A 135,701-nucleotide genomic window follows, 5' to 3' on the forward strand; every position below is an offset into this window, starting at 1 on the left:
ACGGGCAGCGCTCCCGGATCCTACTGGACACGGGGGCCGTAGCCTCACTCGTGAGCGCCGCGCACTGCAGCGTGCTCGGGGTTGACGTGAGCCGCCTGCCGGCCCCGGATTGCGCGCTGCACACAGCGAGCGGAGCCGGGATGGGGTTGCTGGGAAGGATCTCCCTCGAGGTCCGTCTCGGAAACCAGGTGTGCACTCAGGAGTTCTACGTCTCGAGTGTGCTGTGCCACGAGTGTATCGCAGGTACCGACCTCCTGATAAAGCTGGGGCTCAACGTGCAGCCCCGACAGCGGTGCGCCACCGTGGAAGGCAGCGGGGAACGGATTCCATTCCTGGGACGGGAGCCGAATCGCCCCCGCTTCACACCTGTGGCCGCTACCCTGACGACGGCCGTCACCATCGGGCCGCTCGCCGAGATGCTGGTACCTGTGGCGACACCCTCCACCGACCCCGCGCACCGACCATCGGGGGAGGTAATGCTAACTCCTCACCCGGAGTTGGCAAAAACGATACGGGGTTGTGGGGTCAGCCACGTTGGTAAACGCCGATGGGGGCCGATTGTTCATGCGTGTGTTTAACCCCCACGGCACCCCAGCAATACTACGACGGCGCACCACAGTAGCCACCGTGCACCCCCTACACGCGCGCCACTCCAGCGACTCGGTATTCGCACTCTGGGCGGAGGACCCCGGTCGCCCCGAGGACCAACAAGACCTGGCCTGGCGAGTCGGCCCGACTCCCCACGCCGAGGTCGTCCCCCTTCTTGACGCGGTACACGTACCTTGGGCAGATTTACCCAAGGGAGAGGCCGATCAGCTACGCGGGTTACTGCGGAAGTACGCCGACGTGTTCAGCGAACACGATTCAGACGTGGGTCGCACAGATCTCGTTAAGCACCAAATCGACACCGGGGCCGCCCGACCCATAAAACTCCCCGCGTACCGCGTGGGCGCACCCGAACGCGCCCAGATCAAAGAGGCGGTCAGGGACATGCTCCGCGATAACATAATTCAGCCCTCGGCGAGCCCCTGGTCTGCCCCGGTGGTGCTAGTAACAAAAAAGGACGGGTCAACCCGGTTTTGCGTCGATTACCGCAAACTAAACGCAGTCACCCTCGGCGACGCCTTCCCCATACCGCGCATCGACGACACCTTTGACAGCCTCGCCGGAGCGCGGTATTTTTCCACCCTCGATCTCGCGTCCGGGTACTGGCAGGTGGAGATGACGGAGGAGGATCGGCCAAAAACCGCATTCACCACCCCGATGGGGCTATTCGAGTTTCGAGTACTCCCGTTCGGGCTCACCAACGCGCCCGCGACGTTCCAGCGGCTGATGGAGTTGGTGATGCGGGGCTTGCAGTGGGAGCAATGCCTGATTTACCTGGATGATGTGATCGTGTTCAGTAGATCTCTGTCTGAGCACTGGTCCAGGTTACGGGAGGTGTTCCAGCGACTGCGAGCGGCTCATCTCAAGCTCAAGCCGCGTAAGTGTTACATCGCACAGCGCGAGGTGGGGTACCTCGGACATCGCGTCAGCGAGGCGGGGGTGCGCACCGATCCGGACAAGGTACGCGCCGTAGTGGATTGGCCACAGCCAAGAAACCTGTCGGAGATAAGGTCATTCTTGGGGCTCGCCACCTATTACCGTCGATTTGTAAAGGGATTCAGCGAGATTGCACGCCCCCTCACCCAACTCACTTCCCCCAAGAACCCCTATCAGTGGACGGAGGCCTGCCAGACGGCCTTCACCACCCTCAAAGACCACCTCACACACACCCCCACACTGGCTTTCCCCGATTTTACCACCGACTTTATTTTGGACACCGACGCCTGCAGCAGCGGGCTGGGTGCGGTGTTGTCGCAGGTGCAGGAAGGGGTGGAACGGGTGATTGCGTACGCCAGCCGGACCCTGAGCGGGGCCGAGCTGAACTACTGTGTGACCCGTCAGGAATTGTACGCTGTGATCTTCGCGTGTAAACAGTTTCGGCCGTATTTATACGGCAGGAAATGTCGAGTGCGCACGGCCCATTATGCTCTGCAGTTCCTCCTCACCTTCAAGGAACCGCGGGGGCAGATGGCCCGATGGCTGGCGCAGCTGCAGGAGTACAACCTGCAGATCGAATACCGGGCGGGGCGGACGCATGCAAACGCGGACGCATTATCACGGCGACCCGCGGTGTGTGCCGAGACGAGGGCGGAGGAGGCCTGCCCGTGCTTCACGGGGGGACGTTGCCGACAGGCAACGGACCCCCGGGAACCCGCTGAACCTAACCCCCCCCCGGCGAGAGAGAGTGCGGTATGCGCCACAGAGACCCCCACAGGTGGAGGCGCGGACCCAGTCGGCCGCCCGGCGAGCGCAGGGCCCACGACTCGGGACCCCGTGGACCACCCCGCCCCGATCGGACGGATCCAGGAGGACGTCGGCTGCGCCTTCCCGGGCCTGAGCGACGAGCAGCTGAGGCAGACCCAGCAGCGGGATCCGGATCTGGCGGCGGTGGAAGCGGCCCTGCGGGAGGGGAAAAGCACCCTACCAGGGCCCTGGAGCGGTTTGTATGCCCGGTTGTGTGTGCAGAACGGGGTGGTACGGGAGTTAACCGAGGCCGGCCAGCCGGGGTGCATCTGTGTTCCCGCCCAGGTGCGACCCCAGCTGCTACGGCTGGTACACGACCACCCGCTCGGGGGCCATGACGGGTAACGGCGCACTCGGGAGACTCTGTGTCGCCATTATCTCTGGCCCAAATTGACGCAAGATGTGGCCGCCTGGGTACAGGGCTGCCGCGCTTGTCAGCAGTGCGGGCCGAAACCGGCACGATACCAAGTACCCCTAAGGCCGTTCCGCGTCAGTCGGACTAACCAGCTGGTCGGCATCGATCTCCAGGGGCCATTCCCACGATCCCACCGGGGCAACCGCTATATCCTCGTAGCGGTGGAATACTTCACCCGCTACCCCGTGGCGGTGGCCATCCCCGATAAAACGGCCCTGGTAGTAGCCCGGGCGTTCGTGGAGCACTATGTACTTAAGCACGGGATCCCGGAGCGAGTCCTTACCGACCAGGGTAGCGAGTTCGAGGCCGAGTTGTTTCAGGCGCTGTGCCGGGAGTTCGGGATCCAGAAAGACCGAACCACGGCGTACCACCCCCAGGCGAACGGTATGGTTGAACGTATGAATCAGACTCTGGCCGGAAAGCTCAAGCGTATGGCGGCCGCAAACCAACGGGATTGGGACGAACACCTCCCCTACGCCCTGTTCGCCTACGCCACCACGGTGCACACATCGACGGGACAAACCCCGTTCCTAATGATGTTTGGTCGTGAGTCTCGTCTACCCGCAGACTTGCTGTTCGGCATTCCTCCACCCCAAACGGAGGAAGGGAGTCGCCCCGTGGAACATCTGATGGAGACCCTACGAGGGGTCCGGGACCGGGCCTACCCGCAAGGGGAGGCCGCGCATCGGCGACAGGAACAGAGCACCCGACCCCGCGTGGAGCCCACCCTTTTCTTGACAGGTACCAAGGTGTGGCTACACACCCCTCGCGTCGGGGCCGGACAGGTGGGGAAGCTGACCACCTACTGGCGGGGACCCTGGACCGTGGTACGGCAGATCTCTCCCTGGACGGTACTAATCCAGGGTGGAGAGAGGGGCCGAGAAACGGTGGTTAACGTCCGCCGCTTAAAACCATGGAGGGCAGCCCCGGCGGGGGAGAACCTCGCTGCCCGAGTACCGCGAAATCCCGGTGCCCCTGCGCCACCCGTGCTCGGGGGCCTCGCGCACTACATGGGCCCCGCCGTGCCCCCAGCCCCGAGGCGTCCCGGCCCCGCCAGAGGACGGCGGGGACGCCGCCCCTTAAACCCCGCTGCCGCGGAGTTTGTCCCCCAGCCCCCAGGTGCCGAGGGATCGGAGGAGCCACTGGAGTGGAGAAGGAGACCGCTGCAGGAAACCCCGAGGACGGAGCCACCTCCCCCCCACCATTAGAGCGCGTGGGGAGACACCCTGGCCGACAGGTTTTCACCCAGAAGCCCTCGTAAAGGGATAATCTTCACGGTTTCCTGCAGCCAGGGAATTGGACGGTCTCCCCCGACGCTAACACCCACCGCGGCGCCGTGACTTTGGTTGTAATTACATGGTCACGACGGGGCTGCCGAGCCACCGCGGGTAGACAGCACACACAACACACACGGGTCAGCAGGCAGGTAGGAGGGCAGAGCCACGAGCGGCGGGAAAGCAGGGTCGCCCTCTGGCTGGAGGGTCGCTGAGCAGGTAAATTTAGATGCGGACGTCGCTGAAAGCAACGGCCCGGGGGATGCTGGGATACAGATGGGCCTACCGATTGGCGGGTGATCCCAGCGAGCTGATTGGCCCGCGAGTCGGCACCAGGTAGCCCCTTTGATGTAGAAAGGATAAAGCGGGTCAGGGCGAAGTAAAAAGGTTCTCTGGCTACTCGAGTCAACCCAAGGCCCGTCAACTCCCGAGTCCAGCCGCGCGAACGTCCGTGGGACGTATCGACGCGCCGCGAGGACCAGACGGCAGTGACGACGAACCGTGAGTAAGAGAGAGAGAGAGGGAGTTGAGACTTAGCTTAAGAGCAAAACCGGAGAGGGTAAAGGGGAGAAGGACAGGTAGAGTGTAGTGCCGACTATCGAGAGATAGATCGGTCCTGCCCTGCTGATCCCGACTGACTCGGTTAAATAAGGGCTCGCCGACGCGGTGGAATAAATCGTCGGCGGTTACATAACGGACTGGTGTGGTTTTTGCGGAAGCGTGGGTGCGCTTGCTGTCGCGGTGGTCGTTACATAACAGACTGGTGTGGTTATTGCGGAAGCGTGGGTGCGCTTGCTGTCGCGGTGGTCGTTACATAACAGACTGGTGTGGTGGTTTTTGCGAGGGTGTGGACAGAGAGTGGAAGCGTGGGTTCGCTTGCTGTGCTCGGTGGTCGCCGCGTGTGTGGAGCGGCGCCGCGTGGATTGTGTGCGCTACGAACCGTCGGCTGCGGACCCCTGCGTTGCGAGCGGATACCCGTCTCGCACGCATGCCCATCGCATAGCCCTTTAAACCCGTTTAAACCAATCCCCCCAAGCGTCGGAGTGACCCCCTGTTACCCGCGTGTGATTGGTGCGTGGGACTGCGCGGGCGGGGAGCGTCGCGTTTGGGTGCCGGCGAAGCGCTAGCGGGTCCCAGGGGGGTCGAGTGGGATGCCCCACCGGCAGGAGACCCGGACTCGGGGGGGGACGGCACAGGGGGGGGAACAAGAGCGCGACGACCTTTCCCCGCCAGGGGAGGAGTGCGGCGGCGGCAGCTCCCACACTAGTGGAGAGTCTGGGAGCTTCGGTACTTCGCGGACAGGGTCGCAGGCAGGGGAGATCCCGGGGGCCGGCGACCCTAACACGTGCGCATTAAGTATCGCTGGATTTTCTCTGTGGCCAGCTCCTCAATCGCTTCCGTGGTGTGCCTTGGGCGTGCGATCTTTGTTAGCTCACGCACATCCTCGGCATAATCGCGCAGGTCCTCGCCGGGTTGGCGACGGCGTGCCTCTAAGGCCGCTTTTGCCTCCTCCTCATCGCGCGTACCGAAGCACAGATCAAGTCGGCGCATCAGCTCCTCTAGCTGTGTCTGCGCGCTTGCGGGTAGGGCTTCCACAAAATCGGCTGCCCGCCCATCCAGATTCATATTAAGTTGACGTAGCGTCTGCGCGTCCGTCCACCCATTAATTTCCTTAGCCCCTAGGACGTTGCGGGCAAATGCTCTCCACGAAGGTGTACCCCGGCCAGTGAATATATGCCTTATTTTCGCGTGGGGTAACGCGGGGGTTCGTACCGCTTCTGACACCATATTGTTAGGGTCGCCGGCTCCCGGGATCTCCCCTGCCTGCGACCCTGTCCGCGAAGTACCGACGCTCCCAGACTCTCCACTAGTGTGGGAGCTGCCACCGCCGCATTCCTCCCCTGGCGGGGAAAGGTCGTCGCGCTCCTGTTCCCCCCCCTGTGCCGTCCCCCCCCGAGTCCGGGTCTCCTGCCGGTGGGGCATCACACTCGACCTCCCTGGGACCCGCTAGCGCTTCGCCGGCACCCAAACGCGACGCTCCCCGCCCGCGCAGTCCCACGCACCAATCACACGCGGGTAACAGGGGGTCAAAGGTCGGAGGGTAAGCGACGTCGTTCGTGCTCACTCCGACGCTTGGGGGGATTGGTTTAAACGGGTTTAAAGGGCTATGCGATGGGCATGCGTGCGAGACGGGTATCCGCTCGCAACGCAGGAGTCCGCAGCCGACGGTTCGTAGCGCACACAATCCACGCGGCGCCGCTCCACACACGCGGCGACCACCGAGAACAGCAAGCGAACCCATGCTTCCACTCTCTTTCCACACCCTCGCAAAAACCACCACACCAGTCTGTTATGTAACAACCACCGCGACAGCAAGCGCACCCACGCTTCCGCAATAACCACACCAGTCTGTTATGTAACGACCACCGCGACAGCAAGCGCACCCACGCTTCCGCAAAAACCACACCAGTCCGTTATGTAACCGCCGACGATTTATTCCACCGCGTCAGCGAGCCCTTATTTAACCGAGTCAGTCGGGATCAGCGGGGCAGGACCGATCTATCTCTCGATAGTCGGCACTACACTCTACCTGTCCTTCTCCCCTTTACCCTCTCCGGTTTTGCTCTTAAGCTAAGTCCCAACTCCCTCTCTCTCTCTCTTACTCACGGTTCGTCGTCACTACCGTCTGGTCCTCGCGGCGCGTCGATACGTCCCACAGACGTTCGCGCGGCTGGACTCGGGAGTTGACGGGCCTGGGGTTGACTCGAGTAGCCAGAGAGCCTTTTCCCTTCGCCCTGACCCGCTTTATTCTTTCTACATCAAAGGGGCTACCTAGTGCCGACTCGCGGGCCAATCAGCTCGCTGGGATCACCCGCCAATCGGTAGGCCCATCTGTATCCCAGCATCCCCCGGGCCGTTGCTTTCAGCGACGTCCGCATCTAAATTTACCTGCTCAGCGGCCCTCCAGCCAGAGGGCGACCCTGTTTTCCCGCCGCTCGTGGCTCTGCCCTCCTACCTGCCTGCTGACCCGTGTGTGTTGTGTGTGCTGTCTACCCGCGGTGGCTCGGCAGCCCCGTCGTAACCATGTAATTACAACCAAAGTCACGGCGCCGCGGTGGGTGTTAGCGTCGGGGGAGACCGTCCAATTCCCTGGCTGCAGGAAACCGTGAAGATTATCCCTTTACGAGGGCTTCTGGGTGAAAACCTGTCGGCCAGGGTGTCTCCCCACGCGCTCTAATGGTGGGGGGGAGTGCGTGCGTGTGTGTTCCGGTGGGGGGGGGGGGATGGGGAAGTGGTGGGGTGGAGCAATGTCGGCCTCGCCGCTCGGGGCGGCGCGATCGCAGGTGGGCCGCCCGCCGATCGGCTCCGTGGCGGCGGCCTCACAGCGGGGTGGTCCACGGGGTCCCGAGTCGTGGGCCCTGCGCTCGCCGGGCGGCCGACTGGGTCCGCGCCTCCACCTGTGGGGGTCTCTGTGGCGCATACCGCACTCTCTCTCGCCGGGGGGGGGTTAGGTTCAGCGGGTTCCCGGGGGTCCGTTGCCTGTCGGCAACGTCCCCCCGTGAAGCACGGGCAGGCCTCCTCCGCCCTCGTCTCGGCACACACCGCGGGTCGCCGTGATAATGCGTCCGCGTTTGCATGCGTCCGCCCCGCCCGGTATTCGATCTGCAGGTTGTACTCCTGCAGCTGCGCCAGCCATCGGGCCATCTGCCCCCGCGGTTCCTTGAAGGTGAGGAGGAACTGCAGAGCATAATGGTCCGTGCGCACTCGACATTTCCTGCCGTATAAATACGGCCGAAACTGTTTACACGCGAAGATCACAGCGTACAATTCCTGACGGGTCACACAGTAGTTCAGCTCGGCCCCGCTCAGGGTCCGGCTGGTGTACGCAATCACCCGTTCCACCCCTTCCTGCACCTGCGACAACACCGCACCCAGCCCGCTGCTGCAGGCGTCGGTGTCCAAAATAAAGTTGGTGGTAAAATCGGGGAAAGCCAGTGTGGGGGTGTGTGTGAGGTGGTCTTTGAGGGTGGTGAAGGCCGTCTGGCAGGCCTCCGTCCACTGATAGGGGTTCTTGGGGGATGTGAGTTGGGTTAGGGGGCGTGCAATCTCGCTGAATCCCTTTACAAATCGACGGTAATAGGTGGTGAGCCCCAAGAATGCCCTTATCTCCGACAGGTTTCTTGGCTGTGGCCAATCCACTACGGCGCGTACCTTGTCCGGATCGGTGCGCACCCCCGCCTCGCTGACGCGATGTCCGAGGTACTCCACCTCGCGCTGTGCGATGTAACACTTACGCGGCTTGAGCTTGAGATGAGCCGCTCGCAGTCGCTGGAACACCTCCCGTAACCTGGACCAGTGCTCAGACAGAGATCTACTGAACATGATCACATCATCCAGGTAAATCAGGCATTGCTCCCACTGCAAGCCCCGCATCACCAACTCCATCAGCCGCTGGAACGTCGCGGGCGCGTTGGTGAGCCCGACCGGGAGTACTCGAAACTCGAATAGCCCCATCGGGGTGGTGAATGCGGTTTTTGGCCGATCCTCCTCCGTCATCTCCACCTGCCAGTACCCGGACGCGAGATCGAGGGTGGAAAAATACCGCGCTCCGGCGAGGCTGTCAAAGGTGTCGTCGATACGCGGTATGGGGAAGGCGTCGCCGAGGGTGACTGCGTTTAGTTTGCGGTAATCGACGCGAAACCGGGTTGACCCGTCCTTTTTTGTTACTAGCACCACCGGGGCAGACCAGGGGCTCGCCGAGGGCTGAATTATGTTATCGCGGAGCATGTCCCTGACCGCCTCTTTGATCTGGGCGCATTCGGGTGCGCCCACGCGGTACGCGGGGAGTTTTATGGGTCGGGCCGCCCCGGTGTCGATTTGGTGCTTAACGAGATCTGTGCGACCCACGTCTGAATCGTGTTTGCTGAACACGTCGGCGTACTCCCGCAGTAACCCGCGTAGCTGATCGGCCTCTCCCTTGGGTAAATCTGCCCAAGGTACGTGTACCGCGTCAAGAAGGGGGACGACCTCGGCGTGGGGAGTCGGGCCGACTCGCCAGGCCAGGTCTTGTTGGTCCTCGGGGCGACCGGGGTCCTCCGCCCAGAGTGCGAATACCGAGTCGCTGGAGTGGCGCGCGTGTAGGGGGTGCACGGTGGCTACTGTGGTGCGCCGTCGTAGTATTGCTGGGGTGCCGTGGGGGTTAAACACACGCATGAACAATCGGCCCCCATCGGCGTTTACCAACGTGGCTGACCCCACAACCCCGTATCGTTTTGCCAACTCCGGGTGAGGAGTTAGCATTATGTGATGCCGCCGCCACGGAGCCGATCGGCGGGTGGACCACCTGCGATCTCGCCGCTCCGAGCGGCGAGGCCGACATTGCTCCACCCCACCACCTCCCCACCCCCCCCCCCCCACCGGAACACACACGCACGCACTCCCCCCCACCATTAGAGCGCGTGGGGAGACACCCTGGCCGACAGGTTTTCACCCAGAAGCCCTCGTAAAGGGATAATCTTCACGGTTTCCTGCAGCCAGGGAATTGGACGGTCTCACCCGACGCTAACACCCACCGCGGCGCCGTGACTTTGGTTGTACTTACATGGTCACGACGGGGCTGCCGAGCCACCGCGGGTAGACAGCACACACAACACACACGGGTCAGCAGGCAGGTAGGAGGGCAGAGCCACGAGCGGCGGGAAAGCAGGGTCGCCCTCTGGCTGGAGGGTCGCTGAGCAGGTAAATTTAGATGCGAACGTCGCTGAAAGCAACGGCCCGGGGGATGCTGGGATACAGATGGGCCTACCGATTGGCGGGTGATCCCAGCGAGCTGATTGGCCCGCGAGTCGGCACCAGGTAGCCCCTTTGATGTAGAAAGAATAAAGCGGGTCAGGGCGAAGGAAAAAGGTTCTCTGGCTACTCGAGTCAACCCCAGGCCCGTCAACTCCCGAGTCCAGCCGCGCGAACGTCCGTGGGACGTATCGACGCGCCGCGAGGACCAGACGGCAGTGACGACGAACCGTGAGTAAGAGAGAGAGAGAGGGAGTTGGGACTTAGCTTAAGAGCAAAACCGGAGAGGGTAAAGGGGAGAAGGACAGGTAGAGTGTAGTGCCGACTATCGAGAGATAGATCGGTCCTGCCCCGCTGATCCCGACTGACTCGGTTAAATAAGGGCTCGCCGACGCGTTGGAATAAATCGTCGGCGGTTACATAACGGACTGGTGTGGTTTTTGCGGAAGCGTGGGTGCGCTTGCTGTCGCGGTGGTCGTTACATAACAGACTGGTGTGGTTATTGCGGAAGCGTGGGTGCGCTTGCTGTCGCGGTGGTCGTTACATAACAGACTGGTGTGGTGGTTTTTGCGAGGGTGTGGAAAGAGAGTGGAAGCGTGGGTTCGCTTGCTGTTCTCGGTGGTCGCCGCGTGTGTGGAGCGGCGCCGCGTGGATTGTGTGCGCTACGAACCGTCGGCTGCGGACTCCTGCGTTGCGAGCGGATACCCGTCTCGCACGCATGCCCATCGCATAGCCCTTTAAACCCGTTTAAACCAATCCCCCCAAGCGTCGGAGTGAGCACGAACGACGTCGCTTACCCTCCGACCTTTGACCCCCTGTTACCCGCGTGTGATTGGTGCGTGGGACTGCGCGGGCGGGGAGCGTCGCGTTTGGGTGCCGGCGAAGCGCTAGTGGGTCCCAGGGAGGTCGAGTGTGATGCCCCACCGGCAGGAGACCCGTACTCGGGGAGGGACGGCACAGGGGGGGGAACAGGAGCGCGACGACCTTTCCCCGCCAGGGGAGGAGTGCGGCGGCGGCAGCTCCCACACTAGTGGAGAGTCTGGGAGCGTCGGTACTTCGCGGATAGGGTCGCAGGCAGGGTAGATCCCGGGGGCCGGCGACCCTAACAATATGGTGTCAGAAGCGGTACGAACCCCCGCGTTACCCCACGCGAAAATAAGGCATATATTCACTGGCCGGGGTACACCTTCGTGGAGAGCATTTGCCCGCAACGTCCTAGGGGCTAAGGGAATTAATGGGTGGACGGACGCGCAGACGCTACGTCAACTTAATATGAATCTGGATGGGCGGGCAGCCGATTTTGTGGAAGCCCTACCCGCAAGCGCGCAGACACAGCTAGAGGAGCTGATGCGCCGACTTGATCTGCGCTTCGGTACGCGCGATGAGGAGGAGGCAAAAGCGGCCTTAGAGGCACGCCGTCGCCAACCCGGCGAGGACCTGCGCGATTATGCCGAGGATGTGCGTGAGCTAACAAAGATCGCACGCCCGAGGCACACCACGGAAGCGATTGAGGAGCTGGCCATAGAGAAAATCCAGCGATACTTAATGCGCACGGCGTGGTGGCAGCCAGACGTGAACTGTACGCGCCTCTCCTTTGATGCCCTTGTCGAGCGCGCGCGCAAATGTGAAAGAATTTCTAGCGAACGCGCACAGCTCCGAGGACTGGGACGGGAGCGCACCATCGCAAGTCTGTCCACCGAGGAGGAAGAGGAGGAACAGGAGCTCACCAGGATGGTAGGGGGTCGGGAAAGGGGGCCTCCGGTATCCCGCGAGACCACCCCGGGATGGGTAGCGGGGATACAGGCGGGCATCGGGGGGATCGACAACAAGGTAACCCAAGTACGGGCACATATGACTACGCTGCAGACTACGGTAGAGACGATTCAGACCGAGTTGGGAGGGCTAGCTGGGAGGGTAGCCCGACTAGAAGCAGAGTCTGGGCAGCGGCGCACGGGGGGGAGAGGGAGCGGGCAGGGTGCCCACTATGGAGCCGCCACCCCCCCCCGGGCGTGTTATATGTGCGGCCGTCAGGGGCATCTCATGAGAGACTGCCCACAGATCGCCCGCGCTAGATATACCGAAGGGTTAAACGCCAACGCCCCCTAGAGAGTGGACCACCTAGGGGTGCAATCACCGAGGTCCCGAAACAAAACGACGATAATAATAATGGTAAGCAAGTGACACCCACACAGGTCACGGCCACAACACCCAAGGACGCGGTGAGGACGGGCGACTGGCTACGGGAGCTGGTGGCAGGAATCACGGGGGCCACGTCACTGGTGGAAGGACAGGTGAACGGGCAGCGCACCCGGATCCTACTGGACACGGGGGCCGTAGCCTCACTCGTGAGCGCCGCGCACTGCAGCGTGCTCGGGGTTGACGTGAGCCGCCTGCCGGCCCCGGATTGCGCGCTGCACACAGCGAGCGGAGCCGGGATGGGGTTGCTGGGAAGGATCTCCCTCGAGGTCCGTCTCGGAAACCAGGTGTGCACTCAGGAGTTCTACGTCTCGAGTGTGCTGTGCCACGAGTGTATCGCAGGTACCGACCTCCTGGAAAAGCTGGGGCTCAACGTGCAGCCCCGACAGCGGTGCGCCACCGTGGAAGGCAGCGGGGAACGGATTCCATTCCTGGGACGGGAGCCGAATCGCCCCCGCTTCACACCTGTGGCCGCTACCCTGACGACGGCCGTCACCATCGGGCCGCTCGCCGAGATGCTGGTACCTGTGGCGACACCCTCCACCGACCCCGCGCACCGACCATCGGGGGAGGTAATGCTAACTCCTCACCCGGAGTTGGCAAAACGATACGGGGTTGTGGGGTCAGCCACGTTGGTAAACGCCGATGGGGGCCGATTGTTCATGCGTGTGTTTAACCCCCACGGCACCCCAGCAATACTACGACGGCGCACCACAGTAGCCACCGTGCACCCCCTACACGCGCGCCACTCCAGCGACTCGGTATTCGCACTCTGGGCGGAGGACCCCGGTCGCCCCGAGGACCAACAAGACCTGGCCTGGCGAGTCGGCCCGACTCCCCACGCCGAGGTCGTCCCCCTTCTTGACGCGGTACACGTACCTTGGGCAGATTTACCCAAGGGAGAGGCCGATCAGCTACGCGGGTTACTGCGGGAGTACGCCGACGTGTTCAGCGAACACGATTCAGACGTGGGTCGCACAGATCTCGTTAAGCACCAAATCGACACCGGGGCCGCCCGACCCATAAAACTCCCCGCATACCGCGTGGGCGCACCCGAACGCGCCCAGATCAAAGAGGCGGTCAGGGACATGCTCCGCGATAACATAATTCAGCCCTCGGCGAGCCCCTGGTCTGCCCCGGTGGTGCTAGTAACAAAAAAGGACGGGTCAACCCGGTTTTGCGTCGATTACCGCAAACTAAACGCAGTCACCCTCGGCGACGCCTTCCCCATACCGCGCATCGACGACACCTTTGACAGCCTCGCCGGAGCGCGGTATTTTTCCACCCTCGATCTCGCGTCCGGGTACTGGCAGGTGGAGATGACGGAAGAGGATCGGCCAAAAACCGCATTCACCACCCCGATGGGGCTATTCGAGTTTCGAGTACTCCCGTTCGGGCTCACCAACGCGCCCGCGACGTTCCAGCGGCTGATGGAGTTGGTGATGCGGGGCTTGCAGTGGGAGCAATGCCTGATTTACCTGGATGATGTGATCGTGTTCAGTAGATCTCTGTCTGAGCACTGGTCCAGGTTACGGGAGGTGTTCCAGCGACTGCGAGCGGCTCATCTCAAGCTCAAGCCGCGTAAGTGTTACATCGCACAGCGCGAGGTGGGGTACCTCGGACATCGCGTCAGCGAGGCGGGGGTGCGCACCGATCCGGACAAGGTACGCGCCGTAGTGGATTGGCCACAGCCAAGAAACCTGTCGGAGATAAGGTCATTCTTGGGGCTCGCCACCTATTACCGTCGATTTGTAAAGGGATTCAGCGAGATTGCACGCCCCCTCACCCAACTCACTTCCCCCAAGAACCCCTATCAGTGGACGGAGGCCTGCCAGACGGCCTTCACCACCCTCAAAGACCACCTCACACACACCCCCACACTGGCTTTCCCCGATTTTACCACCGACTTTATTTTGGACACCGACGCCTGCAGCAGCGGGCTGGGTGCGGTGTTGTCGCAGGTGCAGGAAGGGGTGGAACGGGTGATTGCGTACGCCAGCCGGACCCTGAGCGGGGCCGAGCTGAACTACTGTGTGACCCGTCAGGAATTGTACGCTGTGATCTTCGCGTGTAAACAGTTTCGGCCGTATTTATACGGCAGGAAATGTCGAGTGCGCACGGACCATTATGCTCTGCAGTTCCTCCTCACCTTCAAGGAACCGCGGGGGCAGATGGCCCGATGGCTGGCGCAGCTGCAGGAGTACAACCTGCAGATCGAATACCGGGCGGGGCGGACGCATGCAAACGCGGACGCATTATCACGGCGACCCGCGGTGTGTGCCGAGACGAGGGCGGAGGAGGCCTGCCCGTGCTTCACGGGGGGACGTTGCCGACAGGCAACGGACCCCCGGGAACCCGCTGAACCTAACCACCCCCCGGCGAGAGAGAGTGCGGTATGCGCCACAGAGACCCCCACAGGTGGAGGCGCGGACCCAGTCGGCCGCCCGGCGAGAGCAGGGCCCACGACTCGGGACCCCGTGGACCACCCCGCCCCGATCGGACGGATCCAGGAGGACGTCGGCTGCGCCTTCCCGGGCCTGAGCGACGAGCAGCTGAGGCAGACCCAGCAGCGGGATCCGGATCTGGCGGCGGTGTAAGCGGCCCTGCGGGAGGGGAAAAGCACCCTACCAGGGCCCTGGAGCGGTTTGTATGCCCGGTTGTGTGTGCAGAACGGGGTGGTACGGGAGTTAACCGAGGCCGGCCAGCCGGGGTGCATCTGTGTTCCCGCCCAGGTGCGACCCCAGCTGCTACGGCTGGTACACGACCACCCGCTCGGGGGCCATGACGGGGAACGTCGCACTCGGGAGACTCTGCGTCGCCAGTATCTCTGGCCCAAATTGACGCAAGATGTGGCCGCCTGGGTACAGGGCTGCCGCGCTTGTCAGCAGTGCGGGCCGAAACTGGCACGATACCAAGTACCCCTAAGGCCGTTCCGCCTCAGTCGGACTAACCAGCTGGTCGGCATCGATCTCCAGGGGCCATTCCCACGATCCCACCGGGGCAACCGCTATATCCTCGTAGCGGTGGAATACTTCACCCGCTACCCCGTGGCGGTGGCCATCCCCGATAAAACGGCCCTGGTAGTAGCCCGGGCGTTCGTGGAGCACTATGTACTTAAGCACAGGATCCCGGAGCGAGTCCTTACCGACCAGGGTAGCGAGTTCGAGGCCGAGTTGTTTCAGGCGCTGTGCCGGGAGTTCGGGATCCAGAAAGACCGAACCACGGCGTACCATTCCCAGGCGAACGGTATGGTTGAACGTATGAATCAGACTCTGGCCAGAAAGCTCAAGCGTATGGCGGCCGCAAACCAACGGGATTGGGACGAACACCTCCCCTACGCCCTGTTCGCCTACGCCACCACGGTGCACACATCGACGGGACAAACCCCGTTCCTAATGATGTTTGGTCGTGAGTCTCGTCTACCCGCAGACTTGCTGTTCGGCATTCCTCCACCCCAAACGGAGGAAGGGAGTCGCCCCGTGGAACATCTGATGGAGACCCTACGAGGGGTCCGGGACCGGGCCTACCCGCAAGGGGAGGCCGCGCATCGGCGACAGGAACAGAGCACCCGACCCCGCGTGGAGCCCCCCCTTTTCTTGACAGGTACCAAGGTGTGGCTACACACCCCTCGCGTTGGGGCCGGACAGGTGGGGAAGCTGACCACCTACTGGCGGGGACCCTGGACCGTGGAACGGCAGATCTCTCCCTGGACGGTACTAATCCAGGGTGGAGAGAGGGGCCGAGAAACGGTGGTTAACGTCCGCCGCTTAAAACCATGGAGGGCAGCCCCGGCGGGGGAGAACCTCGCTGCCCGAGTACCGCGAAATCCCGGTGCCCCTGCGCCACCCGTGCTCGGGGGCCTCGCGCACTACATGGGCCCCGCCGTGCCCCCAGCCCCGAGGCGTCCCGGCCCCGCCAGAGGACGGCGGGGACGCCGCCCCTTAAACCCCGCTGCCGCGGAGTTTGTCCCCCAGCCCCCAGGTGCCGAGGGATCGGAGGAGCCACTGGAGTGGAGAAGGAGACCGCTGCAGGAAACCCCGAGGACGGAGCCACCTCCCCCGAGGCCAGCCACGAGATCCGGGCGGATCCCCCGGACCCCGCAGCGCTACCTCGTGGGCGCGGCCCAGGCGAGGTGCTCCAGTCAACCCGGGACGGGGACTGGCACCTCGGGGGGCTATGTGATGCCGCCGCCACGGAGCCGATCGGCGGGTGGCCCACCTGCGATCTCGCCGCTCCGAGCGGCGAGGCCGACATTGCTCCACCCCACCACCTCCCCACCCCCCCCCCCACCGGAACACACACGCACGCACTCCCCCCCACCATTAGAGCGCGTGGGGAGACACCCTGGCCGACAGGTTTTCACCCAGAAGCCCTCGTAAAGGGATAATCTTCACGGTTTCCTGCAGCCAGGGAATTGGACGGTCTCCCCCGACGCTAACACCCACCGCGGCGCCGTGACTTTGGTTGTAATTACATGGTCACGACGGGGCTGCCGAGCCACCGCGGGTAGACAACACACACAACACACACGGGTCAGCAGGCAGGTAGGAGGGCAGAGCCACGAGCGGCGGGAAAGCAGGGTCGCCCTCTGGCTGGAGGGTCGCTGAGCAGGTAAATTTAGATGCGGACGTCGCTGAAAGCAACGGCCCGGGGGATGCTGGGATACAGATGGGCCTACCGATTGGCGGGTGATCCCAGCGAGCTGATTGGCCCGCGAGTCGGCACCAGGTAGCCCCTTTGATGTAGAAAGAATAAAGCGGGTCAGGGCGAAGGAAAAAGGTTGGCTGGCTACTCGAGTCAACCCCAGGCCCGTCAACTCCCGAGTCCAGCCGCGCGAACGTCCGTGGGACGTATCGACGCGCCGCGAGGACCAGACGGCAGTGACGACGAACCGTGAGTAAGAGAGAGAGAGAGGGAGTTGGGACTTAGCTTAAGAGCAAAACCGGAGAAGGTAAAGGGGGAAGGACAGGTAGAGTGTAGTGCCGACTATCGAGAGATAGATCGGTCCGGCCCCGCTGATCCCGACTGACTCGGTTAAATAAGGGCTCGCCGACGCGGTGGAATAAATCGTCGGCGGTTACATAAAGGACTGGTGTGGTTTTTGCGGAAGCTTGGGTGCGCTTGCTGTCGCGGTGGTCGTTACATAACAGACTGGTGTGGTTATTGCGGAAGCGTGGGTGCGCTTGCTGTCGCGGTGGTCGTTACATAACAGACTGGTGTGGTGGTTTTTGCGAGGGTGTGGAAAGAGAGTGGAAGCGTGGGTTCGCTTGCTGTTCTCGGTGGTCGCCGCGTGTGTGGAGCGGCGCCGCGTGGATTGTGTGCGCTACGAACCGTCGGCTGCGGACTCCTGCGTTGCGAGCGGATACCCGTCTCGCACGCATGCCCATCGCATAGCCCTTTAAACCCGTTTAAACCAATCCCCCCAAGCGTCGGAGTGAGCACGAACGACGTCGCTTACCCTCCGACCTTTGACCCCCTGTTACCCGCGTGTGATTGGTGCGTGGGACTGCGCGGGCGGGGAGCGTCGCGTTTGGGTGCCGGCGAAGCGCTAGCGGGTCCCAGGGAGGTCGAGTGTGATGCCCCACCGGCAGGAGACCCGGACTCGGGGGGGGACGGCACAGGGTGTTGAACAGGAGCGCGACGACCTTTCCCCGCCAGGGGAGGAGTGCGGCGGCGGCAGCTCCCAGTGGAGAGTCTGGGAGCGTCGGTACTTCGCGGACAGGGTCGCAGGCAGGGGAGATCCCGGGGGCCGGCGACCCTAACAGATCTACTGAACACGATCACATCATCCAGGTAAATCAGGCATTGCTCCCACTGCAAGCCCCGCATCACCAACTCCATCAGCCGCTGGAACGTCGCGGGCGCGTTGGTGAGCCCGAACGGGAGTACTCGAAACTCGAATAGCCCCATCGGGGTGGTGAATGCGGTTTTTGGCCGATCCTCCTCCGTCATCTCCACCTGCCAGTACCCGGACGCGAGATCGAGGGTGGAAAAATACCGCGCTCCGGCGAGGCTGTCAAAGGTGTCGTCGATGCGCGGTATGGGGAAGGCGTCGCCGAGGGTGACTGCGTTTAGTTTGCGGTAATCGACGCAAAACCGGGTTGACCCGTCCTTTTTTGTTACTAGCACCACCGGGGCAGACCAGGGGCTCGCCGAGGGCTGAATTATGTTATCGCGGAGCATGTCCCTGACCGCCTCTTTGATCTGGGTGCGTTCGGGTGCGCCCACGCGGTACGCGGGGAGTTTTATGGGTCGGGCGGCCCCGGTGTCGATTTGGTGCTTAACGAGATCTGTGCGACCCACGTCTGAATCGTGTTCGCTGAACACGTCGGCGTACTCCCGCAGTAACCCGCGTAGCTGAACGGCCTCTCCCTTGGGTAAATCTGCCCAAGGTACGTGTACCGCGTCAAGAAGGGGGACGACCTCGGCGTGGGGAGTCGGGCCGACTCACCAGGCCAGGTCTTGTTGGTCCTCGGGGCGACCGGGGTCCTCCGCCCAGAGTGCGAATACCGAGTCGCTGGAGTGGCGCGCGTGTAGGGGGTGCACGGTGGCTACTGTGGTGCGCCGTCGTAGTATTGCTGGGGTGCCGTGGGGGTTAAACACACGCATGAACAATCGGCCCCCATCGGCGTTTACCAACGTGGCTGACCCCACAACCCCGTATCGTTTTGCCAACTCCGGGTGAGGAGTTAGCATTACCTCCCCCGATGGTCAGTGCGCGGGGTCGGTGGAGGGTGTCGCCACAGGTACCAGCATCTCGGCGAGCGGCCCGATGGTGACGGCCGTCGTCAGGGTAGCGGCCACAGGTGTGAAGCGGGGGCGATTCGGCTCCCGTCCCAGGAATGGAATCCGTTCCCCGCTGCCTTCCACGGTGGCGCACCGCTGTCGGGGCTGCACGTTGAGCCCCAGCTTTTCCAGGAGGTCGGTACCTGCGATACACTCGTGGCACAGCACACTCGAGACGTAGAACTCCTGAGTGCACACCTGGTTTCCGAGACGGACCTCGAGGGAGATCCTTCCCAGCAACCCCATCCCGGCTCCGCTCGCTGTGTGCAGCGCGCAATCCGGGGCCGGCAGGCGGCTCACGTCAACCCCGAGCACGCTGCAGTGCGCGGCGCTCACGAGTGAGGCTACGGCCCCCGTGTCCAGTAGGATCCGGGTGCGCTGCCCGTTCACCTGTCCTTCCACCAGTGACGTGGCCCCCGTGATTCCTGCCACCAGCTCCCGTAGCCAGTCGCCCGTCCTCACCGCGTCCTTGGGTGTTGTGGCCGTGACCTGTGTGGGTGTCACTTGCTTACCATTATTATTATCGTCGTTTTGTTTCGGGACCTCGGTGATTGCACCCCTAGGTGGTCCACTCTCTAGGGGGCGTTGGCGTCTAACCCTTCGGTATATCTAGCGCGGGCGATCTGTGGGCAGTCTCTCATGAGATGCCCCTGACGGCCGCACATATAACACGCCCGGGGGGGGGTGGCGGCTCCATAGTGGGCACCCTGCCCGCTCCCTCTCCCCCCCGTGCGCCGCTGCCCAGACTCTGCTTCTAGTCGGGCTACCCTCCCAGCTAGCCCTCCCAACTCGGTCTGAATCGTCTCTACCGTAGTCTGCAGCGTAGTCATATGTGCCCGTACTTGGGTTACGTTGTTGTCGATCCCCCCGATGCCCGCCTGTATCCCCGCTACCCATCCCGGGGTGGTCTCGCGGGATACCGGAGGCCCCCTTTCCCGACCCCCTACCATCCTGGTGAGCTCCTGTTCCTCCTCTTCCTCCTCGGTGGACAGACTTGCGATGGTGCGCTCCCGTCCCAGTCCTCGGAGCTGTGCGCGTTCGCTAGAAATTCTTTCACATTTGCGCGCGCGCTCGACAAGGGCATCAAAGGAGAGGCGCGTACAGTTCACGTCTGGCTGCCACCACGCCGTGCGCATTAAGTATCGCTGGATTTTCTCTGTGGCCAGCTCCTCAATCGCTTCCGTGGTGTGCCTCGGGCGTGCGATCTTTGTTAGCTCACGCACATCCTCGGCATAATCGCGCAGGTCCTCGCCGGGTTGGCGACGGCGTGCCTCTAAGGCCGCTTTTGCCTCCTCCTCATCGCGCGTACCGAAGCGCAGATCAAGTCGGCGCATCAGCTCCTCTAGCTGTGTCTGCGCGCTTGCGGGTAGGGCTTCCACAAAATCGGCTGCCCGCCCATCCAGATTCATATTAAGTTGACGTAGCGTCTGCGCGTCCGTCCACCCATTAATTTCCTTAGCCCCTAGGACGTTGCGGGCAAATGCTCTCCACGAAGGTGTACCCCGGCCAGTGAATATATGCCTTATTTTCGCGTGGGGTAACGTGGGGGTTCGTACCGCTTCTGACACCATAATGTTAGGGTCGCCAGCCCCCGGGACCTCCCCTGCCTGCGACCCTGTCCGCGAAGTCCCGACGCTCCCAGACTCTCCACTAGTGTGGGAGCTGCCGCCGCCGCACTCCTCCCCGGGCGGGGAAAGGTCGTCGCGCTCCTGTTCCCCCCCCTGTGCCGTCCCCCCCCGAGTCCGGGTCTCCTGCCGGTGGGGCATCACCCTCGACCTCCCTGGGACCCGCTAGCGCTTCGCCGGCACCCAAACGCGACGCTCCCCGCCCGCGCAGTCCCACGCACCAATCACACGCGGGTAACCGGGGGGTTAAAGGTCGGAGCGTAAGCGACGTCGTTCGTGCTCACTCCGACGATTTGGGGGATTGGATTGAACGGGTTTAAAGGGCTATGCGATGGGCATGCGTGCGAGATGGGTATCCGCTCGCAACGTGGGAGTCCCCAGCCGACGGTTGGTAGCGCACACACTCCACGCGGCGCCGCTCCACCCACGCGGTGACCGCCGCAAACAGCAAGCTCACCCACGCTTCCACTCTCTTTCCACACCCGCGCAAAAACCACACCAGTCTGTTATGTAACGACCACCGCGACAGTAAGCACACCCACGCTTCCGCAAAAACCACACCAGTCCGTTATGTAACCGCCGACGATTTATTCCACCGCGCCGGCGAGCCCTTATTTAACCGAGTCAGTCGGGATCAGCGGGGCAGGACCAATCTATCTCTCGATAGTCGGCACTACACTCTACCTGTCCTCCCCTTTACCCTCTCCTGTTTTGCTCTTAAGCGAAGTCCCAACTCCCTCTCTCTCTCTCTTACTCACGGTTCGTCGTCACTGCCGTCTGGTCCTCGCGGCGCGTCGATACGTCCCACGGACGTTCGCGCGGCTGGACTCGGGAGTTGACGGACCTGGGGTCGACTCGAGTAGCCAGAGAACCTTTTTCCTTCGCCCTGACCCGCTTTATTCTTTCTACATCAAAGGGGCTACCTGGTGCCGACTCGCGGGCCAATCAGCTCGCTGGGATCACCCGCCAATCGGTAGGCCCATCTGTATCCCAGCATCCCCCGGGCCGTTGCTTTCAGCGACGTCCGCATCTAAATTTACCTGCTCAGCGACCCTCCAGCCAGAGGGCGACCCTGCTTTCCCGCCGCTCGTGGCTCTGCCCTCCTACCTGCCTGCTGACCCGTGTGTGTTGTGTGTGCTGTCTACCCGCGGTGGCTCGGCAGCCCCGTCGTGACCATGTAATTACAACCAAAGTCACGGCGCCGCGGTGGGTGTTAGCGTCGGGGGAGACCGTCCAATTCCCTGGCTGCAGGAAACCGTGAAGATTATCCCTTTACGAGGGCTTCTGGGTGAAAACCTGTCGGCCAGGGTGTCTCCCCACGCGCTCTAATGGTGGGGGGGAGTGCGTGCGTGTGTGTTCCGGTGGGGGGGGGGTGGGGAGGTGGTGGGGTGGAGCAATGTCGGCCTCGCCGCTCGGAGCGGCGCGATCGCAGGTGGGCCACCCGCCGATCGGCTCCGTGGCGGCGGCATCACATATCGTTTGCTTGTTGAGTTAGCGAATCTTCATCTGCTTCCAAATGAATGAAAGAAATCACAATATTCAAGACACGTCACATTTAACAAGGCGCAATTCTTGAACGCGTTAATACAGTACACATTTCTGGTATTTTTGCGTGAATTATTTTCAGCTGCAGCCGATTCCGATATTACGATATTACATTTGGCGCCACAATCTTACAGCACACTCGTCCTAATTGACGTAGCGCGCCAGAATGCTAATCTCCACTCGTAAAATACAGCACAACAGCGAAGTTATTTTTCCACACCGAGCGCATTTATTTTTCCAAATTGCTTTCATAAAACGCCCGTGCTGTATTAGACAAGTTGAGAAACAAAAAAAGAAGCAAAAAAGCCACGCTAAAAAACAAAAACACTATACTGCATTGGGTTTTCTTGTCATCCTTTTTAAAACAAAAGCAATGCCATGGCTGCAATTCACTAATATACATGTTTGTACATTACATTGTGTTATATTCACAAGTCTTTTTTGCAGTAAAAAAATTAACGATATTAAAGTGAACATCGCGTCCGCGTTTCTCATTGGAGGCTGATGGAGAGGGATGGTACTAAAAGAGCCACTCCGCAGCGCCGCGCACTACGATCCTCTGATTTGCATCTCGCCTCCTATAAAAAGAGATCAACGCGCGTACGACAGGCACACTCGTTCTCGTCCTTTCTGACGTGCTACAGCTGTACGCGGCGACATGCCCGATCCTCCCGCATCAAAGAGCGCTGGGCCGGCGAAGGTTCCTGCCCCCAAGAAGGGCTCCAAGAAGGCCGTGACCAAGGCTACGCGCAAGGATGGCAAGAAGCGACGCCACCGCAGGAAGGAGAGCTACGCAATTTACATCTATAAGGTGATGAAGCAGGTGCACCCCGATACCGGCATCTCGTCCAAGGCCATGAGCATCATGAACTCGTTCGTCAACGACATCTTCGAGCGCATCGCTTCCGAGGCGTCCCGCTTGGCGCACTACAACAAGCGCTCCACCATCACCTCTCGGGAGATCCAGACCGCAGTGCGACTGCTGCTCCCCGGCGAGCTGGCAAAGCACGCCGTGTCTGAGGGCACCAAGGCCGTCACCAAGTACACGAGCTCCAAGTAAGCTTCGACTCAACCATTAATTACAAAGGCTCTTTTCAGAGCCACCCACATCTCCGAACCTGCTTGTGCCATTGTTAGCAGGAGCGCAAAACGAAACTTCAAACATAGAGCACTTGTCCAGGGTTTTGACGTTGCGCGCCGATTTCTCGTCGGCGTAGACCGGGCTGGAGTCGCAGCCGGGCGCTCGGGACTCGCGGTGACGCGAGGCGCCGTCTGCTGCTGCCGAATGCAGCAGCGGCCCCGCTCTCGGTTCACGCGGACATCGTTCATTGAGTGAAATGGAGAGATCCAGCGCATTTTTACCTGTACCCACGTGAAAAAAAGCAATAACTATATATGCCACATCATATTCACCATTGATCTCATCTGCAGCCGATCCAGATATAACATTGGATATGTGGCGCCATAACCTTGCACTGCAATATATTTAATTCCTGGTTGTCACGGGAAAGCATAGTGTGAACGCGATATCGGAATAGGCGACAATTTCTCATGGGGCGAATTTATACTTCAGTGATCGTGATTTTTAATTTTTACAAGTGAAATACAACCTAGTTTAAATGTATTTTCGGGCACGAACTAACATTTTGCACGTATATATAAAAGTAAGCGCCTAGCATGGATTACTCGTGCAGTATAACTGATGATCATCTCAATGCCAAGAGAATAGATATATATATCCCTGTGATCACCTCTTTCCGGCATTTTTGCGTATTATTGTTTACAATGAAGTGCAGTTTCTTCACTTTATTTAGATTGATGCAGAGCACTGTAAAGTTGTTTTCGGAAAGGTTTTTGCTTGAGAAAAGAAAATCCGTTAAAGACATCAACGGCGCTCAAAGGTACTACTGCATTGTGATGCGGCATTCTGAAATGATACAAACTATGCACATTTTGTTGATTAAGAAGAGGAGTTCACGACTCGAGATCAGTGCACGCTGCCAACCAACCAGCACGCGCCTCTTCGCACGTCACGACTCCGCTGACCAGTGAGCGCGCGCTCTGCGCTACATAAGCCGCCTTCTCCCCGCCTGTAAGAATATCTTTGCTCTCACCAAGCCATGGCTCGTACCAAGCAGACGGCTCGTAAGTCCACGGGGGGCAAGGCTCCACGCAAACAGCTCGCCACGAAGGCAGCCCGAAAGAGCGCTCCGGCCACGGGCGGCGTCAAGAAGCCTCACCGCTACAGGCCCGGCACCGTCGCTTTGCGCGAGATCCGCCGTTACCAGAAGTCCACTGAGTTGCTCATCCGCAAACTGCCCTTCCAGCGCCTCGTCAGGGAGATCGCGCAGGACTTCAAGACCGACCTGCGCTTCCAGAGCTCCGCTGTCATGGCTCTGCAGGAGGCCAGCGAAGCGTACCTTGTTGCGCTCTTCGAGGACACCAACCTGTGCGCCATCCACGCCAAGCGCGTCACCATCATGCCCAAGGACATTCAGCTCGCCCGCCGCATTCGTGGCGAGCGCGCTTGATCGCCCAACTCGGCCCTCAAAGCACAACACAAAGGCTCTTTTCAGAGCCACCACTTTCGCATGAAAAAGCTAACTTGTGTGTCCTTTAAAGTCCGCATGCCTGTTACGGCGACCTTCGTTTGCCAGTCACGGCTATCACGAGTCGCAAGGCTTAAGCGACCAAGTTCATTTTCTATACCCCTCTGCTCATATTTTGCAATATCACAAGTCCGTGTTGTATTTAAGCGTTGTGGAACCATGTCTACATAATGTACAGTAAACGGCTGATTTCGGTGAAATACATGAACTATTAAACGCTGTTTAAAGCTCAAGCTGAAAATACGTTCGCATTTTGCAAACTAAGAGACGCACATATATATTTCTAGGCATTGCCCGAAGAGGCGGTTAAATTAATATATAAATACACCGTATAGGCGCATGGGATATCAATCATGAGCTCAAGGCTATCACAATGATTTCTTATAACCAATGAGGTCCCTCAAATGATGATTATAATAAATAATACATTGATAGTGGCGGAATCAGCTTGCCGCTGAACTTGTTTACGGTTAACTCTATCATGCTTAAAACTTGAACCTATTAAGAACGTGTATCGCATTGTTTCATTCATAAGTTGTTCCCGTATGAAAACTATATATGGATATATATAATTAAAGTCAGCATGGAATCCTCGCGTCCAGGCTTTTCATTGGTCTCTCAGGAGAGGGCGGGACCGAACGAGAGGAGCCATTCAGCAGCGACGCGCTCTACGATCCTCTTCTCAGCTATAAAAGTCGCTCAAGGAAGTGCGGATGATCATCACAACTCGTGCTTGCATTGTCTCCAGTGCTAGTAGTAGTTTCGGTTTCCTCACCATGTCAGGACGCGGCAAGACCGGTGGCAAATCTCGCGCAAAGGCAAAGTCCCGCTCTTCCCGCGCCGGTCTGCAGTTCCCCGTGGGCCGCGTTCACAGGCTGCTCCGCAAGGGCAATTACGCCCAGCGGGTCGGCGCTGGAGCACCCGTCTACCTGGCAGCCGTGCTCGAGTACCTCTCTGCCGAGATCCTCGAGCTGGCTGGCAATGCCGCCCGCGACAACAAGAAGACGAGGATCATCCCCCGACACCTGCAGCTCGCGGTGCGCAACGACGAGGAGCTGAACAAGCTCATGGGCGGCGTGACCATCGCCCAGGGCGGTGTGTTGCCAAACATCCAGGCCGTGCTGCTGCCCAAGAAGACCTCTCAGGCAAAGAAGTGAACGCGCCGACGCCTCTACCACCACAATAACGGCTCTTTTCAGAGCCACCCACTTGCTTGCAAAGAGCTCGGACAGTCGTACACAGGGGTTGTGTTATTAGTGAGGACACCGTCGTCTCGTGGCCCTCGTCCCAGATTACTCGCAATTAAACGAATGCTCTGCTGATTATAGATACCCCTTTTCTCTAATTTAGTAACGGTGTTTGAGCAGCATTCCAACATTGCATCAATCATGAAGCATGGTTTAGAATAAATTGAGGGCGTTAGTATTTTAAGAAAGTATTCTTTTTCAGAAAAAAAACCCGTTCTTTTTGAGCGGTCAGATTGCATAGGCTATTTGACGCCATCACCTTACAGTACACACGCACCAATTGACTGAAGTTTTTTTTTTCCGGAAATGAGCGATGGAGGGCTTAAAAGGGACTGGGACGTGTGTTGCTGTGCGTTGGTGCAATAAATAAGTGCTTTAACAATTCTACAACTCCTTCACAATGAATAATTTACTACAGTATAGAGTTATTATTAATGATTGACACGTGACATAAGTAGCCTAGGATTTCGAGGTTTTTTTGCATCGTTATGAACACCTTGGTACTTTTCTCGCCTTCAAACAAATGAAGAGGATTCGTAGAATAGTTGAAACACTGCTTGAATTCACCAACGCACAGCAACACTCGTTCCAAACCAACCCCTAACACCCGTCCCACAGCCCCCTTTAACCTCTCCGCCCTTGCTCCCAATACACATCCACGTCTGATACGCCTCTGGACCTGGTGACGTCATTTGCCCTTTAACTTTTGACTCGTCCAGATTATTCCCGCGCGTGTGATTGGTGCGTGTTCCTGAGAGCGGAGATGTCGTGTCTGCGTGGTGCATGTGCGTAAGGGTGGCTCGCAGATCCCTTACACAATAAATTCCATCAACATTGCTTGCGTACTCCTTGAAATGATGGGTCGGATCCTCGCTGCACTTCGACTCGTCACACGGACGTTCGAGTGGCTGGGAAGTCGACGGGCCCGAGCCTGGCTTGAGTACAATACGAACTAACTCTTATCCCTACCCTCTCTCCTATTTTTTTTTAAGTCCTCTACATCAAAGATAAATCGGTGCTAATCCGCTGGCCTCCCGTACAATCAGGTGCTTCGGATTTCCCGCCACTCTCCCGCGACCGGTGCTCTCTCAAGACGTCCGCTCTTTACCCTCTAAACAAGCGCATCTGTCCTCCCAATCAGAGGATCGGCCCTGTTTTTCCCGTCGTTCGTGACTCCGTCCCTCCGCTACCTGCCTGCTGACCCGTGTGTGTTGTGTGCGCTTTCTACCCGCGGTGGCTCAGCAGCCCCGTCGTGACCATGTAATTACAACCAAAGTCACGGCGCCGCGGTGCACATTTGCATCGGGGGAGGTCGCCCAATTCCCTGGTCGCAGGAAACCGTGAAACTTGGTCCCATGAGAGGTCTTCTAGGTGAAAACCTGTCGGCCACGTGACCTCCCCTCGGCGCTCTATGTGGGGGTGTGTGTGTGTGTTCATGTGTGGGGGGTGGTGAGGGAAGAGCAGTGTCGGCCCCGTCGCTCGGAGGTGGCGGCGTTGCGGCCACGGCGTCGGCAGGACGGCTTCGCTGCTGCGTCATCACAGTTGCAGGCACGGCTCCGACGGAGCGGCTTCGCTGCTGTGGCACCACAAGTACGAAAGAGAGAGTTGGGATTTAAGCGTAAAAGCCTAGGGAGGTTAATTCGAAATAGGCGGGACAGATTGGGTTTTAGACCGTCGGGAACAGGTTAGTTATTCTACTAATATTGACTCCGGGCTACGTAATAATTATGCTCGGACTCGCCGAGAATAAACTGTTAGTGTTCAATAACCTTGTCGTGTGGTGTCTGCGAGTGTGGGAAGAGCGCATGGCGGTGTGAGTCCGCTAGTCGTAAAACGAAGATTTGCGCGCAAATAACTCTATTGAGGCGGCCAGTGTGCGCGCACCCGACCGAAGTTCCTGCGTCATTGTGCCCTGTGTTTGTGCGCGAGTGCGTATTTTCCCACGTGTTTGCGCTCGCCCACGCGTGTTCGCTCGGGAATTAACGCGCAGGCATTATCGCCCGTAGTGTGCCGGGGATTGACGCGCGAATATTACGTAGTAAATTGAGCGTGGGGGGGGGGCGAATGAGGCTGCGTAGTAGCTCCTTACCCACGCCAGCGCCCGCGCCGCAGCTGGTCTATTTTCTGCGCGTGTACGTGGTGAGCGACGGTAGACTCGCACGGGTACGCACGAGATTATTAATAAGGCTATTTTTAGCGCGTGCACGAGGTGGCCAATAGGGGCGGGTGGCTGCGCGTACCCGAGTGTGGGCAGCGGCGCGCACGGGCGCTCCCGTGCAAGGAGTCTGGGAGTGTGTGTGTGAATGACCCGAGGTGGCCGAGAGCCAGGCAAGAGTTTCGTCTCACAGGGGGGATGCGGAGGCAGCGAGGTAGAAGCACTCACACCACGGTTAATGGTATGGTTTGTCAACATGGAGTATAATAGCGCCTCGCAGCTGTCTCTCTCCCCCTCCTCTGTTCCGACCATGGACGAACTCGTCCGTCTGAACGGGGCCCGTAGCTATCCGTGGTGCTAAAGTTGAGGCTTAAAGGCCGTGATCTGAACGTGGCTCTTTCACTCCAGCGCTGTCCTACCAGACAGTCTCGTCCCTTCACCTGATGAAGGCCGCTTGTGTTGTGGCCGAAACGTCGTGAGAATATTATTGTTATTTTATTTTATCAATTTATTATTTTATTCTCATTCTACGTGACTTTACCGAAAGAACCAAAAAAGAAGAGTCACTTGAGTTGAATGTGAGTGGTGATGATTGCGCGCCGTGCCTCGACCTTGTTCAAGGCGCGCAATTGTGATGCCGCCGCCACGGAGCCGATCGGCGGGTGGCCCACCTGCGATCTCGCCGCCCCGAGCGGCGAGGCCGACATTGCTCCACGCCACCACCTCCCCACCCCCCCCCACCGGAACACACACGCACGCACTCCCCCCACCATTAGAGCGCGTGGGGAGACACCCTGGCCAACAGGTTTTCACCCAGAAGCCCTCGTAAAGGGATAATCTTCACGGTTTCCTGTGGCCAGGGAATTGGACGGTCTCCTCCGACGCTAACACCCACCGCGGCGCCGTGACTTTGGTTGTAATCACATGGTCACGACGGGGCTGCTGAGCCACCGCGGGTAGAAAGCACACACAACACACACGGGTCAGCAGGCAGGTAGGAGGGCAGAGCCACGAGCGGCGGGAAAGCAGGGTCGCCCTCTGGCTGGAGGGCCGCTGAGCAGGTAAATTTAGATGCGGACGTCGCTGAAAGCAACGGCCCCGGGGATGCTGGGATACAGATGGGCCTACCGATTGGCGGGTGATCCCAGCGAGCTGATTGGCCCGCGAGTCGGCACTAGGTAGCCCCTTTGATGTAGAAAGAATAAAGCGGGTCAGGGCGAGGGGAAAAGGTTCTCTGGCTACTCGAGTCAACCCCAGGCCCGTCAACTCCCGAGCCCAGCCGCGCGAACGTCCGTGGGACGTATAGACGCGCCGCGAGGACCAGCCAGCAGTGACGATGAACCGTGAGTAAGAGAGAGAGAGAGAGAGGGAGTTGGGACTTAGCTTAAGAGGAAAACCAGAGAGGGTAAAGGGGAGGACAGGTAGAGTGTAGTGCCGACTATCGAGAGATAGATTGGTCCTGCCCCGCTGATCCCGACTGACTCGGTTAAATAAGGGCTCGCCGACGCGGTGGAATAAATCGTCGGCGGTTACATAACGGACTGGTGTGGTTTTTGCGCGGGTGTGGAAAGAGAGTGGAAGCGTGGGTGCGCTTGCTGTTATCGGCGGTCGCCGCGTGTGTGGAGCGGCGCCGCGTGGAGTGTGTGCGCTACCAACCGTCGGCTGCGGACTCCCACGTTGCGAGCGGATACCCATCTCGCACGCATGCCCATCGCATAGCCCTTTAAACCCGTTTAATCCAATCCCCCCAATCGCCGGAGTGAGCACGAACGACGTCGCTTACCCTCCGACCTTTGACCCCCTGTTACCCGAGTGTGATTGGTGCGTGGGACGGCGCGGGCGGGGAGCGTCGCGTTTGGGTGCCGGCGAAGCGCTAGCGGGTCCCAGGGAGGTCGAGGGTGATGCCTCAACGGCAGGAAACCCGGACATGGGGGGGGACGGCACAGGGGGGGGAACAGGAGCGCGACGACCTTTCCCCGCCAGGGGAGGAGTGCGGCGGCAGCAGCTCCCACACTAGTGGAGAGTCTGGGAGCGTCGGTACTTCGCGGACAGGGTCGCAGGCAGGAGAGATCCCGGAGGCCGGCGACCCTAACAATTTGGCGTCAGAAGCGGTACGAACCCCCGCGTTACCCCACGCGAAAATAAGGCATATATTCACTGGCCGGGGTACACCTTCGTGGAAAGCATTTGCCCGCAACGTCCTAGGGGCTAAGGAAATTAATGGGTGGACGGACGCGCAGACGCTACGTCAACTTAATATGAATCTGGATGGGCGGGCAGCCGATTTTGTGGAAGCCCTACCCGCAAGCGCGCAGACACAGCTAGAGGAGCTGATGCGCCGACTTGATCTGCGCTTCGGTACGCGCGATGAGGAGGAGGCAAAAGCGGCCTTAGAGGCACGCCGTCGCCAACCCGGCGAGGACCTGCGCAATTATGCCGAGGATGTGCGTGAGCTAACAAAGATCGCACTCCCGAGGTACACCACGGAAGCGATTGAGGAGCTGGCCGCAGAGAAAATCCAGCGATACTTAACGCGCACGGAGTGGTGGCAGCCAGACGTGAACAGTACGCGCCTCCCCTTTGATGCCCTTGTCGAGCGCGCGCGCAAATGTGAAAGAATTTCTAGCGAACGTGCACAGCTCCGAGGACTGGGACGGGAGCGCACCATCGCAAGTCTGTCCACCGAGGAGGAAGAGGAGGAACAGGAGCTCGCCAGGATAGTAGGGGGTCGGGAAAGGGGGCCTCCGGTATCCCGCGAGACCACCCCGGGATGGGTAGCGGGGATACAGGCGGGCATCGGGGGGATCGACAACAAAGTAACCCAAGTGGACAACAAGGTAACCCAAGTACGGGCACATATGACTACGCTGCAGACTACGGTAGAGACGATTCAGACCGAGTTGGGAGGGCTAGCTGGGAGGGTAGCCCGATTAGAAGCAGAGTCTGGGCAGCGGCGCACTGGGGGGAGAGGGAGCGGGCAGGGTGCCCACTATGGAGCCGCCACCCCCCACCCGGGCGTGTTATATGTGCGGCCGTCAGGGGCATCTCATGAGAGACTGCCCACAGATCGCCCGCGCTAGATATACCGAAGGGTTAAACGCCAACGCCCCCTAGAGAGTGGACCACCTAGGGGTGCAATCACCGAGGTCCCGAAACAAAACGACGATAATAATAATGGTAAGCAAGTGACACCCACACAGGTCACGGCCACAACACCCAAGGACGCGGTGAGGACGGGCGACTGGCTATGGGAGCTGGTGGCAGGAATCACGGGGGCCACGTCACTGGTGGAAGGACAGGTGAACGGGCAGCGCACCCGGATCCTACTGGACACGGGGGCCGTAGCCTCACTCGTGAGCGCCGCGCACTGCAGCGTGCTCGGGGTTGACGTGAGCCGCCTGCCGGCCCCAGATTGCGCGCTGCACACAGCGAGCGGAGCCGAGATGGGGTTGCTGGGAAGGATCTCCCTCGAGGTCCGTCTCGGAAACCAGGTGTGCACTCAGGAGTTCTACATCTCGAGTGTGCTGTGCCACGAGTGTATCGCAGGTACCGACCTCCTGGAAAAGCTGGGGCTCAACGTGCAGCCTCGACAGCGGTGCGCCACCGTGGAAGGCAGCGGGGAACGGATTCCATTCCTGGGACGGGAGCCGAATCGCCCCCGCTTCACACCTGTGGCCGCTACCCTGACGACGGCCGTCACCATCGGGCCGCTCGCCGAGATGCTGGTGCCTGTGGCGACACCCTCCACCGACCCCGCGCACCGACCATAGGGGGAGGTAATGCTAACTCCTCACCCGGAGTTGCAAAACGATACGGGGTTGTGGGGTCAGCCACGTTGGTAAACGCCGATGGGGGCCGATTGTTCATGCGTGTGTTTAACCCCCACGGCACCCCAGCAATATTACGACGGCGCACCACAGTAGCCACCGTGCACCCCCTACACGCGCGCCACTCCAGCGACTCGGTATTCGCACTCTGGGCGGAGGACCCCGGTCGCTCCGAGGACCAACAAGAGCTGGCCTGGCGAGTCGGCCCGACTCCCCACGCCGAGGTCGTCCCCCTTCTTGACGCGGTACACGTACCTTGGGCAGATTTACCCAAGGGAGAGGCCGATCAGCTACGCGGGTTACTGCGGGAGTACGCCGACGTGTTCAGCGAACACGATTCAGACGTGGGTCGCACAGATCTCGTTAAGCACCAAATCGACACCGGGGCCGCCCGACCCATAAAACTCCCCGCGTACCGCGTGGGCGCACCCGAACGCGCCCAGATCAAAGAGGCGGTCAGGGACATGCTCCGCGATAACATAATTCAGCCCTCGGCGAGCCCCTGGTCTGCCCCGGTGGTGCTAGTAACAAAAAAGGACGGGTCAACCCGGTTTTGCGTCGATTACCGCAAACTAAACGCAGTCACCCTCGGCGACGCCTTTCCCATACCGCGCATCGACGACACCTTTGACAGCCTCGCCGGAGTGCGGTATTTTTCCACCCTCGATCTCGCGTCCGGGTACTGGCAGGTGGAGATGACGGAGGAGGAACGGCCAAAAACCGCATTCACCACCCCGATGGGGCTATTCGAGTTTCGAGTACTCCCGTTCGGGCTCACCAACGCGCCCGCGACGGTCCAGCGGCTGATGGAGTTGGTGATGCGGGGCTTGCAGTGGGAGCAATGCCTGATTTACCTGGATGATGTGATCGTGTTCAGTAGATCTCTGTCTGAGCACTGGTCCAGGTTACGGGAGGTGTTCCAGCGACTGCGAGCGGCTCATCTCAAGCTCAAGCCGCGTAAGTGTTACATCGCACAGCGCGAGGTGGGGTACCTCGGACATCGCGTCAGCGAGGCGGGGGTGCGCACCGATCCGGACAAGGTACGCGCCGTAGTGGATTGGCCACAGCCAAGAAACCTGTCGGAGATAAGGTCATTCTTGGGGCTCGCCACCTATTACCGTCGATTTGTAAAGGGATTCAGCGAGATTGCACGCCCCCTCACCCAACTCACTTCCCCCAAGAACCCCTATCAGTGGACGGAGGCCTGCCAGACGGCCTTCATCACCCTCAAAGACCACCTCACACACACCCCCACACTGGCTTTCCCCGATTTTACCACCGACTTTATTTTGGACACCGACGCCTGCAGCAGCGGGCTGGGTGCGGTGTTGTCGCAGGTGCAGGAAGGGGTGGAACGGGTGATTGCGTACGCCAGCCGGACCCTGAGCGGGGCCGAGCTGAACTACTGTGTGACCCGTCAGGAATTGTATGCTGTGATCTTCGCGTGTAAACAGTTTCGGCCGTATTTATACGGCAGGAAATGTCGAGTGCGCACGGACCATTATGCTCTGCAGTTCCTCCTCACCTTCAAGGAACCGCGGGGGCAGATGGCCCGATGACTGGCGCAGCTGCAGGAGTACAACCTGCAGATCGAATACCAGGCGGGGCGGACGCATGCAAACGCGGACGCATTATCACGGCGACCCGCGGTGTGTGCCGAGACGAGGGCGGAGGAGGCCTGCCCGTGCTTCACGGGGGGACGTTGCCGACAGGCAACGGACCCCCGGGAACCCGCTGAACCTAACCCCCCCCCGGCGAGAGAGAGTGCGGTATGCGCCACAGAGACCCCCACAGGTGGAGGCGCAGACCCAGTCGGCCGCCCGGCGAGCGCAGGGCCCACGACTCGGGACCCAGCGGACCACCCCGCCCCGATCGGACGGATCCAGTAGGACGTCGGCTGCGCCTTCCCGGGCCTGAGCGACGAGCAGCTGAGGCAGACCCAGCAGCGGGATCCGGATCTGGCGGCGGTGGAAGCGGCCCTGCGGGAGGGGAAAAGCACCCTACCAGGGCCCTGGAGCGGTTTGTATGCCCGGTTATGTGTGCAGAACGGGGTGGTACGGGAGTTAACCGAGGCAGGCCAGCCGGGGTGCATCTGTGTTCCCACCCAGGTGCGACCCCAGCTGCTACGGCTGGTACACGACCACCCGCTCGGGGGCCATGACGGGGAACGGCGCACTCGGGAGACTCTGCGCCGCCAGTATCTCTGGCCCAAATTGACGCAAGATGTGGCCGCCTGGGTACAGGGCTGCCGCGCTTGTCAGCAGTGCGGGCCGAAACCGGCACGATACCAAGTACCCCTAAGGTCGTTCCGCGTCAGTCGGACTAACCAGCTGGTCGGCATCGATCTCCAGGGGCCGTTCCCACGATCCCACCGGGGCAACCGCTATATCCTCGTAGCGGTGGAATACTTCACCCGCTACCCCGTGGCGGTGGCTATCCCCGATAAAACGGCCCTGGTAGTAGCCCGGGCGTTCGTGGAGCACTATGTACTTAAGCACGGGATCCCGGAGCGAGTCCTTACCGACCAGGGTAGCGAGTTCGAGGCCGAGTTGTTTCAGGCGCTGTGCCGTGAGTTCGGAATTCAGAAAGACCGAACCACAGCGTACCACCCCCAGGCGAACGGTATGGTTGAACGTATGAATCAGACTCTGGCCGGAAAGCTCAAGCGTATGGCGGCCGCAAACCAACGGGATTGGGACGAACACCTCCCCTACGCCCTGTTCGCCTACGCCACCACGGTGCACACATCGACGGGACAAACCCCGTTCCTAATGATGTTTGGTCGTGAGTCTCGTCTACCCGCAGACTTGCTGTTCGGCATTCCTCCACCCCAAACGGAGGAAGGGAGTCGCCTCGTGGAACATCTGATGGAGACCCTACGAGGGGTCCGGGACCGGGCCTACCCGCAAGGGGAGGCCGCGCATCGGCGACAGGAACAGAGCACCCGACCCCGCGTGGAGCCCCCCCTTTTCTTGACAGGCACCAAGGTGTGGCTACACACCCCTCGCGTCGGGGCCGGACAGGTGGGGAAGCTGACCACCTACTGGCGGGGACCCTGGACCGTGGTACGGCAGATCTCTCCCTGGACGGTATTAATCCAGGGTGGAGAGAGGGGCCGAGAAACGGTGGTTAACGTCCGCCGCTTAAAACCATGGAGGGCAGCCCCGGCGGGGGAGAACCTCGCTGCCCGAGTACCGCGAAATCCCGGTGCCCCTGCGCCACCCGTGCTCGGGGGCCTCGCGCACTACATGGGCCCCGCCGGGCCCCCAGCCCCGAAGCGTCCCGGCCCCGCCAGAGGACGGCGGGGACGCCGCTCCTTAAACCCCGCTGCCGCGGAGTTTGTCCCCCAGCCCCCAGGTGCCGAGAGACCGGAGGAGCCACTGGAGTGGAGAAGGAGACCGCTGCAGGAAACCCCGAGGACGGAGCCACCTCCCCCGAGGCCAGCCACGAGATCCGGGCGGATCCCCCGGACCCCGCAGCGCTACCTCGTGGGCGCGGTCCAGGCGAGGTGCTCCAGTCAACCCGGGACGGGGACTGGCACCTCGGGGGGCTATGTGATGCCGCCGCCACGAAGCCGATCGGCGGGTGGCCCACCTGCGATCTCGCCGCCCCGAGCGGCGAGGCCGACATTGCTCTACCCCACCACCTCCCCACCCCCCCCCCACCGGAACACACACGCATGCACTCCCCCCACCATTAGAGCGCGTGGGGAGACACCCTGGCCGACAGGTTTTCACCCAGAAGCCCTCGTAAAGGGATAATCTTCACGGTTTCCTGCGGCCAGGGAATTGGACGGTCTCCTCCGACGCTAACACCCACCGCGGCGCCGTGACTTTGGTTGTAATTACATGGTCACGACGGGGCTGCTGAGCCACCGCGGGTAGAAAGCACACACAACACACACGGGTCAGCAGGCAGGTAGGAGGGCAGAGCCACGAGCGGCGGGAAAGCAGGGTCGCCCTCTGGCTGGAGGGCCGCTGAGCAGGTAAATTTAGATGCGGACGTCGCTGAAAGCAACGGCCCGGGGGATGCTGGGATACAGATGGGCCTACCGATTGGCGGGTGACCCCAGCGAGCTGATTGGCCCGCGAGTCGGCACTAGGTAGCCCCTTTGATGTAGAAAGAATAAAGCGGGTCAGGGCGAGGGGAAAAGGTTCTCTGGCTACTCGAGTCAACCCCAGGCCCGTCAACTCCCGAGCCCAGCCGCGCGAACGTCCGTGGGATGTATAGACGCGCCGCGAGGACCAGCCGGCAGTGACGACGATCCCTGAGTAAGAGAGAGAGAGAGAGAGGGAGTTGGGACTTAGCTTAAGAGGAAAACCGGAGAGGGTAAAGGGGAGGACAGGTAGAGTGTAGTGCCGACTATCGAGAGATAGATTGGTCCTGCCCCGCTGATCCCAACTGACTCGGTTAAATAAGGGCTCGCCGACGCGGTGGAATAAATCGTCGGCGGTTACATAACGGACTGGTGTGGTTTTTGCGGAAGCGTGGGTGCGCTTGCTGTTATCGGCGGTCGCCGCGTGTGTGGAGAGGCGCCGCGTGGAGTGTGTGCACTACCAACCGTCGGCTGCGGACTCCCACGTTGCGAGCGGATACCCATCTCGCACGCATGCCCATCGCATAGCCCTTTAAACCCGTTTAATCCAATCCCCCCAATAACCGGAGTGTGCACGAACGACGTCGCTTACCCTCCGACCTTTGACCCCCTGTTACCCACGTGTGATTGGTGCGTGGGACGGCGCGGGCGGGGAGCGTCGCGTTTGGGTGCCGGCGAAGCGCTAGCGGGTCCCAGGGAGGTCGAGGGTGATGCCTCACCGGCAGGAAACCCGGACTCGGGGGGGGACGGCACAAGGGGGGGAACAGGAGCGCGACGACCTTTCCCCGCCAGGGGAGGAGTGCGGCGGCGGCAGCTCCCACACTAGTGGAGACTCTGGGAGCGTCGGTACTTCGCGGACAGGGTCGCAGGCAGGAGAGATCCCGGGGGCCGGCGACCCTAACACAATCATTCTGCAGTGCATAGCGATCATGAGCCACTCACCTCTTGCCACGTAATATGTTAAACTACGTGTTTAATGTCGGTAAATTTTGAGTAATTTGCTTCAGTTTGTGTTCCATTTCAAAATCCATGTATTTATTCATTTTAAAGTACGATTAAAACGTTAAATCTAAAAGTTCGGTGACAGGGGATGGTTGACATGACGCGCAGTCCTCACCATAGCGCGAGAGTAGGAATCGCGTGCGCGCGAGCCAACATTTAAATTGAAAATATTTAGCTGGACTTAAATATGAGTAGTCTGTTGAAGCATTTTGTCTTGCAAAAAATTCGAGTGCGTTTTAAATAGTGAAGACAATCATCGTATCTTGCCCTGACCGAACAATTTCTCCCAACTGTTGGTTGTTCACTTGTTTTGAATTAGAATTTAAATCGTGAACATTGCCGTAGATTGCATAAGTTACGTACATTAAAGAAATTATATTCGTGGTAATTTATCAACTAGATGCATTTAAGTATGAACGTTACGGGAATCGAGCCCAAAGGCAGGGGTGATTGACAAGGCGAGTATGGTGGCAGCTCATTCACCGGAGCTGAGTGCTGGGTGATCTCAGCGACGTCCGCACATACTCTACGCCGCTTCTATAATAAACCTTGGGCCTGGAGGATGCTCGTCACGAATTTGTGAGAGCGCTGATTTCAAAGAGGCCAGGCGATAAAAACGACGTTTTGACATGGTGGAAACTGCTCCTGCTCAACCACCAGCTGCGGCTACTTCAGCGCTTAAAAGCCCCAAAAAGAAGCGCACCGCTCCAAAGGCCAAGAAGGTCGGCCCCAGCGTGTCCGAGCTCATCCTCAAGGCTCTCGCCAGCAGCAAGGAGAGGAACGGCGTGTCTCTTCCTGCGCTCAAAAAGTCGCTCGCTGCCGGAGGATACGACGTGGAGAAGAACAATGCCCGCTTGAAGTTAGCCATCAAGAAGCTTGTGGCCAAAGATGCCGTGGCGCAAGTGAAGGGCAGCGGCGCGTCTGGCTCTTTCAAACTCAACAAGAAGGAAAAGGCTGCCGCAAAGGCTAAGCCCAAATCGTCAACGGCAAAGCCCGCGGCTAAAAAGCCCGCTGCAGCCAAGAAGGTGAAGAAGCCCGCGGCAGCCAAGAAGACCGCGCCCAAGAAGTCTCCTAAGAAAGCAAAGAAGTCCGCGGCTGCCAAGAGCCCCAAAAAGGTGAAGTCGGCTGTTAAGCCCAAGAAGGCGGCAAAGAGCCCAGCCAAGCCCAAGGCTGCGAAGCCCAAGGTCGCTAAGCCCAAGACCGTCAAGGCAAAGGCCACCAAACCCAAGGTGGCCAAGCCCAAGAAGGCCGTGGCCAAGCCCAAGAAGTCCGCGCTAAAGAAGTGAATCCGATCGGACGATGCTCGATTCCCTCCACCCCAACGGCTCTTTTCAGATCCACCCACTTAGTTCAAAAAGTGAACCATATGTTGCTGCGCGTCAATTAGTTAATCGTTAACACCTGACAGTGTATTACATTGAAGCTTTATGCGTGCCATATTCTGTAAGTCAAACCCATTTACGGCGTGGCGATGGTTGCTCGCCGTGTCTCGGCCCTGATCAAGGAGCTCGACGGTGCAGTTAAATCGTGAGGATTTGTGTAGATTGGATAAGTTACGTACATTCGCCAAATTATCTTGACATTTTACCCACTTGATGTGTTTTAAGCATTGATGTGATGGGAGTAATCGAGCCCGAAAGCAGGGATCATAAACAGGCGAGGCAGGTGGCAGCTCCCTCACTCGAACTGAGTGCAGAGTAATCTCAGCGACGTCCGCATTCTCGCTGCCGATTCTAATCTAAATCCAGATTCAAAATCGATGCATTCTTGACGAACCTCCAATTTTGATTATGTGTTGAACCTCTTCATTCCGTCATCATGTTACTGGTGCCAAATATGGTATTTAGTCTAAAAATGTATTGATTCCAGACAACTTAACTCAATTCGCCTCCTTTCGTTCGTTGCGCCTTTTCACTATTTTTTTGTTTTGTAAAATTGCGGTCCACCATCTACACTTCTCAATTAAAAATAATTTCCATTCGTAATTATCGCATTGTTTTTGCAATGTCTTATCTTCATCATTAGACCTTCTTTGCCAGTACTAAAATGTTTTTATATATATTATCATAGTATGTTTTTGATTGCATTTTGACTGCAGGTATTGTGGTTACTGCATACACGAATCATTGTAATAAGGTTTCAGCTTTGTTGCAAAAAAAGGGGAAAAAACCCTATTAAATGCCTTTCTTACTTTGGGACTAGTTGGTGACGTTCACTCAACCATTGTGTTGGAAGCCGATTAGTTAGATCTTGTTCTAGTTGAAAACAAGACCTTAGATCGATTAATCACTCCACGTGCAATCTTGCAACAGATCGCGTCCCTCTCGCGTTCGCTGCGGGTGTGCCGAAATCATTACAGTGCTTCGAAGAAGGGTCATTGCCCGAAACGTCTCATACATTTCAAGGAAGTGTTATTGACGACGGTAGAGGGTTTTTTTCGTCACAGAGTTAAAGGTCAGAGGTTTAAGGCGGAGCCATCGCGGAGGGCAGAGGTGGTCGGTGACGTCACCACGCTCCGGGTATAAAGGCGGCTGCTGCAGGCTGGGCGCGCCATCTCTCGCGAGCTTTGTCAGCAGGATAAGCAGAGTTAGTCGGAATGTCTGGACGCGGGAAAGGCGGTAAGGGGCTCGGTAAGGGAGGCGCAAAACGCCATCGTAAGGTGCTGCGCGACAACATCCAGGGAATCACCAAGCCCGCCATCCGCCGCCTCGCTCGCCGCGGCGGTGTGAAGCGCATCTCGGGCCTCATCTACGAAGAGACCCGCGGCGTCCTGAAGGTCTTCCTTGAGAACGTCATCCGCGACGCCGTCACCTACACGGAGCACGCCAAGCGCAAGACCGTCACCGCCATGGACGTGGTCTACGCCCTCAAGCGCCAGGGCCGCACTCTCTACGGCTTCGGAGGCTGAGTGTCTATCTCGCGCACTAAACCAACCCAAAGGCTCTTTTCAGAGCCACCCACCTCTTCTAAACTGCTTGCACGCCAGTGTTACCAAACCGTTCACAAAAGAAACACTTTATTAATGGGTTGTTGCTCGCCAATTCCTCGTGAGCGTGAACCGGGCTCTTCTCGTGGACGCGCGGTGGCTCGAGGTGCCGTCTGCTGCCGCTCTGCTCGGTTACGATGTTTTCTTGTTCATGTTTTTTGCGTGTTGCGGTTGCACTCGATTCAAGAGCCGAATGGCTCACAGGGCTTTACCAAATAAATGAAACTGAGAACTGAGGTTCACGCAGAGATCGTTTGCTTGTTGAGTTAGCGAATCTTCATCTGCTTCCAAATGAATGAAAGAAATCACAATATTCAAGACACGTCACATTTAACAAGGCGCAATTCTTGAACGAGTTAATACAGTACACATTTCTGGTATTTTTGCGTGAATTATTTTCAGCTGCAGCCGATTCCGATATTACGATATTACATTTGGCGCCACAATCTTACAGCACACTCGTCCTAATTGACGTAGCGCGCCAGAATGCTAATCTCCACCCGTAAAATACAGCACAACAGCGAAGTTATTTTTCCACACCGAGCGCATGTATTTTTCCAAATTGCTTTCATAAAACGCCCGTGCTGTATTAGACGAGTTGAGAAACAAAAAAAGAAGCAAAAAAGCCACGCTAAAAACAAAAACACTATACTGCATTGGGTTTTCTTGTCATCCTTTTTAAAACAAAAGCAATGCCATGGCTGCAATTCACTAATATACATGTTTGTACATTACATTGTGTTATATTCACAAGTCTTTTTTGCAGTAAAAAAATTAACGATATTAAAGTGAACATCGCGTCCGCGTTTCTCATTGGAGGCTGATGGAGAGGGATGGTACTAAAAGAGCCACTCCGCAGCGCCGCGCACTACGATCCTCTGATTTGCATCTCGCCTGCTATAAAAAGAGATCAACGCGCGTACGACAGGCACACTCGTTCTCGTCCTTTCTGACGTGCTACAGCTGTACGCGGCGACATGCCCGATCCTCCCGCATTAAAGAGCGCTGGGCCGGCGAAGGTTCCTGCCCCCAAGAAGGGCTCCAAGAAGGCCGTGACCAAGGCTACGCGCAAGGATGGCAAGAAGCGACGCCACCGCAGGAAGGAGAGCTACGCAATTTACATCTATAAGGTGATGAAGCAGGTGCACCCCGATACCGGCATCTCGTCCAAGGCCATGAGCATCATGAACTCGTTCGTCAACGACATCTTCGAGCGCATCGCTTCCGAGGCGTCCCGCTTGGCGCACTACAACAAGCGCTCCACAATCACCTCTCGGGAGATCCAGACCGCTGTGCGACTGCTGCTCCCCGGCGAGCTGGCCAAGCACGCCGTGTCTGAGGGCACCAAGGCCGTCACCAAGTACACGAGCTCCAAGTGAAGCTTCGACTCAACCATTAATTACAAAGGCTCTTTTCAGAGCCACCCACATCTCCGAACCTGCTTGTGCCATTGTTAGCAGGAGCGCAAAACGAAACTTCAAACATAGAGCACTTGTCCAGGGTTTTGACGTTGCGCGCCGATTTCTCGTCGGCGTAGACCGGGCTGGAGTCGCAGCCGGGCGCTCGGGACTCGCGGTGACGCGAGGGGCCGTCTGCTGCTGCCGAATGCAGCAGCGGCCCCGCTCTCGGTTCACGCGGACATCGTTCATTGAGTGAAATGGAGAGATCCAGCGCATTTTTACCTGTACCCACGTGAAAAAAAGCAATAACTATATATGCCACATCATATTCACCATTGATGTCATCTGCAGCCGATCCAGATATAACATTGGATATGTGGCGCCATAACCTTGCACTGCAATATATTTAATTCCTGGTTGTTACGGCAAAGCATAGTGTGAACGCGATATCGGAATAGGCGACAATTTCTCATGGGGCGAATTTATACTTCAGTGATCGTGATTTTTAATTTTTACAAGAAGTGAAATACAACCTAGTTTAAATGTATTTTCGGGCACGAACTAACATTTTGCACGTATATATAAAAGTAAGCGCCTAGCATGGATGACTCGTGCAGTATAACTGATGATGTTAGGGTCGCCGGCCCCCGGGATCTCTCCTGCCTGCGACCCTGTCCGCGAAGTACCGACGCGCCCAGACTCTCCACTAGTGTGGGAGCTGCCGCCGCCGCACCCCTCCCCAGGCGGGGAAAGGTCGTCGGGCTCCTGTTCCCCCCCCTGTGCTGTTCCCCCCCGAGTCCGGGTTTCCGGCCGGTGAGACATCACACTCGACCGCCCTGGGGCCCGCTAGCGCTTCGCCGGCACCCAAACGCGACCCTCCCCGCCCGCGCAGTCCCACGCACCAATCACGCGCGGGTAACAGGGGGGTTAAAGGTCGGAGGGTAAGCGACGTCGTTCGTGCTTGGGGGAATTGGATTAACCAAAGGGCTATGCGATGGGCATGCGTGCGAGATGGGTATCCGCTCGCAACGTGTGAGTCCGCAGCCGACGGTTTGTAGCGCACACACTCCACGCGGCGCCGCTCCACCCACGCGGCGACCACCGAGAACAGCGAGCGCACCCACGCTTCCACTCTCTTTCCACACCCTCGCAAAAACCACACCAGTCTGTTATGTAACGACCACCGCGACAGCAAGCGCGCCCACGCTTGCGCTCTCTTTCCACACCCTTTACGAGGGCTTCTGGGTGAAAACCTGTCGGCCAGGGTGTCTCCCCACGCGCTCTAATGGTGGGGGGAGTGCGTGCGTGTGTGTTCCGGTGGGTGGGGGTGGGGAGGTGGTGGGGTGGAGCAACGTCGGCCCCGTCGCTCGGGGCGGCGAGATTGCAGGTGGGCCGCCCGCCGATCGGCTCCGTGGCGGCGGCATCACATAGCCCCCCGAGGTGCCAGTCCCCGTCCCGGGTTGACTGGAGCACCTCGCCTGGGCCGCGCCCACGAGGTAACGCTGCGGGGTCCGGGGGATCCGCCCGGATCTCGTGGCTGGCCTCGTGGGGGGTGGCTCCGTCCTCGGGGTTTCCTGCAGCGGTCTCCTTGTCCACTCCAGTGGCTCCTGTCCCTCGGCACCTGGGGGCTGGGGGACAAACTCCGTGGCAGCGGGGTTTAAGGGGCGGCGTCCCCGCCGTCCTCTGGCGGGGCCGGGACGCCTCGGGGCTGGGGGCCCGGCGGGGCCCATGTAGTGCGCGAGGCCCCCGAGCACGGGTGGCGCAGGGGCACCGGGATTTCGCGGTACTCGGGCAGCGAGGTTCTCCCCCGCCGGGGCTGCCCTCCATGGTTTTAAGCGGCGGACGTTAACCACCGTTTCTCGGCCCCTCTCTCCACCCTGGATTAATACCGTCCAGGGAGAGATCTGCCGTACCACGGTCCAGGGTCCTCGCCAGTAGGTGGTCAGCTTCCCCACCTGTCCTGCCCCGACGCGAGGGGTGTGTAGCCACACCTTGGTGCCTGTCAAGAAAAGGGGGGGCTCCACGCGGGGTCGGGTGCTCTGTTCCTGTCGCCGATGCGCGGCCTCCCCTTGCGGGTAGGCCCGGTCCCGGACCCCTCGTAGGGTCTCCATCAGATGTTCCACGGGGCGACTCCCTTCCTCCGTTTGGGGTGGAGGAATGCCGAACAGCAAGTCTGCGGGTAGACGAGACTCACGACCAAACATCATTAGGAACGGGGTTTGTCCCGTCGATGTGTGCACCGTGATGGTGTAGGCGAAATGGGCGTAGGGGAGGTGTTCGTCCCAATCCCGTTGGTTTGCGGCCGCCATACGCTTGAGCTTTCCGGCCAGAGTCTGATTCATACGCTCAACCATACCGTTCGCCTGGGGGTGGTACGCCGTGGTTCGGTCTTTCTGGATTCCGAACTCCCGGCACAGCGCCTGAAACAACTCGGCCTCGAACTCGCTACCCTGGTCGGTAAGGACTCGCTCCGGGATCCCGTGCTTAAGTACATAGTGTTCCACGAACGCCCGGGCCACTACCAGGGCCGTTTTATCGGGGATGGCCACCGCCACGGGGTAGCGGGTGAAGTATTCCACCGCTACGAGGATATAGCGGTTGCCCCGGTGGGATCGTGGGAACGGCCCCTGGAGATCGATGCCGACCAGCTGGTTAGTCCGACTGACGCGGAACGGCCTTAGGGGTACTTGGTATCGTGCCGGTTTCGGTCCGCACTGCTGACAAGCGCGGCAGCCCTGTACCCAGGCGGCCACATCTTGCGTCAATTTGGGCCAGAGATACTGGCGACGCAGAGTCTCCCGAGTGCGCCGTTCCCCGTCATGGCCCCCGAGCGGGTGGTCGTGTACCAGCCGTAGCAGCTGGGGTCGCACCTGGGCGGGAACACAGATGCACTCTGGCTGGCCGGCCTCGGTTAACTCCCGTACCACCCCGTTCTGCACACACAACCGGGCATACAAACCGCTCCAGGGCCCTGGTAGGGTGCTTTTCCCCTCCCGCAGGGCCGCTTCCACTGCCGCCAGATCCGGATCCCGCTGCTGGGTCTGCCTCAGCTGCTCGTCGCTCAGGCCCGGGAAGGCGCAGCCGACGTCCTCCTGGATCCGTCCGATCGGGGCGGGGTGGTCCGCTGGGTCCCTAGTCGTGGGCCCTGCGCTCGCCGGGCGGCCGACTGGGTCCGCGCCTCCACCTGTGGGGGTCTCTGTGGCGCATACCGCACTCTCTCTCGCCGGGGGGGGGTTAGGTTCAGCGGGTTCCCGGGGGTCCGTTGCCTGTCGACAATGTCCCCCCGTGAAGCACGGGCAGGCCTCCTCCGCCCTCGTCTCGGCACACACCGCGGGTCGCCGCGATAATGCGTCCGCGTTTGCATGCGTCCGCCCCGCCCAGTATTCGATCTGCAGGTTGTACTCCTGCAGCTGCGCCAGCCATCGGGCCATCTGCCCCCGCGGTTCCTTGAAGGTGAGGAGGAACTGCAGAGCATAATGGTCCGTGCGCACTCGACATTTCCTGCCGTACAAATACGGCCGAAACTGTTTACACGCGAAGATCACAGCGTACAATTCCTGACGGGTCACACAGTAGTTCAGCTCGGCCCCGCTCAGGGTCCGGCTGGCGTACGCAATCACCCGTTCCACCCCTTCCTGCACCTGCGACAACACCGCACCCAGCCCGCTGCTGCAGGCGTCGGTGTCCAAAATAAAGTCGGTGGTAAAATCGGGGAAAGCCAGTGTGGGGGTGTGTGTGAGGTGGTCTTTAAGGGTGGTGGAGGCCGTCTGGCAGGCCTCCGTCCACTGATAGGGGTTCTTGGGGGAAGTGAGTTGGGTGAGGGGGCGTGCAATCTCGCTGAATCCCTTTACAAATCGACGGTAATAGGTGGCGAGCCCCAAGAATGGCCTTATCTCCGACAGGTTTCTTGGCTGTGGCCAATCCACTACGGCGCGTACCTTGTCCAGATCGGTGCGCACCCCCGCCTCGCTGACGCGATGTCCGAGGTACCCCACCTCGCGCTGTGCGATGTAACACTTACGCGGCTTGAGCTTGAGATGAGCCGCTCGCAGTCGCTGGAACACCTCCCGTAACCTGGACCAGTGCTCAGACAGAGATCTACTGAACACGATCACATCATCCAGGTAAATCAGGCATTGCTCCCACTGCAAGCCCCGCATCACCAACTCCATCAGCCGCTGGAACGTCGCGGGCGCGTTGGTGAGCCCGAACGGGAGTACTCGAAACTCGAATAGTCCCATCGGGGTGGTGAATGCGGTTTTTGGCCGATCCTCCTCCGTCATCTCCACCTGCCAGTACCCGGACGCGAGATCGAGGGTGGAAAAATACCGCGCTCCGGCGAGGCTGTCAAAGGTGTCGTCGATGCGCGGTATGGGAAAGGCGTCGCCGAGGGTGACTGCGTTTAGTTTGCGGTAATCGACGCAAAAACGGGTTGACCCGTCCTTTTTCGTTACTAGTACCACCGGGGCAGACCAGGGGCTCGCCGAGGGCTGAATTATGTAATCGCGGAGCATGTCCCTGACCGCCTCTTTGATCTGGGCGCGTTCGGGTGCGCCCACGCGGTACGCGGGGAGTTTTATGGGTCGGGCGGCCCCGGTGTCGATTTGGTGCTTAACGAGATCTGTGCGACCCACGTCTGAATCGTGTTCGCTGAACACGTCGGCGTACTCCCGCAGTAACCCGCGTAGCTGATCGGCCTCTCCCTTGGGGAAATCTGCCCAAGGTACGTGTACCGCGTCAAGAAGGGGGACGACCTCGGCGTGGGGAGTCGGGCCGACTCGCCAGGCCAGGTCCTGGTGGTCCTCGGGGCGACCGGGGTCCTCCGCCCAGAGTGCGAATACCGAGTCGCTGGAGTGGCGCGCGTGTAGGGGGTGCATGGTGGCTACTGTGGTGCGCCGTCGTAGTATTGCTGCGGTGCCGTGGGGGTTAAACACACGCATGAACAATCGGCCCCCATCGGCGTTTACCAACGTGGCTGACCCCACAACCCCGTACCGTTTTGCCAACTCTGGGTGAGGAGTTAGCATTACCTCCCCCGATGGTCGGTGAGCGGGGTCGGTCGAGGGTGTCACCACAGGCACCAGCATCTCGGCGAGAGGCCCGATGGTGACGGCCATCGTCAGGGTAGTGGCCACGGGTGTGAAGCGGGGGCGATTCGGCTCCCGTCCCAGGAATGGAATTGTTAGGGTCGCCGGCCCCCGGGATCTCCCCTGCCTGCGACCCTGTCCGCGAAGTACCGACGCTCCCAGACTCTCCACTAGTGTGGGAGCTGCCTCCGCCGCACTCCTCCCCTGGCGGGGAAAGGTCGTCGCGCTCCTGTTCCCCCCCCTGTGCCGTCCCCCCCCCGAGTCCGGGTCTCCTGCCGGTGGGGCATCACACTCGACCTCCCTGGGACCCGCTAGCGCTTCGCCGGCACCCAAACGCGACGCTCCCCGCCCGCGCAGTCCCACGCACCAATCACACGCGGGTAACAGGGGGTCAAAGGTCGGAGGGTAAGCGACGTCGTTCGTGCTCACTCCGACGCTTGGGGGGATTGGTTTAAACGGGTTTAAAGGGCTATGCGATGGGCATGCGTGCGAGACGGGTATCCGCTCGCAACGCAGGAGTCAGCAGCCGACGGTTCGTAGCGCACACAATCCACGCGGCGCCGCTCCACACACGCGGCGACCACCGAGAACAGCAAGCGAACCCACGCTTCCACTCTCTTTCCACACCCTCGCAAAAACCACCACACCAGTCTGTTATGTAACGACCACCGCGACAGCAAGCGCACCCACGCTTCCGCAATAACCACACCAGTCTGTTATGTAACGACCACCGCGACAGCAAGCGCACCCACGCTTCCACAAAAACCACACCAGTCCGTTATGTAACCGCCGACGATTTATTCCACCGCGTCGGCGAGCCCTTATTTAACCGAGTCAGTCGGGATCAGCGGGGCAGGACCGATCTATCTCTCGATAGTCGGCACTACAATCTACCTGTCCTTCTCCCCTTTACCCTCTCCGGTTTTGCTCTTAAGCTAAGTCCCAACTCCCTCTCTCTCTCTCTTAATCACGGTTCGTCGTCACTGCTGTCTGGTCCTCGCGGCGCGTCGATACGTCCCACGGACGTTCGCGCGGCTGGACTCGGGAGTTGACGGGCCTGGGGTTGACTCGAGTAGCCAGAGCACCTTTTTCCTTCGCCCTGACCCGCTTTATTCTTTCTACATCAAAGGGGCTACCTGGTGCCGACTCGCGGGCCAATCAGCTCGCTGGGATCACCCGCCAATCGGTAGGCCCATCTGTATCCCAGCATCCCCCGGGCCGTTGCTTTCAGCGATGTCCGCATCTAAATTTACCTGCTCAGCGACCCTCCAGCCAGAGGGCGACCCTGCTTTCCCGCCGCTCGTGGCTCTGCCCTCCTGCATATCTGCCCTGCCGACCCGTGTGCGTGAGGTGCGTACTAACCGCGGTGGCGGGGCAGCCCCGCCGTGAACATGTCATTTCTACTCAAGTCACGGCGCGCGGTGTGTGCTAGCGTCGGGGGAGACCGTCCAATTCCCTGGCCGCAGGAAACCGTGAAGATTATCCCTTTACGAGGGCTTCTGGGTGAAAACCTGTCGGCCAGGGTGTCTCCCCACGTGCTCTAATGGTGGGGGGAGTGCGTGCGTGTGTGTTCCGGTGGGTGGGGTGGGGAGGTGGTGGGGTGGAGCAATGTCGGCCTCGTCGCTCGGGGCAGCGAGATTGCAGTTGGGCCGCCCGCTGATCGGCTCCGTGGCGGCGGCATCACAAAGCCCCCCGAGGTGCCAGTCCCCGTCCCGGGTTGACTGGAGCACCTCGCCTGGGCCGCGCCCACGAGGTAGCACTTCGGGGTCCGGGGGATCCGCCCGGACCTCGTGGCTGGCCTCGGGGGAGGTGGCTTCGTCCTCGGGGTTTCCTGCGGCGGTCTCCTTCTCCACTCCAGTGGCTCCTTCTGTCCCTCGGCACCTGGGGGCTGGGGGACAAACTCCGCGGCAGAGGGGGTTTAAGGGGCGGCGTCGCCGCCGTCCTCTGGCGGGGCCGGGACGCCTCGGGGCTGGGGGCCCGGCGGGGCCCATGTAGTGCGCGAGGCCCCCGAGCACGGGTGGCGCAGGGGCACCGGGATTTCGCGGTACTCGGGCGGCGAGGTTCTCCCCCGCCGGGGCTGCCCTCCATGGTTTTAAGCGGCGGACGTTAACCACCGTTTCTCGGCCCCTCTCTCCACCCTGGATTAATACCGTCCAGGGAGAGATCTGCCGTACCACGGTCCAGGGTCCCCGCCAGTAGGTGGTCAGCTTCCCCACCTGTCCGTCCCCGACGCGAGGGGTGTGTAGCCACACCTTGGTGCCTGTCAAAAAAAGGGGGGGCTCCACGCGGGGTCGGGTGCTCTGCTCCTGTCGCCGATGCGCGGCCTCCCCTTGAGGGTAGGCCCGGTCCCGGACCCCTCGTAGGGTCTCCATCAGATGCTCCACGGGGCGACTCCCTTCCTCCGTTTGGGGTGGAGGAATGCCGAACAGCAAGTCTGTGGGTAGACGAGACTCACGACCAAACATCATTAGGAACGGGGTTTGTCCCTTCGATGTGTGCACCGTGGTGGCGTAGGCGAACAGGGCGTAGGGGAGGTGTTCGTCGCCAATCCCGTTGGTTTGCCTGTCGGCAACGTCCCCCCGTGAAGCACGGGCAGGCATCCTCCGCCCTCGTCTCGGCACACACCGCGGGTCGCCGTGATAATGCGTCCGCGTTTGCATGCGTCCGCCCCGCCTGGTTCTCGATTTGCAGGTTGTACTCCTGCAGCTGCGCCAGCCATCGGGCCATCTGCCCCCGCGGTTCCGTGAAGGTGAGGAGGAACTGCAGAGCATAATGGTCCGTGCGCACCCGACATTTCCTGCCGTACAAATACGGCCGAAACTGTTTACACGCGAAGATCACCGTGTACAATTCCTGACGGGTCACACAGTAGTTCAGCTCGGCACCGCTCAGGGTCCGGCTGGCGTATGCAATCACCCGTTCCATTCCTTCCTGCAGCTTCGACAACACCGCACCCAGCCCGCTGCTGCAGGCGTCGGTGTCCAAAATAAAGTCGGTGGTAAAATCGGGGAAAGCAAGTGTGGGGGTGTGTGAGGTAGTCTTTGAGGGTGGTGAAGGCCGTCTGGCAGGCCTCCGTCCACTGATAGGGGTTCTTGGGGGAAGTGAGTTGGGTGAGGGGGCGTGCAATCTCGCTGAATCCCTTTACAAATCGACGATAATAGGTGGCGAGCCCCAAAAATGATCTTATCTCCGTCAGGTTTCTTGGCTGTGGCCAATCTACTACGGCGCGTACCTTGTCCGGATCGGTGCGCACCCCCGCCTCGCTGACGCGATGTCCGAGGTACCCCACCTCGCGCTGTGCGATGTAACACTTACGCGGCTTGAGCTTGAGATGAGCCGCTCGCAGTCGCTGGAACACCTCCCGTAACCTGGACCAGTGCTCAGACAGAGATCTACTGAACACGATCACATCATCCAGGTAAATCAGGCATTGCTCCCACTGCAAGCCCCGCATCACCAACTCCATCAGCCGCTGGAACGTCGCGGGCGCGTTGGTGAGCCCGAACGGGAGTACTCGAAACTCGAATAGTCCCATCGGGGTGGTGAATGCGGTTTTTGGCCGATCCTCCTCCGTCATCTCCACCTGCCAGTACCCGGACGCGAGATCGAGGGTGGAAAAATACCGCGCTCCGGCGAGGCTGTCAAAGGTGTCGTCGATGCGCGGTATGGGAAAGGCGTCGCCGAGGGTGATTGCGTTTAGTTTGCGGTAATCGACGCAAAAACGGGTTGACCCGTCCTTTTTCGTTACTAGTACCACCGGGGCAGACCAGGGGCTCGCCGAGGGCTGAATTATGTTATCGCGGAGCATGTCCCTGACCGCCTCTTTGATCTGGGCGCGTTCGGGTGCGCCCACGCGGAATGCGGGGAGTTTTATGGGTCGGGCGGCCCCGGTGTCGATTTGGTGCTTAACGAGATCTGTGCGACCCACGTCTGAATCGTGTTCGCTGAACACGTCGGCGTACTCCCGCAGTAACCCGCGTAGCTGATCGGCCTCTCCCTTGGGGAAATCTGCCCAAGGTACGTGTACCACGTCAAGAAGGGGGACGACCTCGGCGTGGGGAGTCGGGCCGACTCGCCAGGCCAGGTCCTGGTGGTCCTCGGGGCGACCGGGGTCCTCCGCCCAGAGTGCGAATACCGAGTCGCTGGAGTGGCGCGCGTGTAGGGGGTGCATGGTGGCTACTGTGGTGCGCCGTCGTAGTATTGCTGCGGTGCCGTGGGGGTTAAACACACGCATGAACAATCGGCCCCCATCGGCGTTTACCAACGTGGCTGACCCCACAACCCCGTACCGTTTTGCCAACTCTGGGTGAGGAGTTAGCATTACCTCCCCCGATGGTCGGTGAGCGGGGTCGGTCGAGGGTGTCGCCACAGGCACCAGCATCTCGGCGAGCGGCCCGATGGTGACGGCCGTCGTCAGGGTAGCGGCCACAGGTGTGAAGCGGGGGCGATTCGGCTCCCGTCCCAGGAATGGAATTGTTAGGGTCGCCGGCCCCCGGGATCTCCCCTGCCTGCGACCCTGTCCGCGAAGTACCGACGCTCCCAGACTCTCCACTAGTGTGGGAGCTGCCGCCGCCGCACTCCTCCACTGGCGGGGAAAGGTCGTCGCGCTCTTGTTCCCCCCCCTGTGCCGTCCCCCCCCGAGTCCGGGTCTCCTGCCGGTGGGGCATCACACTCGACCTCCCTGGGACCCGCTAGCGCTTCGCCGGCACCCAAACGCGACGCTCCCCGCCCGCGCATTCCCACGCACCAATCACACGCGGGTAACAGGGGGTCAAAGGTCGGAGGGTAAGCGACGTCGTTCGTGCTCACTCCGACGCTTGGGGGGATTGGTTTAAACGGGTTTAAAGGGCTATGCGATGGGCATGCGTGCGAGACGGGTATCCGCTCGCAACGCAGGAGTCCGCAGCCGACGGTTCGTAGCGCACACAATCCACGCGGCGCCGCTCCACACACGCGGCGACCACCGAGAACAGCAAGCGAACCCACGCTTCCACTCTCTTTCCACACCCTCGCAAAAACCACCACACCAGTCTGTTATGTAACGACCACCGCGACAGCAAGCGCACCCACGCTTCCGCAATAACCACACTAGTCTGTTATGTAACGACCACCGCGACAGCAAGCGCACCCACGCTTCCACAAAAACCACACCAGTCCGTTATGTAACCGCCGACGATTTATTCCACCGCGTCGGCGAGCCCTTATTTAACCGAGTCAGTCGGGATCAGCGGGGCAGGACCGATCTATCTCTCGATAGTCGGCACTACACTCTACCTGTCCTTCTCCCCTTTACCCTCTCCGGTTTTGCTCTTAAGCTAAGTCCCAACTCCCTCTCTCTCTCTCTTACTCACGGTTCGTCGTCACTGCTGTCTGGTCCTCGCGGCGCGTCGATACGTCCCACGGACGTTCGCGCGGCTGGACTCGGGAGTTGACGGGCCTGGGGTTGACTCGAGTAGCCAGAGCACCTTTTTCCTTCGCCTTGACCCGCTTTATTCTTTCTACATCAAAGGGGCTACCTGGTGCCGACTCGCGGGCCAATCAGCTCGCTGGGATCACCCGCCAATCGGTAGGCCCATCTGTATCCCAGCATCCCCCGGGCCGTTGCTTTCAGCGATGTCCGCATCTAAATTTACCTGCTCAGCGACCCTCCAGCCAGAGGGCGACCCTGCTTTCCCGCCGCTCGTGGCTCTGCCCTCCTACCTGCCTGCTGACCCGTGTGTGTTGTGTGTGCTGTCTACCCGCGGTGGCTCGGCAGCCCCGTCGTGACCATGTAATTACAACCAAAGTCACGGCGCCGCGGTGGGTGTTAGCGTCAGGGGGAGACCGTCCAATTCCCTGGCTGCAGGAAACCGTGAAGATTATCCCTTTACGAGGGCTTCTGGGTGAAAACCTGTCGGCCAGGGTGTCTCCCCACGCGCTCTAATGGTGGGGGGGAGTGCGTGCGTGTGTGTTCCGGTGGGGGGGGGGGGGTGGGGAGGTGGTGGGGTGGAGCAATGTCGGCCTCGCCGCTCGGAGCGGCGAGATCGCAGGTGGGCCACCCACCGATCGGCTCCGTGGCGGCGGCATCACATAGCCCCCCGAGGTGCCAGTCCCCGTCCCGGGTTGACTGGAGCACCTCGCCTGGGCCGCGCCCACGAGGTAGCGCTGCGGGGTCCGGGGGATCCGCCCGGATCTCGTGGCTGGCCTCGGGGGAGGTGGCTCCGTCCTCGGGGTTTCCTGCAGCGGTCTCCTTCTCCACTCCAGTGGCTCCTCCGATCCCTCGGCACCTGGGGGCTGGGGGACAAACTCCGCGGCAGCGGGGTTTAAGGGGCGGCGTCCCCGCCGTCCTCTGGCGGGGCCGGGACGCCTCGGGGCTGGGGGCACGGCGGGGCCCATGTAGTGCGCGAGGCCCCCGAGCACGGGTGGCGCAGGGGCACCGGGATTTCGCGGTACTCGGGCAGCGAGGTTCTCCCCCGCCGGGGCTGCCCTCCATGGTTTTAAGCGGCGGACGTTAACCACCGTTTCTCGGCCCCTCTCTCCACCCTGGATTAGTACCGTCCAGGGAGAGATCTGCCGTACCACGGTCCAGGGTCCCCGCCAGTAGGTGGTCAGCTTCCCCACCTGTCCGGCCCCGACGCGAGGGGTGTGTAGCCACACCTTGGTACCTGTCAAGAAAAGGGGGGGCTCCACGCGGGGTCGGGTGCTCTGTTCCTGTCGCCGATGCGCGGCCTCCCCTTGCGGGTAGGCCCGGTCCCGGACCCCTCGTAGGGTCTCCATCAGATGTTCCACGGGGCGACTTCCTTCCTCCGTTTGGGGTGGAGGAATGCCGAACAGCAAGTCTGCGGGTAGACGAGACTCACGACCAAACATCATTAGGAACGGGGTTTGGCCCGTCGATGTGTGCACCGTGGTGGCGTAGGCGAACAGGGCGTAGTCCCAATCCCGTTGGTTTGCAGCCGCCATACGCTTGAGCTTTCCGGCCAGAGTCTGATTCATACGTTCAACCATACCGTTCGCCTGGGGGTGGTACGCCGTGGTTCGGTCTTTCTGGATCCCGAACTCCCGGCACAGCGCCTGAAACAACTCGGCCTCGAACTCGCTACCCTGGTCGGTAAGGACTCGCTCCGGGATCCCGTGCTTAAGTACATAGTGCTCCACGAACGCCCGGGCTACTACCAGGGCCGTTTTATCGGGGATGGCCACCGCCACGGGGTAGCGGGTGAAGTATTCCACCGCTACGAGGATATAGCGGTTGCCCCGGTGGGATCGTGGGAATGGCCCCTGGAGATCGATGCCGACCAGCTGGTTAGTCCGACTGACGCGGAACGGCCTTAGGGGTACTTGGTATCGTGCCGGTTTCGGCCCGCACTGCTGACAAGCGCGGCAGCCCTGTACCCAGGCGGCCACATCTTGCGTCAATTTGGGCCAGAGATACTGGCGACGCAGAGTCTCCCGAGTGCGCCGTTCCCCGTCATGGCCCCCGAGCGGGTGGTCGTGTACCAGCCGTAGCAGCTGGGGTCGCACCTGGGCGGGAACACAGATGCACCCCGGCTGGCCGGCCTCGGTTAACTCCCGTACCACCCCGTTCTGCACACACAACCGGGCATACAAACCGCTCCAGGGCCCTGGTAGGGTGCTTTTCCCCTCCCGCAGGGCCGCTTCCACCGCCGCCAGATCCGGATCCCGCTGCTGGGTCTGCCTCAGCTGCTCGTCGCTCAGGCCCGGGAAGGCGCAGCCGACGTCCTCTTGGATCCGTCCGATCGGGGCGGGGTGGTCCACGGGGTCCCGAGTCGTGGGCCCTGCGCTCGCCGGGCGGCCGACTGGGTCCGCGCCTCCACCTGTGGGGGTCTCTGTGGTGCATACCGCACTCTCTCTCGCCGGGGGGGGTTAGGTTCAGCGGGTTCCCGGGGGTCCGTTGCCTGTCGGCAACGTCCCCCCGTGAAGCACGGGCAGGCCTCCTCCGTCTCGGCACACACCGCGGGTCGCCGTGATAATGCGTCCGCGTTTGCATGCGTCCGCCCCGCCCGGTATTCGATCTGCAGGTTGTACTCCTGCAGCTGCGCCAGCCATCGGGCCATCTGCCCCCGCGGTTCCTTGAAGGTGAGGAGGAACTGCAGAGCATAATGGTCCGTGCGCACTCGACATTTCCTGCCGTATAAATACGGCCGAAACTGTTTACACGCGAAGATCAGAGCGTACAATTCCTGACGGGTCACACAGTAGTTCAGCTCGGCCCCCCTCAGGGTCCGGCTGGCGTACACAATCACCCGTTCCACCCCTTCCTGCACCTGCGACAACACCGCACCCAGCCCGCTGCTGCAGGCGTCGGTGTCCAAAATAAAGTCGGTGGTAAAATCGGGGAAAGCCAGTGTGGGGGTGTGTGTGAGGTGGTCTTTGAGGGTGGTGAAGGCCGTCTGGCAGGCCTCTGTCCACTGATAGGGGTTCTTGGGGGAAGTGAGTTGGGTGAGGGGGCGTGCAATCTCGCTGAATCCCTTTACAAATCGACGGTAATAGGTGGCGAGCCCCTAGAATGACCTTATCTCCGACAGGTTTCTTGGCTGTGGCCAATCCACTACGGCGCGTACCTTGTCCGGATCGGTGCGCACCCCCGCCTCGCTGACGCGATGTCCGAGGTACCCCACCTCGCGCTGTGCGATGTAACACTTACGCGGCTTGATCTTGAGATGAGCCGCTCGCAGTCGCTGGAACACCTCCCGTAACCTGGACCAGTGCTCAGACAGAGATCTACTGAACACGATCACATCATCCAGGTAAATCAGGCATTGCTCCCACTGCAAGCCCCGCATCACCAACTCCATCAGCCGCTGGAACGTCGCGGGCGCGTTGGTGAGCCCGAACGGGAGTACTCGAAACTCGAATAGCCCCATCGGGGTGGTGAATGCGGTTTTTGGCCGATCCTCCTCCGTCATCTCCACCTGCCAGTACCCAGACGCGAGATCGAGGGTGGAAAAATACCGCGCTCCGGCGAGGCTGTCAAAGGTGTCGTCGATGCGCGGTATGGGGAAGGCGTCGCCGAGGGTGACTGCGTTTAGTTTGCGGTAATCGACGCAAAACCGGGTTGACCCGTCCTTTTTTGTTACTAGCACCACCGGGGCAGACCAGGGGCTCGCCGAGGGCTGAATTATGTTATCGCGGAGCATGTCCCTGACCGCCTCTTTGATCTGGGCGCGTTCGGGTGCGCCCACGCGGTACGCGGGGAGTTTTATGGGTCGGGCGGCCCCGGTGTCGATTTGGTGCTTAACGAGATCTGTGCGACCCACGTCTGAATCGTGTTCGCTGAACACGTCGGCGTACTCCCGCAGTAACCCGCGTAGCTGATCGGCCTCTCCCTTGGGTAAATCTGCCCAAGGTACGTGTACCGCGTCAAGAAGGGGGACGACCTCGGCGTGGGGAGTCGGGCCGACTCGCCAGGCCAGGTCTTGTTGGTCCTCGGGGCGACCGGGGTCCTCCGCCCAGAGTGCGAATACTGAGTCGCTGGAGTGGCGCGCGTGTAGGGGGTGCACGGTGGCTACTGTGGTGCGCCGTCGTAGTATTGCTGGGGTGCCGTGGGGGTTAAACACACGCATGAACAATCGGCCCCCATCGGCGTTTACCAACGTGGCTGACCCCACAACCCCGTATCGTTTTGCCAACTCCGGGTGAGGAGTTAGCATTACCTCCCCCGATGGTCGGTGCGCGGGGTCGGTGGAGGGTGTCGCCACAGGTACCAGCATCTCGGCGAGCGGCCCGATGGTGACGGCCGTCGTCAGGGTAGCGGCCACAGGTGTGAAGCGGGGGCGATTCGGCTCCCGTCCCAGGAATGGAATCCGTTCCCCGCTGCCTTCCACGGTGGCGCACCGCTGTCGGGGCTGCACGTTGAGCCCCAGCTTTTCCAGGAGGTCGGTACCTGCGATACACTCGTGGCACAGCACACTCGAGACGTAGAACTCCTGAGTGCACACCTGGTTTCCGAGACGGACCTCGAGGGAGATCCTTCCCAGCAACCCCATCCCGGCTCCGCTCGCTGTGTGCAGCGCGCAATCCGGGGCCGGCAGGCGGCTCACGTCAACCCCGAGCACGCTGCAGTGCGCGGCGCTCACGAGTGAGGCCACGGCCCCCGTGTCCAGTAGGATCTGGGTGCGCTGCCCGTTCACCTGTCCTTCCACCAGTGACGTGGCCCCCGTGATTCCTGCCACCAGCTCCCGTAGCCAGTCGCCCGTCCTCACCGCGTCCTTGGGTGTTGTGGCCGTGACCTGTGTGGGTGTCACTTGCTTACCATTATTATTATCGTCGTTTTGTTTCGGGACCTCAGTGATTGCACCCCTAGGTGGTCCACTCTCTAGGGGACGTTGGCGTTTAACCCTTCGGTATATCTAGCGCGGGCGATCTGTGGGCAGTCTCTCATGAGATGCCCCTGACGGCCGCACATATAACACGCCCGGGGGGGGGTGGCGGCTCCATAATGGGCACCCTGCCCGCTCCCTCTCCCCCCCGTGCGCCGCTGCCCAGACTCTGCTTCTAGTCGGGCTACCCTCCCAGCTAGCCCTCCCAACTCGGTCTGAATCGTCTCTACCGTAGTCTGCAGCGTAGTCACATGTGCCCGTACTTGGGTTACGTTGTTGTCCACTTGGGTTACTTTGTTGTCGATCCCCCCGATGCCCGCCTGTATCCCCGCTACCCATCCCGGGGTGGTCTCGCGGGATACCGGAGGCCCCCTTTCCCGACCCCCTACCATCCTGGTGAGCTCCTGTTCCTCCTCTTCCTCCTCGGTGGACAGACTTGCGATGGTGCGCTCCCGTCCCAGTCCTCAGAGCTGTGCGCGTTCGCTAGAAATTCTTTCACATTTGCGCGCGCGCTCGACAAGGGCATCAAAGGAGAGGCGCGTACAGTTCACGTCTGGCTGCCACCACGCCGTGCGCATTAAGTATCGCTGGATTTTCTCTGTGGCCAGCTCCTCAATCGCTTCCGTGTTGTGCCTCGTGCGTGCGATCTTTGTTAGCTCACGCACATCCTCGGCATAATCGCGCAGGTCCTCGCCGGGTTGGCGACGGCGTGCCTCTAAGGCCGCTTTTGCCTCCTCCTCATCGCGCGTACCGAAGCGCAGATCAAGTCGGCGCATCAGCTCCTCTAGCTGTGTCTGCGCGCTTGCGGGTAGGGCTTCCACAAAATCGGCTGCCCGCCCATCCAGATTCATATTAAGTTGACGTAGCGTCTGCGCGTCCGTCCACCCATTAATTTCCTTAGCCGCTAGGACGTTGCGGGCAAATGCTCTCCACGAAGGTGTACCCCGGCCAGTGAATATATGCCTTATTTTCGCGTGGGGTAACGCGGGGGTTCGTACCGCTTCTGACACCATATTGTTAGGGTCGCCGGCCCCCGGGATCTCCCCTGCCTGCGACCCTGTCCGCGAAGTACCGATGCTCCCAGACTCTCCACTAGTGTGGGAGCTGCCGCCGCCGCACTCCTCCCCTGGCGGGGAAAGGTCGTCGCGCTCCTGTTCCCCCCCCTGTGCCGTCTCCCCCGATTCCGGGTTTCCAGCCGGTGAGGCATCACCCTCGACCTCCCTGGGACCCGCTAGCGCTTCGCCGGCACCCAAACGCGACGCTCCCCGCCCGCGCCGTCTCACGGTTCGTCGTTACTGCCGGCTAGTCCTCGCAGCGCGTCGATACGTCCCACGGACGTTCGCGCGGCTGGGCTCGGGAGTTGACGGGCCTGGGGTTGACTCGAGTAGCCAGAGAACCTTTTTCCTTCGCCCTCACTTGCTTTATTCTTTCTACATCAAAAGGGCTACCTGGTGCCGACTCGCGGGCCAATCAGCTCGCTGGGATCACCCGCCAATCGGTAGGCCCATCTGTATCCCAGCATCCCCCGGGCCGTTGCTTTCAGCGACGTCCGCATCTAAATTTACCTGCTCAGCGGCCATCCAGGCAGAGGGCGACCCTGCTTTCCTGCCGCTCGTGGCTCTGCCCTCCTCCCTACCTGCCCTGCCGACCCGTGTGCGTGAGGTGCGTACTAACCGCGTTGGCGGGGCAGCCCCGCCGTGAACATGTCATTTCTACTCAAGTCACGGCGCCACGGTGTGTGCTAGCGTCGGGGGAGACCGTCCAATACCCTGGCCGCAGGAAACCGTGAAGATTATCTCTGTATGAGGGCTTCTGGGTGAAAACCTGTCAGCCAGGGTGTCTCCCCACACGCTCTAATGGTGGGGGGAGTGCGTGCGTGTGTGTTCCGGTGGGGGGGGTGGGGAGGTGGTGGGGTGGAGCAATGTCGGCCTCGTCGCTCGGGGCGGCGAGATTGCAGGTGGGCCGCCCGCTGATCGGCTCCGTGGCGGCGGCGTCACACATGTGTTGCTGTGCGTTGGTGCAATAAAAAAGTGCTTTAACAATTCTACAACTCCTTCACAATGAATAATTTACTACAGTATAGAGTTATATTTAATGATTGACACGTGACATAAGTAGCCTAGGATTTCGAGGTTTTTTTGCATCGTTATGAACACCTTGGTACTTTTCTCGCCTTCAAACAAATGAGGATTCGTAGAATAGTTGAAACACTGCTTGAATTCACCAACGCACAGCAACACTCGTTCCAAACCAACCCCTAACACCCGTCCCACAGCCCCATTTAACCTCTCCACCCTTGCTCCCAATACACATCCACGTCTGATACGCCTCTGGACCTGGTGACGTCATTTGCCCTTTAACTTTTGACTCGTCCAGATTATTCCCGCGCGTGTGATTGGTGCATGTTCCTGAGAGCGGAGATGTCGTGTCTGCGTGGTGCATGTGCGTAAGGGTGGCTCGCAGATCCCTTACACAATAAATTCCATCAACAGATTGCTTGCGTACTCCTTGAAATGATGAGTCGGATCCTCGCTGCACTTCGACTCGTCACACGGACGTTCGAGAGGCTGGGAAGTCGACGGGCCCGAGCCTGGCTTGAGTACAATACGAACTAACTCTTATCCCTACCCTCTCTCCTATTTCTTTTAAAGTCCTCTACATCAAAGATAAATCGGTGCTAATCCGCTGGCCTCCCGTACAATCAGGTGCCTCGGATTTCCCGCCACTCTCCCCCGACCGGTGCTCTCTCAAGACGTCCGCTCTTTACCCTCTAAACAAGCGCATCTGTCCTCCCAATCAGAGGATCGGCCCTGTTTTTCCTGTCGGTCGTGACTCCGTCCCTCCGCTACCTGCCTGCTGACCCGTGTGTGTTGTGTGTGCTTTCTACCCGCGGTGGCTCAGCAGCCCCGTCGTGACCATGTAATTACAACCAAAGTCACGGCGCCGCGGTGCACGTTTGCATCGGGGGAGGTCGCCCAATTCCCTGGTCGCAGGAAACCGTGAAACTTGGTCCCATGAGAGGTCTTCTAGGTGAAAACCTGTCGGCCACGTGACCTCCCCTCGGCGCTCTATGTGGGGGTGTGTGTGAGTGTTCATGTGTGGGGGGTGGTGAGGGAAGAGCAGTGTCGGCCCCGTTGCTCGGAGGTGGCGGCGTCGCGGCCACGGCGTCGGCAGGAAGGCTTCGCTGCTGCGTCATCACAGTTGCAGGCACGGCTCCGACGGAGCGGCTTCGCTGCTGTGGCACCACAAGTACGAAAGAGAGAGTTGGGATTTAAGCGTAAAAGCCTAGGGAGGTTAATTCGAAATAGGCGGGACAGATTTGGTCTTAGACCGTCGGTAAATTTTGAGTAATTTGCTTCAGTTTGTGTTCCATCTCAAAATCCATGTATTTATTCATTTTAAAGTACGATTAAAACGTTAAATCTAAAAGTTCGGTGACAGGGGATGGTTGACATGACGCGCAGTCCTCACCATAGCGCGAGAGTAGGAATCGCGTGCGCGCGAGCCAACATTTAAATTGAAAATATTTAGCTGGACTTAAATATGAGTAGTCTGTTGAAGCATTTTGTCTTGCAAAAAATTCGAGTGCGTTTTAAATAGTGAAGACAATCATCGTATCTTGCCCTGACCGAACAATTTCTCCCAACTGTTGGTTGTTCACTTGTTTTGAATTAGAATTTAAATCGTGAACATTGTCGTAGATTTCATAAGTTACGTACATTAAATAAATTATATTCGTGGTAATTTATCAACTAGATGCATTTAAGTATGAACGTTACGGGAATCGAGCCCAAAGGCAGGGGTGATTGACACGGCGAGTATGGTGGCAGCTCATTCACCGGAGCTGAGTGCTGGGTGATCTCAGCGACGTCCGCACATACTCTACGCCGCTTCTATAATAAACCTCGGGCCTGGAGGATGCTCGTCACGAATTTGTGAGAGCGCTGATTTCAAAGAGGCGAGGCGATAAAAACGACGTTTTGACATGGCGGAAACTGCTCCTGCTCAACCACCAGCTGCGGCTACTTCAGCGCTTAAAAGCCCCAAAAAGAAGCGCACCGCTCCAAAGGCCAAGAAGGTCGGCCCCAGCATGTCCGAGCTCATCCTCAAGGCTCTCGCCAGCAGCAAGGAGAGGAACGGCGTGTCTCTTCCTGCGCTCAAAAAGTCGCTCGCTGCCGGAGGATACGACGTGGAGAAGAACAATGCCCGCATGAAGTTAGCCATCAAGAAGCTTGTGGCCAAAGATGTCGTGGCGCAAGTGAAGGGCAGCGGCGCGTCTGGCTCTTTCAAACTCAACAAGAAGGAAAAGGCTGCCGCAAAGGCGAAGCCCAAATCGTCAACGGCAAAGCCCGCAGCTAAAAAGCCCGCTGCAGTCAAGAAGGTGAAGAAGCCCGCCGCAGCCAAGAAGACCGCGCCCAAGAAGTCTCCTAAGAAAGCAAAGAAGTCCGCGGCTGCCAAGAGCCCCAAAAAGGTGAAGTCTGCTGTTAAGCCCAAGAAGGCGGCAAAGAGCCCAACCAAGCCCAAGGCTGCGAATCCCAAGGTCGCTAAGCCCAAGACCGTAAAGGCAAAGGCCACCAAACCCAAGGTGGCCAAGCCCAAGAAGGCCCTGGCCAAGCCCAAGAAGTCCGCGCTAAAGAAGTGAATCCGATCTGACGATGCGCGATTCCCTCCACCCCAACGGCTCTTTTCAGAGCCACCCACTTAGTTCAAAAAGTGAACCATATGTTGCTGCGCGTCAATTAGCTAATCGTTAACACCTGACAGTGTATTACATTGAAGCTTTATGCGTGCCATATTCTGTAAGTCAAACCCATTTACGACGTGGCGATGGTTGCTCGCCGTGTCTCGGCCCTGATCAAGGAGCTCGACGGTGCATTAAATCGTGAGGATTTGTGTAGATTGGATAAGTTACGTACATTCGCCAAATTATCTTGACATTTTACCCACTTGATGTGTTTTAAGCATTGATGTGATGGGAGTAATCGAGCCCGAAAGCAGGGATCATAAACAGGCGAGGCAGGTGGCAGCTCCCTCACTCGAACTGAGTGCAGAGTAATCTCAGCGACGTCCGCATTCTCGCTGCCGATTCTAATCTAAATCCAGATTCAAAATCGATGCATTCTTGACGAACCTCCAATTTTGATTATGTGTTGAACCTCTTCATTCCGTCATCATGTTACTGGTGCTAAATATGGTATTTAGTCTAAAAATGTATTGATTCCAGACAACTTAACTCAATTCACCTCCTTTCGTTCGTTGCGCCTTTTCACATTTTTTTGTTTTGTAAAAATTGCGGTCCACCATCTACACTTCTCAATTAAAAATAATTTCCATTCGTAATTATCGCATTGTTTTTGCAATGTCTTATCTTCATCATTAGACTTTCTTTGCCAGTACTAAAATGTTTTTATATATATTATCATAGTATGTTTTTTGATTGCATTTTGACTGCAGGTATTGTGGTTAATGCATACACGAATCATTGTAATAAGGTTTCAGCTTTGTTGCAAGAAAAAAGGGGAAAAAACCCTATTAAATGCCTTTCTTACTTTGGGACTAGTTGGTGACGTTCACTCAACTATTGTGTTGGAAGCCGATTAGCTGCACATCTTGTTCTACTTGAAAACAAGACCTTAGATCGATTATTCACTCCACGTGCAATCTTGCAACAGATCGCGTCCCTCTCGCGTTCGCTGCGGGTGTGCCGAAATCATTACAGTGCTTCGAAGAAGGGTCATTGCCCGAAACGTCTCATACATTTCAAGGAAGTGTTATTGACGACGGTAGAGGGTTTACTTCGTCACAGAGTTAAATTCAGAGGTTTAAGGCGGAGCCATCGCGGAGGGCAGAGGTGGTCGGTGACGTCACCACGCTCCGGTTATAAAGGCGGCTGCTGCAGGCTGGGCGCGCCATCTCTCGCGAGCTTTGTCAGCAGGATAAGCAGAGTTAGTCGGAATGTCTGGACGCGGGAAAGGCGGTAAGGGGCTCGGTAAGAGAGGCGCAAAACGCCATCGTAAGGTGCTGCGCGACAACATCCAGGGAATCACCAAGCCCGCCATCCACCGCCTCGCTCGCCGCGGCGGTGTGAAGCGCATCTCGGGCCTCATCTACGAAGAGACCCGCGGCGTCCTGAAGGTCTTCCTTGAGAACGTCATCCGCGACGCCGTCACCTACACGGAGCACGCCAAGCGCAAGACCGTCACCGCCATGGATGTGGTCTACGCCCTCAAGCGCCAGGGCCGCACTCTCTACGGCTTCGGAGGCTGAGTGTCTATCTCGCGCACTAAACCAACCCAAAGGCTCTTCTTAGGGTCGCCGGCCCCCGGGATCTCTCCTGCCTGCGACCCTGTCCGCGAAGTACCGACGCTCCCAGACTCTCCACTAGTGTGGGAGCTGCCGCCGCCGCACTCCTCCCCTGGCGGGGAAAGGTCGTCGCGCTCCTGTTCCCCCCCCTGTGACGTCCCCCCCCGAGTCCGAGTTTCCTGCCGGTGAGGCATCACCCTCGACCTCCCTGGGACCCGCTAGGGCTTCGCCGGCACCCAAACGCGACGCTCCCCGCCCGCGCCGTCCCACGCACCAATCACACGCGGGTAACAGGGGGTCAAAAGGTCGGAGGGTAAGCGACGTCGTTCGTGCTCACTCCGGCGATTGGGGGGATTGGATTAAACGGGTTTAAAGGGCTATGCGATGGGCATGCGTGCGAGATGGGTATCCGCTCGCAACGTGGGAGTCCGCAGCCGACGGTTGGTTGCGCACACACTCCACGCGGCGCCGCTCCACACACGCGGCGACCGCCGAGAACAGCAAGCGCACCCACGCTTCCACTCTCTTTCCACACCCGCGCAAAAACCACACCAGTCCGTTATGTAACCGCCGACGATTTATTCCACCGTGTCGGCGAGCCCTTATTTAACCGAGTCAGTCGGGATCAGCGGGGCAGGACCAATCTATCTCTCGATAGTCGGCACTACACTCTACCTGTCCTCCCCTTTACCCTCTCCGGTTTTCCTCTTAAGCTAAGTCCCAACTCCCTCTCTCTCTCTTACTCACGGTTCGTCGTCACTGCCCCTTCGCCCTGACCCGCTTTATTCTTTCTACATCAAAGGGGCTACCTAGTGCCGACTCGCGGGCCAATCAGCTCGCTCGGATCACCCGCCAATCGGTAGGCCCATCTGTATCCCAGCATCCCCCGGGCCGTTGCTTTCAGCGACGTCCGCATCTAAATTTACCTGCTCAGCGGCCCTCCAGCCAGAGGGCGACCCTGCTTTCCCGCCGCTCGTGGCTCTGCCCTCCTCCCTACCTGCCAAACCGACCCGTGTGCGTGAGGTGCGTACTAACCGCGGTGGCGGGGCAGCCCCGCCGTGAACATGTCATTTCTACTCAAGTCACGGCGCCACGGTGTATGCTAGCGTCGGGGGATACCGTCCAATTCCCTCGCCGCAGGAAACCGTGAAGATTATCCCTTTACGAGGCTTCTGGGTGAAAACCTGTCGGCCAGGGTGTTTCCCCACGCGCTCTAATGGTGGGGGGAGTGCGTGCGTGTGTGTTCCGGTGGGGGGGGTGGGGAGGTGGTGGGGTGGAGCAATGTCGGCCTCGTCGCTCGGGGCGGCGAGATTGCAGGTGGGCCGCCCGCTGATCGGCTCCGTGGCGGCGGCATCACAAAGCCCCCCGAGGTGCCAGTCCCCGTCCCGGGGTGACTGGAGCACCTCGCCTGGGCCGCGCCCACGAGGTAGCGCTGCGGGTCCGGGGGATCCGCCCGGACCTAGTGGCTGGCCTCGGGGGAGGTGGCTCCGTCCTCGGGGTTTCCTGCGGCGTTCTCCTTCTCCACTCCAGTGGCTCCTTCTGTCCCTCGGCACCTGGGGGCTGGGGGACAAACTCCGCGGCAGCGGCGTTTAAGGGGCGGCATCCCCGATGTCCTCTGGCGGGGCCGGGACGCCTCGGGGCTGGGGGCCCGGCGGGGCCCATGTAGTGCGCGAGGCCCCCGAGCACGGGTTGCGCAGGGGCACCGGGATTTCGCGGTACTCGGGCGGCGAGGTTCTCCCCCGCCGGGGCTGCCCTCCATGGTTTTAAGCGGCGGACGTTAACCACCGTTTCTCGGCCACTCTCTCCACCCTGGATTAATACCGTCCAGGGAGAAATCTGCCGTACCACGGTCCAGGGTCCCCGCCAGTAGGTGGTCAGCTTCCCCACCTGTCCGGCCCCGACGCGAGGGGTGTGTAGCCACACCTTGGTGCCTGTCAAAAAAAGGGGGGGCTCCACGTAGGGTCGGGTGCTCTGCTCCTGTCGCCGATGCGCGGCCTCCCCTTGCGGGTAGGCCAGGTCCCGGACCCCTCGTAGGGTCTCCATCAGATGCTCCACGGGGCGACTCCCTTCCTCCGTTTGGGGTGGAGGAATGCCGAACAGCAAGTCTGTGGGTAGACGAGACTCACGAACAAACATCATTAGGAACGGGGTTTGTCCCGTCGATGTGTGCACCGTGGTGGCGTAGGCTAACAGGGCGTAGGGGAGGTGTTCGTCCCAATCCCGTTGGTTTGCGGCCGCCATACGCTTGAGCTTTCCGGCCAGAGTCTGATTCATACGCTCAACCATACCGTTCGCCTGGGGGTGGTACGCCGTGGTTCCGTCTTTCTGGATTCCGAACTCCCGGCACAGCGCCTGAAACAACTCGGCCTCGAACTCTCTACCCTGGTCGGTAAGGACTCGCTCCGGGATCCCGTGCTTAAGTACATAGTGCTCCACGAACGCTCGGGCCACTACCAGGACCGTTTTATCGGGGATGGCCACCGCCACGGGGTAGCAGGTGAAGTATTCCACCGCTACGAGGATATAGCGGTTGCCCCGGTGGGATCGTGGGAACGGCCCCTGGAGATCGATGCCGACCAGCTGGTTCATCCGACTGACGCGGAACGGCCTTAGGGGTACCTGGTATCGTGCCGGTTTCGGTCCGCACTGCTGACAAGCGCGGCAGCCCTGTACCCAGGCGGCCACATCTTGCGTCAATTTGGGCCAGAGATACTGGCGACGCAGAGTCTCCCGAGTGCGCCGTTCCCCGTCATGGCCCCCGAGCGGGTGGTCGTGTACCAGCCGTAGCAGCTGGGGTCGCACCTGGGCGGGAACACAGATGCACCCCGGCTGGCCGGCCTCGGTTAACTCCCGTACCACCCCGTTCTGCATACACAACCGGGCATACAAACCGCTCCAGGGCCCTGGTAGGGTGCTTTTCCCCTCCCGCAGGGCCGCTTCCACCGCCGCCAGATCCGGATCCCGCTGCTGGGTCTGCCTCAGCTGCTCGTCGTTCAGGCCCGGGAAGGCGCAGCCGACGTCCTCCTGGATCCGTCCGATCGGGGCGGGGTGGTCCGCTGGGTCCCGAGTCGTGGGCCCTGCGCTCTCCGGGCGGTCGACTGGGTCCGCACCTCCACCTGTGGGGGTCTCTGTGGCGCATACCGCACTCTCCCTCGCCGGGGGGGGGGGTTAGGTTCAGCGGGTTCCCGGGGGTCCATTGCCTGTCGGCAACGTCCCCCCGTGAAGCACGGGCAGGCCTCCTCCGCCCTCGTCTCAGCACACACCGCGGGTCGCCGTGATAATGCGTCCGCATTTGCATGCGTCCGCCCCGCCCGGTTCTCGATTTGCAGGTTGTACTCCTGCAGCTGCACCAGCCATCGGGCCATCTGCCCCCGCGGTTCCTTGAAGGTGAGGAGGAACTGCAGAGCATAATGGTCCGTGCGCACCCGACATTTCCTGCCGTACAAATACGGCCGAAACTGTTTACACGCGAAGATCACCGCGTACAATTCCTGACGGGTCACAAAGTAGTTCAGCTCGGCCCCGCTCAGGGTCCGGCTGGCGTACGCAATCACCCGTTCCATTCCTTCCTGCACCTGCGACAACACCGCACCCAGCCCGCTGCTGCAGGCGTCGGTGTCCAAAATAAAGTCGGTGGTAAAATCGGGGAAAGCCACTGTGGGGGTGTGTGTGAGGTAGTCTTTGAGGGTGGTGAAGGCCGTCTGGCAGGCCTCTGTCCACTGATAGGGGTTCTTGGGGGAAGTGAGTTGGGTGAGGGGGCGTGCAATCTCGCTGAATCCCTTTACAAATCGACGATAATAGGTGGCGAGCCCCAAAAATGATCTTATCTCCGTCAGGTTTCTTGGCTGTGGCCAATCCACTACGGCGCGTACCTTGTCCGGATCGGTGCGCACCCCCGCCTCGCTGACGCGATGTCCGAGGTACCCCACCTCGCGCTGTGCGATGTAACACTTACGCGGCTTGAGCTTGAGATGAGCCGCTCGCAGTCGCTGGAACACCTCCCGTAACCTGGACCAGTGCTCAGACAGAGATCTACTGAACACGATCACATCATCCAGGTAAATCAGGCATTGCTCTCACTGCAAGCCCCGCATCACCAACTCCATCAGCCGCTGGAACGTCGCGGGCGCGTTGGTGAGCCCGAACGGGAGTACTCGAAACTCGAATAGTCCCATCGGGGTGGTGAATGCGGTTTTTGGCCGATCCTCCTCCGTCATCTCCACCTGCCAGTACCCGGACGCGAGATCGAGGGTGGAAAAATACCGCGCTCCGGCGAGGCTGTCAAAGGTGTCGTCGATGCGCGGTATGGGAAAGGCGTCGCCGAGGGTGACTGCGTTTAGTTTGCGGTTATCGACGCAAAAACGGGTTGACCCGTCCTTTTTCGTTACTAGTACCACCGGGGCAGACCAGGGGCTCGCCGAGGGCTGAATTATGTTATCGCGGAGCATGTCCCTGACCGCCTCTTTGATCTGGGCGCGTTCGGGTGCGCCCACGCGGTACGCGGGGAGTTTTATGGGTCGGGCGGCCCCGGTGTCGATTTGGTGCTTAACGAGATCTGTGCGACCCACGTCTGAATCGTGTTCGCTGAACACGTCGGCGTACTCCCACAGTAACCCGCGTAGCTGATCGGCCTCTCCCTTGGGGAAATCTGCCCAAGGTACGTGTACCGCGTCAAGAAGGGGGACGACCTCGGCGTGGGGAGTCGGGCCGACTCACCAGGCCAGGTCCTGGTGGTCCTCGGGGCGACCGGGGTCCTCCGCCCAGAGTGCAAATACCGAGTCACTGGAGTGGCGCGCGTGTAGGGGGTGCATGGTGGCTACTGTGGTGCGCCGTCGTAGTATTGCTGCGGTGCCGTGGGGGTTAAACACACGCATGAACAATCGGCCCCCATCGGCGTTTACCAACGTGGCTGACCCCACAACCACGTATCGTTTTGCCAACTCTGGGTGAGGAGTTAGCATTACCTCCCCCGATGGTCGGTGAGCGGGGTCGGTCGAGGGTGTCGCCACAGGCACCAGCATCTCGGCGAGCGGCCCGATGGTGACGGCCGTCGTCAGGGTAGCGGCCACAGGTGTGAAGCGGGGGCGATTCGGCTCCCGTCCCAGGAATGGAATCCGTTCCCCACTGCCTTCCACGGTGGCGCACCGCTGTCGGGGCTGCACGTTGAGCCCCAGCTTTTCCAGGAGGTCGGTACCTGCGATACACTCGTGGCACAGCACACTCGAGACGTAGAACTCCTTAGTGCACACCTGGTTTCCGAGACGGACCTCGAGGGAGATCCTTCCCAGCAACCCCATCCCGGCTCCGCTCGCTGTGTGCAGCGCGCAATCCGGGGCCTGTAGGCGGCTCACGTAATCGCGCAGGTCCTCGCCGGGTTGGCGACGGCGTGCCTCTAAGGCCGCTTTTGCCTCCTCCTCATCGCGCGTACCGAAGCGCAGATCAAGTCGGCGCATCAGCTCCTCTAGCTGTGTCTGCGCGCTTGCGGGTAGGGCTTCCACAAAATCGGCTGCCCGCCCATCCAGATTCATATTAAGTTGACGTAGCGTCTGCGCGTCCGTCCACCCATTAATTTCCTTAGCCGCTAGGACGTTGCGGGCAAATGCTCTCCACGAAGGTGTACCCCGGCCAGTGAATATATGCCTTATTTTCGCGTGGGGTAACGCGGGGGTTCGTACCGCTTCTGACACCATATTGTTAGGGTCGCCGGCCCCCGGGATCTCCCCTGCCTGCGACCCTGTCCGCGAAGTACCGACGCTCCCAGACTCTCCACTAGTGTGGGAGCTGCCGCCGCCGCACTCCTCCCCTGGCGGGGAAAGGTCGTCGCGCTCCTGTTCCCCCCCCTGTGCCGTCCCCCCCCGAGTCCGGGTCTCCTGCCGGTGGGGCATCACACTCGACCTCCCTGGGACCCGCTAGCGCTTCGCCGGCACCCAAACGCGACGCTCCCTGCCCGCGCAGTCCCACGCACCAATCACACGCGGGTAACAGGGGGTCAAAGGTCGGAGGGTAAGCGACGTTGTTCGTGCTCACTCCGACGCTTGGGGGGATTGGTTTAAACGGGTTTAAAGGGCTATGCGATGGGCATGCGTGCGAGACGGGTATCCGCTCGCAACGCAGGAGTCCGCAGCCGACGGTTCGTAGCGCACACAATCCACCCGGCGCCGCTCCACACCCGCGGCGACCACCGAGAACAGCAAGCGAACCCACGCTTCCACTCTCTTTCCACACCCTCGCAAAAACCACCACACCAGTCTGTTATGTAACGACCACCGCGACAGCAAGCGCACCCACGCTTCCGCAATAACCACACCAGTCTGTTATGTAACGACCACCGCGACAGCAAGCGCACCCACGCTTCCACAAAAACCACACCAGTCCGTTATGTAACCGCCGACGATTTATTCCACCGCGTCGGCGAGCCCTTATTTAACCGAGTCAGTCGGGATCAGCGGGGCAGGACCGATCTATCTCTCGATAGTCGGCACTACACTCTACCTGTCCTTCTCCCCTTTACCCTCTCCGGTTTTGCTCTTAAGCTAAGTCCCAACTCCCTCTCTCTCTCTCTAACTCACGGTTCGTCGTCACTGCTGTCTGGTCCTCGCGGCGCGTCGATACGTCCCACGGACGTTCGCGCGGCTGGACTCGGGAGTTGACGGGCCTGGGGTTGACTCGAGTAGCCAGAGCACCTTTTTCCTTCGCCCTGACCCGCTTTATTCTTTCTACATCAAAGGGGCTACCTGGTGCCGACTCGCGGGCCAATCAGCTCGCTGGGATCACCCGCCAATCGGTAGGCCCATCTGTATCCCAGCATCCCCCGGGCCGTTGCTTTCAGCGACGTCCGCATCTAAATTTACCTGCTCAGCGACCCTCCAGCCAGAGGGCGACCCTGCTTTCCCGCCGCTCGTGGCTCTGCCCTCCTACCTGCCTGCTGACCCGTGTGTGTTGTGTGTGCTGTCTACCCGCGGTGGCTCGGCAGCCCCGTCGTGACCATGTAATTACAACCAAAGTCACGGCGCCGCGGTGGGTGTTAGCGTCGGGGGAGACCGTCCAATTCCCTGGCTGCAGGAAACCGTGAAGATTATCCCTTTACGAGGGCTTCTGGGTGAAAACCTGTCGGCCAGGGTGTCTCCCCACGCGCTCTAATGGTGGGGGGGAGTGCGTGCGTGTGTGTTCCGGTGGGGGGGGGGGGGTGGGGAGGTGGTGGGGTGGAGCAATGTCGGCCTCGCCGCTCGGAGCGGCGAGATCGCAGGTGGGCCACCCGCCGATCGGCTCCGTGGCGGCGGCATCACAGAATCCGTTCCCCGCTGCCTTCCACGGTGGCGCACCGCTGTCGGGGCTGCACGTTGAGCCCCAGCTTTTCCAGGAGGTCGGTACCTGCGATACACTCGTGGCACAGCACACTCGAGACGTAGAACTCCTTAGTGCACACCTGGTTTCCGAGACGGACCTCGAGGGAGATCCTTCCCAGCAACCCCATCCCGGCTCCGCTCGCTGTGTGCAGCGCGCAATCCGGGGCCTGCAGGCGGCTCACGTCAACCCCGAGCACGCTGCAGTGCGCGGCGCTCATGAGTGAGGCTATGGCCCCCGTGTCCAGTAGGATCCGGGTGCGCTGCCCGTTCACCTGTCCTTCCACCAGTGACGTGGCCCCCGTGATTCCTGCCACCGTTTCCCGTAGCCAGTCGCCCGTCCTCACCGCGTCCTTGGGTGTTGTGGCCGTGACCTGTGTGGGTGTCACTTGCTTACCATTATTATTATCGTCGTTTTGTTTCGGGACCTCGTTGATTGCACCCCTAGGTGGTCCACTCTCTAGGGGGCGTTGGCGTTTAACCCTTCGGTATATCTAGCGCGAGCGATCTGTGGGCAGTCTCTCATGAGATGCCCCTGACGGCCGCACATATAACACGCCCGGGTGGGGGTGGCGGCTCCATAGTGGGCACCCTGCCCGCTCCCTCTCCCCCCAGTGCGCCGCTGCCCAGACTCTGCTTCTAGTCGGGCTACTCTCCCAGCTAGCCCTCCCAACTCGGTCTGAATCGTCTCTACCGTAGTCTGCAGCGTAGTCATATGTGCCCGTACTTGGGTTACCTTGTTGTCCACTTGGGTTACTTTGTTGTCGATCCCCCCGATGCCCGCCTGTATCCCCGCTACCCATCCCGGGGTGGTCTCGCGGGATACCGGAGGCCCCCTTTCCCGACCCCCTACCGTCCTGGCGAGCTCCTGTTCCTCCTCTTCCTCCTCGGTGGACAGACTTGCGATGGTGCGCTCCCGTCCCAGTCCTCGGAGCTGTGCGCGTTCGCTAGAAATTCTTTCACATTTGCGCGCGCGCTCGACAAGGGCATCAAAGGGGAGGCGCGTACAGTTCACGTCTGGCTGCCACCACGCCGTGTGCGTTAAGTATCGCTGGATTTTCTCTGCGGCCAGCTCCTCAATCGCTTCCGTGGTGTACCTCGGGCGTGCGATCTTTGTTAGCTCACGCACATCCTCGGCATAATCGCGCAGGTCCTCGCCGGGTTGGTGACGGCGTGCCTCTAAGGCCGCTTTTGCCTCCTCCTCATCGCGCGTACCGAAGCGCAGATCAAGTGGGCGCATCAGCTCCTCTAGCTGTGTCTGCGCGCTTGCGGGTAGGGCTTCCACAAAATCGGCTGCCCGCCCATCCAGATTCATATTAAGTTGACGTAGCGTCTGCGCGTCCGTCCTCCCATTAATTTCCTTAGCCCCTAGGACGTTGCGGGCAAATGCTATCCACGAAGGTGTACCCCGGCCAGTGAATATATGCCTTATTTTCGCGTGGGGTAACGCGGGGGTTCGTACCGCTTCTGATGCCAAATTGTTAGGGTCGCCGGCCCCCGGGATCTCTCCTGCCTGCGACCCTGTCCGCGAAGTACCGACGCTCCCAGACTCTCCACTAGTGTGGGAGCTGCCGCCGCCGCACTCCTCCCCGGGCGGGGAAAGGTCGTCGCGCTCCTGTTCCCCCCCCTGTGCCGTCTCCCCCGATTCCGGGTTTCCAGCCGGTGAGGCATCACCCTCGACCTCCCTGGGACCCGCTAGCGCTTCGCCGGCACCCAAACGCGACGCTCCCCGCCCGCGCCGTCTCACGGTTCGTCGTTACTGCCGGCTAGTCCTCGCAGCGCGTCGATACGTCCCACGGACGTTCGCGCGGCTGGGCTCGGGAGTTGACGGGCCTGGGGTTGACTCGAGTAGCCAGAGAACCTTTTTCCTTCGCCCTCACTTGCTTTATTCTTTCTACATCAAAAGGGCTACCTGGTGCCGACTCGCGGGCCAATCAGCTCGCTGGGATCACCCGCCAATCGGTAGGCCCATCTGTATCCCAGCATCCCCCGGGCCGTTGCTTTCAGCGACGTCCGCATCTAAATTTACCTGCTCAGCGGCCATCCAGGCAGAGGGCGACCCTGCTTTCCTGCCGCTCGTGGCTCTGCCCTCCTCCCTACCTGCCCTGCCGACCCGTGTGCGTGAGGTGCGTACTAACCGCGTTGGCGGGGCAGCCCCGCCGTGAACATGTAATTTCTACTCAAGTCACGGCGCCACGGTGTGTGCTAGCGTCGGGGGAGACCGTCCAATACCCTGGCCGCAGGAAACCGTGAAGATTATCTCTGTATGAGGGCTTCTGGGTGAAAACCTGTCAGCCAGGGTGTCTCCCCACACGCTCTAATGGTGGGGGGAGTGCGTGCGTGTGTGTTCCGGTGGGGGGGGTGGGGAGGTGGTGGGGTGGAGCAATGTCGGCCTCGTCGCTCGGGGCGGCGAGATTGCAGGTGGGCCGCCCGCTGATCGGCTCCGTGGCGGCGGCATCACACATGTGTTGCTGTGCGTTGGTGCAATAAAAAAGTGCTTTAACAATTCTACAACTCCTTCACAATGAATAATTTACTACAGTATAGAGTTATATTTAATGATTGACACGTGACATAAGTAGCCTAGGATTTCGAGGTTTTTTTGCATCGTTATGAACACCTTGGTACTTTTCTCGCCTTCAAACAAATGAGGATTCGTAGAATAGTTGAAACACTGCTTGAATTCACCAACGCACAGCAACACTCGTTCCAAACCAACCCCTAACACCCGTCCCACAGCCCCCTTTAACCTCTCCACCCTTGCTCCCAATACACATCCACGTCTGATACGCCTCTGGACCTGGTGACGTCATTTGCCCTTTAACTTTTGACTCGTCCAGATTATTCCCGCGCGTGTGATTGGTGCATGTTCCTGAGAGCGGAGATGTCGTGTCTGCGTGGTGCATGTGCGTAAGGGTGGCTCGCAGATCCCTTACACAATAAATTCCATCAACAGATTGCTTGCGTACTCCTTGAAATGATGGGTCGGATCCTCGCTGCACTTCGACTCGTCACACGGACGTTCGAGAGGCTGGGAAGTCGACGGGCCCGAGCCTGGCTTGAGTACAATACGAACTAACTCTTATCCCTACCCTCTCTCCTATTTTTTTTAAAGTCCTCTACATCAAAGATAAATCGGTGCTAATCCGCTGGCCTCCCGTACAATCAGGTGCCTCGGATTTCCCGCCACTCTCCCCCGACCGGTGCTCTCTCAAGACGTCCGCTCTTTACCCTCTAAACAAGTGCATCTGTCCTCCCAATCAGAGGATCGGCCCTGTTTTTCCTGTCGGTCGTGACTCCGTCCCTCCGCTACCTGCCTGCTGACCCGTGTGTGTTGTGTGTGCTTTCTACCCACGGTGGCTCAGCAGCCCCGTCGTGACCATGTAATTACAACCAAAGTCACGGCGCCGCGGTGCACGTTTGCATCGGGGGAGGTCGCCCAATTCCCTGGTCGCAGGAAACCGTGAAACTTGGTCCCATGAGAGGTCTTCTAGGTGAAAACCTGTCGGCCACGTGACCTCCCCTCGGCGCTCTATGTGGGGGTGTGTGTGAGTGTTCATGTGTGGGGGGTGGTGAGGGAAGAGCAGTGTCGGCCCCGTTGCTCGGAGGTGGCGGCGTCGCGGCCACGGCGTCGGCAGGAAGGCTTCGCTGCTGCGTCATCACAGTTGCAGGCACGGCTCCGACGGAGCGGCTTCGCTGCTGTGGCACCATAAGTACGAAAGAGAGAGTTGGGATTTAAGCGTAAAAGCCTAGGGAGGTTAATTCGAAATAGGCGGGACAGATTTGGTCTTAGACCGTCGGTAAATTTTGAGTAATTTGCTTCAGTTTGTGTTCCATCTCAAAATCCATGTATTTATTCATTTTAAAGTACGATTAAAACGTTAAATCTAAAAGTTCGGTGACAGGGGATGGTTGACATGACGCGCAGTCCTCACCATAGCGCGAGAGTAGGAATCGCGTGCGCGCGAGCCAACATTTAAATTGAAAATATTTAGCTGGACTTAAATATGAGTAGTCTGTTGAAGCATTTTGTCTTGCAAAAAATTCGAGTGCGTTTTAAATAGTGAAGACAATCATCGTATCTTGCCCTGACCGAACAATTTCTCCCAACTGTTGGTTGTTCACTTGTTTTGAATTAGAATTTAAATCGTGAACATTGTCGTAGATTTCATAAGTTACGTACATTAAATAAATTATATTCGTGGTAATTTATCAACTAGATGCATTTAAGTATGAACGTTACGGGAATCGAGCCCAAAGGCAGGGGTGATTGACACGGCGAGTATGGTGGCAGCTCATTCACCGAGCTGAGTGCTGGGTGATCTCAGCGACGTCCGCACATACTCTACGCCGCTTCTATAATAAACCTCGGGCCTGGAGGATGCTCGTCACGAATTTGTGAGAGCGCTGATTTCAAAGAGGCGAGGCGATAAAAACGACGTTTTGACATGGCGGAAACTGCTCCTGCTCAACCACCAGCTGCGGCTACTTCAGCGCTTAAAAGCCCCAAAAAGAAGCGCACCGCTCCAAAGGCCAAGAAGGTCGGCCCCAGCATGTCCGAGCTCATCCTCAAGGCTCTCGCCAGCAGCAAGGAGAGGAACGGCGTGTCTCTTCCTGCGCTCAAAAAGTCGCTCGCTGCCGGAGGATACGACGTGGAGAAGAACAATGCCCGCATGAAGTTAGCCATCAAGAAGCTTGTGGCCAAAGATGTCGTGGCGCAAGTGAAGGGCAGCGGCGCGTCTGGCTCTTTCAAACTCAACAAGAAGGAAAAGGCTGCCGCAAAGGCGAAGCCCAAATCGTCAACGGCAAAGCCCGCAGCTAAAAAGCCCGCTGCAGTCAAGAAGGTGAAGAAGCCCGCCGCAGCCAAGAAGACCGCGCCCAAGAAGTCTCCTAAGAAAGCAAAGAAGTCCGCGGCTGCCAAGAGCCCCAAAAAGGTGAAGTCTGCTGTTAAGCCCAAGAAGGCGGCAAAGAGCCCAACCAAGCCCAAGGCTGCGAATCCCAAGGTCGCTAAGCCCAAGACCGTAAAGGCAAAGGCCACCAAACCCAAGGTGGCCAAGCCCAAGAAGGCCGTGGCCAAGCCCAAGAAGTCCGCGCTAAAGAAGTGAATCCGATCTGACGATGCGCGATTCCCTCCACCCCAACGGCTCTTTTCAGAGCCACCCACTTAGTTCAAAAAGTGAACCATATGTTGCTGCGCGTCAATTAGCTAATCGTTAACACCTGACAGTGTATTACATTGAAGCTTTATGCGTGCCATATTCTGTAAGTCAAACCCATTTACGGCGTGGCGATGGTTGCTCGCCGTGTCTCGGCCCTGATCAAGGAGCTCGACGGTGCATTAAATCGTGAGGATTTGTGTAGATTGGATAAGTTACGTACATTCGCCAAATTATCTTGACATTTTACCCACTTGATGTGTTTTAAGCATTGATGTGATGGGAGTAATCGAGCCCGAAAGCAGGGATCATAAACAGGCGAGGCAGGTGGCAGCTCCCTCACTCGAACTGAGTGCAGAGTAATCTCAGCGACGTCCGCATTCTCGCTGCCGATTCTAATCTAAATCCAGATTCAAAATCGATGGATTCTTGACGAACCTCCAATTTTGATTATGTGTTGAACCTCTTCATTCCGTCATCATGTTACTGGTGCTAAATATGGTATTTAGTCTAAAAATGTATTGATTCCAGACAACTTAACTCAATTCACCTCCTTTCGTTCGTTGCGCCTTTTCACATTTTTTTGTTTTGTAAAAATTGCGGTCCACCATCTACACTTCTCAATTAAAAATAATTTCCATTCGTAATTATCGCATTGTTTTTGCAATGTCTTATCTTCATCATTAGACTTTCTTTGCCAGTACTAAAATGTTTTTATATATATTATCATAGTATGTTTTTTGATTGCATTTTGACTGCAGGTATTGTGGTTAATGCATACACGAATCATTGTAATAAGGTTTCAGCTTTGTTGCAAGAAAAAAGGGGAAAAAACCCTATTAAATGCCTTTCTTACTTTGGGACTAGTTGGTGACGTTCACTCAACTATTGTGTTGGAAGCCGATTAGCTGCACATCTTGTTCTACTTGAAAACAAGACCTTAGATCGATTATTCACTCCACGTGCAATCTTGCAACAGATCGCGTCCCTCTCGCGTTCGCTGCGGGTGTGCCGAAATCATTACAGTGCTTCGAAGAAGGGTCATTGCCCGAAACGTCTCATACATTTCAAGGAAGTGTTATTGACGACGGTAGAGGGTTTACTTCGTCACAGAGTTAAATTCAGAGGTTTAAGGCGGAGCCATCGCGGAGGGCAGAGGTGGTCGGTGACGTCACCACGCTCCGGTTATAAAGGCGGCTGCTGCAGGCTGGGCGCGCCATCTCTCGCGAGCTTTGTCAGCAGGATAAGCAGAGTTAGTCGGAATGTCTGGACGCGGGAAAGGCGGTAAGGGGCTCGGTAAGAGAGGCGCAAAACGCCATCGTAAGGTGCTGCGCGACAACATCCAGGGAATCACCAAGCCCGCCATCCACCGCCTCGCTCGCCGCGGCGGTGTGAAGCGCATCTCGGGCCTCATCTACGAAGAGACCCGCGGCGTCCTGAAGGTCTTCCTTGAGAACGTCATCCGCGACGCCGTCACCTACACGGAGCACGCCAAGCGCAAGACCGTCACCGCCATGGATGTGGTCTACGCCCTCAAGCGCCAGGGCCGCACTCTCTACGGCTTCGGAGGCTGAGTGTCTATCTCGCGCACTAAACCAACCCAAAGGCTCTTCTTAGGGTCGCCGGCCCCCGGGATCTCTCCTGCCTGCGACCCTGTCCGCGAAGTACCGACGCTCCCAGACTCTCCACTAGTGTGGGAGCTGCCGCCGCCGCACTCCTCCCCTGGCGGGGAAAGGTCGTCGCGCTCCTGTTCCCCCCCCTGTGACGTCCCCCCCCGAGTCCGAGTTTCCTGCCGGTGAGGCATCACCCTCGACCTCCCTGGGACCCGCTAGCGCTTCGCCGGCACCCAAACGCGACGCTCCCCGCCCGCGCCGTCCCACGCACCAATCACACGCGGGTAACAGGGGGTCAATAGGTCAGAGGGTAAGCAACGTCGTTCGTGCTCACTCCGGCGATTGGGGGGATTGGATTAAACGGGTTTAAAGGGCTATGCGATGGGCATGCGTGCGAGATGGGTATCCGCTCGCAACGTGGGAGTCCGCAGCCGACGGTTGGTTGCGCACACACTCCACGCGGCGCCGCTCCACACACGCGGCGACCGCCGAGAACAGCAAGCGCACCCACGCTTCCACTCTCTTTCCACACCCGCGCAAAAACCACACCAGTCCGTTATGTAACCGCCGACGATTTATTCCACCGCGTCGGCGAGCCCTTATTTAACCGAGTCAGTCGGGATCAGCGGGGCAGGACCAATCTATCTCTCGATAGTCGGCACTACACTCTACCTGTCCTCCCCTTTACCCTCTCCGGTTTTCCTCTTAAGCTAAGTCCCAACTCCCTCTCTCTCTCTTACTCACGGTTCGTCGTCACTGCCGGCTGGTCCTCGCGGCACGTCTATACGTCCCACGGACGTTCGCGCGGCTGGGCTCGGGAGTTGACGGGCCTGGGGTTGACTCGAGTAGCCAGAGAACCTTTTCCCTTCGCCCTGACCCGCTTTATTCTTTCTACATCAAAGGGGCTACCTAGTGCCGACTCGCGGGCCAATCAGCTCGCTCGGATCACCCGCCAATCGGTAGGCCCATCTGTATCCCAGCATCCCCCGGGCCGTTGCTTTCAGCGACGTCCGCATCTAAATTTACCTGCTCAGCGGCCCTCCAGCCAGAGGGCGACCCTGCTTTCCCGCCGCTCGTGGCTCTGCCCTCCTCCCTACCTGCCAAACCGACCCGTGTGCGTGAGGTGCGTACTAACCGCGGTGGCGGGGCAGCCCCGCCGTGAACATGTCATTTCTACTCAAGTCACGGCGCCACGGTGTATGCTAGCGTCGGTTGATACCGTCCAATTCCCTCGCCGCAGGAAACCGTGAAGATTATCCCTTTACGAGGCTTCTGGGTGAAAACCTGTCGGCCAGGGTGTTTCCCCACGCGCTCTAATGGTGGGGGGAGTGCGTGCGTGTGTGTTCCGGTGGGGGGGGTGGGGAGGTGGTGGGGTGGAGCAATGTCGGCCTCGTCGCTCGGGGCGGCGAGATTGCAGGTGGGCCGCCCGCTGATCGGCTCCGTGGCGGCGGCATCACAAAGCCCCCCGAGGTGCCAGTCCCCGTCCCGGGTTGACTGGAGCACCTCGCCTGGGCCGCGCCCCACGAGGTAGCGCTGCGGGGTCCGGGGGATCCGCCCGGACCTAGTGGCTGGCCTCGGGGGAGGTGGCTCCGTCCTCGGGGTTTCCTGCGGCGGTCTCCTTCTCCACTCCAGCGGCTCCTTCTGTCCCTCGGCACCTGGGGGCTGGGGGACAAACTCCGCGGCAGCGGCGTTTAAGGGGCGGCATCCCCGCCGTCCTCTGGCGGGGCCGGGACGCCTCGGGGCTGGGGGCCCGGCGGGGCCCATGTAGTGCACGAGGCCCCCGAGCACGGGTTGCGCAGGGGCACCGGGATTTCGCGGTACTCGGGCGGCGAGGTTCTCCCCCGCCGGGGCTGCCCTCCATGGTTTTAAGCGGCGGACGTTAACCACCGTTTCTCGGCCACTCTCTCCACCCTGGATTAATACCGTCCAGGGAGAAATCTGCCGTACCACGGTCCAGGGTCCCCGCCAGTAGGTGGTCAGCTTCCCCACCTGTCCGGCCCCGACGCGAGGGGTGTGTAGCCACACCTTGGTGCCTGTCAAAAAAAGGGGGGGCTCCACGTGGGGTCGGGTGCTCTGCTCCTGTCGCCGATGCGCGGCCTCCCCTTGCGGGTAGGCCAGGTCCCGGACCCCTCGTAGGGTCTCCATCAGATGCTCCACGGGGCGACTCCCTTCCTCCGTTTGGGGTGGAGGAATGCCGAACAGCAAGTCTGTGGGTAGACGAGACTCACGAACAAACATCATTAGGAACGGGGTTTGTCCCGTCGATGTGTGCACCGTGGTGGCGTAGGCTAACAGGGCGTAGGGGAGGTGTTCGTCCCAATCCCGTTGGTTTGCGGCCGCCATACGCTTGAGCTTTCCGGCCAGAGTCTGATTCATACGCTCAACCATACCGTTCGCCTGGGGGTGGTACGCCGTGGTTCGGTCTTTCTGGATTCCGAACTCCCGGCACAGCGCCTGAAACAACTCGGCCTCGAACTCTCTACCCTGGTCGGTAAGGACTCGCTCCGGGATCCCGTGCTTAAGTACATAGTGCTCCACGAACGCTCGGGCCACTACCAGGACCGTTTTATCGGGGATGGCCACCGCCACGGGGTAGCGGGTGAAGTATTCCACCGCTACGAGGATATAGCGGTTGCCCCGGTGGGATCGTGGGAACGGCCCCTGGAGATCGATGCCGACCAGCTGGTTCATCCGACTGACGCGGAACGGCCTTAGGGGTACCTGGTATCGTGCCGGTTTCGGTCCGCACTGCTGACAAGCGCGGCAGCCCTGTACCCAGGCGGCCACATCTTGCGTCAATTTGGGCCAGAGATACTGGCGACGCAGAGTCTCCCGAGTGCGCCGTTCCCCGTCATGGCCCCCGAGCGGGTGGTCGTGTACCAGCCGTAGCAGCTGGGGTCGCACCTGGGTGGGAACACAGATGCACCCCGGCTGGCCGGCCTCGGTTAACTCCCGTACCACCCCGTTCTGCATACACAACCGGGCATACAAACCGCTCCAGGGCCCTGGTAGGGTGCTTTTCCCCTCCCGCAGGGCCGCTTCCACCGCCGCCAGATCCGGATCCCGCTGCTGGGTCTGCCTCAGCTGCTCGTCGTTCAGGCCCGGGAAGGCGCAGCCGACGTCCTCCTGGATCCGTCCGATCGGGGCGGGGTGGTCCGCTGGGTCCCGAGTCGTGGGCCCTGCGCTCTCCGGGCGGTCGACTGGGTCCGCACCTCCACCTGTGGGGGTCTCTGTGGCGCATACCGCACTCTCCCTCGCCGGGGGGGGGGGTTAGGTTCAGCGGGTTCCCGGGGGTCCATTGCCTGTCGGCAACGTCCCCCCGTGAAGCACGGGCAGGCCTCCTCCGCCCTCGTCTCAGCACACACCGCGGGTCGCCGTGATAATGCGTCCGCATTTGCATGCGTCCGCCCCGCCCGGTTCTCGATTTGCAGGTTGTACTCCTGCAGCTGCACCAGCCATCGGGCCATCTGCCCCCGCGGTTCCTTGAAGGTGAGGAGGAACTGCAGAGCATAATGGTCCGTGCGCACCCGACATTTCCTGCCGTACAAATACGGCCGAAACTGTTTACACGCGAAGATCACCGCGTACAATTCCTGACGGGTCACAAAGTAGTTCAGCTCGGCCCCGCTCAGGGTCCGGCTGGCGTACGCAATCACCCGTTCCATTCCTTCCTGCACCTGCGACAACACCGCACCCAGCCCGCTGCTGCAGGCGTCGGTGTCCAAAATAAAGTCGGTGGTAAAATCGGGGAAAGCCAGTGTGGGGGTGTGTGTGAGGTAGTCTTTGAGGGTGGTGAAGGCCGTCTGGCAGGCCTCTGTCCACTGATAGGGGTTCTTGGGGGAAGTGAGTTGGGTGAGGGGGCGTGCAATCTCGCTGAATCCCTTTACAAATCGACGATAATAGGTGGCGAGCCCCAAAAATGATCTTATCTCCGTCAGGTTTCTTGGCTGTGGCCAATCCACTACGGCGCGTACCTTGTCCGGATCGGTGCGCACCCCCGCCTCGCTGACGCGATGTCCGAGGTACCCCACCTCGCGCTGTGCGATGTAACACTTACGTGGCTTGAGCTTGAGATGAGCCGCTCGCAGTCGCTGGAACACCTCCCGTAACCTGGACCAGTGCTCAGACAGAGATCTACTGAACACGATCACATCATCCAGGTAAATCAGGCATTGCTCTCACTGCAAGCCCCGCATCACCAACTCCATCAGCCGCTGGAACGTCGCGGGCGCGTTGGTGAGCCCGAACGGGAGTACTCGAAACTCGAATAGTCCCATCGGGGTGGTGAATGCGGTTTTTGGCCGATCCTCCTCCGTCATCTCCACCTGCCAGTACCCGGACGCGAGATCGAGGGTGGAAAAATACCGCGCTCCGGCGAGGCTGTCAAAGGTGTCGTCGATGCGCGGTATGGGAAAGGCGTCGCCGAGGGTGACTGCGTTTAGTTTGCGGTTATCGACGCAAAAACGGGTTGACCCGTCCTTTTTCGTTACTAGTACCACCGGGGCAGACCAGGGGCTCGCCGAGGGCTGAATTATGTTATCGCGGAGCATGTCCCTGACCGCCTCTTTGATCTGGGCGCGTTCGGGTGCGCCCACGCGGTACGCGGGGAGTTTTATGGGTCGGGCGGCCCCGGTGTCGATTTGGTGCTTAACGAGATCTGTGCGACCCACGTCTGAATCGTGTTCGCTGAACACGTCGGCGTACTCCCACAGTAACCCGCGTAGCTGATCGGCCTCTCCCTTGGGGAAATCTGCCCAAGGTACGTGTACCGCGTCAAGAAGGGGGACGACCTCGGCGTGGGGAGTCGGGCCGACTCACCAGGCCAGGTCCTGGTGGTCCTCGGGGCGACCGGGGTCCTCCGCCCAGAGTGCAAATACCGAGTCACTGGAGTGGCGCGCGTGTAGGGGGTGCATGGTGGCTACTGTGGTGCGCCGTCGTAGTATTGCTGCGGTGCCGTGGGGGTTAAACACACGCATGAACAATCGGCCCCCATCGGCGTTTACCAACGTGGCTGACCCCACAACCACGTATCGTTTTGCCAACTCTGGGTGAGGAGTTAGCATTACCTCCCCCGATGGTCGGTGAGCGGGGTCGGTCGAGGGTGTCGCCACAGGCACCAGCATCTCGGCGAGCGGCCCGATGGTGACGGCCGTCGTCAGGGTAGCGGCCACAGGTGTGAAGCGGGGGCGATTCGGCTCCCGTCCCAGGAATGGAATCCGTTCCCCACTGCCTTCCACGGTGGCGCACCGCTGTCGGGGCTGCACGTTGAGCCCCAGCTTTTCCAGGAGGTCGGTACCTGCAATACACTCGTGGCACAGCACACTCGAGACGTAGAACTCCTTAGTGCACACCTGGTTTCCGAGACGGACCTCGAGGGAGATCCTTCCCAGCAACCCCATCCCGGCTCCGCTCGCTGTGTGCAGCGCGCAATCCGGGGCCTGTAGGCGGCTCACGTCAACCCCGAGCACGCTGCAGTGCGCGGCGCTCATGAGTGAGGCTACGGCCCCCATGTCCAGTAGGATCCGGGTGCGCTGCCCGTTCACCTGTCCTTCCACCAGTGACGTGGCCCCCGTGATTCCTGCCACCAGCTCCCTTAGCCAGTCGCCCGTCCTCACCGCGTCCTTGGGTGTTGTGGCTGTGACCTGTGTGGGTGTCACTTGCTTACCATTATTATTATCGTCGTTTTGTTTCGGGACCTCGTTGATTCCACCCCTAGGTGGTCCACTCTCTAGGGGGCGTTGGCGTTTAACCCTTCGGTATATCTAGCGCGGGCGATCTGTGGGCAGTCTCTCATGAGATGCCCCTGACGGCCGCACATATAAGACGCCCGGGGGGGGGTGGCGGCTCCATAGTGGGCACCCTGCCCGCTCCCTCTCCCCCCAGTGCGCCGCTGCCCAGACTCTGCTTCTAGTCGGGCTACCCTCCCAGCTAGCCCTCCCAACTCGGTCTGAATCGTCTCTACCGTAGTCTGCAGCGTAGTCATATGTGCCCGTACTTGGGTTACCTTGTTGTCCACTTGGGTTACTTTGTTGTCGATCCCCCCGATGCCCGCCTGTATCCCCGCTACCCATCCCGGGGTGGTCTCGCGGGATACCGGAGGCCCCCTTTCCCGACTCCCTACCGTCCTGGCGAGCTCCTGTTCCTCCTCTTCCTCCTCGGTGGACAGACTTGCGATGGTGCGCTCCCGTCCCAGTCCTCGGAGCTGTGCGCGTTCGCTAGAAATTCTTTCACATTTGCGCGCGCGCTCGACAAGGGCATCAAAGTGGAGGCACGTACAGTTCACGTCTGGCTGCCACCACGCCGTGCGCGTTAAGTATCGCTGGATTTTCTCTGCGGCCAGCTCCTCAATCGCTTCCGTGGTGTACCTCGGGCGTGCGATCTTTGTTAGCTCACGCACATCCTCGGCATAATCGCGCAGGTCCTCGCCGGGTTGGCGACGGCGTGCCTCTAAGGCCGCTTTTGCCTCCTCCTCATCGCGCGTACCGAAGCGCAGATCAAGTCGGCGCATCAGCTCCTCTAGCTGTGTCTGCGCGCTTGCGGGTAGGGCTTCCACAAAATCGGCTGCCCGCCCATCCAGATTCATATTAAGTTGACGTAGCGTCTGCGCGTCCGTCCACCCATTAATTTCCTTAGCCCCTAGGACGTTGCGGGCAAATGCTTTCCACGAAGGTGTACCCCGGCCAGTGAATATATGCCTTATTTTCGCGTGGGGTAACGCGGGGGTTCGTGCCGCTTCTGACGCCAAATTGTTAGGGTCGCCGGCCCCCGGGATCTCTCCTGCCTGCGACCCTGTCCGCGAAGTACCGACGCTCCCAGACTCTCCACTAGTGTGGGAGCTGCCGCCGCCGCACTTCTCCCCGGGCGGGGAAAGGTCGTCGCGCTCCTGTTCCCCCCCCTGTGCCGTCCCCCCCCGAGTCCGGGTTTCCTGCCGGTGAGGCATCACCCTCGACCTCCCTGGGACCCGCTAGCGCTTCGCCGGCACCCAAACGCGACGCTCCCCGCCAGCGCCGTCTCACGGTTCGTCGTTACTGCCGGCTGGTCCTCGCAGCGCGTCGATACGTCCCACGGACGTTCGCGCGGCTGGGCTCGGGAGTTGACGGGCCTGGGGTTGACTCGAGTAGCCAGAGAACCTTTTTCCTTCGCCCTCACTCGCTTTATTCTTTCTACATCAAAAGGGCTACCTGGTGCCGACTCGCGGGACAATCAGCTCGCTGGGATCACCCGCCAATCGGTAGGCCCATCTGTATCCCAGCATCCCCCGGGCCGTTGCTTTCAGCGACGTCCACATCTAAATTTACCTGCTCAGCGGCCATCCAGCCAGAGGGCGACCCTGCTTTCCTGCCGCTCATGGCTCTGCCCTCCTCCCTACCTGCCCTGCCGACCCGTGTGCGTGAGGTGCGTACTAACCGCGGTGGCGGGGCAGCCCCGCCGTGAACATGTCATGTCTACTCAAGTCACGGCGCCACGGTGTGTGCTAGCGTCGGGGGAGACCGTCCAATTCCCTGGCCGCAGGAAACCGTGAAGATTATCCCTTTACGAGGGCTTCTGGGTGAAAACCTGTCGGCCAGGGTGTCTCCCCACGCGCTCTAATGGTGGGGGGAGTGCGTGCGTGTGTGTTCCGGTGGGGGGGGTGGGGAGGTGGTGGGGTGGAGCAATGTCGGCCTCGTCGCTCGGGGCGGCGAGATTGCAGGTAGGCTGCCCGCTGATCGGCTCCGTGGCGGCGGCATCACACGTGTGTTGCTGTGCGTTGGTGCAATAAAAAAAGTGCTTTAACAATTCTACAACTCCTTCACAATGAATAATTTAATACAGTATAGAGTTATATTTAATGATTGACACGTGACATAAGTAGCCTAGGATTTCGAGGTTTTTTTGCATCGTTATGAACACCTTGGTACTTTTCTCGCCTTCAAACAAATGAGGATTCGTAGAATAGTTGAAACACTGCTTGAATTCACCAACGCACAGCAACACTCGTTCCAAACCAACCCCTAACACCTGTCCCACAGCCCCCTTTAACCTCTCCGCCCTTGCTCCCAATACACATCCACGTCTGATACGCCTCTGGACCTGGTGACGTCATTTGCCCTTTAACTTTTGACTCGTCCAGATTATTCCTGTGCGTGTGATTGGTGCATGTTCCTGAGAGCGGAGATGTCGTGTCTGCGTGGTGCATGTGCGTAAGGGTGGCTCGCAGATCCCTCACACAATAAATTCCATCAACAGATTGCTTGCGTACTCCTTGAAATGATGGGTCGGATCCTCGCTGCACTTCGACTCGTCACACGGACGTTCGAGTGGCTGGGAAGTCGACGGGCCCGAGCCTGGCTTGAGTACAATACGAACTAACTCTTATCCCTACCCTCTCTCCTATTTTTTTTAAAGTCCTCTACATCAAAGATAAATCGGTGCTAATCCGCTGGCCTCCCGTACAATCAGGTGCCTCGGATTTCCAGCCACTTTCCCCCGACCGGTGCTCTCTCAAGACGTCCGCTCTTTACCCTCTAAACAAGCGCATCTGTCCTCCCAATCAGAGGATCGGCCCTATTTTTCCCGTCGTTCTTGACTCCGTCCCTCCGCTACCTGCCTGCTGACCCGTGTGTGTTGTGTGTGCTTTCTACCCGCGGTGGCTCAGCAGCCCCGTCGTGACCATGTAATTACAACCAAAGTCACGGCGCCGCGGTGCACGTTTGCATCGGGGGAGGTCGCCCAATTCCCTGGTCGCAGGAAACCGTGAAACTTGGTCCCATGAGAGGTCTTCTAGGTGAAAACCTGTCGGCCACGTGACCTCCCCTCGGCGCTCTATGTGGGGGTGTGTGTGTGTGTGTGTTCATGTGTGGGGGGTGGTGAGGGAAGAGCAGTGTCGGCCCCGTCGCTCGGAGGTGGCGGCGTCGCGTCCACGGCGTCGGCAGGACGGCTTCGCTGCTGCGTCATCACAGTTGCAGGCACGGCTCCGACGGAGCGGCTTCGCTGCTGTGGCACCACAAGTACGAAAGAGAGCGTTGGGATTTAAGCGTAAAAGCCTAGGGAGGTTAATTCGAAATAGGCGGGACAGATTGGGTCTTAGACCGTCGGGAACAGGTTAGTTATTCTACTAATATCGACTCCGGGCTACGTAATAATTAGCCTCGGACTCGCCGAGAATAAACTGTTAGTGATCAATAACCTTGTCGTGTGGTGTCTGCGAGTGTGGGAAGAGCGCATGGCGGTGTGAGTCCGCTAGTCGTAAAACGAAGATTTGCGCGCAAATAACCCTATTGAGGCGGCCAGTGTGCGCGCACCCGACCGAAGTTCCTGCGTCATTGTGCCCTGTGTTTGTGCGCGAGTTTGTATTTTCCCACGTGTTTGCGCTCGCCCACGCGTGTTCGCTCGGGAATTAACGCGCAGGCATTATCGCCCGTAGTGTGCCGGGGATTGACGCGCGAATATTACCTAGTAAATTGAGCGTGGGGGGGGGCGAATGAGGCTGCGTAGTAGCTCCTTACCCACGCCAGCGCCCGCGCCGCAGCTGGTCTATTTTCTGCGCGTGTACGTGGTGAGCGACGGTAGACTCGCACGGGTATGTGGTGCCACAACAGCGAAGCCGCTCCGTCGAAACCGGAGCCGTCGCTGTGCTGCTGCGACCGAGAAGCCACCCGGCTCCCATCACAGCACTTCCCCCGCCACCCCCCCCCCACCTAAACACCCACACACACTCAAGTAGGGCCTCATGGGGAGGGAGGGGGGCACCTGCCCTGAGTTTTTACCCGAGAGCCCTCCTCGTGGGGGTGCTCCACGGTTTCTCAGGGTCAGGGAATTGGCAGGCAACCCCCCCCCCCCCAGGCCAAATGGCACTGCGGCGCCGTGGCTTAACTTAGAATTAAATGACCACGGCGAACTCACTGAGAACCGCAGTGAGGAGATGCTCAAGACACACACGAACTAGGAGACAGGTGGGGAGAGGGGCAGCGTGGGTTAAGCGTCTCTACCCATGGTGCACCGCGGGCTAGCGTCTCTACCCATGATGCACCGCGGATTAACGGCCCTACCATGATGCACTGCGGATTAACGGCCTGAACCGTGATGCACCGCGGATGGGCGCTGCGAGGGCTTTGAAAGGAGCATAAAAAGGGACGCTTTGCTGAAGCAGGGGGCCATTTTTTTTATTTGGCTGGAGATCAACAGGAGGGAGGGATCGGGGAGCCGTCACCTGACTGTTACTCGCACGTCCGTGAGATGGGGCAGAGAACAGCCAGATTCTGTTTACAGCATCATCTATCCGCGACCTCCATCGCTGCGAGGTCGGACCGTAAGTACGAGGGAGAGAGGTAAGACAAAGGGACGAAATTCGGAGAGAAAATAGAGGGCAGACAGGTCCATTAAGTATCAGGCAGTAGCGAGATAGGTTAGACCTGTCCTGCTGGTCCGTACTGACACACACAGTCTAGTTCGATACTCGCGGGGAATAAAACCACTAATAGGATAAAGCTGTGTCGTGGTCACTGTGAGTGCGAGGAGGGAGACGGAGTGTTTGGTGTTCGCATACCGGTACGAGTGTGTACAGAGTGTTTTGTGTTCGCGCGCATACGCGGCTGTTTGCAGCGAATAAGGGAGTAGAACATGCTTAGTGCCGGTACCTGTACGATCGTTTACAGTATTGTTCAGCGCGCGCGTACCTACACGAATATCTTCGGTGGTGCCCAGCGCTCGTGTACCTGCGCAATAGCCTATAGTAGCGCTTTGCGCTCGCGCGCCTGTGTGACCTGTGTGACGGGGTGGCGGGCGCGTACTCGCGCTATTGTCTAATAGCGAATTAAGCGCCTGGCGTGTGTGAATACGCAGCTGTGTAAACAGCCCGTTAAATCGGAGCAAAGTAATTGCGGCGTGGTTGTTTTTGCTTAAGCGCGTGGAGCGTGGGTGGGAGAGAATCCCACGGGGGCGCGCCGCACCTGTTTATTCCCATGCAGGACGGGGTTTTGCTTTGCGAGCGTGCTCACCGCGACACGCCTCCGTTGAACAGGGTAGCGCATCGCGAGCGCAAAGCGCACGAGCCGCTAATTAAGCTACGCAAACGCGGTCGACATCCCAGGCAGAGGTACAGGGGGGCGAGGCATTAGGGGTTGGTAGTCTGGACCTGACAGAGCAGCCGGGGAGGTAGCGGTAATGATGGAACGGGGGAGTCGGTGGGCAACGGCCCCGACAATTCAGTGATGGCGGGAGACGTTAGCCCCCACAGGTACGCACGGGATTATTAATAAGGTTATTTTTAGCACGTGCACGAGGTGGCCAATAGGGGCTGGTGGCTGCGCGTACCCGATTGTGGGCAGCGGCGCGCACGGGCGCTCCCGTGCAAGGAGTCTGGGAGTGTGTGTGAATGACCCGAGGTGGCCGAGAACCAGGCAAGAGTTTCGTCTCACAGGGGGGATGCGGAGGCAGCGAGGTAGAAGCTACGAGCGGCAGCAGCGAGGAGGGAGGAAGAGGAGGAAGGGGGAGAGGAGTCGGGGGGCAGCAGCCCCTAACAGAGTCACTTGAGTTGAATGTGAGTGGTGATGATTGCGCGCCGTGCCTCGACCTTGTTCAAGGCGAGCAATCATTCTGCAGTGCATAGCGATCATGAGCCACTCACCTCTTGCCACGTAATATGTTAATCTACGTGTTTAATGTCGGTAAATTTTGAGTAATTTGCTTCAGTTTGTGTTCCATCTCAAAATCCATGTATTTATTCATTTTAAAGTACGATTAAAACGTTAAATCTAAGAGTTCGGTGACAAGGGACGGTTGACATCACCATAGCGCGAGAGTAGGAATCGCGTGTGTGGGGGCTAACGTCTCCCGCCATCACTGAATTGTCGGGGCCGTTGCCCACCGACTCCCCCGTTCCATCCATACCGCTACCTCCCCGGCTGCTCTGTCAGGTCCAGACTACCAACCCCTAATGTCTCGCCCCCCTGTACCTCTGCCTGGGATGTCGACCGCGTTTGCGTAGCTTAATTAGCGGCTCGTGCGCTTTGCGCTCGCGATGCGCTACCCTGTTCAACGGCGGCGTGTCTCGGTGAGCACGCTCGCAAAGCAAAACCCCGTCCTGCACGGGAATAAACAGGCGCGGCGCGCCCCCGTGGGATTCCCTCCCACCCACGCTCCACGCGCTTAAGCAAAAACAACCATGCCGCAATTACTTTGCTCCGATTTAACGGGCTGTTTACACAGCTGCGTATTCGCTATTAGACAATAGCGCGAGTGCCCGCCCGCCACCCCGCCACCCCGTCACACAGGCGCGCGAGTGCAAAGCGCTACTGTAAGCTATTGCGCAGGTACACGAGCGCTGAGCACCACCGAAGATATTCGTGTAGGTACGCGCGCGCTGAACAATACTGTAAACGATCGTACAGGTACCGGCACTAAGCACGTTCTACTCCCTTATTCGCTGCAAACAGCCGCGTATGCGCGCGAACACAAAACACTCTGTACACACTCGTACCGGTATGCGAACACCAAACACTCCGTCTCCCTCCTCGCACTCACAGTGACCACGACACAGCTTTATCCTATTAGTGGTTTTATTCCCCGCGAGTATCGAACTAGACTGTGTGTGTCAGTACGGACCAGCAGGACAGGTCTAACCTATCTTGCTACTGCCTGATACTTAATGGACCTGTCTGCCCTCTATTTTCTCTCCGTATTTCGTCCCTTTGTCTTACCTCTCTCCCTCGTACTTACGGTCCGACGTCGCAGCGATGGAGGTCGCGGATAGATGATGCTGTAAAGAGAATCTGGCTGTTCTCTGCCACATCTCACGGACGTGCGAGTAACAGTCAGGTGACGGCTCCCCGATCCCACCCTCCTGTTGATCTCCAGTCAAATAAAAAAATGGCCCCCTGCTTCAACAAAGCGTCCCTTTTTATGCTCCTTTCAAAGCCCTCGCAGCGCCCATCCGCGGTGCATAACGGGTCAGGCCGTTAATCCGCAGTGCATCATGGGTAGGGCCGTTAATCCGCGGTGCATCATGGGTAGAGACGCTAGCCCGCGGTGCACCATGGGTAGAGACGCTTAACCCACGCTGCCCCTCTCCCCACCTGTCTCCTGGTCCGTGTGTGTCTTGAGCATCTATCGAGAGATAGATTGGTCATGCCCCGCTGATCCCGACTGACTCGGTTAAATAAGGACTCGCCGACCCGGTGGAATAAATCGTCGGCGATTAAATAACGGACTGGTGTGGTTTTTGCGAGGGTGTGGAAAGAGAGTGGAAGCGTGGGTGCGCTTGCTGTTCGCGGTGGTCGCCGCGTGTATGGAGCGGCGCCCCGTGGGGTGTGTGCGCTACAAACCGTCGGCTGCGGACTCCCACGTTGCGAGCGGATACCCATCTCGCACGCATGCCCATCGCATAGCCCTTTAAACCCATTTAATCCAATCCCCCCAATCGCCGGAGTGGGTTCGAACGACGTCGCTTACCCTCCGACCTCTAACCCCTTGTAACCCGCGTGTGATTGGTGCGTGGGACTGCGCGGGCGGGGAGCGTCGCGTTCGGGTGCCGGCGAAGCGCTAGCGGGTCCCAGGGCGGTCGAAGGTGATGCCTCACCAGCAGGAAACCCGGACTCGGGGGGGGGACAGCACAGGGGAGGGGAACAGGAGCGCGGCAACCTTTCCCCGCCCGGTGAGGAGTGCAGCGGCGGCAGCTCCCACACTAGTGGAGAGTCTGGGGGCGTCGGTACTTCGCGGACAGGGTCGCAGGCAGGAGAGATCCCGGGGGCCGACGACCCTAACACGTGCCTCGACCTTGTTCAAGGCGCGCAATCATTCTGCAGTGCATAGCGATCATGAGCCACTCACCTCTTGCCACGTAATATGTTAATCTACGTGTTTAATGTCGGTAAATTTTGAGTAATTTGCTTCAGTTTGTGTTCCATCTCAAAATCCATGTATTTATTCATTTTAAAGTACGATTAAAACGTTAAATCTAAAAGTTTGTTGACAAGGGACGGTTGACATGACGCGCAGTCCTCACCATAGCGCGAGAGTAGGAATCGCGTGCGCGCGAGCCAACATTTAAATTGAAAATATTTAGCTGGACTTGAATATGAGTAGTCTGTTGAAGCATTTTGTCTTGCAAAAAATTCGAGTGCGTTTTAAATAGTGAAGACAATCATCGTACCTTGCCCTGACCGAACAATTTCTCCCAACTGTTGGAGATGACGGAGGAGGATCGGCCAAAAACCGCATTCACCACCCCGATGGGACTATTCGCGTTTCGAGTACTCCCGTTCGGGCTCACCAACGCGCCCGCGACGTTCCAGCGGCTGATGGAGTTGGTGATGCAGGGCTTGCAGTGGGAGTAATGCCTGATTTACCTGGATGATGTGATCGTGTTCAGTAGATCTCTGTCTGAGCACTGGTCCAGGTTACGGGAGGTGTTCCAGCGACTGCGAGCGGCTCATCTCAAGCTCAAGCCGCGAAAGTGTTACATCGCACAGCGCGAGGTGGGGTACCTCGGACATCGCGTCAGCGAGGCGGGGGTGCGCACCGATCCGGACAAGGTACGCGCCGTAGTGGATTGGCCACAGCCAAGGAACCTGACGGAGATATGATCATTTTTGGGGCTCGCCACCTATTATCGTCGATTTGTTAAGGGATTCAGCGAGATTGCACGCCCCCTCACCCAACTCACTTCCCCCAAGAACCCGTATCAGTGGACGGAGGCCTGCCAGACGGCCTTCACCACCCTCAAAGATCACCTCACCCACACCCCCACCCTGGCTTTCCCCGATTTTACCACCGACTTTATTTTGGACACCGACGCCGGCAGCAGCGGGCTGGGTGCGGTGTTGTCGCAGGTGCAGGAAGGGATGGAATGGGTTATTGCGTACGCCAGCCGGACCCTGAGCGGGGCCGAGCTGAACTACTGTGTGACCCGTCAGGAATTGTACGCTGTGATCATCGCGTGTAAACAGTTTCGGCCGTATTTTTATGGCAGGAAATGTCGGGTGCGCACGGACCATTATGCTCTGCAGTTCCTTCTCACCTTCAAGGAACCGCGGGGGCAGATGGCCCGATGGCTGGCGCAGCTGCAGGAGTACAACCTGCAAATTGAGTACCGGGCGGGACGGACGCATCCAAACGCGGACGCCTTATCACGGCGACCCGCGGTGTGTGCCGAGACGAGGGCGGAGGAGGCCTGCCCGTGCTTCACGGGGGGACGTTGCCGACAGGCAATGGACCCCCGGGAACCCGCTGAACCTAACCCCCCCCAGGTTCCCCCACAGGTGGAGGCGCGGACCCAGTCGACCGCCTGGCAAGCGCAGGCCCACGACTCGGGACCCAGCGGACCACCCCGTCCCGATCGGACGGATCCAGGAGGACGTCAGCTGCGCCTTCCCGGGCCTGAACGACGAGCAGCTGAGGCAGACCCAGCAGCGGGATCCGGATCTGGCGGCGGTGGAAGCGGCCCTGCGGGAATAGAAAAGCACCCTACCACGGCCCTGGAGCGGTTTGTATGCCCGGTTGTGTGTGCAGAACGTGGTGGTACGGGAGTTAACCGAGGCAGGCCAGCCGGGGTGCATCTGTGTTCCCGCCCAGGTGCGACCCCAGCTGCTACGGCTGGTACATGACCACCCGCTCGGGGGCCATGACGGGGAACGGCGCACTCGGGAGACTCTGCGTCGCCAGTATCTCTAGCCTAAATTGACGCAAGATGTGGCCGCCTGGGTACAGGGCTGCTGCGCTTGTCAGCAGTGCGGACCGAAACCGGCACGATACCAGGTACCCCTAAGGCCGTTCCGCGTCAGTCGGACGAACCAGCTGGTCGGCATCGATCTCCAGGGGCCGTTCCCACGATCCCACCAGGGCAACCGCTATATCCTCGTAGCGGTGGAATACTTCACAAGCTACCCCGTGGCGGTGGCCATCCCCGATAAAAAGGCCCTGGTAGTGGCCCGGGCGTTCGTGGAGCACTATGTACTTAAGCATGGGATCCCGGAGCGAGTCCTTACCGACCAGGGTAGCGAGTTCGAGGCCGAGTTGTTTCAGGCACTGTGCCGGGAGTTCGGAATCCAGAAAGACCGAACCACGGCGTACCACCCCCAGGCGAATGGTATGGTTGAGCGTATAAATCAGACTCTGGCCGGAAAGCTCAAGCGTATGGGGGCCGCAAACCAACGGATTGGGACGAACACCTCCCCTACGCCCTGTTCGCCTACGCCACCACGGTGCACACATCGACAGGACCAACCCCGTTCCTAATGATGTTTGGTCGTGAGTCTCGTCTACCCGCAGACTTGCTGTTCGGCATTCCTCCACCCCAAACGGAGGAAGGGAGTCGCCCCGTGGAGCATCTGATGGTAACCCTACGAGGGGTCCGGGACCGGGCCTACCCGCAAGGGGAGGCCGCGCATCGGCGACAGGAGCAGAGCACCCGACCCCGCGTGGAGCCCCCCCTTTTCTTGACAGGCACCAAAGTGTGGCTACACACCCCTCGCGTCGGGGCCGGACAGGTGCGGAAGCTGACCACCTACTGGCGGGGACCCTGGACCGTGGTACGGCAGATCTCTCCCTGGACGGTATTAATCCAGGGTATAGAGAGGGGCCGAGAAACGGTGGTTAACGTCCGCCGCTTAAAACCATGGAGGGCAGCCACGGCGGGGGAGAACCCCGCCGCCCGAGTACCGCGAAATCCCGGTGCCCCTGCGCCACCCGTCCTCGGGGGCCTCGTGCACTACATGGGCCCCGCCGGGCTCCCAGCCCCGAGGCGTCCCGGCCCCGCCGCCCCTTAAACCCCGCTTCCGCGGAGTTTGTCCCCCAGCCCCCAGGAGCCGAGGGACAGAAGGAGCCACTGGAGTGGAGAAGGAGACCGCCGCAGGAAACCCCGAGGACGGAGCCACCTCCCCCGAGGCCAGCCACGAGGTCCGGGCGGATCCCCCGCACCCCGCAGCGCTACCTCGTGGGCGTGGTCCAGGCGAGGTGCTCCAGTCAACCCGGGACAGGGACTGGCACCTCGGGGGGCTATGTGATGCCGCCGCCACGGAGCCGATCGGCGGGCGGCCCACCTGCAATCTCGCCGCCCCGAGCGACGAGGCCGACATTGCTCCACCCCACCACCTCCCCACCCCCCCCACCGGAACACACACGCACGCACTCCCCCCACCATTAGAGCGCGTGGGGAGACACCCTGGCCAACAGGTTTTCAACCAGAAGCCCTCGTAAAGGGATAATCTTCACGGTTTCCTGCGACCAGGGAATTGGACGGTCTCCTCCGACGCTAACACACACCGTGGCGCCGTGACTTGAGTAAAAATGACATGTTCACGGCGGGGCTGCCCCGCCACCGCGGATAGTACGCACCTCACGCACACGGGTCGGCAGGGCAGGTAGGGAGGAGGGCAGAGCCACGAGCGGCGGGAAAGCAGGGTCGCCCTCTGGCTGGATGGCCGCTGAGCAGGAAAATTTAGATGCGGACGTCGCTGAAAGCAACGGCCTGGGGGATGCTGGGATACAGATGGGCCTACCGATTGGCGGGTGATCCCAGTGAACTGATTGGCACGCGAGTCGGCACCAGGTAGCCCTTTTGATGTAGAAAGAATAAAGCGAGTGAGGGCGAAGGAAAAAGCTCTCTGGCTACTCGAGTCAACCCCACGCCCGTCAACTCCCGAGTCCAGCCGCGCGAACGTCCGTGGGACGTATCGACGCGCCGCGAGGACCAGCCGGCGGTGACGACGAACCGTGAGTAAGAGAGAGAGAGAAAGAGGGAGTTGGGACTTAGCTTAAGAGGAAAACCGGAGAGGGTAAAGGAGAGAAGGACAGGTAGAGTGTAGTGCCGACTATCGAGAGATAGATTGGTCCTGCCCCGCTGATCCCGACTGATTGGGTTAAATAAGGGCTCGCCGACGCGGTGGAATAAATCGTCGGCGGTTACATAACGGACTGTTGTGGTTTTTGCGAGGGTGTGGAAAGAGAGTGGAAGCGTGGGTGCGCTTGCTGTCGCGGTGGTCGCCGCGTGTGTGGAGCGGCGCCGCGTGGAGTGTGTGCACTACAAACCGTTGGCTGCGGACTCCCACGTTGCGAGCGATTACCCATCTCGCACGCATGCCCATCGCATAGCCCTTTAAACCCGTTTAATCCAATCCCCCCAATCGCCAGAGTGAGCACGAACGACATCGCTTACCCTCCAACCTTTAACCCCCTGTTACCCGCGTGTGATTGGTGCGTGGGACTGCGCGGGCGGGGAGCGTCGCGTTTGGGTGCCGGCGAAGCGCTAGCGGGTCCCAGGGCGGTCGAGGGTGATGCCTCACCAGCAGGAAACCCGGACTCGGGGGGGGACAGCACAGGGGGGGGAACAGGAGCGCGACGATCTTTCCCGCCCAGGGAGGAGTGCGGCGGCGGCAGCTCCCACACTAGTGGAGAGTCTGTGAGCGTCGGTACTTCGCGTACAGGGTCGCAGGCAGGAGAGATCCCGGAGGCCAGCGACCCTAACATCCGCCCCGCCCTGTACTCGATTTGCAGGTTGTACTCCTGCAGCTGCGCCAGCCATCGGGCCATCTGCCCCCGCGGTTCCTTAAAGGTGAGGAGGAACTGCAGAGCATAATGGTCCGTGCGCACCCGACATTTCCTGCCGTACAAATACAGCCGAAACTGTTGACACACGAAGATCACCGCGTACAATTCCTGACGGGTCACACAGTAGTTCAGCTTGGCCCCGCTCAGGGTCCGGCTGGCGTACGCAATCACCCGTTCCATTCCTTCCTGCAACTGCGACAACACCGCACCCAGCCCGCTGCTGCAGGCGTCGGTGTCCAAAATAAAGTCGGTGGTAAAATCGGGGAAAGCCAGTGTGGGGTGTGTGTGAGGTGGTCTTTGAGGGTGGTGAAGGCCGTCTGGAAGGCCTCCGTCCACTGATAGGGGTTCTTGGGGGAAGTGAGTTGGGTGGGGGGGCGTGCAATCTCGCTGAATCCCTTTACAAATCGACGATAATAGGTGGCGAGCCCCAAAAATGATCTTATCTCCGTCAGGTTTCTTGGCTGTGGCCAATCCACTACGGCGCGTACCTTGTCCGGATCGGTGCGCACCCCCGCCTCGCTGACGCGATGTCCGAGCTACCCCACCTCGCGCTGTGCGATGTAACACTTACGCAGCTTGAGCTTGAGATGAGCCGCTCGCAGTCGCTGGAACACCTCCCGTAACCTGGACCAGTGCTCAGACAGAGATCTACTGAACACGATTACATCATCCAGGTAAATCAGGCATTGCTCCCACTGCAAGCCCCGCATCACCAACTCCATCAGCCGCTGGAACGTCGCGGGCGCGTTGGTGAGCCCGAACGGGAGTACTCGAAACTCGAATAGTTCCATCGGGGTGGTAAATGCGGTTTTTGGCCAATCCTCCTCCGTCATCTCCACCTGCCAGTACCCGGACGCGAGATCGAGGGTGGAAAAATACCGTGCTCCGGCGAGGCTGTCAAAGGTGTCGTCGATACGCGGTATGGGAAAGGCGTCGCCGAGGGTGACAGCGTTTAGTTTGCGGTAATCGACGCAAAAACGGGTTGACCCGTCCTTTTTCGTTACGAGTACCACCGGGGCAGACCAGGGGCTCGCCGATGGCTGAATTATGTTATCGCGGAGCATGTCCCTGACCGCCTCTTTGATCTGGGCGCGTTCGGGTGCGCCCACGTGGTACGCGGGGAGCTTTATGGGTCGGGCGGCCCCTGTGTCGATTTGGTGTGTAACGAGATCTGTGCGACCCACGTCTGAATCGTGTTCGCTGAACACGTCGGCGTACTCCCGCAGTAACCCGCGTAGCTGATCGGCCTCTCCCTTGGGTAAATCTGCCCAAGGTACGTGTACCGCGTCAAGAAAGGGGACGACCTCGGCGTGGGGAGTCGGGCCGACTCGCCAGGCCAGGTCCTGTTGGTCCTCGGGGCGACAGGGGTCCTCCGACCAGAGTGCGAATACCGAGTCGCTGGAGTGGCGCGCGTGTAGGGGGTGCACGGTGGCTACTGTGGTGCGCCGTCGTAGTATTGCTGGGGTGCCGTAGGGGTTAAACATACGCATAAACAATCGGCCCCCATCGGCGTTTACGAACGTGGCTGACCCCACAACCCCGTATCGGGAGGTAATGCTAACTCCTCGGGTGAGGAGTTAGCATTACCTCCCCCGATGGTCGGTGCGCGGGGTCGGTGGAGGGTGTCGCTACAGGCACCAGCATCTCGGCGAGCGGCCCGATGGTGACGGCCGTCGTCAGGGTAGCGGCCACGGGTGTGAAGCGGGGGCGATTCGGCTCCCGTCCCAGGAATGGAATCCGTTCCCCGCTGCCTTCCACGGTGGCGCACCGCTGTCGGGGCTGCACGTTGAGCCCCAGCTTCTCCAGGAGGTCGGTACCTGCGATACACTCGTGGCACAGCACACTCGAGACGTAGAACTCCTGGGTGCACACCTGGTGGCCTACGCGGACCTCCAGGGTTGCCCTCCTCAGGAGCCCCATTCCGGCTCCGCTCGCCGTGTGCAGTGCGCGGTCCGGGGCCTGCAGGTGGCTCACGTCGACCCCGACAGCGCTGCAGTGCGCCGCGCTCAAAAGCGAGGCCACCGCCCCCGTATCCAGCAGGGTCCGGGTACGCATCCCATTAACCTGCCCTTCTACCAGCGACGTGGCCCCCGTGATTCCTGCCACCAGCTCCCGTAGCCAGTCGCCAGGAGTCACCGCGTCCACGGGCGTTTTCGCTGGAACCTGTGTGAAGATCACTCGCTCGCCATTATTTCCACTGTCGTGGATATGTGTCGGGACCTCGTTGATTGCACCCCTAGGTGGTCCACCCTCTAGGGGGCGTTGGCGTTTTAACCCCGGCGCCTTTCTAGTGCGGGCGATCTGAGGACAGTCCCTCACCAGGTGCCCTCGCTGGTCGCACAGGTTGCATGCTCGGGGAAGGGCAGCGGCCCCGTAGGAGCCTCCCTGCCCGCTCCCTCTTTCCCCTCCCGTACGCCGCTGCCCAGACTCAGCCTCTAGTCGGGCTACACTCCCGGCCAGCCCTCCCAACTCAGTCTGAACCGTCTCTACCGTAGTCTTCAGCGTAGTCATATGTGCCCGTACATGGGTTACCTTGTTGTCCACTTGGGTTACCTTGTTGTCGATCCCCCCGATGCCCGCCTGTATCCCCGCTACCCACCCCGGGGTGGTCTCGCGGGATACCGGAGGCCCCCTTTCCCGACCCCCTACCTTCCTGGAGAGCTCCTGTTCCTCCTCTTCCTCCTCGGTGGACAGACTTGCGATGGTGTGCTCCCGTCCCAGTCCTCGGAGCTGTGCGCGTTCGCTAGAAATTCTTTCACATTTGCGCGCGCGCTCGACAAGGGCATCAAAGGGGAGGCGCGTACAGTTCACGTCTGGCTGCCACCACGCCGTGCGCGTTAAGTATCGCTGGATTTTCTCTGCGGCCAGCTCCTCAATCGCTTCCGTGGTGTACCTCGGGCGTGCGATCTTTGTTAGCTCACGCACATCCTCGGCAATATCGCGCAGGTCCTCGCCGGGTTGGCGACGGCATGCCTCTAAGGCCGCTTTTGCCTCCTCCTCATCGCGCGTACCGAAGCGCAGATAAAGTCGGCGCATCAGCTCCTCTAGCTGTGTCTGCGCGCTTGCGGGTAGGGCTTCTACAAAATCGGCTGCCCACCCATCCAGATTCATATCAAGTTGACGTAGCGTCTGCGCGTCCGTCCACCCATTAATTTCCTTAGCCCCTAGGACGTTGCGGGCAAATGCTTTCCACGAAGGTGTACCCCGGCAGGTGAATATATGCCTTATTTTCGCGTGGGGTAACGCGGGGGTTCGTACCGCTTGTGACGCCAAATTGCTAGGGTCGCCGGCCCCCGGGATCTCTCCTGCCTGCGACCCTGTCCGCGAAGTACCGACGCTCCCAGACTCTCCACTAGTGTGGGAGCTGCCGCCGCCGCACTCCTCCCCGGGCGAGGAAAGGTCGTCGGGCTCCTGGTCCCCCCCCTGTGCTGTCCCCCCCCGAGACCGGGTTTCCTGCCGGTGAGGCATCACCCTCGACCGCCCTGGGACCCGCTAGCGCTTCGCCGGCACCCAAACGCCACGCTCCCCGCCCGTGCAGTCCCACGCACCAATCACACGCGGGTAACCGGGGGGTTAAAGGTCGGAGCGTAAGCGACGTCGTTCGTGCTCACTCCGGCGATTGGGGGGATTGGATTAAACGGATTTAAAGGGCTATGCGATGGGCATGCGTGCGAGATGGGTATCCGCTCGCAACGTGGGAGTCCGCAGCCGACGGTTTGTAGCGCACACACTCCACGCGGCGCCGCTCCACACACGCGGCGACCACCGCGACAGCAAGCGCACCCACGCTTCCACTCTCTTTCCACACCCTCGCAAAAACCACACCAGTCCGTTATGTAACGACCACCGCGACAGCAAGCGCACCCACGCTTCCACTCTCTTTCCCCACCCTCGCAAAAACCACACCATTCCGTTATGTAACCGCCGACGATTTATTCCACCGCATCGGCGACCCCTTATTTAACCCAGTCAGTCGGGATCAGCGGGGCAGGACCAATCTATCTCTCGATAGTCGGCACTACACTCTACCTGTCCTTCTCCCCTTTACCCTCTCCGGTTTTCCTCTTAAGCTAAGTCCCAACTCCCTCTTTCTCTCTCTTACTCACGGTTCGTCGTCACCGCCGGCTGGTCCTCGCGGCGCTTCGATACGTCCCACGGACGTTCGCGCGGCTGGACTCGGGAGTTGACGGGCCTGGGGTTGACTCGAGTAGCCAGAGCCCTTTGTCCTTCGTCCTCACTCGCTTTATTCTTTCTACATCAAAAGGGCTACCTGGTGCCGACTCGCGGGCCAATCAGCTCGCTGGGATCACCCGCCAATCGGTAGGCCCATCTGTATCCCAGCATCCCCCGGGCCGTTGCTTTCAGCGACGTCCGCATCTAAATTTACCTGCTCAGCGGCCATCCAGCCAGATGGCGACCCTGCTTTCCCGCCGCTCGTGGCTCTGCCCTCCTGCATACCTGCCCTGCCGACCCGTGTGCGTGAGGTGCGTACTAACCGCGGTGGCGGGGCAGCCCCGCCGTGAACATGTCATTTCTACTCAAGTCACGGCGCCACGGTGTGCGCTAGCGTCGGGGGAGACCGTCCAATTCCCTGGCCGCAGGAAACCGTGAAGATTATCCCTTTACGAGGGTTTCTGGGTGAAAACCTGTCGGCCAGGGTGTCTCCCCACGCGCTCTAATTGTGGGAGGAGTGCGTGCGTGTGTGTTCCGGTGGGGGGGGTGGGGAGGTGGTGGGGTGGAGCAATGTCGGCCTCGTCGCTCGGGGCGGCGAGATCGCAGGTGGGCCGCCCGCCGATCAGCTCCGAGGGGGCGGCATCACATACCTTCCCGGCGGCAAGGTCATCAATTATTTTCGCCTCATACTCTGGGTGCGCGATCTGGGTTAGTGTGCGCACGTCCTCGGCATAATCTCGCAGATCCTCACCTGGCTGGCGGCGGCGCGCCTCTAAGGCCGCCTGCGCCTCCTCCTCATCATGCGTGCCGAAGCGTAGTTCAAGCCGGCGCATTAATTCCCCCCAATGGGTTTGTGCGCTTGTGGGCAAAGCCTCTACAAAGTCGGCTGCCCGCCCATCCAAGTGCATCTCCAGCTGCTGCAACGCCTCCGCGTCCGTCCAGCCATTAAAATTCTTCGCACCTCTGATGCTGCGGGGAAACGATTTCCATCACGGAATCCCCTTGCCCGTGAACGTGCATTTTATCTTAGCCTGGGGTGGGGCGCCTCTCTCCCTTGGGGGTGCGGGGGATCGTACCACCTCTGACACCAATATGTTAGGGTCGTCGGCCCCCGGGATCTCTCCTGCCTGCGACCCTGTACGCGAAGTACCGACGCCCCCAGACTCTCCACTAGGGTGGGAGCTGCTGCCGCTGCACTCCTCACCGGGCGGGGAAAGGTCACCGCGCTCCTGTTCCCACCCCTGTGCTGTCCCCCCCCGAGTCTGGGTTTCCTGCCGGTGAGGCATCACCCTCGACCGACCTGGGACCCGCTAGCACTTCGCCGGAACCCGAACGCGACGCTCCCCGCCCGCGCAGTCCCACGCACCAATCACACACGGGTAACAGGGGGTTAGAGGTTGGAGGGTAAGCGACGTCGTTCGTACCCACTCCGGCGATTGGGGGGATTGGATTAAATTGGTTTAAAGGGCTATGCGATGGGCATGCGTGCGAGATGGGTATCCGCTCGCAACGTGGGAGTCCGCAGCCGACGGTTTGTAGCGCACACACCCCACGCGGCGCCGCTCCACACACGTGGCGACCACCGCGAACAGCAAGCGCACCCACGCTTCCACTCTCTTTCCACACCCTCGCAAATACCACACCAGTCCGTTATTTAATCGCCGACGATTTATTCCACCGGGTCGGCCAGCCCTTATTTAACCGAGTCAGTCGGGATCAGCGGGGCAGTACCAATCCATCTCTCGATACTCGTCACTATACTCTACCTGTAATTCTCCCCTTAACCCTCTCAGGTTTTCTTTTTAACCTAAGTCCCAACTCCCTCTTTCTCTGCCTCCCTTACTCACGGTTTGTCGTCACTGTCGGCTGGTCCTAGCGGCGCGTCGATACGTCCCACGGACTTTCGCGCGGCTGGACTCGGGAGTTGACGGGCCTGGGGTTGACTCGAGTAGCCAGAGACCCTTTTTCGTTCGCCCTGACTCGCTTTATTCTTTCAACATCAAAGGGGCTACCTGGTGCCGACTCGCGGGCCAATCAGCTCACTAGGATCACCCGCCAATCGGTAGGCCCATCTGTATCCCAGCATCCCCTGGGCCGTTGCTTTCAGCGACGTCTGCATCTAAATTTACCTGCTCAGCGGTCATCCAACCAGAGGGCGGACCCTGCTTTCTTGCCACTCGTGGCTCCGCCCTCACCCCTACCTGCCGTGCCGACCCGTGTGCGTGAGGTGCGTACTAACCGCGGTGGCGGGGCAGCCCCGTCGTGAACATGTCATTTCTACTCAAGTCACGGCGCCACAGTGTGTGTTAGTGTCGGAGGAGACCATCCAATTCCCTGGCCGCAGGAAACCGTGAAGATTATCCCTTTACAAGGGTTTCTGGGTGAAAACCTGTCGGCCAGGGTGTCTCCCCACGCGCTCTAATGGTGGGGGAAGTGCGTGCGTGTGTGTTTCGGTGGGGGGGGGGGGGGTGGTGAGGTGGAGCAATTTCAGCCTCGCCGCTCGGGGCCGGCGAGATCGCAGGTGGGCCACCCGCCGATCGGCTCCGTGGCGGCGGCATCACACATAGTGTGAACGCGATATCGGAATAGGCGACAATTTCTCATGGGGCGAATTTATACTTCAGTGATCGTGATTTTTAATTTTTACAAGAAGTGAAATACAACCGAGTTTAAATGTATTTTCGGGCACGAACTAACATTTTGCACGTATATATAAAAGTAAGCGCCTAGCATGGATGACTCGTGCAGTATAACTGATGATCATCTCAATGCCAAGAGAAAAGATATATATATATATAAATCCCTGTGATCACCTCTTTCCGGCATTTTTGCGTATTACAATAAAGTACAGTTTCTTCACTTTATTTAGATTGATGCAGAGCACTGTAAAGTTGTTTTCGGAAACGTTTTTGCTTGAGAAAATAAAATCCGTTGAAGACATCAACGGCGCTCAAAGGTACTACTGCATTGTGATGCGGCATTCTGAAATGATACAAACTATGCACATTTTGTTGATTAAGAAGAGGAGTTGACGACTCGAGATCAGTGCACGCTGCCAACCAACCAGCACGCGCCTCTTCGCACGTCACGACTCCGCTGACCAGTGAGCGCGCGCTCTGCGCTACATAAGCCGCCTTCTCCCCGCCTGTGAGAATATCTTTGCTCTCACCAAGCCATGGCTCATACCAAGCAGACGGCTCGTAAGTCCACGGGCGGCACGGCTCCACGCAAGCAGCTCGCCACAAAGGCAGCCCGAAAGAGCGCTCCGGCCACGGGCGGCGTCAAGAAGCCTCACCGCTACAGGCCCGGCACTGTCGCTTTGCGCGAGATCCGCCGTTACCAGAAGTCCACCGAGTTGCTCATCCGCAAACTGCCATTCCAGCGCCTCCTCAGGGAGATCGCGCAGGACTTCAAGACCGACCTGCGCTTCCAGAGCTCCGCTGTCATGGCTCTGCAGGAGGCCAGCGAAGCGTACCTTGTTGCGCTCTTCGAGGACACCAACCTGTGCGCGATCCACGCCAAGCGCATCACCATCATGCCCAAGGACATTCAGCTCGCCCGCCGCATTCGTGGTGAGCACGCTTGATCGCCCAGCTCGGCCCTCAAAGCACAATACAAAGGCTCTTTTCAGAGCCACCACTTTCGCATGAAAAAGCTAACTTGTGTGTCCTTTAAAGTCCGCATGCCTGTTACGGCGACCTTCGTTTGCCAGTCACGGCTATCACGAGTCACAAGGCTTAAGCGACCAAGTTCATTTTCTATACCCCTATGTTCATATTTTGCAATATCACAAGTCCGTGTTGTTTTTAAGCGTTGTGAAACCATGTCTACATAATGTACAGTAAACGGCTGATTTCGGTGAAATACATGAACTATTAAACGCTGTTTAAAGCTCAAGCTGAAAATACGTTCGCATTTTGCAAACTAAGAGACTGAGTTATTCACGCACATATATTTCTAGGCATTGCCTGAAGAGGTGGTTAAATTAATATATATACACCGTATAGGCGCGTGGGATATCAATCATGAGCTCAAGGCTATCACAATGATATCTTATAACCAATGAGGTCCCTCAAATGATGATTATAATAAATAATACATTGATAGTGGTGGAATCAGCTTGCCGCTGAATTTGTTTACGGTTAACTCTATCATGCTTAAAACTTGAACATATTAAGTACGTGTATCGCATTGTTTCATTCATAATATGTGTCCGCATAAAAAAAAATATATGGATATATATAATTAAAGTCAACATCTAATCATCGCGTCCCGGCTTTTCATTGGTCTCTCAGGAGAGGGCGGGACCAAACGAGAGGAGCCATTCAGCAGCGACGCGCTATACGATCCTCTTCTCAGCTATAAAAGTTGCGCAAGGCGGATGATCATCACAACTCGTGCTTGCTTTGTCTCCAGTGCTCTTAGTAGTCTCGGTCCCCTCACCATGTCAGGACGCGGCAAGACCGGTGGCAAATCTCGCGCAAAGGCAAAGTCCCACTCTTCCCGCGCCGGCCTGCAGTTCCCCGTGGGCCGCATTCACAGGCTGCTCCGCAAGGGCAATTACGCCCAGCGGGTCGGCGCTGGAGCACCCGTCTACCTGGCAGCCGTGCTCGAGTATCTCTCTGCCGAGATCCTCGAGTATCTCTCTGCCGAGATCTCTCTGCCGTATCTCTCTGCCGAGATCCTCGAGCTGGCTGGGAATGCCGCCCGCGACAACAAGAAGACGAGGATCATCCCCCGAAACCTGCAGCTCGCGGTGCGCAACGACGAGGAGCTGAACAAGCTCATGGGCGGCGTGACCATCGCCCAGGGCGGTGTGTTGCCAAACATCCAGGCGGTGCTGCTGCCCAAGAAGACCTCTCAGGCAAAGAAGTGAACGCGCCGCCGCCTCTACCACCACAATAACGGCTTTTTCAGAGCCACCCACTTCCTTGAAAAGAGCTCGGACAGTCGTACACAGGGGTTGTGTTATTAGTAAGGACACCGTCGTCTCGTGGCCCTCGTCCCAAATTACTCGCAATTAAACGAATGCTCTGCTCATTATAGATACCCCTTTTCTCTTATTTAGGAACGGTGTTTGAGCAGCATTCCAACATTGCATCAATCATTAAACATGGTTTAGAATAAATTGAGGGCGTTAGTATTTTAAGAAAGTATTGTCTTTTTAAGAAAAAAAACCCCGTTTTTAAGCGGTCAGATGGCATAGGCTATTTGACGCCATCACCTTACAGTACACACGCACGAATTGACTGAAGTTTTTTTTTTCCGGAAATGAGCGATGGAGGGCTTAAAAGGGACTGGGACGTGTGTTGCTGTGCGTTGGTGCAATACATAAGTGCTTTAACCATTCTACAACTCCTTCACAATGAATAATTTACTACAGTATAGAGTTATAATTAATGATTGACACATAACATAAGTAGCCTAGGATTTCGAGGTTTTTTTTTGCATCGTTATGAACACCTTGGTACTTTTCTCGCCTTCAAACAAATGAAGAGGATTCGTAGAAAAGTTGAAACACTGCTTGAATTCACCAACGCACAGCAACACTCGTTCCAAACCAACCCCTAACACCCGTCCCACAGCCCCCTTTAACCTCTACATCCTTGCTCCCAATACACATCCACGTCTGATACGCCTCTGGACCTGGTGACGTCATTTGCCCTTTAACTTTTGACTCGTCCAGATTATTCCCGCGCGTGTGATTGGTGCGTGTTCCTGAGAGCGGAGATGTCGTGTCTGCGTTGTGCATGTGCGTAAAAGTGGCTCGCAGATCCCTTACACAATAAATTCCATCAACAGATTGCTTGCGTAATCCTTGAAATAATGGGTCAGATACTCGCTGCACTTCGACTCGTCACACGGACGTTCGAGTGGCTGGGAAGTCGACGGGCCCGAGCCTGGCTTGAGTAAAATACGAACTAACTCTTATCCCTACCTTATCTCCTATTTTTTTAAAGTCCTCTACATCAAAGATAAATCGGTGCTAATCCGCTGGCCTCCCGTACAATCAGGTGCCTCGGATTTACCGCCACTCTCCCCCGACCGGTGATCTCTCAAGACTTCCGCTTTTTACCCTCTAAACAAGCGCATCTGTCCTCCCAATCAGAGGATCGGCCCTGTTTTCCCGTCGTTCGTGACTCCGTCCCTCCGCTACCTGCCTGCTGACCCGTGTGTGTTGTGTGTGCTTTCTACCCGCGGTGGCTCAGCAGCCCTGTCGTGACCATGTAATTACAACCAAAGTCACGGTGCCGCGGTGCACGTTTGAATCGGGGGAGGTCGCCCAATTCCCTGGTCGCAGGAAACCGTGAAACTTGGTCCCATGAGAGATCTTCTAGGTGAAAACGTGTGGGCCACGTGACCTCCCCTCGGCGCTCTATGTGGGGGTGTGTGTGTGTGTTCATGTGTGGGGGGTGGTGAGGGAAGAGCAGTGTCGGCCCCGTCGCTCGGAGGTGGCGGCGTCGCGGCCACGGCGTCGGCAGGACGGCTTCGCTGCTGCGTCATCACAGTTGCAGGCACGGCTCTGACGGAGCGGCTTCGCTGCTGTGGCACCACAAGATCGAAAGAGAGAGTTGGGATTTAAGCGTAAAAGCCTAGGGAGGTTAATTTGAAATAGGCGGGACAGATTGGGTCTTAGACCGTCGGGAACAGGTTAGTTATTCTACTAATATTGACTCCGGGCTACATAATAATTAGCCTCGGACTCGCCGGGAATAAAATGTTAGTGATCAATAACCTTGTCGTGTGGTGTCTGCGAGTGTGGGAAGAGCGCATGGCGGTGTGAGTCCGCTAGTCGTAAAACGAAGATTTGCGCGCAAATAACTCTATTGAGGCGGCCAGTGTGCGCGCACCCGACCAAAGTTCCTGCGTCATTGTGCCCTGTGTTTGTGCGTGAGTGCGTATTTTCCCACGTGTTTGCGCTCGCCCACGCGTGTTCGCTCGGGAATTAACGCGCAGGCATTATCGCCCGTAGTGTGCAGGGGATTGACGCGCGAATATTACCTAGTAAATTGAGCGGGGGGGGGGGGCGGCGAGTGAGGCTGCGTAGTAGCTCCTTACCCACGCCAGCGCCGGCGCCGCAGCTGGTCTATTTTCTGCGCGTGTACGTGGTGAGCGACGGTAGACTCGCACGGCTACGCACGGGATTATTAATAAGGCCATTTTTAGCGCGTGCATGAGTTGGCCAATGGGGCGGGTGGCTGCACGTACCCGAGTGTGGGCAGCGGCGCGCACGGGCACTCCCGTGCAAGGAGTCTGGGAGTGTGTGTGAATGACCCGAGGTGGCCGAGAGCCAGGCAAGTGTTTCGTCTCACAGGGGGGATGCAGAGGCAGCGAGGTGGAAGCTACGAGCGGCAGCAGCGAGGAGGGAGGAAGAGGAGGAAGGGGGAGAGGAGTCGGGGGGCAGCAGCCCCTAACAGAGTCACTTGAGTTGAATGTGAGTGGTGATGATTGCGCGCCGTGTGTGATGCCGCCGCCACGGAGCCGATCGGCGGGTGGCCCACCTGCCATCTCGCCGCCCCCGAGCGGCAAGGCCGACATTGCTCCACCTCACCACCCCCCACCCACCCCCCCCACCGAAACACACACGCACGCACTCGCCCCACCATTAGAGCGCGTGGGGAGGCACCCTGGCTGACAGGTTTTCACCCAGAAGCCCTCATAAAGGGATAATCTTCACGGTTTCCTGCGGCCAGGGAATTGGACGGTCTCCTCCGACGCTAACACACACCGTGGCGCCGTGACTTGAGTAGAAATGACATGTTCACGGCGGGGCTGACCCGCCCCCGCGGTTAGTATGCACCTCACGCACACGGGTCGGCAGGGCAGGTAGGGGGGAGGGCGGAGCCACGAGCGGCGGGAAAGCAGGGTCGCCCTCTGGTTGGATGGCCGCTGAGCAGGTAAATTTAGATGCAGACGTCGCTGAAAGCAACGGCCCGGGGGATGCTGGGATACAGATGGGCCTACCGATTGGCCGGTGATCCTAGCAAGCTGATTGGCCCGCGAGTCGGCACCAGGTAGCCCCTTTGATGTAGAAAGAATAAAGCGGGTCAGGGCAAAGGGAAAAAGGTCTCTGGCTACTCGAGTCAACCCCAGGCCCGTCAACTCCCGAGTCCAGCCGCGCGAACGTCCGTGGGACGTATCGACGCGCCGCGAGGACCAGCCGACAGTGACGATGAACCGTGAGTAAGGGAGGGAGAGAAAGAGGGAGTTGGGACTTAGCTCAAAAATAAATCCTGAGAGGGTTAAGGGGAGAAGGACAGGTAGAGTATAGTTCCTACTATCGAGAGATAGATTGGTCCTGCCCCGCTGATCCTGACTGACTCGGTTAAATAAGGGCTCGCCGACCCGGTGGAATAAATCGTCGGCGATTAAATAACGGACTGGTGTGGTTTTTGCGAGGGTGTGGAAAGAGAGTGGAAGCGTGGGTGCGCTTGCTGTTCGCGGTGGTCGCCGCGTGTGTGGAGCGGCGCCGCGTGGGGTGTGTGCGCTACAAACCGTCGGCTGCGGGCTTCCACGTTGCGAGTGGATATCCATCTTGCACGCATGCCCATCGCATAGCCCTTTAAACCCATTTAATCCAATCCCCCCAATCGCCGGAGCGGGTACGAACGACGTCGCTTACCCTCCGACCTCTAACCCCCTGTTACCCGCGTGTGATTGGTGCGTGGGACTGCGCGGGCGGGGATCGTCGCGTTCGGGTGCCGGCGAAGCAACTAGCGGGTCCCAGGGCGGTCGAGGGTGATGCCTCACCGGCAGGAAACCCGGACTCGGGGGGGGACAGCACAGGGGGGGGGGGAACAGGAGCGCGGCGACCTTTCCCCGCCCGGTGAGGAGTGCAGCGGCGGCAGCTCCCACACTAGTGGAGAGTCTGGGGGCGTCGGTACTTCGCGGACAGGGTCGCAGGCAGGAGAGATCCCGGGGGCCGACGACCCTAACATAATGGTGTCAGAGGTGGTACGATCCCCCGCACCCCCAAGGGAGAGAGGCGCCCCACCCCAGGCTAAGATAAAATGCACGTTCACGGGCAAGGGGATTCCGTCATGGAAATCGTTTGCCCGCAGCATCAGAGGTGCGAATAATTTTAATGGCTGGACGGATGCGGAGGCGTTGCAGCAGCTGGAGATGCACTTGGATGGGAGGGCAGCCGACTTTGTAGAGGCTTTGCCCGCAAGCACACAAACCCAGTGGGGAGAATTAATGCGCCGGCTTGAACTACGCTTCGGCACGCATGATGAGGAGGAGGCGCAGGCGGCCTTAGAGGCGCGCCGCCGCCAACCCGGTGAGGATCTGCGAGATTATGCTGAGGACGTCCGCGCACTAACCCGGATCGCGCACCCGGAGTATGAGGCAAAAATAATTGATGACCTTGCCGCCGGGAAGGTACAGCGATATTTGATGCGTACCCCGTGGTGGCAACCAAATGTAGACGGGGCGCGCCTCCCCTTCGACACCCTTGTCGAGCGCGCGTAAATGTGAGAAGCTCTCCGGTGAGCGCACGCAGCCCCGAGGGCGGGGACGGGAGTGCGCCGTGGCGAGCTTAATCTCCGGCGAGGAGGAAGAGGAGCTCGCCATCGCGACAAGGGGACAGGCAAGGGAGCCCCCGAGACCCCGGGAGGCAATACCCGGATGGGTAGCCGGGATACAGACCAGCATCGGGGGAATGGAGGACAAAATGGACCCAAGTATGACCAAGCTGCAGTCCTCCTTCGGGACCATCCAGTCCGAGATGGGGAAGATGCGCTCCACGATGGGGGGGCTAGCTGGGAGGGTAGCCCGACTAGAAGCAGAGTCTGGGCAGCGGCGCACTGGGGGGAGAGGGAGCGGGCAGGGTGCCCACTACGGAGCCGCCACCCCCCCCCCCCCCCCCGGGCGTGTTATATGTGCGGCCGTCAGGGGCATCTCGTGAGAGACTGCCCACAGATCGCCCGCGCTAGATATACCAAAGGGTTAAACGCCAACGCCCCCTAGAGAATGGACCACCTAGGGGTGCAATCGACGCGGTCCCGACACATATCCACGACAATGGGAATAATGGCGAGTGAGTGATCTTCACACAGGTTCCAGCGACAATGCCCGTGGACGCGGTGACTCCTGGCGACTGGCTACGGGAGCTGGTGGCAGGAATCACGGGGGCCACGTCGCTGGTAGAAGGGCAGGTTAACGGAATGCGTACCCGGATCCTGCTGGATACGGGGGCGGTGGCCTCGCTTTTGAGCGCGGCGCACTGCAGCGCGGTCGGGGTCGACGTGAGCCACCTGCAGGCCCCGGACCGTGCACTGCACACGGGCAGCGGAGACGGAATGGGGCTCTTGGGGAGGGCCAACCTGGAGGTCTGCATAGGCCACCAGGTGTGCACCCAGGAGTTCTACGTCTCGAGTGTGCTGTGCCACGAGTGTATCGCAGGTACCGACTTCCTGGAAAAGCTGGGGCTCAACGTGCAGCCCCGACAGCGGTGCGCCACCGTGGAAGGCAGCGGGGAACGGATTCCATTCCTGGGACGGGAGCCGAATCACCCCCGCTTCACACCCGTGGCCGCTACCCTGACTACGGCCGTCACCATCGGGCCGCTCGCCGAGATGCTGGTGCCTGTGGCGACACCCTCCACCGACCACGCGCACCGACCATCGTGGGAGGTAATGCTAACCCCTCACCCGGAGTTGGGAAAACGATACGGGGATGTGGGGTCAGCCACGTTGGTAAACGCCGATGGGGGCCGATTGTTTATGCATGTGTTTAACCCCCACGGCACCCCAGCAATACTACGATGGCGCACCACAGTAGCCACCGTGCACCCCCTACACGCGCACCACTCCAGCGACTCGGTATTTGCACTCTGGGCAGAGGACCCCGGTCGCCCCGAGGACCACCAGGACCTGGCCTGGCGAGTCGGCCCAACTCCCCACGCCGAGGTCGTCCCCCTTCTTGACGCGGTACACGTACCTTGGGCAGATTTACCCAAAGGAGAGGCCGATCAGCTACGCGGGTTACTGCGGGAGTACGCCAACGTGTTCAGCGAACACGATTCAGAAGTGGGTCGCACAGATCTCGTTAATCAGCAAATCGACACCGGGGCCGTCCGACCCATAAAACTCCCCGCGTACCGCGTGGGCGCACCCGAACGCGCCCAGATCAAAGAGGCGGTCGAAGACATGCTCCGCGATAACATAATTCAGCCCTCGGCGAGCCCCTGGTCTGCCCCGGTGGTACTAGTAACGAAAAAGGACGGGTCAACCCGGTTTTGCGTCGATTACCGCAAACTAAACGCAGTCACCCTCGGCGACGCCTTTCCCATACCGCGCATCGACGACACCTTTGACAGCCTCCCCGGAGCGCGGTATTTTTCCACCCTCGATCTCGCGTCCGGGTACTGGCAGGTGGAGATGACGGAGGAGGATCGGCCAAAAACCGCATTCACCACCCCGATGGGACTATTCGAGTTTCGAGTACTCCCGTTCGGGCTCACCAACGCGCCCGCAACGTTCCAGCGGCTGATGGAGTTGGTGATGCGGGGCTTGCAGTGGGAGCAATGCCTGATTTACCTGGATGATGTGATCGTGTTCAGTCGATCTCTGTCTGAGCACTGGTCCAGGTTACGGGAGGTGTTCCAGCGACTGCGAGCGGCTCATCTCAAGCTCAAACCGCGTAAGTGTTACATCGCACAACGCGAGGTGGGGTACCTCGGACATCGCATCAGCGAGGCGGGGGTGCGCACCGATCCGGACAAGGTACGCGCCGTAGTGGATTGGCCACAGCCAAGGAACCTGACGGAGATAAGATCATTTTTGGGGCTCGCCACCTATTATCGTCGATTTGTAAAGGGATTCAGCGAGATTGCACGCCCCCTCACCCAACTCACTTCCCCTAAGAACCCCTATCAGTGGACGGAGGCCTGCCAGACGGCCTTCACCACCCTCAAAGACCACCTCACCCACACCCCCACACTGGCTTTTTGGGGGCTACCGTCCCCCGCCATCACTGAATTGTCGGCGCCGTTGCCCACCGACTCCCCCGTTCCATCCATACCGCTACCTCACCGGCTGCTCTGTCAGGTCCAGACTACCAACCCCTAATGCCTCGCCCCCCTGTACCTCTGCCTGGGATGTCGACCGCGTTTGTGTAGCTTAATTAGCGGCTCATGCGCTCGCGATGCGTTGCCCTGTTCAATGGCGGCGTGTCGCGGTGAGCGCGCTCGCAAAGCATAACCCCGTCCTGCACGGGAATAAACAGGCGCGGCCCGCCCCCGTGGGATTCCCTCCCACCCACGCTCCACGCGCTTAAGCAAAAACAACCACGCCGCAATTACTTTGCTCCGATTTAACGGGCTGTTTACACAGCTGCGTTTTCGCACACGCCAGGTGCTTAATTTGCTATTAGACAATAGCGCGAGTGCGCGCCCGACACCCCGTCACACAGGCGCGCGAGCGCAAAGAGCTACTGTAGGCTATTGCGCAGGTACACGAGCGCTGGGCACCACCGAAGATATTCGTGTAGGTACGCGCGCGCTGAACAATACTGTAAACGATCGTACCGGTACCGGCACTAAGCACGTTCTACTCCCTTATTCGCTGCAAACAGCTGCGTATGCGCGCGAACACAAAACACTCTATACCCACTCGTACCGGTATGCGAACACCAAACACTCCGTCTCCCTCCTCGCACTCACAGTGACCACGACACAGCTTTATCCTATTAGTGGTTTTATTCCCCGCGAGTATCGAACTAGACAGTGTGTGTCAGTACGGACCAGCAGGACAGGTCTAACCTCTCTCGCTACTGCCTGATACTTAATGGACCTGTCTGCCCTCTATTTTCTCTCCGAATTTCGTCCTTTGTCTTACCTCTCTCCCTCGTACTTACGGTCCGACCTCGCAGCGATGGAGGTCGTGGATAGATGATGCTGTAAACAGAATCTGGCTGTTCTCTGCCCCGTCTCACGGACGTGCGAGTAACAGTCAGGAGACGGCTCCCCGATCCCTCCCTCCTGTTGATCTCCAGTCAAATAAAAAAAATGGCCCCCTGCTTCAACAAAGCGTCCATTTTTAAGCTCCTTTCAAAGCCCTCGCAGCGCCCATCCGCAGTGCATCACGGGTCAGGCCGTTAATGCGCAGTGCATCATAGGCAGGGCCGTTAATCCGCAGTGCATCATGGGTAGAGACGCTAGCCCGCGGTGCACCATGGGTAGAGACGCTTAACCCACGCTGCCCCTCTCCCCACCTGTCTCCTTGTCCGTGTGTGTCTTGAGCATATCCTCACTGCGGTTCTCAGTGAGTTCGCCGTGGTCATTTAATTCTAAGTTAAGCCACGGCGCCGCAGTGCCATTTGGCCTGGGGGGGGGGGGGGGTTGCCTGCCAATTCCCTGACCCTGAGAAACCGTGGAGCACCCCCACGAGGGGGGCTCTCGGGTAAAAACTCAGGGCAGGTGCCCCCCTCCCTCCCCATGAGGCCTTACTTGAGTGTGTGTTTAGGTGGGGGGGGGGGGGGTGGCGGGGGAAGTGCTGTGATGGGAGCCGGATGGCTTCTCGGTCGCAGCAGCACAGCGACGGCTCCGGTTTCGACGGAGCGGCTTCGCTGTTGTGGCACCACATAGCCCCCCGAGGTGCCAGTCCCCGTCCCGGGTTGACTGGAGCACCTCGCCTGGGTTTGCTCCCACGAGGTAGCGCCGCGGGGTCCGCGGGACTCGTCCAGTCCTCGTGGCCGGCCTCGGGGGTGGTGGCTCCGTCTCCCGGAGTTCGGGTGGCGGTCTCCTCCTCCACTCCAGCGGTTTTCCTTGGTCCTTGGCACCTGCGGGCTGGGAGACAAACTCGGGGGCGGTAGGGTTCAGGGGCCGTCGTCCCCGTCCTCCCTGGCCCGGGTCAGGACCCCCCGGGGCCCTGGGCTCCGTGGGGCCCATATACCGTGCGAGGCCCCCGGGTATGGGGGGTGTGGGGACCCCGGGGTTTTGGGGTACTCGAGCAGCTGGGTTCTCCTTCGCTGGGGCCGCCCTCCATGGTTTTAGTCGCCGGACGTTGACCACCATCTCCCGGCCTCTCTCCCCCCCTTGAATCAGTACCATCCAGGGGGAGATCTGTCGTCCCACGGTCCAGGGTCCCCGCCAGTAGGTGGTTAGCTTGCCCGCCTGCCCGGCCCTGACGCGAGGGATGTGCAGCCATACCTTAGAGCCCGCCAAGTAGAAAGGGGGCTCCATTCGGGGTCGGGTCCCCTGCTCCTGCCTCTGGTGTGCGGCCTCGCCTTGCGGGTAGGCCCGGCCCCTCGCTCCTCGTAGGGTCTCCATCAGGTGCTCCACGGGGCCGCTCCCTTCCTCCCATTGCGGCGGAGGGACACCGAACAGCAGATCTGTGGGTAGGCGAGACTCACGACCAAACATCATTAGGAACGGGGTCTGTCCCGTAGATGTGTGTACCGTGGTGGTGTCGGCGAACAGAGCATAGGGGAGGTGTTCGTCCCAGTCCCGTTGATTCGGGGCCGCCATGCAGGTTCATCCTCTCTACCATCCCATTTGCCTGGGGGTGGTACGCCGTAGTTCGGTCCTTCTGGATCCCGAACTCCCGGCACAGCGCCTGGAATAGCTCTGCCTCGAACTCACTACCCTGGTCGGTAATGACTCGTTCGGGGATCCCGTGCTTCAGTAAGTAGTGTTCCACGAACGCTCGGGCCACTACGAGGGCTGTCTTATCGGGGATGGCCACCGCTACGGGATAGCGTGTGAAGTACTCCACCGCTACGAGAATATATCGGTTGCCCAGGTGGGATCGCGGGAACGGCCCTTGCAGGTCGATCCCAACCAGCTGATTCGTTCGACTGACGCGAACGGTCTCAGGGGTACCTGGTATCGTGCTGGTTTCGGTCCGCATTGCTGGCACGTGCGGCAGCCTTGTACCCAGGCGGCCACGTCTTGTGCTAACTTGGGCCAGAGATACTGGCGACGCAGGGTTTCCCGAGTGCGCCGTTCCCCGTCATGGCCCCCGAGCTGGTGGTCGTGCACCAGTCTTAGCAGCTGGGGTCGCACCTGGGCGGGAACACAGATGCACCCAGGCTGGCCGGCTTCGGTCAGCTCTCGTACTACCCCGTTCTGCACGCACAACCGGGCGTACAAACCACTCCAGGGTCCTGGTAGGGCGTCCTTCTTCTCCCGTAGGGCCGCTTCTACCGCCGCCAGATCCGGATCCCGCAGCTGGGTCCGTCTCAGCTGCACGTCGTCCAGGCCCGGAAAGGCGCAGCCGACGTCCTCCTGGATCCGATCGGGTGGGGTTTGCTGACCCGTCGGGCCCCGGGGTGTGGGCCCCGTGCCCGCCGAGTGGTCCCCCGGGTCCCTGGTTCCTCCTACCGGGGTCTCTGTGGCACATACTGCACTGCCTCTCGCCGGGGGAGGGTTAGTCTCGGTGCGCTCCTGGGGGCCTGCCACCTGCCGGCAACGGCCCCCCGTGAAGCACGGGCAGACTTCCTCCAACCTTGTCTCGGCGCACACCGCGGGCCGCCTTGACAAGGCGTCCGCGTTTGCGTGCGTACGCCCAGCTCGGTACTCTATTTGCAGGTTGTACTCCTGCAACTGCGCCAGCCATCGCGCCATCTGCCCCCGCGGTTCCTTGAATGTAAGGAGAAACTGCAGGGCATAATGGTCGGTGCGCACCCGACATTTCCTGCCGTACAAATACGGTCGGAACTGTTTACACGCGAAGATCACGGCATACAGTTCTTGACGGGTCACGCAATAATTCAGCTCGGCCCCACTCAGGGTCTGACTGGCGTATGCGATGACCCGCTCCGTCCCACCCTGCACCTGTGACAGCACCGCACCCAGCCCACTGCTGCAGGCGTCGGTGTCCAAGATAAAATCCGTGGTGAAATCTGGGAAAGCTAGGATGTGGGTGTGGGTGAGGTGGTCTTTGAGGGCGGTGAAGGCCGTTTGGCAGGCCTCCGTCCATCGATAGGGGTTCTTAGGGGAGGTGAGTTGGGTGAGGAGGCGTGCAATCTCGCTGAATCCCTTTACAAATCGACGATAATAGGTGGCGAGTCCCAAGAATGACCTGATCTCCGTCAGATTCCTGGGCCGTGGCCATTCCACTACGGCGCGCACCTTTTCCGGATCGGTGAGCACCCCCGCCTCGTTGACTCTGTGTCCGAGGTACCCTACCTCGCGCTGCGCAATGTAGCACTTACGTGGCTTGAGCTTGAGATTGGCTGCTCGTAGTCGCTGGAACACCTCTCGCAACCTGGACCAGTGCTCGGACAGAGATCTGCTGAACACTATCACGTCATCCAGGTAAATCAGGCACTGTTCCCACTGTAAGCGCCGCATTACCAACTCCATCAACCGCTGGAATGTCGCGGGCGCGTTAGTGAGTCCGAACGGAAGCACTCGAAACTCGAACAGCCCCATCGGGGTGGTGGACGCCGTTTTCGGCCGATCCTCCTCCGCCAACTCCACCTGCCAGTACCCGGACGCCAGATCGAGGGTGGAAAAATACCGTGCTCCTGCGAGGCTGTCAAAGGTGTCGTCGATGCGCGGTATGGGGAAGGCGTTGCCGAGGGTGACTGCGTTCAATTTTCGGTAATCAACGCAGAATCGGGTCGACCCTTCTTTTTTCGTCACTAGCACCACCGGGGCAGACCAGGGGCTCGTCGAGGGCTGAATTATGTTATCACGTAGCATGTCCGCGACTGCCTCCTTGATCTGGGTCCGTTCGGGCGCACCCACCCGGTATGCGGGGAGTTTGATCGGTCGGGCTGCACCTGTGTCAATTTGGTGCTTAACAAGGTCTGTTCGGCCTACATCTGAATCGTGCTCACTGAACACGTCGGCGTACTCTCGTAACAACCCGCGCAGCTGATCGGCCTCCCCCTTAGGTAAATCTGCCCAAGGCACATGTAACGCATCATGCAGGGGAGCGATCTCGGCCCCGGGGGTTGGGCCGACCCGCCAGGCCAGATCCTGGTTGTCCTCGGAGTGGCCAGGGTCTTCCGCCCAGAGTGCAAACACCGAGTCGTTAGAGTGGCGCGCATGCAGGGGGTGTATGGTGGCTACTGTGGTGCGTCGTCGTAGCATCGCCGGGGTACTGTGTGGGTTGAACACCCGCATGAACAGTCGGCCCCCATCTGCGTTTACCAGCATGGCTGACCCGACGACTCCGTACCGCGCTGCCAACTCCGGGTGAGGAGTTAGCATTACCTCGCCCGATGGTCGGTGTGTGGGGTCGGCGGAGGGGGTTGCCACTGGCACCAGCATCTCGGCGAGCGGCCCGATGGTGACGGCCGAAACCAGCGTAGCGGCCACGGGTGTGAAGCGAAGGCAATTCGGTTCGGGTCCAAGGAACGGGATCCGCTCCCCGCTGCCCTCCGCGGTGGCGCATCGCTGGCGGGGCTGCACATTGAGCCCCAGCTTTTCCAGGGGTCCGTACCTGCAATACACTCGTGGCACAACACACTCGAGATGTAGAATTCCTGGGTGCAGACCTGGTTTCCGAGACGGACCTCGAGGGAGATCCTTCCCAGCAACCCCATCCTGCTCCGCTCGCTGTGTGCAGCGCGCGATCCGGGGCCTGCAGGCGGCTCACGTCAACCTCGAGCACGCTGCAGTGTGCGGCGCTCACGAGCGAGGCTACGGCCCTCGTGTCCAGTAGGATCCGGGTGCGCTGTCCGTTCACCTGTCCTTCCACCAGCGACGTGGCCCCCGTGATTCCTGCTACCAGCTCCCGCAGCCAGTCGCCCGTCCTCACCGCGTCCTTGGGTGTTGTGGTTGGAACCTGTGTGGGGGTCACTCGCTCACCATTATTATTATCGCCGTTTTGTTTCGGGACCTCATTGATTGCACCACTAGGTGGTCCATTCTCTAGGGGGCGTTGGCGTTTTAACCCTGGTGCCTTGCTAGCGCGGGCGATCTGGGGACAGTCCCTCACCAGGTGCCCTCGCTGGTCGCACAGGTAGCATGCTCGGGGAAGGGCGGCGGCCCCGTAGGAGCCTCCCCGCCCGCTCCCTCTTTCCCCTCCCGTACGCCGCTGCCCAGACTCCGCCTCTAGTCGGGCTACCCTCCCGGCCAGCCCTCCCAACTTGGTCTGAACCGTCTCTACCGTAGTCTGCAGCGTAGTCATATGTGCCCGTACTTGGGTTACCTTGTTGTCCACTTGGGTAACCTTGTTGTCGATCCCCCCGATGCCCGCCTGTATCCCCGCTACCCATCCCGCGGTGGTCTCGCGGGATACCGGAGGCTCCCTTTCCCGACCCCCTACCGTCCTGGCGAGCTCCTGTTCCTCCTCTTCCTCCTCGGTGGACAGACTTGCGATGGTGCACTCCCGTCCCAGTCCTCGGAGCTGTGCGCGTTCGCTAGAAATTCTTTCACATTTGCGCGCGCGCTCGACAAGGGCATCAAAGGGGAGGCGCGTACAGTTCACGTCTGGCTGCCACCACGCCGTGCGCGTTAAGTATCGCTGGATTTCCTCTGCGGCCAGCTCCTCAATCGCTTCCGTGGTGTACCCCGGGCGTGCGATCTTTGTTAGCTCACGCACATCCTCGGCATAATCGCGCAGGTCCTTGCCGGGTTGGCGACGGCGTGCCTCTAAGGCCGCTTTTGCCTCCTCCTCATCGCGCGTACCGAAGCGCAGATCAAGTCGGCGCATCAGCTCCTCTAGCTGTGTCTGCGCGCTTGCGGGTAGGGCTTCCACAAAATCGGCTGCCCGCCCATCCATATTCATATTAAGTTGACGTAGCGTCTGCGCGTCCGTCCACCCATTAATTTCCTTAGCCCCTAGGACGTTGCAGGCAAATGCTTTCCACGAAGGTGTACCCCGGCCAGTGAATATATGCCTTATTTTCGCGTGGGGTAATGCGGGGGTTCGTACCGCTTCTGACGCCAAACTGTGGGGGCTACCGTCCCCCGCCATCACTGAATTGTCGGGGCCGTTGCCCACAGACTCCCCCGTTCCATCCATACCGCTACCTCCCCGGCTGCTCTGTCAGGTCCAGACTACCAACCCCTAATGCCTCGCCCCCCTGTACCTCTGCCTGGGATGTCGACCGCGTTTGCGTAGCTTAATTAGCGGCTCGTGCGCTCGCGATGCGCTGCCCTGTTCAACGGCGGCGTGTCGCGGTGAGCGCACTCGCAAAGAAAACCCTGTCCTCCACGGGAATAAACAGGCGAGGCGCGCCCCCGTGGGATTCCCTCCCACCCACGCTCCACGCGCTTAAGCAAAAACAACCACGCCGCAATTACTTTGCTCCGATTTAACTGGCTGTTTACACAGCTGCGTATTCGCACACGCCAGGCACTTAATTCGCTATTAGACAATAGCGCGAGTGCGCGCCCGCCACCCCGTCACACAGGCGCGCGAGCGCAAAGCGCTTCTGTAAGCTATTGCGCAGGTACACGAGCGCTGGGCACCACCGAAGATATTCGTGTAGGTACGCGCGCGCTGAACAATACTGTAAACGATCGTACCGGTACCGGCACTAAGCACGTTCTACTCCGTTATTCGCTGCAAACAGCTGCGTATGCGCGCGAACACAAAACACTCTGTACCCACTCGTACCGGTATGCGAACACCAAACACTCCGTCTCCCTCCTCGCACTCACAGTGACCACGACACAGCTTTATCCTGTTAGTGGTTTTATTCCCCGCGAGTATCGAACTAGACTGTGTGTGTCAGTACGGACCAGCAGGACAGGTCTAACCTATCTCGCTACTGCCTGATACTTAATGGACCTGTCTGCCCTCTATTTTCTCTCCGAATTTCGTCCCTTTGTCTTACCTCTCTCCCTCGTACTTACGGTCCGACCTCGCAGCGATGGAGGTCGCGGATAGATGATGCTGTAAACAGAATCTGGCTGTTCTCTGCCCCGTCTCACGGACGTGCGAGTAACAGTCAGGAGACGGCTCCCCGATCCCTCCCTCCTGTTGATCTCCAGTCAAATAAAAAAAATGGCCCCCTGCTTCAACAAAGCGTCCCTTTTTAAGCTCCTTTCAAAGCCCTCGCAGCGCCCATCCGCGGTGCATCACGGGTCAGGCCGTTAATGCGCAGTACATCATGGGTAGGGCCGTTAATCCGCGGTGCATCATGGGTAGAGACGCTAGCCAGCGGTGCACCATGGGTAGAGACGCTTAACCCACGCTGCCCCTCTCCCCACCTGTCTCCTGGTCCGTGTGTGTCTTGAGCATCTCCTCACTGCGGTTCTCAGTGAGTTCGCCGTGGTCATTTAATTATAAGTTAAGCCACGGCGCCGCAGTGCCATTTGGCCTGGGGGGGGGGGGGGTTGCCTGCCAATTCCCTGACCCTGAGAAACCGTGGAGCACCCCCACGAGGGGGGCTCTCGGGTAAAAACTCAGGGCAGGTGCCCCCCTCCCTCCCCATGAGGCCTTACTTTAGTGTGTGTGTGTTTAGGTGGGGGGGGGGGGGGGTGGCGGGGGAAGTGCTGTGATGGGAGCCGGGTGGCTTCTCGGTCGCAGCAGCACAGCGACGGCTCCGGTTTCGACGGAGCGGCTTCGCTGTTGTGGCACCACAGCATTCCCCGATTTTACCACCGACTTTATTTTGGACACCGACGCCTGCAGCAGCGGGCTGGGTGCGGTGTTGTCGCAGGTGCAGGAAGGGGTGGAACGGGTGATTGCGTACGCCAGCCGGACCCTGAGCGGGGCCGAGCTGAACTACTGTGTGACCCATCAGGAATTGTACGCTGTGATCTTCGCGTGTAAGCAGTTTCGGCCGGTGGGCACCGAGACGGGGGCGGAGGAGGCTTGCCCGTGCTTCACGGGGGGCCGTTACCGGCAGGTGGTGGACCCCCAGGGGCGCACCGAGACTAACCCTCCCCCGGTGAGAGACAGTGCGGTTTGTGCCACAGAGACCCCAGTAGGAGGAACCAGGGGCCCGGAGGACCACTCGGCGGACACGGAGCCCTCACCAGGGGGCCCGACGGGTCGCTCAACCCCACCCGATCGGATCCAGGAGGACGTCGGCTGTGCCTTCCCGAGCCTGGACGACGACCAGCTGAGGCAGATCCAGCTGCGAGATCCAGATTTAGCGGCGGTAGAGGCGGCCCTACGGGAGAAAGAGGACACCCTGCCAGGGCCCTGGAGTGGTTTGTATGCCCGATTGTGCGTGCAGAACGGGGTGGTACGGGAGCTAAACGAAGCCGGCCAGCCGGGGTGCATCTGCGTCCCCGCCCAGATGCGACCCCAGCTGCTGAGATTAGTGCACAACCACCCGCTCGGGGGCCATGACGGAGAACGGCGCACTCGTGAAACCCTGCGCCGCCAGTATCTCTGGCCCAAGTTGGAGCAAGACGTGGCCGCCTGGGTGCAGGGCTGCCGCGCGTGTCAGCAATGCGGGCCGAAACCGGCGCGATACCAGGAACCCCTGAGGCCGTTCCGCGTCAGCCGGACGAACCAGTTGGTCGGGATCGACCTGCAGGGGCCATTCCCGCGATCCCACTGGGGCAACCGATATATTCTTGTAGCGGTGGAATACTTCACACGCTATCCCGTAGCGGTAGCCATCCCTGATAAGACAGCCCTCGTAGTGGCCCGAGCGTTTGTGGAACACTACGTACTGAAGCACGGGACCCCCGAACGAGTCATTACTGACCAGGGTAGTGAGTTCGAGGCAGAACTATTCCAGGCACTGTGCCGGGAGTTCGGGATCCAAAAGGACCGAACTACGGCGTATCACCCCCAGGCAAATGGGATGGTACCAGACCCTAGCGGGGAAGCTTAAACACATGGCGGCCGCGAATCAATGGGACTGGGACGAACACCTCTCCTATGCGCTGTTCGCCTACGCCACCACAGTACACACCTCCACGGGACAGACCCCGTTCCTAATGATGTTTGGTCGCGAGTCTCGCCTGCCTACAGATCTGCTGTTCGGTTTCCCTCCACCGCAACGAGAGGAGGGGAGCCGCCCCGTGAAGCACTTGATGGGGACCCTGCGAGAAGCTAGGGTCCGTGCCTACCCGCAAGGCGAGACCGCACACCGGCGGCAGGAGCGGGGCGCCCAACCCCGGATGGAGCCCACCTTCTACTCGGCGGGTTCTAAGGTATGGCTGCACACCCCTCGCGTCGGGGCCGGGCAGGTGGGGAAGCTAACCACATACTGGCGGGGGCCCTGGATGGTGGGGCGACAGATCTCCCCCTGGACGGTACTGATTCAGGGGGGGGAGAGGGGCCGGGAGATGGTGGTTAATGTTCGGCGACTAAAACCATGGAGGGCGTCCCCAGCGAGGGAGAACCCCGCCGTTCAAAGACCCCAAAACTCCGGGGTCCCCACACCCCCGATACCCGGGGGCCTCGCAGAGTATATGGGCCCCACGGGGTCCCGGGCCCCAGGGGGTCCCGGCCCAAGCCAGGAGGGACGAGGACGGCGCCCTCTGAACCCTACCCCTCCCGAGTTTGTCTCCAAGCCTGCAGGTACCCAGGGCCGGAGGGAACCATTGGAGTGGAGAAGGAGACCGCCGCCGGAACCCCAAGAGACGGAGCCACCACCGGCGAGACCAGCCACGAGAGCCGGGCGAGTCCCGCGGACCCCGCAGCGCTACCTTTTAGGGGCAAGCCAGGCGAGGTGCTCCAGTCAACCCGGGATGGGGACTGGCACCTCGGGGGGCTGTGTGGTGCCGCCGCAGCGGAGCCGCTCCAGCGGAACCGCGCCCACTACTGCGGCGCCATCACCTATGCCGCGGATTTCCTGCCACTCTCCCGTGGCCGGTGCCTTCTCAGACGTCCGCGTTTTGGCCCCTGCACAGTCGTGAAGCCGCTGCAGCAGGGCCACTCTGCCGAGGTCGTGCCCACCGCCGCAAAGCCTCCACCGGGGGATGTCGACGCCGACGCTGCGCACCCTCACCACCCCCCCCCCCCCCCACACGAACGTACACACGCCCCACGTAGAGCCAGGAGGGGAGGTCACCCGGCTGATAGGTTTTTGTCCAGAAGTCCCTAGTGGGATCGAACTTCATGGTTTCCTGCGGCCGGGAAATTGGGCGATCTTCCCCCCTGTAGCTGACATGCACTGTGGCGCCGCGACCTGATATTAAAGTTGCATGGTCGCGGCAAGGGCCATCGAACCACCGCGAGTGGAGCCTCACACATGCACGGGTCAGTGGACTGGTAGCGGGAGAACAGAGAGCGGACGTCGGTGAGATCACTGCGGCGACGTCATCTGAGCTGGGATCCGGACAAGGAAAGGGCGGGAGAATCCGAGCCCCTGATTGGCCGGGAGTCCAAGGGTCGGAAAGAGTAAAAATTCCTTTGTTGTAGGTAGGATAAAAAGGAGGGGGATCGGGGTAGCAGGGGGGTTCTTCTGGTTCAAGATCATCGCGGTCCCGGGAGCAGGAGAGTCAGCCATCCGAGACGTCCGTGAGACGTACTCCAGCATCGGCAGGCTTGTCGCCTCATTCCCTCACAGCGGTCAGTACATCGGGAAGTAAGTACGAGTGAGAGAGGCGTAAGTTCAGCCGTTTTACATCCAGGATAGAGAGCGGGGCGAGCGGTAGGGGAAATCGACTCGTAGACCTCCGAGGGATAGGTTAGCGTCCACTGACCATACCATCACAGGTAAATAAAATTCGCTAGTGGGGGGAAAAAACTGTGTTGCGTGGTCTTTTGGGAGTGTGAAGTGGAGGGCAGTGTGCGCTGGGTGTCTACGTGTATGCGCGGCTGTGCACCTCGAGACGAAGCGTGGGGTGTTTACGTGTCCGCACGATTGCCCACCATAGTGCTTAGCGATCGCGTACCTGGGTGGCGGTACCACCCGCACACGGGTCTGGTCGCGAGATAGCGAGTTAGAGCGCCGAGCGCGCGCGTATTCACGCGACTGTTTGAGCGGGACCTTTAACTCAGAGCCAAGCGAGCGTCCCCAATCAGCGGCGCGCGCACGGCAGAAACCCCGCCCGCCCGTCCCCCGGCTCCAACCCCTTCGTGTGCGATTGGTCTGTTCACGGCAGAGGGTAGGGGCGTGTTTGTTATTGTCGGCACACGTGGAGCGCGGGTGGGAGGGAAACACGCGCCGCGCCTGTTTGTTTACGGGCGGGACGAGATTTACTGGCGAGCGCGCTTACAGCCCCACCCCGCCTTTGTACAGTGTAACGCATCGCAAGCGCGGAGCGTACGAGCCGCTAATTAAACAATGCAAACGCGGTCTACATCCCAGGCAGAGGTACAGGGGGTCGAGACGTTAGGGGTCGTTAGTCTGGACCTGACGGAGCAGCCGGAGGGTAGCGGTGTGAGTGGAACGGGGGAGTCGGTGGGCAGCGGCCCCAACAATTCAGTGATGGCGGGGGACGGTAGCCCCCACATAAAAACGAAGTTTTGAAATGGCGGAAACTGCTCCTGCTCACCACCAGCTGCGGCTACTTCAGCGCTTAAAAGCCCCAAGAAGAAGCGCACCGCTCCAAAGGCCAAGAAGGTCGGCCTCAGCGTGTCAGAGCTCATCCTCAAGGCTCTCGCCAGCAGCAAGGAGAGGAACGGCGTCTCTCTTCCTGCGCTCAAAAAGTCGCTCGCTGCCGGAGGATACGACGTGGAGAAGAACAATGCCCGCGTGAAGTTTGCCATCAAGAAGCTCGTGGCCAAAGATGCCGTGGCGCAAGTGAAGGGCAGCGGAGCGTCTGGCTCTTTCAAACTCAACAAGAAGGAAAAGGCTGCCGCAAAGGCGAAGCCCAAATCGTCAACGGCAAAGCCCGCAGCTAAAAAGCCCGCGGCAGCCAAGAAGGTGAAGAAGCCTGCGGCAGCCAAGAAGGCCACGCCCAAGAAGTCTCACAAGAAAGCAAAGAAGTCCGCGGCTGCCAAGAGCCCCAAAAAGGTGAAGTCGGCTGTTAAGCCCAAGAAGGCGGCAAAGAGCCCAGCCAGGCCCAAGGCTGTGAAGCCCAAGGTCGCTAAGCCCCAGACCATCAAGGCAAAGGCCGCCAAACCCAAGGTGGCCAAGCTCAAGAAGGCCGTGGCCAAGCCCAAGAAGGCCGCGCTAAAGAAGTGAATCCGATCGGACGATGCGCGATTCCCTCCACCCCAACGTCTCTTTTCAGAGCCACCCACTTAGTTCAAAAAGTGAACCAGATGTTGCTGCGCTTCAATTAGTTAATCGTTAACACCTGACAGTGTATTGCATTGAAGCTTTATGCGTGCCATATTCTGTAAGTCAAACCCATTTACGGCGTGGCGATGGTTGCTCGCCGTGCCTCGGCCCTGATCAAGGAGCTCGACGGTGCAGTTAAATCGTGAGGATTTGTGTAGATTGGATAAGTTACATACATTCGCCAAATTATCTTGACATTTTACCCACTTGATGTGTTTTAAGCATTGATGTGATGGGAGTAATCGAGCCCGAAAGCAGGGATCATAAACAGGCGAGGCAGGTGGCAGCTCCCTCACTCGAACTGAGTGCAGAGTAATCTCAGCGACGTCCGTATTCTCGCTGCCGATTCTAATCTAAATCCAGATTCAAAATCGATGCATTCTTGACGAACCGCCAATTTTGATTATGTGTTGAACCTCTTCATTCCGTCATGATGTTACTGGTGCCAAATATGGTATTTAGTCTAAAAATGTATTGATTCCAGACAACTTTACTCAATTTGCCTCCTTTCGTTCGTTGTGCCTTTTCAATATTTTTTGTTTTGTAAAAATTGCAGTCCACCATCTACACTTCTCAATTAAAAATTATTTCCATTCGTAATTATCGCATTGTTTTTGCATTTGACTGCAGGTATTGTGACTGCAGGTATTGTGGTTAATGCATACACGAATCATTGTAATAAGGTTTCAGCTTTGTTGCAAGAAAAAAGGGGAAAAAACCCTATTAAATGCCTTTCTTACTTTGGGACTAGTTGGTGACGTTCACTCAACTATTGTGTTGGAAGCCGATTAAGATGCACATCTTGTTCTACTTGAAAACAAGACCTTAGATCGATTATTCACTCCACGTGCAATCTTGCAACAGATCGCGTCCCTCTCGCGTTCGCTGCGGGTGTGCCGAAATCATTACAGTGCTTCGAAGAAGAGTCATAGCCCGAAACGTCTCATACATTTCAAGGAAGTGTTATTGACGACGGTAGAGGGTTTATTTCGTCACAGAGTTAAAGGTCAGAGGTTTAAGGCGGAGCCATCGTGGAGGGCAGAGGTGGTCGGTGACGTCACCACGCTCCGGGTATAAAGGCGGCTGCTGCAGGCTGGGAGCGCCATCTCTCGCGAGCTTTGTCAGCAGGATAACAGTGTTAGTCGGAATGTCTGGACGCGGGAAAGGCGGTAAGGGGCTCGGTAAGGGAGGCGCAAAACGCCATCGTAAGGTGCTGCGCGACAACATCCAGGGAATCACCAAGCCCGCCATCCGCCGCCTCGCTCGCCGGGGCGGTGTGAAGCGCATCTCGGGCCTCATCTACGAAGAGACCCGCGGCGTCCTGAAGGTCTTCCTTGAGAACGTCATCCGCGACGCCGTCACCTACACGGAGCACGCCAAGCGCAAGACCGTCACCGCCATGGACGTGGTCTACGCCCTCAAGCGCCAGGGCCGCACTCTCTACGGCTTCGGAGACTGAGTGCCTATCTCTCGCGCACTAAACCAACCCAAAGGCTCTTTTCAGAGCCACCCACCTCTTCTAAACTGCTTGCACGCCAGTGTTACCAAACCGTTCACGAAAGAAACACTTTATTAATGGGTTGTTGCTCGCCAATTCCTCGTGAGCGTGAACCGGGCTCTTCTCGTGGACGCGCGGTGGCTCGAGGTGCCGTCTGCTGCCGCTCTGCTCGGTTACGATGTTTTCTTGTTCATGTTTTTTTGCGTGTTGCGGTTGCACTCGATTTAAGAGCCGAATGGCTCACAGGGCTTTACCAAATGAATGAAACTGAGAACTGAGGTTCACGCAGAGATCGTTTGCTTGTTGAGTTAGCGAATCTTCATCTGCTTCCAAATGAATGAAAGAAATCACAATATTCAAGACACGTCACATTTAACAAGGCGCAAATCTTGAACGCGTTAATACAGTACACATTTCTGGTATTTTTGCGTGAATTATTTTCAGCTGCAGCCGATTCCGATATTACGATATTACATTTGGCGCCACAATCTTACAGCACACTCGTCCTAATTGACGTAGCGCGCCAGAATGCTAATCTCCACCCGTAAAATACAGCACAACAGCGAAGTTATTTTTCCACACCGAGCGCATGTATTTTTCCAAATTGCGTTCATAAAACGCCCGTGCTGTATTAGACGAGTTGTGAAACAAAAAATAAGCAAAAAAGCCACGCTAAAAAAACAAAAAACACAATACTGCATTGGGTTTTCTTGTCATCCTTTTAAAACCAAAAGCAATGCCATGGCTGCAATTCACTAATATACATGTTTGTACATTACATTGTGTTATATTCACAAGTCTTTTTTGCAGTAAAAAAATTAACGATATTAAAGTGAACATCGCGTCCGCGTTTCTCATTGGAGGCTGATGGAGAGGGATGGTACTAAAAGAGCCACTCCGCAGCGCCGCGCACTACGATCCTCTGGTTTGCATCTCGCCTCCTATAAAAGGAGATCAACGCGCGTACGACAGGCACACTCGTTCTCGTCCTGTTAGGGTCGCCGGCCCCCGGGACCTCCCCTGCCTGCGACCCTGTCCGCGAAGTCCCGACGCTCCCAGACTCTCCACTAGTGTGGGAGCTGCCGCCGCCGCACTCCTCCCCGGGCGGGGAAAGGTCGTCGCGCTCCTGTTCCCCCCCCCTGTGCCGTCCCGCCCCGAGTCCGGGTCTCCTGCCGGTGGGGCATCACCCTCGACCTCCCTGGGACCCGCTAGCGCTTTGCCGGCACCCAAACGCGACGCTCCCCGCCCGTGCAGTCCCACGCACCAATCACACGCGGGTAACCGGGGGGTTAAAGGTCGGAGGGTAAGCGACGTCGTTCGTGCTCACTCCGACGATTGGGGGGATTGGATTAAACGGGTTTAAAGGGCTATGCGATGGGCATGCGTGCGAGATGGGTATCCGCTCGCAACGTGGGAGTCCGCAGCCGACGGTTGGTAGCGCACACACTCCACGCGGCGCCGCTCCACACACGCGGCGACCGCCGCAAACAGCAAGCGCACCCACGCTTCCACTCTCTTTCCACACCCGCGCAAAAACCACACCAGTCTGTTATGTAACGACAACCACGACAGTAAGCGCACCCACGCTTCCGCAAAAACCACACCAGTCCGTTATGTAACCGCCGGGATCAGCGGGGCAGGACCAATCTGTCTCTCGATAGTCGGCACTACAATCTACCTGTCCTCCCGTTTACCCTCTCCTGTTTTGCTCTTAAGCTAAGTCCCAACTCCCTCTCTCTCTCTCTTACTCACGCTTCGTCGTCACTGCCATCTGGTCCTCGCGGCGCGTCGATACGTCCAATGGACGTTCGCGCGGCTGGACTCGGGAGTTGACGGACCTGGGGTCGACTCGAGTAGCCAGAGGACCTTTTCCTTCGCCCTGACCCGCTTTATTCTTTCTACTTCAAAGGGGCTACCTGGTGCCGACTCGCGGGCCAATCAGCTCGCTGGGATCACCCGCCAATCGGTAGGCCCATCTGTATCCCAGCATCCCCCGGGCCGTTGCTTTCAGCGACGTCCGCATCTAAATTTACCTGCTCAGCGGCCCTCCAGCCAGAGGGCGACCCTGCTTTCCCACCGCTCGTGGCTCTGCCCTCCTACCTGCCTGCTGACCCGTGTGTGTTGTGTGTGCTGTCTACCCGCGGTGGCTCGGCAGCCCCGTCGTGACCATGTAATTACAACTAAAGTCACGGCGCCGCGGTGGGTGTTAGCGTCGGGGGAGACCGTCCAATTCCCTGGCTGCAGGAAACCGTGAAGATTATCCCTTTACGAGGGCTTCTGGGTGAAAACCTGTCGGCCAGGGTGTCTCCCCACGCACTCTAATGGTGGGGGGGAGTGCGTGCGTGTGTGTTCCGGTGGGGGGGGGGTGGGGAGGTGGTGGGGTGGAGCAATGTCGGCCTCGCCGCTCGGGGCGGCGAGATCGCAGGTGGGCCACCCGCCGATCGGCTCCGTGGCGGCGGCATCACATAGCCCCCCGAGGTGCCAGTCCCCGTCCCGGGTTGACTGGAGCACCTCGCCTGGGCCGCGCCCACGAGGTAGCGCTGCGGGGTCCGGGGGATCCGCCCGGATCTCGTGGCTGGCCTCGGGGGAGGTGGCTCCGTCCTCGGGGTTTCCTGCAGCGGTCTCCTTCTCCACTCCAGTGGCTCCTCCGATCCCTCGGCACCTGGGGGCTGGGGGACAAACTCCGCGGCAGCGGGGTTTAAGGGGCGGCGTCCCCGCCGTCCTCTGGCGGGGCCGGGACGCCTCGGGGCTGGGGGCACGGCGGGGCCCATGTAGTGCGCGAGGCCCCCGAGCACGGGTGGTGCAGGGGCACCGGGATTTCGCGGTACTCGGGCAGCGAGGTTCTCCCCCGCCGGGGCTGCCCTCCATGGTTTTAAGCGGCGGACGTTAACCACCATTTCTCGGCCCCTCTCTCCACCCTGGATTAATACCGTCCAGGGAGAGATCTGCCGTACCACGGTCCAGGGTCCGCGCCAGTAGGTGGTCAGCTTCCCCACCTGTCCGGCCCCGACGCGAGGGGTGTGTAGCCACACCTTGGTACCTGTCAAGAAAAGGGGGGGCTCCACGCGGGGTCGGGTGCTCTGTTCCTGTCGCCGATGCGCGGCCTCCCCTTGCGGGTAGGCCCGGTCCCGGACCCCTCGTAGGGTCTCCATCAGATGATCCACGGGGCGACTCCCTTCCTCCGTTTGGGGTGGAGGAATGCCGAACAGCAAGTCTGCGGGTAGACGAGACTCACGACCAAACATCATTAGGAATAGGGTTTGTCCCGTCGATGTGTGCACCGTGGTGGCGTAGGCGAACAGGGCGTAGGGGAGGTGTTCGTCCCTATCCCGTTGGTTTGCGGCCGCCATACGCTTGAGCTTTCCGGCCAGAGTCTGATTCATACGTTCAACCATACCGTTCGCCTGGGGGTGGTACGCCGTGGTTCGGTCTTTCTGGATCCCGAACTCCCGGCACAGCGCCTGAAACAACTCGGCCTCGAACTCGCTACCCTGGTCGGTAAGGACTCGCTCCGGGATCCCGTGCTTAAGTACATAGTGCTCCACGAACGCCCGGGCTACTACCAGGGCCGTTTTTTCTCGGGGATGGCCACCGCCACGGGGTAGCGGGTGAAGTATTCCACCGCTACGAGGATATAGCGGTTGCCCCGGTGGGATTGTGGGAATGGCCCCTGGAGATCGATGCCGACCAGCTGGTTAGTCCGACTGACGCGGAACGGCCTTAGGGGTACTTGGTATCGTGCCGGTTTCGGCCCGCACTGCTGACAAGCGCGGCAGCCCTGTACCCAGGCGGCCACATCTTGCGTCAATTTGGGCCAGAGATACTGGCGACGCAGAGTCTCCCGAGTGCGCCGTTCCCCGTCATGGCCCCCGAGCGGGTGGTCGTGTACCAGCCGTAGCAGCTGGGGTCGCACCTGGGCGGGAACACAGATGCACCCCGGCTGGCCGGCCTCGGTTAACTCCCGTACCACCCCGTTCTGCATACACAACCGGGCACACAAACCGCTCCAGGGCCCTGGTAGGGTGCTTTTCCCCTCCCGCAGGGCCGCTTCCACCGCCGCCAGATCCGGATCCCGCTGCTGGGTCTGCCTCAGCTGCTCGTCGCTCAGGCCCGGGAAGGCGCAGCCGACGTCCTCCTGGATCCGTCCGATCGGGGTGGGGTGGTCCGCTGGGTCCCGAGTCGTGGGCCCTGCGCTCGCCGGGCGGTCGACTGGTTCCGCGCCTCCACCTGTGGGGGTCTCTGTGGCGCATACCGCACTCTCTCGCCGGGGGGGGGTTAGGTTCAGCGGGTTCCCGGGGGTCCGTTGCCTGTCGGCAACGTCCCCCCGTGAAGCACGGGCAGGCCTCCTCCGCCCTCGTCTCAGCACACACCGCGGGTCGCCGTGATAATGCGTCCGCGTTTGCATGCGTCCGCCCCGCCCGGTACTCGATTTGCAGGTTGTACTCCTGCAGCTGCGCCAGCCATCGGGCCATCTGCCCCCGCGGTTCCTTGAAGGTGAGGAGGAACTGCAGAGCATAATGGTCCGTGCGCACCCGACATTTCCTGCCGTACAAATACGGCCGAAACTGTTTACACGCGAAGATCACCGCGTACAATTCCTGACGAGTCACACAGTAGTTCAGCTCGGTCCCGCTCAGGGTCCGGCTGGCATACGCAATCACCCGTTCCATTCCTTCCTGCACCTGCGACAACACCGCACCCAGCCCGCTGCTGCAGGCGTCGGTGTCCAAAATAAAGTCGGTGGTAAAATCGGGGAAAGCCAGTGTGGGGGTGTGTGTGAGGTGGTCTTTGAGGGTGGTGACGGCCGTCTGGCAGGCCTCCGTCCACTGATAGGGGTTCTTGGGGGAAGTGAGTTTGGTGAGGGGGCGTGCAATCTCGCTGAATCCCTTTACAAATCGACGATAATAGGTGGCGAGCCCCAAAAATGATCTTATCTCCGTCAGGTTTCTTGGCTGTGGCCAATCCACTACGGCGCGTACCTTGTCCGGATCGGTGCGCACCCCCGCCTCGCTGACGCGATGTCCGAGGTACCCCACCTCGCGCTGTGCGATGTAACACTTACGCGGCTTGAGCTTGAGATGAGCCGCTCGCAGTCGCTGGAACACCTACCGTAACCTGGACCAGTGCTCAGACAGAGATCTACTGAACACGATCACATCATCCAGGTAAATCAGGTATTGTTCCCACTGCAAGCCCCGCATCACCAACTCCATCAGCCGCTGGAACGTCGCGGGCGCGTTGGTGAGCCCGAACGCGAGTACTCGAAACTCGAATAGTCCCATCGGGGTGGTGAATGCGGTTTTTGGCCGATCCTCCTTCGTCATCTCCACCTGCCAGTACCCGAACGCGAGATCGAGGGTGGAAAAATACCGCGCTCCGGCGAGGCTGTCAAAGGTGTCGTCGATACGCGGTATGGGAAAGGCGTCGCCGAGGGTGACTGCGTTTAGTTTGCGGTAATCGACGCAAAAACGGGTTGACCCGTCCTTTTTCGTTACTAGTACCACCGGGGCAGACCAGGGGCTCGCCGAGGGCTGAATTATGTTATCGCGGAGCATGTCCCTGACCGCCTCTTTGATCTGGGCGCGTTCGGGTGCGCCCACGCGGTACGCGGGGAGGTTTATGGGTCGGGCGGCCCCGGTGTCGATTTGGTGCTTAACGAGATCTGTGCGACCCACGTCTGAATCGTGTTCGCTGAACACGTCGGCGTACTCCCGCCGTAACCCGCGTAGCTGATCGGCCTCTCCCTTGGGTAAATCTGCCCAAGGTACGTGTACCGCGTCAAGAAGGGGGACGACCTCGGTGTGGGGAGTCGGGCCGACTCGCCAGGCCAGGTCCTGTTGGTCCTCAGGGCGACCGGGGTACTCCGCCCAGAGTGCGAATACCGAGTCGCTGGAGTGGCGCGCGTGTAGGGGGTGCACGGTGGCTACTGTGGTGCGCCGTCGTAGTATTGCTGGGGTGCCGTGGGGGTTAAACACACGCATAAACAATCGGCCCCCATCGGCGTTTACCAACGTGGCTGACCCCACAACCCCGTATCGTTTTGCCAACTCCGGGTGAGGAGTTAGCATTACCTCCCCCGATGGTCGGTGCGCGGGGTCGGTGGAGGGTGTCGCCACAGGCACCAGCATCTGGGCGAGCGGCCCGATGGTGACGGCCGTCGTCAGGGTAGCGGCCACGGGTGTGAAGCGGGGGCGATTCGGCTCCCGTCCCAGGAATGGAATACGTTCCCCGCTGCCTTCCACGATGGCGCACCTCTGTCGGGGCTGCACGTTGAGCCCCAGCTTCTCCAGGAGGTCGGTACCTGCGATACACTCGTGGCACAGCACACTCGAGACGTAGAACTCCTGGGTGCACACCTGGTGGCCTACGCGGACCTCCAGGGTGGCCCTCCCCAGGAGCCCCATTCCGGCTCCGCTCGCCGTGTGCAGTGCGCGGTCCGGGGCCTGCAGGCGGCTCACGTCGACCCCGTCCGCGCTGCAGTGCGCCGCGCTCAAAAGCGAGGCCACCGCCCCCGTATCCAGCAGGATCCAGGTACGCATTCCGTTAACCTGCCCTTCTACCAGCGACGTGGCCCCCGTGATTCCTACCACCAGCTCCCGTAGCCAGTCACCAGGAGTCACCGCTTCCACGGGCGTTGTCGCTGGAACCTGTGTGAAGATCACTCGCACGCCATTAATCCCACTGTCGTGGATATGTGTCGGGACCTCGTTGATTGCACCCCTAGGTGGTCCACCCTCTAGGGGGCGTTGGCGTTTTAAACCCGGCGCCTTTCTAGCGCGGGCGATCTGGAGACAGTCCCTCACCAGGTGCCCTAGCTGGTCGCACAGGTAGCATGCTCGGGGAAGGCGGCGGCCCCGTAGGAGCCTCCCCGCTCGCTCCCTCTTTCCCCTCCCGTACGCCGCTGCCCAGACTCCGCCTCTAGTCGGGCTACCCTCCCGGCCAGCCCTCCCAACTCGGTCTGAACCGTCTCTACCGTAGTCTGCAGCGTAGTTATATGTGCCCGTACTTGGGTTACCTTGTTGTCCACTTGGGTTACCTTGTTGTCGATCCCCCCGATGCCCGCCTGTATCCCCGCTACCCATCCCGGGGTGGTCTCGCGGGATACCGGAGGCCCCCTTTCCCGACCCCCTACCGTCCTGGCGAGCTCCTGTTCCTCCTCTTCCTCCTCGGTGGACAGACTTGCGATGGTGCGCTCCCGTCCCAGTCCTCTGAGCTGTGCGCGTTCGCTAGAAATTATTTCACATTTGCGCGCGCGCTCGACAAGGGCATCAAAGGGGAGGCGCGTACAGTTCACGTCTGGCTGCCACCACGCCGTGCGCGTTAAGTATCGCTGGATTTTCTCTCCGGCCAGCTCCTCAATCGCTTCCGTGGTGTACCTCGGGCGTGCGATCTTTGTTAGCTCACGCACATCCTCGGCATAATCGCGCAGGTCCTCGCCGGGTTGGCGACGGCGTGCCTCTAAGGCCGCTTTTGCCTCCTCCTCATTGCGCGTACCGAAGCGCAGATCAAGTCGGCGCATCAGCTCCTCTAGCTGTGTCTGCGTGCTTGCGGGTAGGGCTTCCACAAAATCGGCTGCCCGCCCATCCAGATTCATATTAAGTTGACGTAGCGTCTGCGCGTCCGTCCACCCATTAATTTCCTTAGCCCCTAGGACGTTGCGGACAAATGCTTTCCACGAAGGTGTACCCCGGCCAATGAATATATGCCTTATTTTCGCGTGGGGTAACGCGGGGGTTCGTACCGCTTCTGACGCCAAATTGTTAGGGTCGCCGGCCCCCGGGATCTCTCCTGCCTGCGACCCTGTCCGCGAAGTACCGACGCTCCCAGACTCTCCACTAGTCTGGGAGCTGCCGCCGCCGCACTCCTCCCCGGGCGGGAAAAGGTCGTCGCGCTCCTGTTCCCCCCCCTGTGCTGCCCCCCCCCCCCGAGTCCGGGTTTCCTGCTGGTGAGGCATCACCCTCGACCGCCCTGGGACCCGCTAGCGCTTCGCCGGCACCCAAACGCGACGCTCCCCGCCCGCGCAGTCCCACGCACCAATCACACGCGGGTAACAGGGGGTTAAAGGTCGGAGGGTAAGCGACGTCGTTCGTGCTCACTCCGGCGATTGGGGGGATTGGATTAAACGGGTTTAAAGGGCTATTCGATGGGCATGCGTGCGAGATGGGTATCCGCTTGCAACGTGGGAGTCCGCAGCCGACGGTTTGTAGCGCACACACTCCACGCGGCGCCGCTCCACACACGCGGCGACAACCGCGACAGCAAGCGCACCCACGCTTCCACTCTCTTTCCACACCCTCGCAAAAACCACACCAGTCCGTTATGTAACAACCACCGCGACAGCAAGCGCACCCACGCTTCCACTCTCTTTCCACACCCTCGCAAAAAGCACACCAGTCCGTTATGTAACCGCCGATGATTTATTCCACCGCGTCGGCGAGTCCTTATTTAACCCAGTCAGTCGGGATCAGCGGGGCAGGACCAATCTATCTCTCGATAGTCGGCACTACACTCTACCTGTCCTCCCCTTTACCCTCTCCGGTTTTCCTCTTAAGCTAAGTCCCAACTCCCTCTTTCTCTCTCTCTCTTACTCACGGTTCGTCGTCACCGCCGGCTGGTCCTCGCGGCGCGTCGATACGTCCCACGGACGTTCGCGCGGCTGGACTCGGGAGTTGACGGGCCTGGGGTTGACTCGAGTAGCCAGAGCCCTTTGTCCTTCGCCCTCACTCGCTTTATTCTTGCTACATCAAAAGGGCTACCTGGTGCCGACTCGTGGGCCAATCAGCTCGCTGGGATCACCCGCCAATCGGTAGGCCCATCTGTATCCCAGCATCCCCCGGGCCGTTTCTTTCAGCGACTTCCGCATCTAAATTTACCTGCTCAGCGGCCATCCAGCCAGAGGGCGACCCTGCTTTCCCGCCGCTCGTGGCTCTGCCCTCCTCCCAACCTGCCCTGCCGACCCGTGTGCGTGAGGTGCGTACTAACCGCGGTGGCGGGGCAGCCCCGCCGTGAACATGTCATTTTTACTCAAGTCACGGCACCATGGTGTGTGTTAGCGTCGGAGGAGACCGTCCAATTTCCTGGCCGCAGGAAACCGTGAAGATTATCCCTTTACGAGGGCTTCTGGGTGAAAACCTGTCGGCCAGGGTGTCTCCGCACGCGCTCTAATGGTGGGGGGAGTGCGTGCGTGTGTGTTCCGGTGGGGGGGGTGGGGAGGTGGTGGGGTGGAGCAATGTCGGCCTCGTCGCTCGGGGCGGCGAGATCGCAGGTGGGCCGCCCGCCGATCGGCTCCGTGGCGGCGGCATCACATAGATACCCCTTTTCTCTAATTTAGGAACGGT

The 135,701-nt window shown here is 59.7% G+C and overlaps 14 protein-coding genes across 14 annotated transcripts; all 14 read left to right on the forward strand.

Moving 5' to 3' along the window:
* Positions 1-22,454: 22,454 nt before the first annotated feature.
* On the forward strand, positions 22,455-23,764 carry LOC142929527 (histone H2B type 3-B-like). Its single transcript, XM_076070950.1, has one exon. It carries the CDS (start codon positions 22,639-22,641, stop codon positions 23,038-23,040), a length of 402 nt encoding a protein of 133 aa, XP_075927065.1. The 5' UTR covers positions 22,455-22,638; the 3' UTR covers positions 23,041-23,764.
* A 282-nt stretch (positions 23,765-24,046) lies between these two features.
* Positions 24,047-24,562, forward strand: LOC142929526 (histone H3). The gene has a single exon (XM_076070949.1). It carries the CDS (start codon positions 24,101-24,103, stop codon positions 24,509-24,511), a length of 411 nt encoding a protein of 136 aa, XP_075927064.1. The 5' UTR covers positions 24,047-24,100; the 3' UTR covers positions 24,512-24,562.
* A 768-nt stretch (positions 24,563-25,330) lies between these two features.
* LOC142929529 (histone H2A) lies at positions 25,331-26,202 on the forward strand. Its single transcript, XM_076070952.1, has one exon. The coding sequence runs from the start codon at positions 25,366-25,368 to the stop codon at positions 25,744-25,746; it is 381 nt and encodes a 126-aa protein (XP_075927067.1). The 5' UTR covers positions 25,331-25,365; the 3' UTR covers positions 25,747-26,202.
* An 11,300-nt stretch (positions 26,203-37,502) lies between these two features.
* Positions 37,503-38,261, forward strand: LOC142929525 (histone H1-like). Its single transcript, XM_076070948.1, has one exon. It carries the CDS (start codon positions 37,546-37,548, stop codon positions 38,200-38,202), a length of 657 nt encoding a protein of 218 aa, XP_075927063.1. The 5' UTR covers positions 37,503-37,545; the 3' UTR covers positions 38,203-38,261.
* Positions 38,262-39,451: 1,190 nt separating this feature from the next.
* On the forward strand, positions 39,452-40,138 carry LOC142929530 (histone H4). Its single transcript, XM_076070953.1, has one exon. The coding sequence runs from the start codon at positions 39,513-39,515 to the stop codon at positions 39,822-39,824; it is 312 nt and encodes a 103-aa protein (XP_075927068.1). The 5' UTR covers positions 39,452-39,512; the 3' UTR covers positions 39,825-40,138.
* A 545-nt stretch (positions 40,139-40,683) lies between these two features.
* Positions 40,684-41,647, forward strand: LOC142929528 (histone H2B type 1-P-like). Its single transcript, XM_076070951.1, has one exon. The coding sequence runs from the start codon at positions 40,880-40,882 to the stop codon at positions 41,279-41,281; it is 402 nt and encodes a 133-aa protein (XP_075927066.1). The 5' UTR covers positions 40,684-40,879; the 3' UTR covers positions 41,282-41,647.
* A 19,031-nt stretch (positions 41,648-60,678) lies between these two features.
* LOC142929402 (histone H1.5-like) lies at positions 60,679-61,353 on the forward strand. The gene has a single exon (XM_076070821.1). It carries the CDS (start codon positions 60,697-60,699, stop codon positions 61,351-61,353), a length of 657 nt encoding a protein of 218 aa, XP_075926936.1. The 5' UTR covers positions 60,679-60,696.
* Positions 61,354-62,666: 1,313 nt separating this feature from the next.
* Positions 62,667-62,978, forward strand: LOC142929597 (histone H4-like). Its single transcript, XM_076071180.1, has one exon. It carries the CDS (start codon positions 62,667-62,669, stop codon positions 62,976-62,978), a length of 312 nt encoding a protein of 103 aa, XP_075927295.1.
* Positions 62,979-74,783: 11,805 nt separating this feature from the next.
* LOC142929403 (histone H1.5-like) lies at positions 74,784-75,483 on the forward strand. The gene has a single exon (XM_076070822.1). It carries the CDS (start codon positions 74,806-74,808, stop codon positions 75,460-75,462), a length of 657 nt encoding a protein of 218 aa, XP_075926937.1. The 5' UTR covers positions 74,784-74,805; the 3' UTR covers positions 75,463-75,483.
* Positions 75,484-76,738: 1,255 nt separating this feature from the next.
* On the forward strand, positions 76,739-77,372 carry LOC142929404 (histone H4-like). Its single transcript, XM_076070823.1, has one exon. It carries the CDS (start codon positions 76,776-76,778, stop codon positions 77,085-77,087), a length of 312 nt encoding a protein of 103 aa, XP_075926938.1. The 5' UTR covers positions 76,739-76,775; the 3' UTR covers positions 77,088-77,372.
* Positions 77,373-102,996: 25,624 nt separating this feature from the next.
* Positions 102,997-103,407, forward strand: LOC142929405 (histone H3-like). Its single transcript, XM_076070824.1, has one exon. It carries the CDS (start codon positions 102,997-102,999, stop codon positions 103,405-103,407), a length of 411 nt encoding a protein of 136 aa, XP_075926939.1.
* A 665-nt stretch (positions 103,408-104,072) lies between these two features.
* Positions 104,073-104,697, forward strand: LOC142929598 (histone H2A-like). The gene has a single exon (XM_076071181.1). The coding sequence runs from the start codon at positions 104,203-104,205 to the stop codon at positions 104,695-104,697; it is 495 nt and encodes a 164-aa protein (XP_075927296.1). The 5' UTR covers positions 104,073-104,202.
* Positions 104,698-109,482: 4,785 nt separating this feature from the next.
* LOC142929599 (uncharacterized) lies at positions 109,483-124,766 on the forward strand. Its single transcript, XM_076071182.1, has 3 exons — positions 109,483-109,590; positions 120,753-120,833; positions 124,110-124,766. Exons 1-3 carry the CDS (start codon positions 109,483-109,485, stop codon positions 124,764-124,766), a joined length of 846 nt encoding a protein of 281 aa, XP_075927297.1.
* A 1,151-nt stretch (positions 124,767-125,917) lies between these two features.
* LOC142929406 (histone H4-like) lies at positions 125,918-126,747 on the forward strand. Its single transcript, XM_076070825.1, has one exon. The coding sequence runs from the start codon at positions 126,013-126,015 to the stop codon at positions 126,322-126,324; it is 312 nt and encodes a 103-aa protein (XP_075926940.1). The 5' UTR covers positions 125,918-126,012; the 3' UTR covers positions 126,325-126,747.
* Positions 126,748-135,701: the final 8,954 nt, after the last annotated feature.

The sequence above is a fragment of the Petromyzon marinus genome, chromosome 31 (assembly GCF_048934315.1).
Source record: "Petromyzon marinus isolate PM22_M1 ecotype Great Lakes invasive population chromosome 31, UKy_Petmar_22M1.pri1.0, whole genome shotgun sequence".
Taxonomy (NCBI): Eukaryota; Metazoa; Chordata; class Hyperoartia; order Petromyzontiformes; family Petromyzontidae; genus Petromyzon; species Petromyzon marinus.

What these genes read in the sequence shown, in the direction of transcription:
- LOC142929527 (XM_076070950.1), top strand. Translation starts at nt 22,639, where the DNA reads ATGCCCGATCCTCCCGCATCAAAGAGCGCTGGGCCGGCGAAGGTTCCT.
- LOC142929526 (XM_076070949.1), top strand. Translation starts at nt 24,101, where the DNA reads ATGGCTCGTACCAAGCAGACGGCTCGTAAGTCCACGGGGGGCAAGGCT.
- LOC142929529 (XM_076070952.1), top strand. Translation starts at nt 25,366, where the DNA reads ATGTCAGGACGCGGCAAGACCGGTGGCAAATCTCGCGCAAAGGCAAAG.
- LOC142929525 (XM_076070948.1), top strand. Translation starts at nt 37,546, where the DNA reads ATGGTGGAAACTGCTCCTGCTCAACCACCAGCTGCGGCTACTTCAGCG.
- LOC142929530 (XM_076070953.1), top strand. Translation starts at nt 39,513, where the DNA reads ATGTCTGGACGCGGGAAAGGCGGTAAGGGGCTCGGTAAGGGAGGCGCA.
- LOC142929528 (XM_076070951.1), top strand. Translation starts at nt 40,880, where the DNA reads ATGCCCGATCCTCCCGCATTAAAGAGCGCTGGGCCGGCGAAGGTTCCT.
- LOC142929402 (XM_076070821.1), top strand. Translation starts at nt 60,697, where the DNA reads ATGGCGGAAACTGCTCCTGCTCAACCACCAGCTGCGGCTACTTCAGCG.
- LOC142929597 (XM_076071180.1), top strand. Translation starts at nt 62,667, where the DNA reads ATGTCTGGACGCGGGAAAGGCGGTAAGGGGCTCGGTAAGAGAGGCGCA.
- LOC142929403 (XM_076070822.1), top strand. Translation starts at nt 74,806, where the DNA reads ATGGCGGAAACTGCTCCTGCTCAACCACCAGCTGCGGCTACTTCAGCG.
- LOC142929404 (XM_076070823.1), top strand. Translation starts at nt 76,776, where the DNA reads ATGTCTGGACGCGGGAAAGGCGGTAAGGGGCTCGGTAAGAGAGGCGCA.
- LOC142929405 (XM_076070824.1), top strand. Translation starts at nt 102,997, where the DNA reads ATGGCTCATACCAAGCAGACGGCTCGTAAGTCCACGGGCGGCACGGCT.
- LOC142929598 (XM_076071181.1), top strand. Translation starts at nt 104,203, where the DNA reads ATGATCATCACAACTCGTGCTTGCTTTGTCTCCAGTGCTCTTAGTAGT.
- LOC142929599 (XM_076071182.1), top strand. Translation starts at nt 109,483, where the DNA reads ATGGAGGACAAAATGGACCCAAGTATGACCAAGCTGCAGTCCTCCTTC. An exon ending in TGGGGGGGCTAGCTGGGAGG is followed by an intron (nt 109,591 to 120,752) that starts GTAGCCCGACTA and finishes GATCGGATCCAG; the next exon opens with GAGGACGTCGGCTGTGCCTT. An exon ending in GAGATCCAGATTTAGCGGCG is followed by an intron (nt 120,834 to 124,109) that starts GTAGAGGCGGCC and finishes ACGAAGTTTTGA; the next exon opens with AATGGCGGAAACTGCTCCTG.
- LOC142929406 (XM_076070825.1), top strand. Translation starts at nt 126,013, where the DNA reads ATGTCTGGACGCGGGAAAGGCGGTAAGGGGCTCGGTAAGGGAGGCGCA.